This window comes from Protopterus annectens, chromosome 5.part1 (assembly GCF_019279795.1).
Source record: "Protopterus annectens isolate FY-2018-M chromosome 5.part1, PAN1.0, whole genome shotgun sequence".
Lineage (NCBI taxonomy): Eukaryota > Metazoa > Chordata > Ceratodontiformes > Protopteridae > Protopterus > Protopterus annectens.
In genome coordinates this window covers 582,699,406-582,843,584 of record NC_056736.1, presented here as the reverse complement: position 1 = coordinate 582,843,584, position 144,179 = coordinate 582,699,406, and positions in this window count along the sequence as shown.

The window sequence follows — 144,179 nt, the reverse complement described above, 5'->3', positions numbered from 1 at the left end:
TGAATCCCGACCTTGGTACAGGACATGTCTCAGTCTGCCCTTACAAACTCATACAGCCAATAGATCAGCAGAAAGTGAAGCAGCATGCACAGTCAGATAAAGAAGGAGCCATAAAACTTACATCCACCCCTCTCCATACACAGCCCAAATAACATGTACACATGACATGTGTACACAATCATGACAGTCTGTTAATGGCCAGACATACACAGGCCTCTCACATGTACAGTTCACCTCAGAATGTACAGGCTCAGGACTCATATCTATGGCCTCTTCCCTGACATGTCTCTACTACATCAGTGGGATGGTAGCAGGAATGAAGTCAAGAAATAATGATAATAAATACATCTGCACCTCACTGACATCTGGACAAAGCCTGACATCATTTGGGGACAGAGGCACAAACACAAGGGTAGATTGGATATATTGCTGTCATACACTGAGACAGTTGCAGATGTTACTGGGTTTGTTGTAATATCCTTTATGAGGAATATGACATTGGTAATACCAACAGATGTGAGTATTTACTGACTGCATTCCCCAGAGTCCATGACTGATTTACCAAGGACACCAACTGTCTGGGGAACAGACAAAACATAACAGTCAAACATGTGGCCAGTCTGTGGACAGCATGCCAGTGGAGAGGTATGTCGGAGACATATCACTGTCACTCGTAAAGTCACTCGCTAAATGCATGTCTACACAAACCCTGTCAATCTATCAATCCACCATGTGTATAACAGCGTTGATGACATAGAATCTGTTCACAAATCTGGGGATATGTCCCCCATGTTGTTTGGCTGTCTCCACATGTCCTGTCCTGTAAATAGATACCCAACAGGTTATGCATTAGATGAATGTTTTTTAAAGATAGAAGTCTGAAACTGAAAGGTATAGTCTACAGTTAATATCAACATATCATATCAATATCCAATAGGAGATACATAAAACCATGCAGCTCAAACACCAAGAACAAGATAGTCAGTACTCAAAGTCCAAGCTTTGCATGCAGGGGTGTATGGTTCTAGTACTACAATCTGCAATCTACTTTTACTTGGAAAAACACTGCTAAAAGTACTAACATAATGATACAATATATGTTAAACTATTTTTGTCAACCAGTGCACTGTAGCTGGTGTAACATGCAAGTGTGACTGCACATAACCTGGGATACTACCCATGTATAAAACAAATGCAAATAAAAAAGATTGTGGTACTACCCATGTATACCCAGGTGTCCCATACAGTATAGTCACACCCCTTGATACTGTAATGACAGCACATGGAAGCATGTTATGTACAGGAAATTAAATACACTTATTAAAGATCTAATTACCCTGCTATTTTATCAGACTGGAATGTGATCACTGGTTACCAGTGCTGAGCAATGCTTAGCAGGTTTAAGCATTGCTTAAATGTAAATACTAAGCAGATTTGTGCACTGGTAAGCAAAGCCTACACGGTGTAAGCGTCTATTCGTTTAACCATACGTTAGCACCACTTACCAGTGTGTAAACCCATGCAAACATGCTTAAAGCTGCACAAAACTGCCATTATCGCTCTGTATCTAACAGTCCTTGTTCTCCCTAGCAACAAAATAAATAGCCCTTGAACTCAGGACCCTACACACCATAGTCACAGCAATTTACCAGTAAGCCACCTCAGATGTATGGTTTTACAATGTTTTCTCAAACATACCCTTCTTTACAGCCAATTTACAAAAGGGAATAGACACTGTGCAATTAGGAAGAATTGGTATCTACAAATATATACATTTTTATTTTATTTATTTATTTATTTTATTTATTTATTTATTGCAAATTTATTTTTAAGAAACATACATAGAGAGATAGAGAGAGAGAGACAGATATGTATGGAGATACATAGATGTGTATAACAATATATAGATATACTGGATTCCGCAGTGGTACATCGGTAGCGTTGTTACCTCACAGCAAGAGGTTCTCCCGTTCGATTCTTGGCTTGGCTTACGAGTGCCTCCCCGTGGTTAGGTAGCGTTCGAAAGACATGCATGCGTAAATGGGCATGCCTTCATTGAAGGTTGGGTGTCAAGCAGGCACCTCGCCGTTTCGTAAAAAAAACAAAATCTACTGCCAATCATTAGTGGACCGGAGTTCCGCTGTGGTGACCCCTTACCGGGAAAAAGCTAAAAGACAAACAACAACAACCAATAAATACTGAGGTGTATATATATATATATATATATATATATATATATATATATATATATATATGGGTCCCCTTCAGTAGAGCAAACCTTTAAAAGTTCGAACCTCATATGGCCGAGACCATATGATCGAACTTTTAAAAGTTCAAATGGACTGAATGGAGATCCGTGTAGAGTGTGGAACGGGAAGATTTCCCTTTTCCGCAAGGTAGTACGATCTCGGAGTTGGTATATTTAAGTAGCGGGGGATGGGGGTGCAAGGGGGCTTCCCCCCCTGCTATGCAGGTTTAGTTTTTTTTTTATTATTTTTTTTTTATTTCTGCTTTAGTTTTCAAACTTTTAAATGTTCGATGTTATGGTCTTGGCCATATCGTCTTCGAACATTTAGAAATTTGATCTACTGAAGTAGATCCATATTAGTATACAAATATTTATATATATATATATATATATATATATATATACACACACACACACTATATACACACACACACACACACACACACATATATATATATATATATATATATATATATATATATATATATATATACATACATGACGCAAAATGCCCATACAAACATATGCTACTGATAGACCACCCATAACTGGGGCAGCATGCACAATCAGATACAAAAGGACCCATGATACTCACATCTGCCCCCCCCCCCACTGTCCAAATAAATAAATGAACAGCACACTGCTACAAAATCATGATAGGCCATACACAATGGTCAAACATACAACAACCTCTTAGCAAAACAACTAAAATGACTGAACATAGCAAAGAGAAATACAACCAGCCAGTAATTCACACATGTTTATTATACTTTGATGTCTTGGCCAAAGCCTTCAATGAGTAAAACATTACAAGAAATGCTTGCCTTATCACAAGAAGCAATTAACACTTAATTACATAATTAAATACACAGCCTCCAATTACACTCCTCATTTAATCTCCTAAGGAATAAAGTATCACATTTAATATTAATACATCGAGTCTGTACATAACAATTGTCCTTTTATGAATGTTTCATCAAACTGAGGAACAGACTTTCCAAAACAGTACCTTGGAATCCACTACTGTGTCCATGGTGAGATTTATTCAAATGTATGGCTATAGAACTGTCATCTTTCTTATCAGTAATATCTCCCACATGTTCTAACAGCCTAGTTTTGAAACATGTGTTACTGTCCCCCACATAAAATTTGTAACAAGGGCATCTAAGAGCATTCTCTATACACCAACCTCTTGAATGTACAGACTTCAACATGTTTTCCAGTCTTTCCCTCAGCAGGAATTACAGCACTAAATAATGATAGACCAGTATACCTATCCACCTACTACTGTATGACATCTTTACAAAGCCTGACATAATTGATGGACAGAGGCCCAAATACATGGCCATATGTGAAATATTGCTGTTATACTCTGAGAAAGTTGCTGGTGTTACAGGATTTGTTGTAACATATCTTTTCTGAGGGATATAAAGCCAGAAAAACAAATGGATGTTAGCATTTACAGATTGCAATCACCAGAGTATGCTACTGATTTGCCAAGGACAACACCTGTCTAGGGAACAGACCAAACATAACAGGCTAACCTGTGGCCATTATGTGGATAGCCCTACAGTTGAGAGCTATGCAGAGGCACAACTTTGTCAGACTGAAACCCATGCAGAAGTAGCATGTGCAGACAAACCCTGTTAAACTAGCAGTATTCCAAACATACAACAGCAATACTCACATTCTGGCCCTAAGTCTTGAACCATTTAGTTGGCTTGTCTCCACAAGTCTTGTTGTAAGAGGTAGTAGCTCACACAACTCCAGGATGTCTTCCTCACAAATAAGGGAAAGGGCCAACTCCTACATGGAGTACTCATTTATAGGAGTGTGTTGCCCTGACATTGGCTATTGGAAGAACTACACAGCTGCTCTGCATGCAATTAGCAAGTGGGGAACCCCAATAGGTGCACAGGCCATCACCTGGTCATGAGCATCACCTACAAAAGCCCTGCTGCCACCTATTCAAACCAGCTCTATCCCTGTAGTGCACAGAGAGAGAGAGATAAATAAATGAAACATAAAGTGGAAAAGAGAAGAAAGAAAAAAGGTAAGTGGAACATGTAAGCAGGTAATTGAATGTAGTACTTGGTCTGTAATAATGGGAAATATGATTTGGAGGAATATATGTCCCAGCAAGACTTGCTGTGCTAATATCCTGCTAAACAGCTGCTTTGGCCATAGCATCTGGCCCTCTCTGCAGTGGGAGAGATCACAGCCATACCTCTCAATTGTACAGATCTTCACAGAATGTCCAGATTTTCCCATCATAGTTTTTTGTCTGTTCCTCCTGAAGTCTGTACATTTCTGGAAAATAGCTGAGGACTGAAGTAATCAAGTAATGACAAACACTTGAGTTTAAGACTTCACATCCTTAAGAATATTCATGGTAATGCAAACTGAATCATTCTACAAACTTCCTAAGTTTGTAAAGGGAATATTTAAAGTCTGTCCCTATTTACTGCCCATCATTTTAGGCTTTGTTCAGATGTGATGCTCTGAGAGGTTGTGAGGGGGGATCACAGCTCAGGAGCCTGACTCACCCTGGGAAAGGGCAGCTCATATATGACAACTGCAGGGGTGTCTGTCAAACAGTTGTGACTATGCCACTGCTAGGCCAGTTAATGGGATGTTTTCCATATCCATATGTTACCTGTGAATATGAGTATGATACATGTTTGTCTTGTAAAACTAAGAGACCTATATAGGGCATGTGCATAAAAAAGTACTGTTGCAGACATCTGTGTTGAACTGCATGTGATATATAGAATTAATAACATTCAACTGCACAGTGTTCTGCTGGACATTAAGCACATTTATGACTGATATCTGTAGTCACATACACATATACCTGTGTTAGGTCAGCCAAACCATTGGCAAGTCTGTGAGCAATGACAATGTAACATAATAGCCTACTTATGGCTGTTGGAAATCTTCCAGGTTATCACAGTGATGTCAAAGCCTACTGTGCAATCAACTTACTAATGCATGGTGCAGCTATATTAATACAGTATCAATAGTGATGTCCCTTTTGTCACCCATTTATGTGTGCCATTGTCCAGATGTACTGCTATAACAGGCTGAGAAGTATGATTGAGCAGTAAGACTGTAAATACAGTGTGCCATACTAACATAGAACAGAAATGTATACCAGGTATCCCCTAAGCACATGTATGTATGCGTATGTTCAGCTGGAAGGCACAAAACTAATCAGGTGTTTCAAGAAGTCAGGTACATAGGTTGTGCATGTTGCACATGTGTGTAATATCAGTGTCAGTGCATACAACAGACATAAGTGTACAGCTACTGGTTGTTGCATTGCCCTGACACTGATATGGGTACTAAAGTAGGCATGATTATCAGGTAGTAATCGGAGAAGTGTCCAACTGTGTTATGACCCTCTGTCCATGCCTACCACTACCAGCTATATCAACACCTATGTACAGTGGATATCACAAGTGTACACACCCCTGTTGGAATGCAAGGTTTGTGTGCTGTATGACAATGAGACCACAGAAAATAATTTCATAATGTTTCTCGTCTTGAATGTGACCCCTAACCTGTACAATTCCATTGAAGAACAATCAAAGGTGTTTCTAGGAAGGTGAGAAATTATTGCCAAGTGAAGATGTGCCATGATGATAGAGTCCAAACCAAGATGAAGGAATGTTGTAAACATCTCAAGAGGTGCATACACAACATATCAGTTTAAGGGTGTCCACACTCATTCAACTGCTTTATTGTACTGATTATTATTTCCATGTTTTCACAGACCAGATTGTTATGCTTTCAATTGAAATGTACAGGCTATAGGTTACATTAAAGGTGGGAATTATTTTGAAATCAGTTATTGTGATGTCTTGTTTCAATTGCACAAATACCAGGCATTGTAACATGGGGGTGTACCCTTTATATCCACTGTAGCTATATGGACTCAGCAGTACCTGACCTGTATAACCAGCCTCCACCAAGGTAGAGTAATCCCCTTTTGTGGACAGCAGCAATACACAAACCAGATAATAGATTGCTACATTGGCTGTACAGGGATACATAAGTGCAGGCAACAACTTAGAAGCAAGCACACCTCTATCTGAGCAAGCATGTAAGTTCACAGGTGACTTCCTGTACGGCTGACTATAACTACAAATCAGACATATCCACACCACCAAGGACAACTGCAACAGTGTCTCCACATATGTTGTCAGTCTCAGAGGAAACAACACAATTCACCCTGTACTGGGGGTAAAGAACACCTCATACACACATGCCATGGATATAGGCAACCTGCATCAGATAGGTTAGGTGGGAACATCGCCACCCTGTCCACTCCAGTTGTATAGAGGGATATGCACATCAACTACACTCCTCCCCTCAGTAATGGTGAGTATGTACATATTGCCTACTGATGGCAACAACAGCAAATCTCCATGGGGCATAATAACATCACTGTCTGCCTCCTACATTAACTCAGGCATGTGCTCACAGCTCCTTCACACACAACACTCAAACACAGACCTGTCACCATCCACATGGATGATGGCCACTGTCAACCCTCTGCACAGAAATGAATGGAGAATAGAGGATAATGCAATCAAGTATCCAACAGTGGGGGAATAAGATAGCTCAGGGCCAGGAGTATAATGCAAGCTGCTATAGCCATGATAGATTAGAGGGTTATGGTGTAGTTTGGATTATTTGCAAGTAATATCCACTGTTGATGTGCAATCTGACAACCGTATGAGGTCATGTGACCTTTTTCCTGTTTATGTCTTCCAAGTAACATGCAGAGGGCTCACTTACCAGCATTCTTAGTTGGGGAAACTGACATCATCACCCAATATGTGATCGAACATTATGCCTTGTTATTTGGATGGAGAGCAGAAGATGTGCGGGAGAGGACCCCCCCTTTGGAACAATCTGGTCCACAGGGTAAATGATGCCAGCCTGCACAGCAGAACATATGAGCAGGTGCAGCATCAGACCACCAACCTCATCCACCATTACCGTCAATGGGCTGCTGCTGTAGCGAGGGACTGGCTAGCCACAGGTGAGGGACCAGCCATCCAGCCCCCACTGGTACCCACCGAGGAGCTCCTCGCCAACCTTAGGGCACCCACCCAACACACAAGCCATGAAGCTGAGGAAAGCATTATGGAGGTGGGTTGCACACACACACACACACACACACACACACACACACACATACACACTGGACAAGGAGCATGCAGGTAAGGGCCCAGTGGGGATTAGTACACTAATGTATCACACATACATGCATCTGTATTATATCTACATCCATATGTCAGGTCTGATTGCAGTTGTGGATTGGGTTTTCTAATGCACAGAGGTGCACATCTATGGTGAGGACAGAACATTGTGTATTATTGGGGTTAGTACTGTAAATGTGCAGATATGCTGCATCTATCCTGTACCAAGACCACATGTGAGTCTACTGACAATAACTCCCCCTCACAACTACCTAGGACCATCTGGTCTGCATATAGGACAGCACCCTAAAGCCGGTGAGTATGACATTGTTCTTTTGTTGCCTGGCAATACCCCAGGCATGTGAAGAGCATGCAATTTACCATGCACACAACTATCAGTAATAGCTATATTGCTTTATGTAATAGCTATATTGTTTTATGTGCATGTTCACTTGTGGTGGGTTTAACTGCATTGCATCACAGTGGTCACCACTGAGGCCTATCTGACATGAAAGAAACATTCCTCTAGCATACCTCACAACTTGTCAGTGCCAAGACGTCTGGACAGAGGCCAGTAAAATGGGCTGAACAAACTGCTTAAGGTAGGGACATGTGTGACACATTAGTGGTATATAGTGGATATAAATTGTGTACACACCCCTGTTAAGATGCAATGTGTTCCTGTTGCATACATATTAGGACCACAGTATGTCAGTCCACACCTCTTCCAGTCTTTAGTGTGACCCATAACATGTACAGTTCACTTGTAAAACTAAACATCTGGACTCATGTATTGCACCTACAAGGCTGGCCACCTGTGATGGTGGCAGACATCATATCAGCATGATGTTTCAGTCATGTATGATACCTCATGTTGCCATATGTGTCAGTACACTTACTGTGGCCTATCTGGCCACAATATCACATACATGGGCATTGTTAAGGCACACAGACCACTTCCAACCATGTATAGGTTGCAAACATCTGGATATTCCAGACCCATCTGTACAGAGGACTGTACAATGGTTTAACTTGCTGCAGGTGAGGCAGATGCTGTTACCACACTATATAAAGTAATGGCAGCAGGAGGTGGTCACCAGCCATGTATGGTGCACACATCAAAATGGTATAAGCCACACAAGATATGATCCTCACACACACACACACACACACACACACACACACACACACACACACACACACACACACACACACATACTTGCCAGCATTGGGATTAGAACTCCTGCCTATTGAGGTATTTCTACTATAGTGCTATGCAGTTATCAGACATGCCACAAAACCTATAGGTTCATAGGTTCATAGGTAGGTGCTAGGCTATCAGCCCAAGGTCCTATGTAAGCCTAGCCAACAAGGTTCCCTGGCTTATGCTACCCAAGAAAGTTATTTTCCTGTGCCACTATCGAGCAGAGACACAGAAGTGATCCCCGGGGTGTATTTCCTATATTATATATTACCATCTAGTCCAAAGGTACCTCTAAGGTGGATGACATCAACAGGACCACTAAAGTGGAGTGAGGGGAAGTGTAAAGGGTAGTACACAGGTCAAAAATTGTGTAACACATACTACATGCTTCTCACACAAACACACACACACATCCAAACAGTTGCCAGTAGGGAGATTGGGACTCCTGCCTATCTAGTTATTGCCATTATAGTGCTATGCAGTTATCAGATGCACCAGAGCTTATACAATTTTCACCTAATCCAAAGGTACTTCTGAGGTGGATGACATCAACAGGACTCCTAGATTGGGGCGAGGGGAAATGTGAAGGGTAGTCCACAAGTCAAAAATGGCATAAGCCAGACAGTACATGATTCACACACACACACACACACACACACACACACACACACACACACACACACACACACACACACATACACACACACACAAACTTGCCAGTATTAGGATTAGAACTCTTGCCTGTCTAGTTATGTCTACTATAGTGTTATGCAGTTACCGCATGTGCTATAGAGCTTACTGAACTTTCATATGGCCAAAGCTGCTGATAACTGCACAGCTGAGGTACAGTATTACAGGTGGCAGAAAGTCTGCCTTCAGTTCCACCCTTACATCATGCTAGTTCTTTCTGTCTTGCACTTCAAATAGCATTATGGCTTGGCACTTCACCAGGTTATTATATCAAGAAGTGTGGCACACCTGGGAGCAGTCAGCAGTACTTGTTCATCACAGAAGTAGCCCCAGTACTTACTAGTTATGTCCACCCCTCCTGGCATGATTGAAGGGCAGTTTTCTGTGCTTTCACCTATTAACCTGGTGCACTTGTCCATTCTGAGGCACTGTTGCAACTGCCTCATGTACACAGACAACCCTCCCCTCTAAACTCCAAACAGTCAGACCTGTGAGAGTTACCCATATATCACCCAATGTGGACATATGCACTCTCCAGCAAAGACTTGACTAGCAGGTCAATGGGATAAGATCAACACCTGCACTACACCATGTGGAACATATAGCTCACCATGACACCCGCTTTGACAACCATGACATACAGTCAGAAGCCACACACCCAGCTTCACAGAGACACTCAATGGACATTTGCCCAAACAGCACAGACCAGCAAAACAGACACCCACTCAGACACAACTACATGGCACATGCCAAGGGGCACATATTTAACCTACACAGTGTGCCCCTCAACCTAGGCTCCTAAGGCTAACCACTTTGCACAATACAGTGATCATGGGTAACTCAGTACTGAGGCACACACATATCCCACTCACTAAGTTGAATATGGAGCAGGTAACAGCCAAATATCTATAACATGCCAGCAACCAACACATGACACAGAGAGTCATGACACTCCACAACAACTACGAGTATCACTCTGTATCCATGTGGGTGTGACTGACCTGGGACACACCTCCCTGTATCACTCTGTATCCAGGTGGGTGTGACTGACCTGGGACACACCTCCCTGGCCTACATGACAAGAGACATGGTTGAACTCTCTTATATGGTCCAGGCAGGTGTGACAGTAGCCCTGAGTAGTGTACTGCTGTCACCAAAAATTATGCTGCTGTACTATTAACAGATGATTGACTGCAACGTTGGCTTACATGTTTTGTGTCATTCTCAGGGGATCCAGTACCTCTCTGCTTTTGATGACATGACTGACAAACCCCAATGATTTGCCACAGGTGTCCTACATCTGTCAGCACTGGGTTTCCAGGTACTGGCTAAGTGTCTTGCCACCTCTATGATGCCTTATTAGGCAGTGTTCCTAATGTAATTACCACCATAACAGCTAGACATGTATGCAATCTGAGGGTCAAACATGGACGACACCACACCTCCACAGGTGGTGTTGTCACCATATTCATTATAGATAGGAACACCTCCAGAGTAGTATCCCAGCATAATGCATTGGAGCTACCTACAGTACAACTGCCTTGGGGTAATAGTGCAATCCAGACTATAGTCTGCTATGGGTCCACATCTATGTCCCTAGACTGTCAATGCACATTCCTCAACACCCTGTCATCTATGATGGTCTAACACAACACTGACATAGTATGATACTTCAACTACCTATCCATCACCTGGAGAAAGTAGCCAAGCAGCAGTACAGTAGCCCAACATTTCCTGGGATTCATCATTTCCAATGCCCTGGACAAGCTCATACTGACCCCCAGTAGAGAATGCAATAACCTTGACCTGTGCTGACCACTTAAATATGGGACTGTTGCTCATCGACAGTTGTCAATCCCTCCATGGTGAGATCCACACAGGCTGTAATCATCATGGAACTCAACATGTCAGCCACACCCCCCACAAAGGTAACCACCTTGCAAAACTTTTCCAAAGCTGACTTTGCAGCCATGAAAACAAGGGTGGATAACTTCACTGCACCCATGGCAATGGGAAATAGCTGCATGACTGTCAAATCATACTTGTATGCACTGTACAAACATGTACATGAATACATGGTACTGGCCAAAGCCAACAGAACCCAGACACTGTCCTCCAAATATTGGAATACAATGTGATGGTCCCCTGCCATTACTGAAGTGTGCAACAGAAGGAGGACACTGTTGGAGAGAAAAGTGGTGTCCCATGACTGTTGCACTCCCTTATTAGCCTTAAACACAACTTGGGATCCCTCATGGAATCCCCTACAGGCATCTATGAAGGCAGACATGCAGCAGACACTGACGACAATCACAACAGCCTTTGATAGTTACATCAACAACCTCCACAGCATTAAACACAAGTGCTGTGAGTTACTGCACAGTGCTAACACCTATCCTGATACAACAGATATTGGCCACAGTTTTGGCAACACATTTAGTGCCAACATTACCCCTCTCTCCCCCCACAAGTGAAGGGCTGATTGAATGCATTCTCACATGATGTATCCTGTTTTTGTTCTAGGCATCTGTGTGTCACCAGGATGTGGCCCTGCAGCAAGACCAAGGGGTATAGCACTGTGGTAACACATCCACCATGTCTTAGGCAGGGTAAAGATGTATATTCATGGATTTCCCAGATCTGTAACACAGTGATTGCATATGCCTCACAGATTATTGGGCTGAGGTTTGTACATAGGTATATGTTGATTTACAACATCTGTTGTAGAGTGGAGAATGGTACATGTTGTGGTTTGAACACACCTCCTATTGCTAATAACTGCAGCCACAGGAGATATTCATCAACCAAACACACTGAGATTACTATTCACACACACACACACACACACACACACACACACACACACACACACACACACACACACACACACACACACACACACACACACACACACATTTGCCAGTACTGTTATCTATAGGTTCATTGCTTCATAGGTGTGTAGTAGGTGAATAGGCCTGAAGGCTCTACAAGGCTAGCCCAAGGGAATACCCTGGCATCAGACCACATGACAATACTCCCCAGTGTTGTTCAGGAGTATAGTCACTGGAGTGGTCCACAAAGTTGGGTATTGTATTCCCCATCCACTTATCCAGATTTCTATTGTGGGTGGCCAGTGATGTGTACTGCTTCACATGTATGTGATTTATATTCCATAACATGGACAGTGTTTGGGTTGTGCACTTGTCCCACATGCATGTCCTTTGAAGTGCAGAAGTGTGCTTGAGGTCTCAGGGGCATGTTGTGTGGACAGATTGGTATCTTCAGATGTAGCATTCCTGACCTAGTTTGGTGAGACATGGCTGTGTAACTGAGGTAGTGATAGCACCTACATAGACAGTATGATATGGGGATTCATTGGAGTTATTGGGGTCTGTCCATACAGGGCATGTGTCTAAGGCATGGTATTCTCTTTGTGGGGTACATTTGCAGACTTTACAGTTGTTGCAGGTGTCCAGTGGGGAACAATGCAAAAGGGAAACTGTACACATTGATTGGGCTACTGAGGGGACGGTACAGGGTGACAATGTCCTTTTACTTGTTGAATAACACACAGTCAGGAGATGTAAGACATCAAAGTACTTTCTGATGTTAGTGGCACTGTTGTGGTCAAGAGGCAGCTGACTTTCAACCTGTGTTCCCCATTCTGTTATAACAAAGTCACTGTTCAGTGGACTACCACCAATGTTTTACTTCATGTGAGCCATGGTGTTCTCAAAGGTAATGGTGGCACATATCTTGACATTGAGGTAATATCCAGGGTTCTGACAACCGTCATAGGTGTCAAGTGGCCTTTGTGCATGATGTCAACATCACATGGATTGGGAATGCTACCACCCACCTTACTGTTGTATGCAAACATTTTCAGCCAGGGTGCCTTTGTGTTCTGTTGAACCTCAGAAGGGTAGATCCCAAACATGAGAGGACATGGGTCTGTACCCTGTGTGACACAGGTCATATCTGGTCATCAGTTTGACATGGAGTCCACTGCAATCACACTGTCGGTAATATCTGTAAGGCAGTTTGCAGGAGAACTATTGATATAGTGGTTGATGCCTAGCCAAGTATGTTTGTGTATGATTCCTAGGTGGAGATTGGACTCTGAGTATTAGAAGGGTTGCCTATATTGTTAAATATTCAATGCTGTCACATAGTAATTGCACATGGCTCTACACATTTAGGGCTGTGGATTGTCTACACCAACGTCTACTGTATTTGACAACTGTTGGCCTTGTAATGTGGACATTGGGACATATATTAGGTCATCAATATAATAACTTAGCAAAATCTGCCGCCAATGAATCCTGTTATTACACAATCACAGGATACTGATGACAGACAGAGACCCCCCACACACAAACACACACACACTTGTCAGTGCTGAGTTTTGAATCCCTACCTATCTATGTATTGCTACTATAGTGTTACACATTTATTGCACATGCCACAGAGCTTATAGGATGGATGTTGTCCTAAGGTACTTCTAAGGTGAGGAACATCACCAGCTCTTGTAAATACTGGCATTGGGCTATGTAGTGGGTGAGAGATTTCATAAAATACTTTACCCTACACACACATTTTCATTGCCAGGAGTGAGGTTTGAACTTCTAGCTAACTATGTTTTCAGATCGTTATGTTACGCATTTACTACACGCACCACTGACCTTACATGGCTTAGGGTTGCCAACAGTTACTTCTAAGATGAATGATATTTGCAGGACTACTAAAGTAGGGCACTGTGAAGTGTACTGGGTGTAAATGGGGCCAGAATCTTTAAAGTACAAACACACACACACACACACACACACACACACACACACACACACACACACACACATATATATATATATATATATATATATATATATATAGATAGATAGATAGATAGATATACAGACACACAAACACATACTTGCTAGGAATGAGATTCAAACCCCTACCTATGTAGTTATTGCTAATACACTGTTACACATTTATCACATGCGCCACAGAGCTTATAGGTAAAACAGTGTCCAAACATACCTCTAAGGTGAGTGACATCAGCAGCCATTGTAAAGTATTACACTTTGAAATGTACTGGCTATGCATGGGCACAAAATACTTCAATCTACAGATATACACACACACATGCACTTTTACAATTGTCAGTACTGAGATTAGGACTCCTACCTAAGTAGTGTTTTGCACTACAGTATCACACAGTTATCACAAGTGCCACAGAGTTTATATGTTGGAGAGCTGTCCACAGGTATCTTTGAAGGTGAGTGACATCAGCAGCAGTGCTAAAGGAGGGGTAAGAGAAGTGTAGTGAGTGTGAATGGCCTCAAAATCATGTCTCTGCAAAGAAACACACACTTTCTCATACAAACACACACATTTTTACAGTTGCCAGGACTGGGATTAGAACTCCTACCTAACTAGTTTATTACACTATAGTATTACACAGTTATCACAAGTGTCACAGAGCTTATAGTGCTGCAAGCTGCCCAAAGGGTTATTTCAGGGTGACTGACATCAGCAGGAGTGCTAAAGTAGGGCATTGGGAAGTGTAATGAGTGTGAATGGCCTCAAGCTCATCCATCTAGAAACACACACACACACACACACACACACACACACACACACACACACACACACACACACACACACACACTCACAGACAACTTTACATTTGACAGGACTGAGATTACAAATGCTACATGAATACTTATTTGTACTATAGTGTTACACAGTTATCACAAGCACCACTGACACTATAAGGCTGAGGGCTGACAAAAGAAATTTCTACAGTAAATGACATCAGCACATCACGTGATTTAGGCCAATGGGATGTGTACTGGGTGGGACAGGCCTCATAATGGTATTCTCTCTCTCTCTTCCCCACATCTCTGTGTGTGTATGTTTGACATATTATATTATGTTGACCTTAGATATGTGTGAGGATTCCTATCCAGTGTGTGTGTGTGTGTGTGTGTGTGTGTGTGTGTGTGTGTGTGTGTGTGTGTGTGTGTGTGTGTGAAGTATAACTGGTATACAATTTGGTGTGCGCAGACATCTGTGAATAACAGATATCTATAGTCCACTGTGTTGTCAGACATGGGCTTCATTTCTCTAAGTGTAGGAGAATGTCCAGTATGACCTTCTATATTGAGTGTGTGCATCCATTCCAGAGAGAGTTGGACTCCAGTTCAGGGTTTTGTGTGCTACAGCTACACCTAGCAACCTGTTTCTGAGGATATCTGTAGATAGGTTGTCAATATGTAGACACAATGGGTGTAACATACGGAGGATGCTGTAACTCTTGCTGTCTGTGCTGCTTGTGTAACATGGTTGGTCGTAGCATAGATTTTTTTGACATATGTACTGTTTTACACTGTGATGTATCATGTCATAGACTACTGACAGATATCATTCTTTGCTCATAGTTATTTACCAGGGAAATACAAGATGAATGAAGCTGAGACCAATATTCTGAGGCATAGACTACACATTATGGCACACTCCTCCCATTGTGGAGGGGTAGCTACAGACAATAGACTACTGGTTCTGTGTAAATGGTCCAGCACCTTAGTAGTATACTGGCTGGGGATCCCCTTCTTGTGCTTTTCTCAACTTAATGAAATGGCCATATCCTGCTGGGGTCATACCTCTCAGCTGTACAGATACAACCAGGTTATTCAGAGGCAGGACTCATATATCTGGTCAGTTTACCTTCACATTGTGGTTTACAAACAGCTTTGTGGCTATTCATTCATGGGTTTGCAGTCAGGGGGTAGTATGGGCAGACATTAGAGTTTCAGACTTCACTCACTCCATGACACCCATGCTTCTGCACCCCTCTGTTATTCTCTCCTCTTCCTAACATTATGAAAGCAATATCTCAGAGGTATCCCTATAGTTGGGCCTTTATCCCAGTAGTATTTATGGCCTGGTCCACAGTTCTTGCAGTAGGACATGGGGAGGCATGCTACTGGCATTAGTCAGCATGGCCTTGCATTTGTTTTCTATTTACTGTGTTAGTTTGTTAATTAGGACCCCCTGACATTCCGTACATTGGCACTATGGGTAAGGCATGGGCCTTTGCCAGAGAACTATAGGTCATTTGAGTGCTGCAGGCCATGTATAGCAGGCCAGTGCATTCTGTCACTCATACATTCCTAGGCTGCTAGCCAGTGGATTACCCTGAAGTGACAGTGGTAAGTGATTGAGGTGTTCCTGTCATTCCTTCCTGTTCATACTGATCCATGAGTCTGGATGTGAGCAGATTGTTGCTTACACCTAGGGACACACCTGCATGGGACACCTATTCAGCATGCAGCATCCTGTATGTATTCCCATACAGAGATGGCTTCATGCTGTACTCATTCCCTACAGCAAGGATATGACCTGTGATAAACCTGTGGCTGATGGTGGGGTGGGCTGGGTGCATGCATGATATGGAGGCTACTGCCACCTGACTCACAAATATACCTGGGACATTCCCCTTATGCTGCCTTGTTTGTGGACATGGGCAGCCTGTTATTACTTTATAACTGTGCCTTTTGTAGTCTGCCACTGACTGGCCAGACTACCAGTGTTCCATACTAGAAGGAAAACTAATGTGATGCTAACCTCTATGTATAATTCCAAAGTTGTGTGTAGTTGACAGTTATTTTATATGCACTCTGTGTAGAGTACTTCTACCTGTGTACTGTTTCTATGTATGGGCCCCCATTCATGGCGTGTCCAGCTTTCTGACAGCGACAGATATTAACATCTGGAAAGTGAGTATGTACAACTGATGACATGGGTGTAGCTGAGAAGCAGTGTGGTTGGCACTGCAGTTGTTGGAACATGGCTCTGTCGACCACAGTACTGTACCTAGGCCACTGAGACACAACATCCAGGCCAACATGCTGACCACAGTACTGTACCTAGGCCATGAGATACAACATCCAGGCCTACATTCTGACCATAGTACTGTACCTAGGCACTGAGGCACAGCCATCCAGGACTACATGCTGACCACAGTACTGTACCTAGGCCACTGAGACAACCATCCGGACCTACATGTTGACCACAGTACTGTACCTAGGCCACTGAGACACAACCATCCAGGCCTACATGCTGACCACAGTACTGTACCTAGGCCATGAGACACAACATCCAAGCCTACATGCTGACCAAAGTACTGTCCCTGACCACAGTACTGAACCTAGGCCACTGAGACACAACCATCCAGGCCTACATGCTGACCACAGTACTCTACCTAGGCCATGGAGACACAACCATCCAGGGGCACATGCTGACCACAGTACTGCACCTAGGCCACTGAGACGCAACCATCCTGGCCTACATGCTGACCACAGTACTGTACCTAGGCCACTGAGACACAGCCATCCAGGCCTACATGCTGACCACAGTACTGTACCTAGGCCACTGAGACACAACCACCCAGGCCTACATGCTGACCCTAGTACTGTACCTAGGCCACTGAGACACAACCATCCAGGCCTACATGCTGACCACAGTACTGTACCTAGGACTCTGAGACACAACCAACCAGGCCTACATGCTGACCATAGTACTGTACCTAGGCCACTGAGACACAACCATCCAGACCTACATGCTGACCACAGTACTGTACCTAGGGCACTGAGACACAACCATCCAGGCCTATATGCTGACCACAGTACTGTATCTAGACCATGAGACACAACCATCTAGGCCTACATGCTGACCACAGTACTGTACCTAGGCCACTGAGACACAACCATACAGGCCTACATGCAGACCACAGTACTGTACCTAGGCCACTGAGACACAACCATCCAGGCCTACATGCTGACCACAGTAGTGTACCTTGGCCACTGAGATACAACCATCCTGGCCTACATGCTGACCACAGTACTGTACCTAGGCCACTGAGACACAGCCATCCAGACTTACATGCTGACCACAGTACTGTACCTAGGCTACTGAGACACAACCACCCAGGCCTACATGCTGACCCTAGTACTGTACCTAGGCCACTGAGACACAACCATCCAGGCCTACATGCTGACCACAGTACTGTACCTAGGCCACTGAGACACAACCATCCAGGCCTACATGCTGACCATAGTACTGTACCTAGGCCACTGAGGCACAACCATCCAGACCTACATGCTGACCACAGTACTGTACCTAGGCCACTGAGACACAACCATCCAGGCCTACATGCCGACCACAGTACTGTACCTAGGCCACTGAGACACAACCATCCAGGCCTACATGCTGACCACGGTACTGTACCTAGGCCATGAGACACAACCATCCAGGCCTACATGCTGACCACTTCCAGGCAATATTAAACACACAACAAACTTATCACACTGACCCCTGCATATTGTACACATTCAACAATCTATCATGTAGATCGGGACAGCTCTGGCAATCTGTGCTCCAGTAATAATACTCCTCAAACTTACATGTTACTGCATCTCTACATGGGATTATGGGGGGGTGCACACCTGAAGATTTTAAACATTTCCAATGACTGTACTGGTATTTCATTTACTCTGTTGGCTTCCATTTCATATTGTATTGTGACCTATCATGCAGAAAAGAGGCATATCAGTAGGGTTCGCATTAGATTTTAATGGCATAAATTTCAGTTTCAGACTTCTTACCCTTCAGAACTAAAATGCAACTGCCAGACCTGTTGTAGTATGTCTGTGTAGGTCTGCCATCATTTGGGAGCCTTAACCCGGCCTTTCTTTATGGTCATCTACACCTGTCCTGCTGGGTGAGGCTGGTGGTGGATACGTGACCCTCATTGACATCCATGTGTGTGACCTATTGACATCCACAGTTATTTGGGCCATCACATGTACTGCGGTGGGAGTTGTCAACTTGCGTACGACTTCCTAGTATGTTGACACCAGTATTTGTTATGGATTTCCTGCTGTCCCATATAGCTGTCAGCTGTCTGCTGCTATCCCATTCAGCCACCCAATTCCCTTGAATGCTGGCATCTATACCATACATACAACTATCAGAACATACTACTCCATTCAGTAATTGATAGGAAGGGTGGCTTACCTTGTTGCTGGGCCAGTATTGAGGATGGTGCTGGAGGGCTGACTATGTCAGATGAATGTAGTACACTCTCTATACATGGTAAAGTACAGGTAGTGTCATGTCTGGTGTTCATTTTACTGTATGTGAGAGTCGGAGAGAGGTATCAGTCCATGGGTCACTACAGTGTCAGTGTGTGTGCTATGCATTGCCTCTTTGCCAAGGACAGGGCATACTAGGCATGTCTCCGTCTGCCTACAGGGGCAGCCTCAGGAAGTTCCTCCTCCGAGTCCCTCTGTGCCTGTGCTAGTCATGGCAATGGTGGGGGGCTGTGTGGCCCTGCCCTGTGCTGTTCCTGCTGCAGCTGTTTCTGCAGGATCATATTGTGTAGCATGGCCATACTATGACCATTTGTGTACATGTAGCTGGAGAGTACTGCAAGGCTCCATCAGATATGCCAAGGCAGCGGAACCATGACTTGAGCATCCCAAACACATTCTCTATAATGATCCTGGTTTGTGTGTGTACCTCATTATGATGTTCTTGTTCAGGTGTGTGTGCATTTCTGATGGGTGTCATCAGCCACAGCTCCAGTGCATAGCCAGCATCCTCCACTAGATGGCTATATGGGATGTCTCCCCGGCAAACCCCTGATGCAGCTGTGAAGAATGCCGGATGTGGAAGTCGTGATAGCTTCCAGGCTGCCAGCACACACATTCATGATAATGCCCTGGGCATCGCACATGACCTGGCAGTTGATGGAGGGGAAGCCCTTGCAGTTTATGTAGACCCTACCCTCCTCAGGTGGTGCTTTGATGCAGATGTGAATGCAGTCTATAGCACCAACTACCTCAGGGTATTCTGCTATATGGTGGAAGTGATGCATACTTCTGGTCAACTCCTCACAGGTGTTGGGAAAATATATGTGCTCATTGGCATGTGGTGTCATGGCATCCAGGAACTGGTGGTGTACCCTGGATGCTGATGCCTGTGAGACCCCCATAATACCCCCAGTTGGTCTTTGGAAGGTACCTGTGGCTAGTATTCTCAAGCGTACACATACCTTGGTATCCACTGGGATGGGTTCACATCTGTTGGTTCTGTGTGTAAGGTGGGGATGGCACATCTGGACAATTTGCTGTAGAATGTCCCTGTCCACCCTATAGTGCTCCACTATCTCCAGCTCATGTAGGCCCTGGTAGGTTACCCTGGGTCTGTACACTCTTCTCCTCCTCTTCACTGTGGGTTGGTTGTCAGCATTCTCCTCCTCACCACCCTCAGTCTCTAGCACATATTGATGGAGTAAAGCAGCAGCAGCCTCTAACATATTTAGTTAGTTTTGCCAGTTAAAAATCCCCCGTCTGTGTACACTGGTGGTGTAGAGTTTGTGGGAAAAAACAGTCTGAAAAGTGTTTACATAGTTTATAGTAGTGTGCTGGACTGCTGCATATGTAATTGGCTGATTCTGATGCATTCCACCCACCAGCTATGCTAGTTCTCCTTGATTGCCTTCCTACTGCTGTTTCCCCTTCCCACTTCCTCCCTATTTAAGCCCTAGGTGCACCGTGCATACCCAATGCTGAAATATAAACCATACCGCCATTTCCTTTTTTTTTTTTTTTCCTGTTTATGTTTAAAACCCAGTGCACAGCACGCACACCCATTTGGGCTATGTACACAGTGCTCAGGCACATCTGACACACCCCCTTCCTTAGCTGTACTTAGGTAAGGGCAAACATGGGCCACAGAGCTCCAATGAGCTTACAGCAAGCATGACACCCCCCTCCTTATGAAGTCATCCAGCTCTTAGACTTGCACTGTTGTATTGCTGCGCCTACAGTTAGGTACAAGCTGACACTTTGAAGAAATATGTGATTCAGTATAACTCCCCTCATTTGCATACCACAGTGTGTAGGTCATTAGTTACTCCACTAAAATGGACCCTTTCCCCTTGACAACCAGTGCTCCCTGGTATGGTTTACATTGTGCATGCCATAGACTATAATGGCAAAATGCAGATTTAACTTAAAACTGAGTTTTCCCTTTTTTTTTATTTTCGGCACAATCCTATTTGTGCACCACTGTCCTATGCTTAAATGGCCAAGAGCGGCCAAAAAAAAAAGTTTAATTTTCATAATAATTCATCAATTTTTAATGCCAATTGCCTTATATTTGGCCATTGGCATGTCTAATGTACATAATACATCCTTTTTCATGAGCTGTCATGCCTCCATTTTGTCAGTTGCAGAAATGTACTCAGTTATTTTCCGAATAAATTTCTGCACTGACACTGTTCTAGCACGGAGACCTGGCAGCTTGTTGAATCACAAAATCAAGTTATTTGCTTGGTTTTCACCAGCAAATGTGGTGATCTGCATGTTTGCTGGTTTTCTGTACTGGAACAGTGTAGGGCTGCTTGTGCACGTGGAAATGACACTATCCTGAATCGCTCAGTGGCCATTTTCCATGCAGGAGCTCCTACACTGTTCCTGCACGGAATTTTTGGCTTCCTGAATCCCAGGGAGAATTTAAAAATGTGTTGAAAATAGAAAACGTAGAAGCAGCTACAGATTTAGATGGATTTGAATATCTAATGTACAACATGCAAGAATGGCAAAATAATATTTTAGAGGTGTTGAATGAAAGGTTTGAAAAGGGGGTAAATGATGAAAAAAATATGTATTGATGCAATGAAGTTCATATGGAAAAGGGAGAAAGAACAGACATAAAAATGGAGACCACTAGTATTAAACAAAAGTTGATTATAAGTTTTGTATGAAAATAGTGGAAAAATGAATAGTAAGTAGGGCTAATAAGTTACCGACTGAAACAATATTTGGCATAAAAGAAAAAGGAAGTCAAGAACTTTTAATGTTAATGAGAGAATTGGTAGATGATGTAATAAACAGGGAAAAAGAAATAAAAATATTAGTAGGAGATGTGAGTACAGCATCTGACAAGACCCAGCATGAAGCATTTTGGGAAATCTTTAAAGAATATAAGTAATAAAATAATCAACGTTTTGAAATCTGTATATAGCAAAAATAATGTGAGACTAGTGGTTAATCATGGTTGTGTAAGTGAGACAATAGAAATAAATAGTGGTATTAAGCAAGGATATCCAGCGAGTAGTATTTTATTTGCATTAATTATGAATGCGGTAGTTACCAAGATAAATTTGGCATTAGAGGAAGCTAAATATTGTTCATCAGAAGGAATTCAGACTCCAATGATGTCCTCTTATGCGAACGATCTAGTATTAGTTGTTAAAATGAAAGAATAGATGAGTATAGCTATTAAGACATTTGACAAAGAACTAAAGGTGTTGGGTTTAAATACATTTGGCACAGAACTAAAGGTGTTGGGTTTAAATACATTTGGCACAGAACTAAAGGTGTTGGGTTTAAATACATTTGGCACAGAACTAAAGGTGTTGGGTTTAAATACATTTGGCACAGAACTAAAGGTGTTGGGTTTAAATACATTTGACAAAGAACTAAAGGTGTTGGGTTTAAATACATTTGGCAAAGAACTAAAGGTGTTGGGTTTAAATACATTTGGCAAAGAACTAAAGGTGTTGGGTTTAAATACATTTGGCACAGAACTAAAGGTGTTGGGTTTAAATACATTTGACACAGAACTAAAGGTGTTGGGTTTAAATACATTTGGCACAGAACTAAAGGTGTTGGGTTTAAATACATTTGACAAAGAACTAAAGGTGTTGGGTTTAAATGCATTTGGTACAGAACTAAAGGTGTTGGGTTTAAATATTAATGAGGAAAAAGAGCAAAGGACTGGAGTTCTCTAGAAAAATAAGAGGTATCTAGTTTAACAAAGAAGAAATAGAATTCTGGAAATACGGTTTGGTATTGAGCAACACAGAGTGGCACAATGGAAGGATATGATACTTAAAATAACGAGTACTTGTATATTCTCAAAAACATTTAAACTTACATTTCAGGAAAAAACATGTTTAATTAATTCCGTAATATTAGGCAAGATGGCACATCTAGCAAGTACATTTATGATACCACCAGAATGTGAAAAAGAACTATTGAATGTGTTATTTACATTTATATGGGGGTCTAGACTGAACCCTATTAAAACAGAAATTCTTTATATTACCAAAAAGGAAGGAGGTTGGTGTTTATTAAACCCAAATGTATATATATCCTCATTAAATTTATATAAAATATTGACAGGAATACAGGAAAAAGGAAAATTGTTAATACGGATTATAGGGGGGAAATATAAATCAATATGGGAGACCTTACATGTTTAAAAAGAAGTAAAGGAATCACTTGTATGGAAATTAAACTATACCAAACAAGCAGTCACAGCACGGAAGTAACCAAGGCTTTTTCTGTTAAAAGTACTAAACGTAAAACATTCAAGTTTATACATTCAAACGTTCAAAATACTGAAACATTCGATATCAGGATCTATTTGTTTATTAGTAAATAACAAACTATACCAAGAGAAAACATTACTATGGAAGATTGATTTAAGGAACATAGAAAAGAGCAGGAAAACGTTGTATGGAAATATAATGGAAAATTGTATTATATTTGTCCCTGGAAGAATTTAGGAGATAAAAAAGTGAATGCTGGAAAAGGAAGAAAGAAAACATGTGAAAAATATGTGCAATGTATAGATTTTTTGCAGAAGTTGTCTATAAACAGGCTTCCAATAAAGGCAAATATGCTATATAAAACAATAAAAGATAGAATCTGTATATATTTTAGGGAATTAGAGACCGCTGAATATGTTTTTCTGAAATATGAAGGAGCAAATCAATTATGGGAAGAAATATGCAACAAAGAATGCTTAAAAGGATTGAAAAATGTTAAATGTATAAATATGTACATGATAGAATATAGATAGTATGAAAATATGAAACAAACTTATATAGAAAGATTAGCTGAAAATGTGTTTTGTATAATGTGGAGTATCTGGAATGAAAGAGTAAATTAGATCAAATGTAATGGGAAATGGGTATTGTCAGAAATTTTGAAGAAAATAAGATTTTGCTTGTGGAAAAAAGAGTAGGGGGGAATTGAAAGTCTAAAAAAATTGAAAATATGTGTGTAACACTGCCAGCTCAGCTATCTGGAATTTTGTAAATAATTCTATGTCATTTGTGAATATTGATATGATTTATACAGAACTGTATGTTATGTACTGAGCTTCAAGAATGTAACCATAGCATACCCTACTGGAACATCAAAGATTAACTTGCAAAACTTCAAGAAAATAAGTTGAAATTAAATGCTTTACGATATGCTATAAAAGTTAGTTTCAATGCAGCAAGGAGACAGGATGTCTAGAGCTAAAAGTTTTTTATATTGTCTTGTACAGAAGTAGTTACTAGGTTTAAAATGTAAAAAGTGTTTTACTGCTTTATGACTTCCTAGCAGCTGCACATCTGAGAGCTATGTGTTTCTCACACAGAGATGTTAAAATTCTGTTAAGTTTCTGATTAGCCTGGAAACTGAAGTCAGGTGACAAAGAGTGATGTCACCCAAGCTAACCCAGCAGTAAAATGTGATATTAATTAAGAACTCTATCAGAGAGAAGCTGTGCATTTTGTATTTTGTCTTGAACCTGGCAAGAACATCCACTTATCATCACATTTGCACTTGCTTGTAAGTAAGATTCAGGGAATAGTATCTCTTTTAGATATAGATAGAAATATAGTAAAGATTAGTTTAGACATTTTCTGTATTTATTTGCGACTGTCCTGCAATGTTGTTTTAAAATATTTCCTGTGATTTTGAACTCTGAATTAACTGTGTTTTTTTATTAAGTATTGTTTTGTTCTTTTATTATTTATTATTAAATATATTTAAACCTATCTTTGTAGCTGATATTTGTGAGACATATTTAAGCTCTTAGAGTACTTGCATATGTATTTGGTGACACTGTACAGGCCACTCCTAAATAGCCTTACAAGTCTTAGTCAAAACTACCATTTGGATAATAATATCATTACACAGTAGGATTGGACATCCTTTGTAAGGGCCTTAGAGTAGCTGATAAAAAGTGGTTGGTGGCAGCGATAACTACCTTATATTCTGGGCAGAAGGGGGCATTGCTAGTAAACTTGTGCCAGACTTTCCCATGTGTGTGTGTGTTTGTATATAAATCAAATCTCAAAGTGTGTTTGTGTGTGTCAGCTACTTGGGCAGGGACACTAAGCACTGGTTGGACAGAGAGGATGCTGGAGGTCTTAGCTTGACCACTCGGCTGAGATCTCAACCTGTAGCTGTGCCAGTGGGGAGTCTTATTGGGGATCTGGAGAGAGAGGGAGAAACCAGCCCCAGACTGATTGTGATCTCTGTGTGCTCTTAAGGGAAATTGCACTTCACTGTATGTGTACTTGTCATCCTCCCAGTGTGTACATCCCCTAGCTGTTGCCAGTGGTGAGGATTTAGCCTCCTTGATTACTGAGCCAGTGCAAGGGCATCACATATTATTACTTGTAAATAATTGTAAATAACCTGTGAAATTTGTATATAGAATGTATATATTGTATTTTAATAAAGGACCCCTACTCTTTTCGATAGCGGCCAAGAGATTGTTTACATCCATCTGAGCTACCACCAACTCAAACAGATAAGATTTCAGTTTAACATCTCATCCAAAGGAAGGTACACCCAGGAGTGCAGCACCCCCTTATGCTGCACTGCAGTGTCAGCAGTTGCTTGACCTTGGGGGGGGGATCCACAGTTTTTTGCACCAAAGGTGTGTGTGTGCTATCTTTTGCACTACTGACACTGACACGAATCCTAAACATCCATGAGGCTCTTAAATAGATATTTTGATCATTGTATCTTTCAGATTATGGCAAAAAAGGGTTCTGTATGAACAAACCACTTACCAGATAATAATTCAAACAGCTTACAGATGTGACACTGCTTGCTGACCTACCCTTTAAGTATCACCTTCACTCCACCAGCTATTCTATTTTTAAAGATTATATTAAGCAAGATTTTTTTCAACATAATAAATAAGTAGGTAATGTGTTTTTCAATATTTCTTTACTGAGTTCTTCCTCACTAAAATCATTACAGTCTTATAAGTTAAGACACATACATCAGAAACACAGATGTACTCATTAGAAAGCATTTTTTATCTGAAAGAATGTGCACAGATGACAATATAATTCATTTAACAGCACATTTACTTTGAATCAAAGTGACATAGGTTATATTCCTGTGCTGACACTAGGTTGTATTATAAGTGCAAGTTCAAGAGTGTGGAGCTAAAAAGATATGTTAATAGTTTGTGCACTGCTTCAGACAGGTTGCTCCATTAAAAAATCATTCACCTCAAACTTGATTATTATTGGCAGGAATTAAGGATCCCACACTTTTTTACTCCAGCAGTAGATTCCTCCCATTGGCAATCCTTTATCTTCCCATAAAATAGAGTGCCATGTCTAGGTGTACCGTCTCCTTCCAATACAAATGGTTTATACTTCTGTATGGGTGTCTGTGCTGCAAAATCTGATTGTTAATGCCACTTAGCCACTGTCTGATGTAGCATGTATGAGAATTATAAAAACACCTACTTATTTTATTTGTGATACTTTTTTTCTCAGTACGTGGCCTCAATAATAATCTAATCCAAGAAACAAAATGCTGAATTTGTAGTATTAGATTCTTGTGTTGAGGCCATGTGTATTAAACTTTCTTCCAAAACCTATTACTTTACCAAACATGTTTTGCAATAATTTCTCCTTTCTATAAATATTTGTAGCAAAGTAATGCAAAACATTATATTAAAAATAAATGTATTGCTATAAGTGCAAGCTATACAAAAATATATTACATTTTCTCAGAAAAGTGTGTTTTTGCAAGTTTTTTACATGCCAATTTATATCCAAGGTTAAGAATTTAAATTATTGTTGAAACTAAATGACTGAAATATCTAAGGGTGATTCCAGCATTTTGCTGAATTATGGGAAGATTGCTGGAAACCTATTGTCCCTTGTTTATGTTGCTGTCAAACATCTCATTTTCCATTTGCAAATGAAATAATGTGATTTATAAAAGGGTTCCTTATTTTGTTATGCATAAAAAGTTTATCCCTTACATTGCTTGTCAGCCAAAACACTATTAGACAGGACGTCTCTCAATTTCACATGTTTAATTTGACTTTAAACTAAAATGAAAAAAAAATAGATGATCTCAAGAAGTGTAAAGAGCATGGCTGATCATTAGTGAAACATACAGCACAGCTATAAATGTACATAATAGACTGAATTATGCATTCACCTCAAAGTGCCTGTTATTTAGGCTTTTAAGCTATGCAAAACAGATGAGTACAACTCTATAATATGCTGTATGCCAGTTATCTGCAACCAGTGGAACTTTTTACAATCAAAAGAAGTGTGTATATAAGCTGTTTTCTAAAATTGTCTAGACACTTGCAGTCAGGTACCAGTATTCAGATATTATGTTTGTATTCATGTCATGTTTTTATGTAACCATTGTTGGCACCCTTTGACCACCATTTACATCCCCTGGTCAGAGTGTCTAGCTTACCTTTCCACATCTGTCCGAGGAACCTAGGAACAGAATTCCATATTTGAAATTGGACATGAAGGAAGGTAGATTGGACCCTGGTGCAGTGTTATCTAACAGACTTCATTGGCAATTATTCCTTTACATTCCTAACTTGTCGCTTTTGTGGCCTGGAATGTGTACTGCTGAAACATGGCATGTAAATCTGGCACAGTGGTACATGTATGTTTCCAATCATGTGTCAATCTTGGCTGCACTGCAACATTTGGCTTGATAGAGCCAAGCACAGGCCACAACATTTATGGAGTCCTTCATTACAACCTACATTACACCAGGCAACACCTGTCCTGTGCACTCTGCCACCTCCCTGTTCGTAGGATGAAAGAGCTGCTCACCCTGACCACCTCTCCCTACCCACTTCACTACTCTCGTTTCTAAACTGCAATTCACAGCAGGGTCATCAGACGGATACGCAGGGCTTTATCCCACAACTCCACACAGACATCCTAGTATATTCATGTAAATGCAGCAATTTATGTTTGCCAACAGATATCATTATTCTCTTATTACATATATTAACTCTCTTAGTACATATATTAACTCTCTTATTACATATATTAACATTTTAACAGTGGAAGAGAGTACAGGCAGGGTGGAGTGGGTGGAGAAGAGTGTCAGGAGTGATTTGTGACAGACTAGTACCAGTAAGAGTGAAAGGGAAGGTCTACAAGAGGGTAGTGAGACCAACTGTGTTATATGGGTTGGAGACAGTGGCATTGACAAAAAGGCAGGAGTTAGAGCTTGACATGGCAGAGTTGAAGATGTTAAGATTTGCACTGGTGTGATGAGGGTGGACAGGATTAGGAATAAGTATATTAGAGGGTCAGCCCAGTTTGGAAGGTTTGGAGACAAAGCCAGAGAGGCAAGATTACATTGGTTTGGACATGTGCTGTGGAGGGATGCTGAGTATATTGGGAAAAAGATGCTAAGGATGAAGCTGCCAGGTTACAGAAAAAGAGGGAGGCCTAAGTAAGGTTTATGGACATGGTGAGGGAGGACATGCAGATGGTTGGTGTGACAGAGCAAGATGCAGAGGACAGGAAGAAATGGAAATGGATGATCCACTTTGGCGACCCCTAACAGGAACAGCCGAAAGAAGATGATGAACATTTTATCAGTAGCACATCAGTAAAAATTAAAGCTACGAATGCAGTTTAGTTATCTGAAGTAGAATGAATAAACAAAGTCAAAAGAGATGACTGTAAGATTCTGATCCATAGCATGGGAGGGTTGAAGCTCTCACCACAACCCAGATAACCTGAGCTCGATTAGAGGCTTGGGTTCAGGAGGAGAGTAGGAAGGGGGGAAAAAGGGATTGCGGGGCTGACACCATCCCTTGAAGGATGGAGGACGTCTGCCCTGCTGCAATGCCAGCACTGACGGGAGAGAGAGAGTGAGAGAGAGAGGTGAACATCAAGCAGTATTAGGGGCTGTAAATACTCCTGGCTTTGCACACCTCCGCCTGCAATGCAGCCTTCATGGGTTGTAGACACGACCAGATATGCACAAAAGAGAAGATGCACCAAGCACTCATGACAGCTGCCAGGGAAGGGATTATGTCACAAAAACTGAAAAAAAGCTCTCATGTCTACCTGAATGCTAACCATGTTATGAATGCTGTTATCTCAGTGATGAGGAATGGAAGGGGTGAACTAGCTACACGAATGTTAGGCCCAAAGGTCATAAAAGTCAGATTTATTTTATTTTATTTTTATTTTATTTTACATTTGTTGACCGGGATATTCCGACTGGCTATATGTCCATTTTCAGCTGAGGCCCAGGGAGAAAAACTCCAGATAACACAGACAGAACATAACAGATATGAGTCAAACATATTTACAAAGCCCTGTAGTAGGTACTCACAATATACACAGTGTGTAATAGTATACAAAAACAACAGGTTGCAGAAAGCTATTATGAACAAGAGATGCCTACAATATTAATTTAAATAAGGCATTGAATAAGTAGTTGTTAATCAGGGTTAGTACAGGGACAAAGCCAGTGCTCTTTAAAATACTATAAGAGACCTTTTTTGAAGAGACTTAAAGAAGGTTCGAGGCTAAGTTTAGATGGAATTGAATTCCAAGTTTTACCAATGACTTTGGCAAACAGGGAGTCGCCAGTTGAGTTAATGGCTTTGTGGGTTTGGACCAACAGTTTATTGGATGATCGTAGTTGCCTTGAATTACTGTATGGCTTTATAATATTTTGACTGCCGGAGTATTTTCAGGGTGGTAAAGAATTGTGTGTGCTACTATAAGCTGATTGAACAGAAGTAGGCTAGGCAGTTCTAGCCACCTGAGAAGACTGAGGTTTTGACAGTGATGTGTCCTATATGTTGAGTGTATGGCAAATCTGGCAATATTGTTGTAACAGTGAGAGAGCTTACTAAGTTCAGTTTTGCTCAAATTGGAGAATATGGGGAGGCATATAGAAGGGTAGAGAATAGGTGTGAGTGGGCAATTGCAGTCCTACCTAATGGAGTTAGAAAAGGTTTGCTTTTATATAACGAGCCACGCTTCTTATTAATGGTTTTTATAGTTTTATTAATATTCAGATCAAATTTGAGATTATTGTCCACTATTACTCCTTAAAGTTTAGTATGGTCATCTGGAGGGAGAGGTACCGTTGTTGGATGTTATGGAGAAGGAAAATGGAGGGATCTACTGGTGGGGGTAAAGAGGAGCAGTTTAGTTTTGTTGGGATTTAACAACAGATGGTGATTAGAGAGCCAATTTTCAACTGTGTTAAATGTGTTTTGTGTTAAGGTTTGCAGGTCTAATGGGGAGGAGGCCATACAGATTAGGGTAGAATCGTCTTCATATTGAATGCAGGTTGCATTGGGGATGGCAGTATGAAGATTGTTGATGAACATAGAAAAGAGTAGAGGACCTAAAACAGAGCCCCAAGGGACACCAAGGGTGAGAGGTAGTAGGGTGGACAGTTTGCCCTGCCATAATACAGCCTGTTGTCTGCCATTCAGATAGGATAGGAACCACTGAATAGCATGGTTATCTAGGGAGATTGATTTTAGGGAATGGATGAGTAATCTGTGGTTGACCATATTAAAGGCCTTCAACAGGTCTAGAAATAGGGCTGATGATAGCCTGTTGTTGTTCCTATTTTGGACTATGGTATTTGTAAAAGAAAGGAGGTCGGAGGTGGTGCTGTGATGTGGTCTAAAGCCATGCTCAGAGTTGGCAAGCAGACCATTCTGAATGAGATAGTCCATAAGCTGCTTATGAATGCACTTCTCCATTAATTTGGCTAGTGGTGAGAGAATGGCAATGGGTCTGCAGTTGGACAGTTCTGTTGAACTTCCACCTTTGTGGAGTGGGATAACATGGGATATTTTCCAGACTGACAAGATAGTTCCATCAGTTAGTGTTCTATTGATTAGGATAGAGATGGGGAATGCTATGGCATCAGCGGCTTTTTCTAGGTACTCTGCAGGAAGGAGGTCAGCAGAAAGGGTGGTTGGTTTTAGTTTTTTGATAAGGGATTGGATAAAAGTGGTAGAGACAGGTTGGAAGTTAAAGGGGGGGATGAGACGTGGGTGTGTTAGTGGTAGAATTAGAGTGGGCGGGAGTAAGTTGCTTAGCTAAGTACTGAATAGTTTCAGTGAAAAAGTTATTAAAACCAGTGGCAAAAGTTTCTGGGGATTTATGGGTGTAGTTTGATGGGGTTGGGGTAGTAGATTGGCCTAGATGAAGAAGTCGGTTAATACCAGCCCCAAACTTTTGGGGATTGTTTTGGTGTTTAAATTGGAGGTTCTGGTAGTAGGTTTTTTTTTTTTGTCTAGGAAAATGGGGTTTTTTTTGTATCATTTCTAAGTTGACGATATCCCAATTGGTCGAGAGGGGCTTTAGTTGTTCGCCATTTGGTCCAGGCTATATTTCTAAGTTTGATTTTTATCTTAGTTTTCTTTGTGAGCAGTATTAGATTTAGTCTTTATAGTACGTGCAGGAGCATGGGAGTCAAGGATGCTCAGGAATTTATTGTTAAAGAAAGTTACGACTTCATCTAGTGGTAGATTTTTTAGGATTGACCAGTTGACCGATTTAAGTTCATTTAGGAGTTAGTAGGATTGAAGTTTTTAATATTTCTGATTTTGTACATAGTCTTGTGGTGGGTTTCTGCTTTATGCTTAATAATATAAGTTAGTGAATGATCACTTAGGTCATCGGGGAGAGTCCCAGCCGTATACAAGCTTGGGTGGCTATTGATAAGTACCCACTCTAAGATGCTTTCCCTGTTGATGGGTTTACTAATCCTGGTGGGAGATGTTATTATTTGTGTGAACCCAAACAGATTTATATGGGAGATAGGGGATTCAGCTGAGCAGGTGCACCAGTCAGTGTTAAGTCCCCAAGAACAATGGTTCCTCAGGGGTAGATAGTGGATAACCATTGAAGGATATCTTCCAGAGTGCTATTTGGTTGCCTGGGGGATTGTAGACACGGACAATATTTATATTTTTATTATTGTTAATTTGCAGTTTGGTAATGAGGATTTCTGCATTATTAAATGGGGGTGGTTGAACTAGATCTCTATTAATACTAACTACCCTGAGCAGCATCCTACCATCACCCAGAATGATACCACAGTACAAGCAGAAAATTATATATTTCAACAATTGGCTAAGTTTCTGGTATCATTCTAAGGGGATCCAGTATCTGTCTGCCTGGGATGACATGATTAACAGACCTCAATGCTTTGCCAGAGATGGCCTGCATCTGTCACGCCTTGGCTTCCAGATACTGGCCAAGGCTGTTGCCACCCTTATAGTGCCTTTTTAGGCAGTGTTCCAAAGACCAAATTGCCACTGTAACAGCTACAAATAAATGCAATCTGAGAGTCATACTGCTCAATGCTAGAAGTCTAAATCAGAAAATGCACTCGCTCAAAGCACTCCTTAAAATGGAGAACATCAACATTTGTGCTGTAACAGAGACCTAGCTCAAGGAAGCAGAAAGCACCCCTAAACTACCTGTCTATAACTTATATTCCACACCTTTTGGCCCCAGAACTTAGTCCGAAGCTCCAAAGGTGGTGGTGTTTTCATATTCATAAAGGATGCGCACACCTCCAGACTGGTAGACCAACATAATGCATCAGAGATACTTCAGGTGCAGCTAACATTGGGTAAGACAGAGATTCAGGTCATAGCCTGCTATAGGTCCCCAACAATGTCCCAAGGCTCACACTCCATGTTCCTAAGCATATTGGAGAATATTAGGGTCCAACCTAACACTCTTATACTGGACAACTTCAACTACCCCTCCATTAACTGGGAAAACTACTCATGTACCAATGCACTTGCCCAATGTTTCCTGAAATTCATTAATTCAAATGCCCTGGACCAACTTGTTCTTATCCCCACAAGAGGTAGCAAAATCCTTGACCTGGTCATTACTAACATGGGCGACCATTGCTCTACACCAATAGTTAACTTCTCCCTGGTTAGATCCGACCATAAACTAATCACCCTGGAAATTCACATCCCTCCCACCCCCACCCCACAAAAGTAACCACCATGAAAAACTTCTCCAAAGCTAACTTTGGGCTCCAAAAAATAGAGGTTGTTAACTTGTTGTGATTTTAAGTATTTTCTTCTGATTTTTTGTTAAGTTTTACTGCTTTGCCACCTACTTTTGGCATTTTCTGGCTTGCTAAAGTTTATATCTGTAACAGTAACAGTACTTGGAACACATCTAGAGCCTGTTTACTGCATTTCCTGTGTTGCACTTAATTTAAAATCGTTTTTGTCTCTAAAAACTGCATTTTATCTGATTTTGGCCTAGCACTCAAGTGTGGGGTCATTTATTGCACTGTTGTGATTATTTTGCTGCTTGTGTATCTCTGCTATCTTTAAACTTCAACAAAAAGAAGAAAAAAAAACAAAAAAAATCTTGCTTTTTTCCCACTTTCTGAAAGTTAAGAAAATTCAGTTACAGATTTGCTGTTCTGAACTGTTTGGAGGTTTCTAGAAGGCCAGTGCTTACTTGGGCTAAAGGGAAGTCTCAGAGTTCACCAGTGGGAGTGGTTAACACTGAACAGCCGGCCTGTCCCTGGAGGAGTGGTTACTACCTAGAAGCTGTAGTTTTATTGGCCATTTTGGGCCAATTCTAAACTCCTTGATCTGTCTCTCTTAAAACCCGGCTGCCTCATGGTTTTGGTGTCTTTTCAGGCTTGCTAGTTGTTGCTGAAGCACCTACCAAGGGGAGAAAACGCTGAGAGAAGAAAAGGAGCCACTTTTGTGATTTTAAGTATTTTCTTCTGATTTTTTGTTAAGTTTTTACTGCTTTGCTGCCTACTTTTTGGCATTTTACAGCTTGCTAAAATTTATATCTGTAACAGTAACAGTACTTGGAACACATCTAGAGCCTGTTTACTGCATTTCCTGTGTTGCACTTAATATAAAATCATTTTTTTCTCGAAAAACTGCATTTTACCTGATTTTGGCCTAGCACTCAAGTGTGGGGTCATTTATTGCACTGTTGTGATTATTTTTCTGCTTGTATATCTCTGCTACCTTTAAACTTCAACAAAAAGAAAAAAAAAAAATCTTGCTTTTTTCCCACTTTCTGAAAGTTAAGAAAGTTCAGTTACAGATTTGCTGTTCTGAACTGTTTGGAAGTTTCTAGAAGGCCAGTGCTTGCTTGGGCTAAAGGGAAGTCTCAGAGTTCACCAGTGGGAGTGGTTACCACTGAACAGCCGGCCTGTCCCTGGAGGAGTGGTTACTACCTAGAAGCTGTAGTTTTATTGGCCATTTTGGGCCAATTCTAAACTCCTTGATCTGTCTCTCTTAAAACCTGGCTGCCTCATGGTTTTGGCATCTTTTCAGGCTTGCTAGTTGTTGCTGAAGCACCTACCAAGGGGAGAAAACGCTGAGAGAAGAAAAGGAGCCACTTTTGTGATTTTAAGTATTTTCTTCTCATTTTTTGTTAAGTTTTACTGCTTTGCCGCCTACTTTTTGGCATTTTATGGCTTGCTAAAGTTTATATCTGTAACAGTAACAGTACTTGGAACACATCTAGAGCCTGTTTACTGCATTTCCTGTGTTTCACTTAATATAAAATCATTTTTTCCTCGAAAAACTGCATTTTACCTGATTTTGGCCTAGCACTCAAGTGTGGGGTCATTTATTGCATTGTTGTGATTATTTTGCTGCTTGTGTATCTCTGCTACCTTTAAACTACAACAAAAAGAAAAAAAAAATCTTGCTTTTTTCCCACTTTCTGAAAATTAAGAAAATTCAGTTACAGATTTGCTGTTCTGAACTGTTGGGAAGTTTCTAGAAGGCCAGTGCTTGCTTGGGCTGTGTTTACCAGTGGGAGTGGTTAACACTGAACAGCCTGCCTGTCCCTGGAGGACTGGTTACTACCTAGAAGCTGTAGTTTTATTGGCCATTTTGGGTCAATTCTAAACTCCTTGATCTCTCTCTCTTAAAACCCTACAACTCTCTTTTTGCGTGATTTTGCGCACTGAGCAGCATCGGGCAGCGCCGCCTAAACAGGTTTAAACTATTCCAGGCTCCACAAAGTCTGCTCTTCACTTTTTCCCTTAGAACTGTTCAAACTCTCAAAGTAATCACTCTATTCTCTTTCTAAAGCCCTGCACTTGCTCAGCTCTTATAAGGAAACACTAACTAACTAAAGCACTACACCCTCCTTGACTTCTCATAAGTATTAGGCTCCCAATTGGTCCTTCCTGATCAAGTGAAAAATCAGTTCCCTTCCCTAATCTGATCAAGTAAAAAAACAGTTCCCTATACTAATCTGGTATGTCCAAGGGTCAGTTTCAAGGTTACTCTCCAGTCCAGCTGGTGAATCTGGGAATTTTAAGGCAATGTTACAATTGCCTTATGTACCTGAACAACCCTCTCCTCCTTCCAACAAACTCTAATACATGTGAGAGATGCAGTTACACAGCCAAACTGGAGGCAGAGCTCTCTCAACCCAAGACTGGCACAGTCAGTCAGGAGGAAAAGGTAACCACCCACACCACAAATCCAGTCTCACACAGACCTATTTCATCTGCATACCCAACACATAAACACACAAAAACATACTCGGAGGCTCTAAATAAAAATCTGCCTAAACAGCAAAGACCTCCTAAGCAGATATTCAAGCAACAGCCACCCCTCAACAATACCCACGAATCACATATCACACAAAATCAGTGTGCCTCACAGTCACAGCCCTTAAGGCCAAACAACACACTAAATACACTTGTTATAGGGGACTCTATTGTCCGGCACACTGTCGTCCCGCTCACCAGACTGAACAAGGACAAGGTCACTGTAAGCTGCCTGTCGGGTGCCAGGATCCACCACATAATGCAAGCACTCAGGTCACTCCAAAGCAAGTACAAGTATGACTCCATCATTGTCCATGCTGGTGTGAATGACCTGAGACGTACCTCCCTGGACTACATGAAAAGAGACATAGAGGAGCTCTCTGACCATGTAGCCCAGGCTGGTATGACCCTGACCTTGAGTAGCATCTTGCCCTTACCAAGAATGGTGCCACAGTATAAAGACAAAATGATCAGTTTCAACAATTGGCTAAAGCATTGGTGTCATTCAAAGGGGATCCAGTGTATGTCAGCCTGGGATGACATGCTCGACAAGCGACGTTGCTTCGCTAGGGACGGCTTGAACCTGTCACCTTTAGGCTTTCGTATACTGGCCAAGGCTCTTGCCACCCCCATAGTGCCTTTTTTAGGCAAGGCTCAAAGGACAAACCCACCTCCATAGACAACCCAAGGATAAAAATCTAAAGGTAATGCTACTCAGTGCCAGAAGTCTAAACCTCAAGATGCACGCACTCGAAGCTCTCCTCAGTATGGAGAAAATCGATGTTTGTGCAGTAACAGAAACCTGGTTCAAGGCTCCTGAGAGCACCCCAGCACTACCAGGTTATAACTCATACCATGTGTTTCAGCCCCAAAACTCGGACCAAAGCACAAAAGGAGGGGGAGTATCTATATTCATCAAAGATACCTACACCTCCAGGTTAGTGGCACTGCATGAAGCATCGGAAACCATCCATGTGCAACTAACAGCGGGCAAAACTGCCTTTCAGTTTGTAGCCTGCTACAGAACACCCTCCCTATTACAGGAACCCCACTTGGCATTCCTGAGAACACTGGAGAATATGAAGGTCTCTCCAAACACTATGTTATTGGGTGACTTCAACTACCCAAACATTGACTGGGAAAACTACTCAAGCCCAAACACCCTCACCCAACAGTTCCTTGAATTTATAAACTCTAATGCAATGGAACAACTGGTCACCACTCCCACAAGAGGGAACAACATATTGGACCTGGTCATCACCAACATGGGGACTCTATGTTCCACACCAGAGGTAAACCCCTCATTGGTAGGATCAGACCATAAACAAATTTCCCTGCACATCCATATCCTGTCCCCACCCCCAGCCAAGGAAATCACTGTAAAAAATTTCTCAAAAGCCAACTTTGCACTTCTCAAGACTGAGGTGGAATCCTTCAAAGCCCCTGGGCCAGAGGATAATACAGCCCAATCTGCAGAATCCTTTACAAATGCATTCTATGAGCACCTGCAGGAATGCATGGATCATGCTATCACAAATAAAACCAAGACTCACTCCTCCAAAAACAGGATACCAGTCTGGTGGACCCCGGCCATAAATAAGCTATACAACAGAAGGAGGAAGCTACTACATGACAGAGCAAAATCCCAAAAAGGGAAGGCATCTCTGATCAGTATTAGCAAGAAACTTTGATCCCTCATAAAATCATCAAAGGCCAGTTTCGAAAGAAAAATTGTCCTAGACACTAAAGATAATCACAAGGCCTTCTTTAGTTATGTCAGGAACATGGGCGGAAACTCCCAGATATGCTCTGAATTGTTGCATAATGGTACAAAATATACCAAACCTACAGACATAGCCAACATCCTGGCAAACAGATTCAGCGCAAACTCCCCCCCCCAAAGGAGCAAATGCCTATCCCAACTGAATGTAACCTCCCTGACATCACAGATGCAGAGGTGAAAGCTGACCTCTCCAAAGCAAAAAACACAGCATCTATGGGACAGGACGGTGTCCCAGGCTGTGTCTTACACGAGCTCCAGGAAGAACTGAACCCTCACATTAAGTCACTGTTCAAACTTAGCCTTACTACAGGATATGTACCAAAAGAATGGTGTACAGCTACAGTGGTCCCACTACACAAAGGTGGTGCCACAACGAACCCCAGAAACTATTGCCCCATAAGCCTGACTAGTCTGGTCTGTAAAGCTATGGAGCGTATTATCATGGAACTCATAAACAAAGACATTGGGAGCCTCCAGACACTGGACCCTACCCAATTTGGCTTTGTTAAGGGCAGATCTTGCCACTTAAACCTAGTTGATTTCATTGAAACAGTTACCAAAGCCATAGATGAGGGCAAGGTAGTCCACACAGCCTACCTAGACCTCGCAAAAGCCTTCAACACAATACCCCACTTGGGCATCATAAATAAGCTTACCAGCTTAAATATCAACCCCTATATCAGAAGATGGGTTGCAAACTGGCTCAGAGATAGAACCCACATGGTCAGAATCACAGGTGCCATGTCCGAATCCAAACCAGTTACAAGTGGCATCCCACAGGGCTCAGCTCTGGGACCTCTCTTGTTCAGTATATACTTCTCTGTGGTTCAGGCTAACACGGGGGGATTATGGCTGACAAAGTTCGCAGATGACTGCAAACTGGGGGCCATAATCAAATCTCCAGCTGACACAAGCATCCTCCAAAAGGGTCTCACAGAGATGGATGCTTGGTGCCAGAGCCATGGCCTCAAGCTAAATGCTAAAAAGTGCATAGTCATCCCCTTTGGGAAAAACAAGGTGCCCACAGATTACCACATAGGTGGTAATCCATTAAATCTGGAAGAAGTAATTAGAGATTTGGGGACCAACATAGATAGTAATCTCTCCTTTGATAATCACGTTGCCAAAGTGGTTAGAAAGACCTTCTATATAGCCCACATTATCATGAAAGGGTTCACATCTAGATCAAGAGAGGTCATTGTGCCCCTCTACTCATCACTCATCAGGCTCATAATTGAATACAACGCCCCTTTTGGGATGTATCTTACCCGACACCTGCAGCAAATGGAGAGACCCCAAAAGTACCTCACCAAGAGGATCATGGGCTACAAACAGATGTCCTATGCAGCTCGACTAAAGAAACTCCAGCTCTACTCAGTTGCTTACCACCTACTCAGAGGTGATCTATGCCTGATGTACAAAGCCATGTCAAACCCAGAATTAATGGACATGCTCAACCTCAAAAAATCCAAGTCCCTTAGAGCTACACGTTCCAAGGACCTAAACCTCAGCACAAAAGTAAATAGGACATGCTGGAGGGACAGATTAATTTCCCAGAGGCTCCCCTCACTCTGGAATAGAATCCCAATTCATGTTAGACATAGCCCCTCGCTGACCCTCTTCAAGCAAAATCTGGACGCGTGGATGGGAAATCACAAATTCACCCCTGGGATCTCTTCTGTGTCCCTGCTAGACAGAGGCACAGTAAACTAATCTTAAAAGGGTACCTTCTGTGACCTACTTTACAGAGGCAGAGTAGGCTAATCTAATGGGGGGTGGAAGCCAAATACACTCTAGCTAGGCTTATAAATGCCCTAGGGCAGATAGCCTAGTATCTGCCTATGAATCTATGAACCATGCAAATGGAGAAAAGTTGCATGACTGCAGAATCATATGCCAATGCACTGTATAAACACGTACACAAATGCATGGATCTCGCCATACCCAATAGACCCAAGAAACTCTCCTCCAAAAAAGGAAGCCAATCTGGTGGTCCCCTGCCATAAACAAACTCTGAAACAGAAGGAGAAAACTGATATGGAAAAAGGTGAAGTGCCAAGACTGGAAAAACAAAAAGTTGAGATCCCTCATCAAATCCTCTAAAACTACCTATGAAAACAGAATTGCAGCAGATAGTAATGACAACCACAAAGCCTTCTATAGTTAATTAAAGAATCTCCATGGCAATACCCAGATTTGCTCTGAGCTACTGCACAATGGTACCTTCTATACTGAGCAAACAGATATTGCCAATATACTGGGCAACAGATTCAGTGCCAAGTTTACCCCTCTCTCACCCCCAAAGGACCAATCACAATACCAGTAGACTGCCAAGCACCCAGTATTACTGCTGCACAGGTTAAAACAGCACTGTCCAGGGCCAAGAATACAGCTTCCATGGGACCTGACAGTATCCCTGGCTGTGTTCTACATGAACTACAGAGTGAACTGGCACCTCACCTGTATGCCCTGTTCAATCACAGCCTCACCTCAGGCTTTGTCTCTACCGAATGGTGCACTGCTACAGTCATCCCACTCCACAAAGGTGGAGTGACTACAGACCCTGGGAACTATCACCCCATTCACCTGATGAGTGTGATATGCAAAGCAATGGAACGCATCATCATGGACCTAATAAACAAGGATATAGGGAATCTCCAAACTCTGAATCCCACACAGTTTGGATTTGTGAAGGGTAGATCATGCCAGCTCAACTTGGTCGACTTCTTTGAGTCAGTCACCAGAGCTGTGGATGAAGACAAGGTGGTTCATACAGCCTACCTTGATCTGGCCAAGGCATTTGATACCATTCCCCATTCAGGAATCATAGAAATACTCACTAAGCTAGGCATCAACCCCTATATCACTAGGTGGGTTGCAAACTGGCTCACAGATAGAACCCACAGTGCAAAAGTAGCGGACTCCAAGTCAGACTGTCGCCCAGTAACAAGTAGAGTCCCACAGGGTTTGGTCCTGGGTCCTCTCCTGTTTAGTATCTACTTCTCTGAAGTCCAGGCCAAAACAAAGGGTCTCTGGCTGACAAAGTCTGCAGATGATTGCAAGTTGGGAGCTATTATTAACTCAAGCAAGAAAAAAGAAACTCCTGCAAGTACGGCAAGTGCGCGGCCTCAAGCTAATCCACTTGTAGCAAAAAACAACAGGCCAGCACTCAGAGGAAAAGGTGTTGTGCAGCAAAAGCTGTTTTATTCAAGCATATACAGACTGGTTCTGGCCCAGTTATTAAGCCTTCATCAGTGTAAAATCCAAACAACAAATACATGCTTTAAATACTAGATAAATCATCACATGATGGATAGAAGGTTCATTTAATTGGTTGGCTAGAGATGTTCATTTAATCCTTGGGGGAATAAACCTCCCAGCTTAATTATCCATTTCTTTTCTTTTTTGTTTAATGTGTCATGCCAACTCATTTTGTTAGCCCGGTCCCCACATATCTTATCAATAACAGTAAACCGAAAGGATGCAGTAGAATGACTCAATGAGTGCTTATATAATGCATTGCTGGCTTTCTTGAATCTAACATCACTAAGGTGTTCAGATATCCTTAAACTAACCGAGTGTGATGTTTGTCCCACATAAAAAGCAGAGCACGTGCAGGCAGCTAAATAGATGACCCAGTCACTTCCACAAATAGCCAAGAACCTGATATCATAAACACATCCAGTGTTTTTGCTGATGAACTGTTTGGACCTAACCACCATAACACAATGTACATAATGTCCACATGGGAAACATCCCTGTAGCAAATCACCCGTAAGTATGGTTTGTCACGATTCTCCTGAGGTTGATGCATGTTTATCATGATTAAAATAAGAACTCAAGTTCTTACCCCTGCGGTACGAAATAAAGCATCTAGCCTTAAGGAATGTTGATAATTTGTCATCTGCTAGTAATATGTTCCAATGTTTGTTAACAATATCTAATAGAGCATGGGTATTATGTCCATAGGTGGTAACTAATTTAAGTTTGGATGATTCTATGGCATTTTTGTCCTTATATGTTAACAAATCATTTCTGTTCATGGAAGAGGCAAAATTACTAGCAGTGAGAATCTCACCAGACTTGTAGCCATGAGATTTAAATCTGTCAACAAGGTCCAGCTGGTAGTTGTGATATTTCTTTGAGTTGGAACAAATGCGTCTTATTTGTAAAAACTGCAATTTGGGAATGTTACGTGTAACATGTGGTGGGTGGAAGCTGGTAGCATGTAATAATGAATTATACTGAGGATACTTGCAGAAAACCTGGGTATCCAGGGTATGATCCAAATTCCGTATAAACAAAACATCAAGAAATGTAATCTGATGAATACCATAATTCACAGTAAACTGGATTCCCCACTTGTTGCCATTAATGCAACCGATAAATTCACACAAGTATGCCTCATCAGCTTTCCAAATCATCCAGCAATCATTGAGGGAGCGTCTCCACATATCAATTTCTCCAAGGTATAGGTTGTGTGATACATCATATATCAATTGCTCTTTTACATAGGCCATGAACAAGTCAGCATATATTGGGGCAAAGGATGCCCCCATTGCCCTCTCCTGAACCTGCTAAAAACATTTACCCTGATAATAGAAGGTATTCTTTGTGAGAACAAGTACAGCTAATCCAATAAGGAAGGTGTTAAACCCAGGAGGATAAAGCTCAGCTACCTGAAGCCAGTGTTCTAAGGCCATCAAGTCTGCCTAATGGGGAATATTGGTATATAGAGATGCCACATCCAGGGTACATAACAACCACCCTTATTCAAGTTGGATGTCCGATATCAATTTAAAAAATTCTGTTGTGTCCTGAATATATGCTCTAACATATTTAAGGAGGGACTGAAGTTGAATGGTTAGGAACTGGGATAGAGGTTCAGTGACAGATCCACACCCAGAAACTATAGGTCTACCCGGAGGATCCTGTAAGCTTTTATTTATTTTGGGAAGCAATTAAAGAATTTGATGCTTAGGATCTGAAACAGTTAGATGGTACATAGTAGATTGGGAAATGATCCCTTCATCCTTAGCTAACAAAAGATACCGATCAATTTCTGATTTAAATCTAGAGCCGGGATCCAATAGCATATACATATAATACCTCCCATTATTCAGTTACCTGTTCGCCTCAGCATCATATTTGCTCCAATCCATTACAACTATTGCACCCCTTTTGTCAGTGGGTATGATGACCAAATCACGATTATGTTGTAATTCATGAATGAGTTGTTCCATTTTGGTCATATTGTGAGGTTTATTGTTATATTCCTGTGAATGAAAGTGCAGATCGTTGAGAACTTTATTTTGAAATAGTTGAACAGAGACAAATTCAATAAGCGACAAAAATCTATAATATCTTGTGCTAAAGAATCTTCTGAGACATAAAAAGCAGGTCCAAAATTGAGACCTTTATTTAAAAGCTGTATTTCAGCTTGTGTCAATGTTTGTGAAGATATGTTTAGAACATTGTTACAATTATTCACCGGTTGCTCATTACTTTCAATAGGGTCTCTACATTTATGGTGCCCATGATGTTTCCTCCCTCCCCTCCTCCCCTACCTCTAAAGGGATATCTGAGTTCCAACTTTTGGGAGCCAGAGGTGCAATGGTATATGATGTTTCAAAATCCGTCATGGGGGATGATTCCTCAGCCGAAGTCCCTCTCATAGAACCAGGGGTTCTCTTCAGAATGGACTTAGGTCTTTTCCTCTTTTTGAATTGCCTGTCCATATTAACAAATTTAACACTTTTATTAGGACCAAAAGGTTTTCCCCGTTCATAGTCACCTTTATCCCGTTCAATTTTTTTCATCTTCCTATCCCTTAGTTGCTCTTCCAAGGTTAGCAACTGCTTGCTAAGAAAATTTAAACAGTTAGTGTAACCAAGTTTGTCCTTCAAATTGTCGGGTGTCCTCACATAAGGAGGTAACTTCAGTGATGTTAGTATCAATCAGTCTGTCATAATGAGCAACCAGGGCATCCACAAAGCCCATAGCTGCAGTTTGTTGCATTAGGGCCCACTGTTCTAATAATGCCTCATCTGGCTGAGAAGCATGGGGTTGTATTCAGGTTCTAAGGCCCCTGGGGGAAATACCCTTAAACTGATATGCTTTAAATAATCTGTGATGCCAGACATTAGTCCACAAATTTCTCATACTCTTGGTCAATTGTTCAAATAATTTTGAACACATATATTGTGGGTCAGATTTATCCCCATGTTGTTCTGATTATCACCAAGTCCAAGCCCAAAAATCCCCAGATCATTCCTATTGGAGGACAGCCCCTTCATCAAGGATGTCAAATCCATATCTACAATGTAAAATTTCCAATATGTCTGGAACAGATAATATCAGCTAACACAAACAAGTCAAACTAGTTTACCACAATGAAAAAATTCATCGGAGCAAACTCAATAGTAGGACAACTAAATGATAGCACCCAATGTGCATGAGGGCAGGCACATAATCCCAATTCCAAACAGGAAATATATTACTGATGCCTCATTTGGCTCACTGTAAACTAAATCCCAATATAACCAACACTATACATACCCAAACATCATGCAGCACATATAATAAGGGAGACAATAATAGCCAATGCGTGTATAATATCTAAGAAATATTGTATACACAAAAAATAATGATCGTAGTCATCAAAAATGTTTATTCAGTATGTCTGCTTAGGAATACCTACTCCAAAAAAAATGTTTTCTAATGTCATGAACCAAAGGTAATCCAATATAGCCCTGGCATAGAACATTAATCAATAATTAAATCCTTACGCATTACTATGTCACCCTAATATGTGCAGTATTCCATACGACCCCAAAGTTGCATACAAACAACAATAGAGGATTCAGCTAACATACAAGCCAAACATTCTAAAAAATAATATGGAAAAGAATGTACCATGCCCCAAACAACACAATTGCCAATACGTCCAAAACTGAAAAACTGTTAGTCAGAAAAAACCTGTTCCATGTCAGAAATGGAAAGTAAGATATATTGGTAAATAATCATCCCCCCAAGGTTCATATGTTATAACCTGGTGGATCTTAATTTAGACCCCAAAATCCAAACACCTGAAGGTAATCCCCTGTTAGCAAAATAGTACAATAAATTATTATAGAATGGGACATATGAAAAAAATCATGATTGAGCACATAAAAAAGGCGACCACGAATCATAATGGTTTGGTCATAAACCCTATCACCATTACTAGCCCAACCCCTGAAATATAATCAGACTGAGTATATTCCTGTCTAAGAATAAGTCATTATATCCAGGATTGTTGACTAAAATAACCTTTTTATGTTTTTTCAGCTTTAAATTCACTAGTAGAATTATTGTATGATTTGTTATAATGTTTTTTAACACATATTACTTTGTGTTTATGACTTTGTATATTTTAAGTTTTTTTTTTTTTTTTTTTTCCATTAAGTTCAATTTTTCCTGCATTTAATAATACATGTGTGTTTTAATAACATATTCAAACATACAGACATACATATTTGAATATTTTTACTTGTGGTTTATTAGTATGTATTTTTTAGTATTTAATAGTAGATAATTTTTAGGCTTTGTACCTTTAATTGTTAAGTGATTACTTTAGGTTAATTATCTTGTATTGAACAATTAAGCTTACTGTATAAAACCTGTATTCATGTCATTATACATTCATTCTGAGGAAGTTTGCATATTGTTGCAAACGAAAAGCGCTTCAAATTAAACGTATTTTGGATTATTTGTGGTTCACTCTTTTGCTGCTGCTGGTATATTTTATTTGAACACTTTGGTGTTTGGACAGCACGTTGGGCACTCAACAGTTTGGCTCATCTTTTGTATTTCTCAGCCAGATGAGGTATTATTAGAATAGTGGGCCCTAATCCAACAAACTGCAGCTATGGGCTTTGTGGATGCCCTGGTTGCTCATTATGACAGACTGATTGATACTAACATCACTGAAGTTACCTGCTTATTTGAGGACACCCGACAATTTGAAGGACAAACTTGTTACACTAACTGTTTAAATTTGCTTAGCAAGGAGTTGCTAACCTTGGAGGAGCAACTAAGGGATATAGGAAGATGAAAAAAATTGAACGGGATAAGGGTGACTATGAACAGGGAAAACGTTTTGGTCCTAATAAAAGTGTTAAATTTGTTAATATGGACAGGCAATTCAAAAAGAGGAAAAGACCTAAGTCCATTCTGAACAGAACCCCTGGTTCTATGAGAGGGACTTCGGCTGAGGAATCATCCTCCATGACGGATTCCGAAACATCATATACCATTGCACCTCCGGCTCCCAAACATAGGAACTCGATACCCCTTTAGGGGTAGGGGAGGAGGGGAGGGAGGAAACATCATGGGCACCATAAATGTAGAGACCCTATTGAAAGTAATGAGCAACAGGTGAATAATTGTAACAATGTTCTAAACATATCTTCACAAACATTGACACAAGCTGAAATACAGCTTTTAAATAAAGGTCTCAATTTTGTACCTGCTTTTTATGTCTCGGAAGATTCTTTAGCACAAGACATTATACATTTTTGTCGCTTATTGAATTTATGTCTCTATTTTGATGCTGCTACTAATACTGTTGATTTTGATGTTTTTAGATTTCGAAAGTCCACATTTATGCCACCCATGTATCAATCAGTTCAACTATTTCAAAATAAAGTTCTCAACGATCTGCACTTTCATTCACAGGAATATAACATTAAACCTCACAATATGACCAAAAGGAACATCTCATTCAGGAATTACAACATAATCGTGATTTGGTCATCATACCCGCTGACAAAGGGGGTGCAATAGTTGTAATGGATTGGAGCAAATATGATGCTGAGGTGAACAGGCAACTGAATAATGGGAGGTATTATATGTATATGCCATTGGATCCCGGCTCTAGATTTAAATCAGAAATTGATCGGTATCTTTTGTTAGCTAAGGATGAAGGGATCATTTCCCAATCTACTATGTACCATCTCACAGTTTCGGATCCTAAGCATCAAATTCTTTACTTGCTTCCCAAAATACATAAAAACTTACAGGATCCTCCGGGTAGACCTATAGTTTCTGGGTGTGGATCTGTCAGTGAACCTCTATCCCAGTTCCTAACCATTCAACTTTGGCCCCTCCTTAAATATGTTAGAGCACATATTCAGGACACAACAGAATTTTTGAAATTGATATCGGACATCAAACTTGAATAAGGGTGGTTGTTATGTACCCTGGATGTGGCATCTCTATATACCAATATTCCCCATTGGGCAGGCTTGATGGCCTTAGAACACTGGCTTCAGGTAGCCGAGCTTTATCCTCCTGGGTTTAACACCTTCCTTATTGGATTAGCTGAAATTGTTCTCACAAAGAATACCTTCTACTATCAGGGTAAATGTTTTTGGCAGGTTCAGGGGACAGCAATGGGGGAGTCCTTTGCCCCAATATATGCTGACTTGTTCATGGCCTATGTAGAAGAGCAATTGATATATGATGTATCACACAACTTATACCTTGGAGAAATTGATATGTGGAGACACTACCTTGATGATTGCTGGATGATTTGGAAAGCTGATGAGGCATACTTGTGTGAATTTATGGATTACATTAATGGCAACAAGTGGGGAATCCAGTTTACTGTGAATTGTGATATTCATCAGATTACATTTTTTGATGTTTTGATTATACAGAATTTGGATCATACCCTGGATACCCAGGTTTTCTGCAAGTATCCTCAGTATAATTCATTATTACATGCTAACAGCTTCCACCCACCACATGTTAGTAACATTCCCAAATCACAGCTTTTACGAATAAGACGCATTTGTTCCAACTCGGAGAAATATCACAACTACCGGCTGGATCTTGTTGACAGGTTTAAAGTCTGGTGCGATTCTCACTGCTAGTAATTTTGCCTCTTCCATGAACAGAAATGATTTGTTAACATATAAGCCAAAAATGCCATAGAATCATCTGAACTTAGTTTAGTTACCACCAATTGATGTAATACCCATGATCTATTAGATATTGTTAACAAGCATTGGAACATATTACTAGCAGATGACAAATTATCAACATTCCTCAAGGATAGATGCTTTATTTCGTACCGCAGGGGTAAGAACTTGGGTTCTTATTTTAATCATTATAAACATGCATCAGCCTCAGGAGAATCATCACAAACCATGCATACGGGTGATTTGCTACAGGGATGTTTCCCATGTGGACATTGTGTACATTGTGTTAGGGTGGTTAAGTCGAAACAGTTCACCAGCAACAACACTGGATATGTTTATGATATCAGGTTCTTGGCCAGTTGTGGAAGTGACTGGGTCATCTATTTAGCCACCTGCACATGTTCTGCTTTTTATGTGGGACAAACCACACCTGGTTAGGTTAAGGATATATGAACACCTTAGTGATGTTAGATTCAAGAAAGCCAGCAATGCATTATATAAGCACTCATTGAATCATTCTACTGCATCCTTTCGGTTTACTGTTATTGATAAGATATGTGGGAACCAGGCTAACAAAATGGGTTGGTATGACACATTAAACAAAAAAGAAAAGAAATGGATAATTAAGCTGTGAGGGTTATTCCCCCCAGGAATAAATGAACATCTCTAGCCAACCAATTAAATGAACCTTCTATCCATCATGTGATGATTATCTAGTATTTAAAGCATGTATTTGTTGTCTGGATTTTACACTGAGGAAGGCTTAATAACTGGGCCGAAACTGGTCTGTATATGCTTGAATAAAACAGCTTTTGCTGCACAACACCTTTTCCTCTGAGTGCTGGCCTGTTGTTTTTTGATACAAGCTATTATTAACTCCCCAAGTGATATTGACATCCTACAGAAAGGCCTCACTGAGACCAACGACTAGTGTCAGAACCATGGTTTTAAGCTTAATGCCAAAAAAATATGTCGTCATCCCTTTTGGGAAAAACCCGGTTCCCATGAATTACCATATTGTAGGCAGTTCATTGAACACAGAAGATGTTATAAGAGATCTGGGAACACAGGTTGATAGCAGCCTATCTTTTGACCACCACATTGCCACTGTGGTCAGAAAATCCTTCTATGTGGCACATCTCATTACTAAGGGTTTTGCGTCCAGGAAAAAAGATGTCATTGTCTCCCCTACTCTTCCCTTATTAGACCAATCATTGAGTATAATGCCCCATTTGGCATGTACCTCACTAGACACCTACAACAACTGGAGAGGCAACAAAAGTACCTCACAAAGAGGATCCTAGGCCTTAAACATTTGTCCTATATGGACAGACTCAAAAAACTCCAACTATTCTCTGTCTCATATCGCCTACTTAGAGGAGATCTCTTCTTGACATACAAAGCCATGTCTGATCCAGCTCTGTTACAAATGCTACATCTAAAGAAATCCCAATCCCTCTGTACCACATGCTCCAGTGACCTCAACCTCATTACCACAATCAGCAGAACGTGCTGGAGGGACAGGTTCATAACCCAGAGACTGCCCTTGCTATGGAATAGACTTCCCATACATGTCAAACAAAGCACCTCACTGGCCCTCTTCAAGAGAAAACTTGATGAGTGGATGGGAAATAGAAAATTCACCCCAGGGATTACTCCAGTGGCTCTACTCAACAGAGGCACTGGTAACTAAGGTCAGGTGGCATGATGTCAGGGTAATCCTATGGGCTAGGTTTGTAAAGGCTCCAGGGCTATTAGCCTAGTACACACTTATGAACCTATGAACCTATGTATTTTTGTAAAGAACTGCTATCCCACCTCCCTTCTCATTGGTTTGGTATGTTGTAGCCCAGGGATAATTCCTCATTATCGGAAGTAGTAGGTTTAAGCCAGGTTTCTGTAAGACACATTATGTCTGGGGAATGAACTGCTAAGAGGGCATGCAGGATGGGGATTTTATTATTTATACTTTGAATGTTCAAGTGAAATGTTAGGAGAGCATTTGCAGGACTGTTAAGGGGTAGTTTATTGATGGGGTGGTAGTGTAGGTGCTATTGTCAGCAGGTGGAGATGGTCCAGGGTTGGGATGGATGTCCCCATCTGTAACAAGGTTATATTGAAATCTGATTATGAGCTTTAGAAACCTATGAATAAGTCTTAGATAGTGCCTGTCCATTGGATTAGATTTTAAGGTTTTAATTGGGTGATAAGTTAAAGGGGATGAGGGTTTGGATGTGTGGGGAATAGTTAGGTGAGCTAACTTGTAAGAAAAGTCTGGGGTGGTACTTTGACATTTTGGGTAGTGGAATCCGTGGTGGTACTGGTTTTCATAGGTGGTGAGGAGATTAACGATGAGCATCAGGGGGAGCAGAGAAAATACTAGTGTTTTTGTTGATGCTATCATAGCAACGGGCCTGGCCATTATATGGCAGAGTTTTCAACCAGGATTTGGCAGGAAAGGAAGGAGAAAAGTTTGGTTGTAGAGACGGAGGGCCACTTGGTGATGTGTGAGATGCTAGTTGGGAGGAAGAAGCAGGGGGAGTGGCTAGGATAGTATAAATTTAATAGTACTGGAGGCAGGTGAAACAGACCACAAGATTTATACAACAATTAAGTAAAATGTAAGTTTATAATGAGAATGTAAGTTATTTGTCTTACTACATTTTAAAGATGGCTCCCAGAGGAGTGGGTATTGATATAGCCTCTTATGAGAATAGCTCGGGGGAAGGGGGGTAGCAATTATCAGTGTGAGATTGGGTGGTTAGAACTGGTTGCAGAGCAACCCCAGCAGGAGGAAGTCCAAAAAGAAAAGAAAAAAAAAACAATCAGGAGCCAGGAAATGCAAGTAAGATAATGCACTGTGTTAGAGTATTAGATTAAAAGAAATAAAAAAAAATAAAGTAACTGCAATGTATTTTTTGTTATCTAAACTCTCAAGATAAAAGTTCTATTTAGAAGCATTCTTCATGGATTACCACTGTGGTGGTTATACTAAGACGTTTACTTCAATTATTTCAGAGAATTAACAGAAGTAGTTGTACAAGATAATGGTGCCACAGTGGTGCAGCGGTTAGCATTGCCACCTCCCAGCAAGAGGTTCTCCGGTTCGATTCTTGGCTGGGGTGCCTTCTGTGCGGAGTCTGCATGTCCTCCCTGTGGTCGCATGGGTTTCCTCCGGGTGCTCTGGTTTCCTCCCACATCCCAAAGACATGCTGTAGGTGGATTGGACACTCTAAATTGGCCCTAGGTGTGAGTGTGTGCATTTGTCTGCCTTCTGTGGAAGGTTTGGTGCCGGGCTGGCAACTCGACACTGTAAAACTCCACTGCCAATCATGAGCAGACAGATGATCTGCTGTGGCGACCCCTAACCGGGAAAAGCTGAAAGAGGAAGAAGAAGAGAGAAGTAGTATAAGATAATGGTACAACAGCGAGCTCTCCGGCCTAACAGCACTTGGTTATCCAGTTTGGTTTCTGACTGAAGGCCTTCTCTATAGAGTCTGAGCTCTCTCCTTGTGTATCTCTGGGATTTTGTCTGACTTCCTGGGTTCTTTCCACATCCCAAAAACATTGAGTAAGTGTAGTAACAATGACCAAACTGCCATTAAGTGTGTGTGTGCGTGTGTGTGTGTGTGCTCTCTGAGTGTGAATGTGTCCAGCAACAGACTGCCCTCCCATTCAGAAATGCTTCTTCTTTTCATCTGTTGCTTCTTCTTGGTCAACACAGTCATATGTAAGATATGGTTGGATGGATAGCTGGATAGATTGATAATGGATGGATGAATTGCTGTAGTGATTGATGAATGGACAACTAGATGATTGGATGAGAGAACGGTGGGTGGGTGGGCGGATGGATGGATGGATGGATGTTTACCTTACAAACATAAGGAGCAGGGTTTGATTCTCACATGAGGTAATTGGCTAGGCTTAAAGTGTCTCAAAAGGGCAGTTAGCCTGATACTAATCTATAAACCTGTGGATGGATAAGCAATGAATGGGGAGAAGGGTGGATGATGGATATTAATTATCAAGCACAGAGAAGCTGTTTCTCAGGTTTTGTAAAGTGCACTTAAATCCTTACTCCCCAATGACATATGGATACCAGATACATTTTTACTCATCTAATTAGCATTAGCTTCATCTTAGAATTCTTAATCTTGCCACAGTTAGCAGTGGGTGCAATGAATAGGGCAGCATGAGAGATTTCTAACGTAAACAAGGTAAGAAGTTTAATGGATCTGCACTGAAATATTGCTTAACACTTTATCAGTACCCATCTGACCATCTCCATTATTCTGCCGTCATCTTACAGATAGAATACTAAATTAACACCAACAATCAAAATACAGATATATTTGTAGGGCAGATCTTTACAGCCCTGGCCCTGGCTACTTTGTTCACACACTCATCAGTGTTAAATATACAAGCATTGAAGTTACGCTAACTTAGAGTACCACCTTGCAAACTTAGTTTACAAACTGCAGTAATTTATTGTACATCATGGCAGTAATTCTAGTGGTCAGATAATGTGGATGGTCAATCAGTAGATGGTAAAGCAATTAGCATGGTTTCCTTATAGGTCATTGTAGACCAGTTGCTCAGATGGTAACTGCCAGATCATAAAAGGTTAAGACTGAAGGCTAAATTCTTATCACCTGTGGAATTGCTGCTTGTTCATAGGTTCATAGGTAGGTATTAGGCTATTAGCCCTAGGGCCTATATAAGCCTAGCCAAAAAGGTACCCTGGCTTTTGCCACCCAAGAAAATGATTTTCCTGTGCCCCTGTCGAGCAGAGCCACAGAAGTGATCCCTGGGGTGAATTTCCTATTTCCCATCCAATCATCAAGATTTTTCTTGAAGAGTGCTAATGAGGAGCTCTGTTTGACACAGATAGATAGTCTGTTCCAGAGTAAGGGAAGTCTCTGGGACAGGAATCTATCCCTCCAGCATGTTCTATTTATTGTGGTGACAAGGTTTAAGTCCCTAGAGCGTGTAGCTCAGAGAGATTGGGATTTCTTTAAGTGGAGCATGTCCAACAGCTCTGGGTTTGACATAGCTTTGTATGTTAGGTAGAGATCGCCTCTGAATAGGCGATATGCGACGGAGTAAAGCTGAAGTTTTTTGAGATGGTCTGCATAGGGCATCTGTTTAAGGCCAGTAATCCTCTTTGTGAAGTATTTCTGTGGCCTTTCCAGTTGTTGTAGATGTTTTGTGAGGTACATACCAAAAGGGGCATTGTACTCTATAATGGGTCTAATGAGTGATGAGTAGAGGGGGACAATGACCTATTTTTTTTTTGGATGAGAAACCTTTTGTGATGAGATGAGCCACATAGAAGGATTTCTTGATGACTGTGGCGATGTGATTATCAAAGGAGAGACTACTGTCCACATGTGCCCCAAGGTCTCTTATCACACTTTCAGTGTTAAGTAGACTACCACTTATATGGTAGTTCATGGGTACAGAGTTTTTACCAAAGGGGATGACAATACACTTTTTGGCATTGAGTTTCAAGCCATGGCTTTGACACCAGGCATCTGTCTCTGTGAGGCCCATTTGTAGTATGTCCACATCGTTAGGAGTTTCGATTATGCCTCCTAGTTTGCAGTCATCTGCAAACTTTGTTAGCCAAAGACCTTCTGTGTTAGCCTGTACTTCAGAGAAGTAGATACCAAATAGGAAAAGACCCAGGACTGAACCCTGTGGTACTCCACTTGTCACTGGTCTGAAGTTGGATTTGGAGTCTGTTACTTTCACAGTGTGAATTCTGTCCGTGAGCAAGTTGGCAACCCATCTTGTGACATGGGGATTTATACCTAGTTAGTGAGCTTATCTATAATTCCAGCGTGGGGGATAGTGTCAAAAGCCTTGGCGAGATCTAGATAAGCTGTGTGAACCACCTTACCCTCATCTATGGCTTTGGTGACTGCTTCAGAGAAGTCAATCAGGTTTAGGAGACATGATCTGCCTTTTACAAACCCGAACTGGGTAGGGTCCAGAGTTTGGAGATTACCAATGTCTTTGTTTATGAGTTCCATGATGATATTCCATGGCCTTGCAGACCAGGCTCGTCAGGCTAATGGGGTGGTAGTTCCCGGGGTCCGTCATGGCTCCCCCTTTGTGGAATGGGATAACTGTCATGGTGTGCCATTCAATGGGCACAAAGCCTGAGGTGAGGCTATGATTGAACATGGTACTTAGGTAGGGTGCCAGTTCATTCTGTAGTTCATGTAGAACGCAGCCTGGGATATTGTCAGGTCCCATGGATGCTCTGTTCTTGGCTTTGGAGAGTGTGTTTTTTACTTGTGCAGTCATGATTACAAGAATTTTGCATTCTCCCGGTATAGAGATGGGCCTTCTAGGGGGTGAGAGGGGGGTAAAGTTAGCACTGAACCTATCTGCCAGGATGTTGGCAATATCAGTTAGTTCTGTATATTTAGTGGCATTGTGCTGTAACTCAGAGCAGATCTGAGTGTTGCCATTGAGATTCTTGACATAGCTATAGAATGCTTTGTGTTTGTCTTTAGAGTCAGTGGTGATTTTGTTTTCGTAACTAGCTTTGGAGGATTTTTATGAGGGATCTCAGCTTCCTACTGAGGTTGACCAGGGAGTTCCTCCAGTCATGGGATTTTACTCTTTTTTGCAACAGTTTCTTTCTTCTGTTGTAGAGTTTGTTTATGGCAGAGGACCACCAAATTGGCTTCTTTTTTTGGAGGATAGCATCTTGGTTCTATTAGAGATAGCATGATCCATGCACTTGTGTAAGTGCTTATAAAGTGCATTTGTGTAGGATTCAGCAGTCGTACCTCTATTGTCCGTCTGCATGGGTGTCATGAAGTTTGCCACTTCTGTCTTAAGAAGTGTGAAGTTGGCTTTGGAGAAGTTTTTTATGGTGGTTTCCCTAATTGGGGGTGGGGGCGGGATGTGGATGTCTAGGGTGATTAGCTTCTGGTCGGATCTGACCAACGAGGAATTGACCTCCGGTCTGGAACACCGGTTGCCCATGTTGGTAATGATCAGGTCTAGGATATTGCTGCCCCTGGTGGGGGTGTGAATAAGTTGATCCAAGGCATTGGAATTTATGAATTCCAGAAAACATTGAGCAAAAGAGTTGATACATGAGTAGTTTTCCCAGTTAATGGTGGGGTAGTTGAAATCACCCATTATTAGGGTGTTGGGTTGTACCCTAATACTTTCCAGTGTATCAAGAAATGAGGAGTGGGAATCCTGGGGCATGGTGGGGGTCTGTAACAAGCTACAATTTGGATTGTGGTCTTGTCCAGAGTTAGTTGCACTTGGATAATCTCGGATGCATTATGCTGTGCAACTAGCCTGGAGGTGTGGATATCCTGAATGAATATGGACACGCCTCCACCTTTAGTGCTTCATTCCAGGTTAGGTGGCCGAAAGGTGTAGTATGAATTATAGCCTGGTAATGCAGGGGTGCTCTCTGGACCTTTGAACCAGGTCTCTGTCACTGCACAGATGTCATTGTTCTCCATTTTAAGGAGTGCCTCGAGTGAGTGCATTTTGAGGTTTAGACTTCTAGCATTGAGTAGCATTACCCTCAGATTTTGCTTGCTTGTACCTGTTACGATGGTGAATTTGTCATTTGAACCTTGCCTAAAAAAGGCAGTATAGGAGTGGCAAGAGCCTTAGCCAGTATCCGGAATCCCAAGGGCAACAGGTGCAGGCCATCTCTGGCAAAGCATCGTGGTCTGTCAATCATGTCGTCCCAGGCAGACAAATACTGGATCCCCTTAGAATGACACCAGAAGCTTAGCCAATTGTTGAAGTCAATCATTTTGTCCTTGTACTGTGGTATCATTCTGGGTGATGGCAGGATGCTACTCAGGGCTAGGGTCATATCTGCCTGGGCTACAAGATCAGAGAGCTCCTCCATGTCTCTTTTCATGTAGTCCAGGGAGGTACTTCTCAGGTCATTCACACCAACATGGACAATGACAGTGTCATATTTGTACTTGTTGTGGAGTGACCTGAGTGCGTGCATTATGTGGCAGATCCTGGCACCTGACAGGCAACTGACAGCAACTTTCTCCTTGTTTAGCCTGGTGAGTGGAACATCAGTGTGCCTGACTATAGAGTCACCTATGACTAGAGTGTTGGGTACGTTGCTATGCCTTATGGGCTGTGGTTGAGTGGCACACTGAGTTTGTGGGCTATGTGTCATTTAGGTTGTTTTAGGGGCTGGAGTTTGCTTGCGTTTCTGCTTTGGAGGTCCCTGATGCTTGGGCAGGTTTTTATTGAGAGCCTCCGTGAATGTAGGTGTGTGTTTTGTGTTTCTATGAGTGTGTTTTGGTAGTGTAGGTTTTGAGGGACTATGTGATGAGTGTGGTGTGGTACAAGTGTTTACCTTCTCCTCTTGACTGTCTAGTCCAGTCTTGGGTGAAGAGAGCTTTGCTTCCAGTTTGGCTATATAAGTGCATCTCTCACAGGTTGTATTGTTGGATGGTAGGAGGAGAGGGTTGTCTGTGTACGTGAGGCAATTGTTGCATTGCCCCAAGATGCCCAGATTCATCAGGTAGACAGGAGAAATCACCGGGAACTGACCCTTAGACATGCCTGGATAGGTGCTTATTTATTAAGTACTAAAAACTGCTTTCCTCTAGACAAGAGAGGAAAGTTGAGTGCTGTAGTAATTTGGAGCTTATTTAGTGCTTACAATGAGTTCTGAAAAAGTGCTGAGTTCAAAGAAACAGATTTGAGTGCTGAAACTAGAAAACTGGCTAGTTATAACAAACAAAACTAAGCTAGAAGGCTTCCTTCCAACACAGAAGGGCTTGGGGGCTCAGAAGCCTACAAACAGTCTAGACCACTTAACAGGAAAGGTAGGAAACAAGCTTAAATTTTTTTTTGTTCTCTTTCCCAGATGCTCTCTTTGTACACAGTAGGAGTGCCTGAAATCAGAATATGATCTCACTGCACTCAGTTGAGTGAGCAAATGAGATGGGCCCAGAAGGAGTATCCAAACACAAATTTACAAGAGGGGCGATCAGTTTCAAAGCCACCAAGATTAACACCAAAACAAAACCAGGGAGAGTAGGTAGGGAACTAACTGAAAAAACAGAGTAAAAACTTCCAGTTCAGTTAATATTCAGTGCAACACAAATAAATCAATTAAAATGCTGTATTATTTGATAAAAGTTCAGATAAAAGGTACTTAAATTCTCTTATACATCCAGTTGAATACATCTAGATCTTAGACTGCCAAAGCTCAGGTTTTAAGCATTAAATATTCCAAAATGTACCACTTAAATAGGCAGTAACAGAATATCAATGAATGAGACTATCCCCAACTGCAATTACTGTCTATGCAGGAATTCTAAAAGGCAATAAATTCTAGCAAACACTAACTGAAAAAACAGAGTCAAAACTTGCAGTTCAGTTAATATTCAATGCAACACAAATAAATCAATTAAAATGATGTATTATTTGATAAAAGTGCAGATAAAAGGTACTTAAATTTCTCTTATACATCCAGTTGAATACAACTAGATCTTAGCCGGCCAAAGCTCAGGTTTTAAGCCTGAGTGAGGAATTACTCAAGGAATTCCTTGTGAGGAATTACTGTTGACTTCTATGTGAAGTTTTTACTTTCCACACTGTTGTGCAGCCTTGGAGTTGGCATATATTAGTCTATAGCATGGAGGGTAGAAGGAACTTGCTCCTTGCAGAAATGCTTATTTAAATGTTTGTTGGTGGGTTTTAGGAGGTGTGTTCTCAATCTCTTTTGACGAAGCGGTATTTTTTTCAATTGACTATGCATTAATCATTCACTGGGGAAGCTAAGTGTCTTAGCTTTAAATACTAAAAAGGCATTAAGCTGTAGAAGCAAAGTGGAGTGGTGAATAGATATACGAATTTAAAAGAATAATGATGTGATATAAGCATTAAATATGTCAAAACTAATTGGTGGTAACAGACAGTTTCTATGCCACATTAAGCAGATTTAGTAATACTATCTTAGTAAATCAGATGTATTGATCTCCTCATTAGAAAAGAATATGTAACAATTCATACAGTAAAGAAACCAGGGTAGCATCAGTAACAGCATCACTAGAACACGAAGTCCCATGTTATGCACTGTATGTAAGTTTATAGCTGGCCCTGCATCAGTGCAATGTTATCAATTAGTGCGGCATGTCAGAGCAACTAATGAATCTGATTTTAAAACATTCCTTGAGCAAGAATTTGTCACAATTCAGAGAAACAGCAACATGTCTTCTGCCATCTTTGATCATTCTGACCACACACCTAGCATCTGCCCCCTCACCCATGCCACCATGCCTTCTTCCTGATGTATCTGCACTCCCATACATATGCCCTGTAAAGGCTACCATAAATAGCTTGCCAAGGTCAAGCACACCCCCATTCATGGCACTGCCACCATGTAACATGTCTCTGAAAGGTGGCAGTGATACAGCACATTGCATCACCTCACCCCCTGGATGGGTGAGCCATGATCATTTGCTCACTCAAATCCTCCCTTGTGGCTTTTCCAGTGCTTGGACTGCCTGAGTCATAATCCAGACTTTATCTCTTTATATCATATGGGTCATAGTCCGGGCTTTGCCCCGGATAAAATCTGGGAGACAGTCCAAGCTTTATCCCTATATACCATCTGGGTAATACTCCAGGCTTTATCCCTGTAATGCCACCTGGGTCATAGTTCAGGCTTTATCCCTGTCTTGGTTATCATCAACATCATCATCAGCCCCCTTTTTCCCATTTTTCTACATGGGGTCAGGGTATCGTGTTAACTGTTGCCAACTCTCTAGATTCAGCGCCACACTCCTGCCTTCAACACTCATCCCTTTCTGTCGCAGATCTTCTTTCACACAATCCATCCACCTCATTGCTGGATGTTCTTGCTTCCTCTTATCTTCTTCCTGTCTGTCCCAAATCTTCCTCACCAAATGGTCTTCTGCTTTTCAACATATGTGCCCAAACCACCGCAATCTGTTCCCTTTGATCTTTTCTGCAATTGGAGCTACTTTGGCTTCTGCTCTTATGTCCTCATTTTTCATCTGTCCCACAGTGTGCATCCTATCACCTTTCTCAGGCACTTCATTTCCATCACCTCTAGCTTCTTCAACTGTTCTGCCCAGGCTTCTGTGCTATACAGTAGTACTGGTCACACCACTGTCTTGTACACCTTACTTTTCAGCTTCTTTGGCATTCTGTCATAGACTACACCTGATACTCTACGCCAGTTGGCTGCAGCCCCTCTGATTCTAGCTTTGACCTCTTCATTCAGACTACCTTTCTCCTCAACTACTCCTTCCAGATACTTGAAGCTGTTTACCTGTTCCACTATCTTCTATTCTGTCTCTATTCTCAGCTTCTTCTGATTTCCCTAATTTGGTGCCATTACCACCATCTTCTCTGTGCTTAGTTTCATCCCATGTGCCTTCAGATTTGCATTCCATTCTCCTATCCTTTGTTGAAGTTCTGTCTCAGAGTCTGCCTTTACTGCCACATCATCTGCATACAGCAGCTTTGTTGAGCCGTCCCCTCCAACCTGTTTGCTAATGTAGTCCATCACCAGGATGAACAGCAGTGGGCTCAGAGCTGAACCCTGATCTTCACCCACACCCACTGGGAATGCCTCTGTGAGGCCGAACACTGTCTGTACTTGAGTCATTGGGTCCTTGTACATAGCCTGCACTAATTCTACCAATGTTTCTGGGACTTCAAACCACTGCAGTACTGCCCAAATCAGCTTTCTTAGGACCTTGTCATATGCTTTTTCCAAGTCTAGGAATGCCCAGTTGGACTCTCTCCTCATCTCTAACTTCTTCTCAAGTATCTGTCTCAATGCAAACATCAGGTCAATTGTGCTGCATCCTGATCCGAATCCAAACTGCTCATCTCCCATCTTATATTCTACTACTCTGCGTATCTGTTTATCAATCACCCTCTCCAGAACTTTCATGCAATGTGATCGGAGTTTGTTGCCTCTGTACTGCCCACAGTTGTGGATGTCCCCTTTGTTCTTCTACACTGGCATGAGTATGCTTATTCTCCAGTCATCTGGGATACGCCTTTCTCTCCACACTGCTATTAGTACCCTCAGGAGCCATTTCTCCCCTATCTCACCCAGCATCTTTATCATATCTGATGTGACTTCATCTGAGCCTGCTGCTTTCCCTGACTTCATCTTCCTTAGTGCTGTTCTTATTTCTTCTAGGGTGGGCTCCTCCTCTTCTCTCACTGTAGGCTGTTTCTGGGGCAGTACAGCTTCTGTGGGGTTTTCTTCATTCAAAAGCTGCTGGAAATACTCCCTCCATCTGCCTTTGATATCCTCTCGGCTGGTGAGCAGGTTGTTGCTGGCATCCCTTATAAAGGGTGTCTGACTATCTTTTTTATCTTTCTGCCTTTGTCTTGCAACCTGATATAGTTTCTCTGTGCCCCTTACTGAGTCACTTTCCAGAAGTTGGTACAGTGCCTCCAATGCCCTATTCTTTGTTATTGCAACTCCTTTCTTAGCTTCTTTGTTAGCCAACCAGTAGTCCTTCCTAGCCTGGTCAGTCTTTTCTGTCTCCCACTTCTTCCTGCACTCCTTTTTTCTTTTGATGACTTCCTGTGCTTCTGCATTCCACCACCAGCTTTCCTTATGAACTTTATTTCCATACCTGGCTCGGCCACATATCTTTTCTGTAGTCCTAACACATGCTGTTCTAAGGTGCTGCCATTCTTACTCAAGTCCACATATTTTCTCCTTTTCTTGGGGTGCTAGAGTCCTGAGTAATTACTTGAACTGTTGTACTTTCTCTCCATTCAACTTCCAGGTCTTCAGCCTGTCTCTGTTGACCTTAGAGCCTTCTCTGACCACTGCTTGCAGTTGATTGTAGCAACTAATGCTTTATGCTGTGGGTTGACTGTTTCACTGGGGATGACGTTGCAATCATGGATTCTGCCCCAGTGCCTTTTCCTTACTAGGAGGAAGTCTACATGAGTTGCATGTTGACTACTCTTGTATGTGATCTTGTGACTGTCTCTCTTTCTGAACCAAGTGTTGGCTACTATCAAGCCATTTGCCAGACAGAAGTCTAGAATGGCTTCTCCTTCTTTATTCCTGTTGCCCCACCCATGTGGATCAAGGCAGTCCTCATATCCTGTTCTGTCTGTCCAGATATGTGCATTCAAGTCACCCATTATCAACACCAGTTCATGTTGTCCTGCTTTATCTAGTAGGTCCTGCAACTGCTGTCTGAATGCAATCTTTTCCTCACTATCACAACCCTGCTGTGGGGCATAGGCTGAGATTATGAATACTGCCCTATCATTACACTAGAGTCTGACTACCGTGAGTCTGTCATTAATTCTGATAATATCCCTTCCTTCTGAAGCGTCTCTCTCACCACAATTCCTACACCATTTCTAGCCTGCCCTCCACCTGAGTAGTAGACTCTGGATCCCAAGCCAAGTGGCTTTGCTGTCTTGGTCATAGTCAGGGCTTTATTCCTGTACCTTCTGGTTCATAGTCCAGGCTTTGTCCTTGAAACACCATATGGATCATAGTCCAGGCTTTATCCCTATCTGGGTCATAGTCATGGCTTTATTCCTGTATACTTCCTGGATCATAGTCTTGGCTTTATCCCTGTATACCATATGGGTCATAGTTCAGGCTTTATTCTTGTATACCATCTGGGTCATAGTCCAGGCTTTATCCCTGTCTTAGTCATAGTCATGGCTTTATTCATGTATACCACCTGGGTCATAGTCCAGGCTTTGTTCCTGTAATACCATCTGGATCATAGTCCAGGCTTTATCCCTGTCTGGGTCATAGTCATGGCTTTATCCCTGTATACCTCCTGGGTCATAGTCCTGGCTTTATCCCTGTATACCATTTGTGTAATAGTCCAGGATTTATCCTTGTATATCATCTGGGTCATAGTCTTGGCTTTATCCCTGTACACCATTTTGGTCATAGTCCATGCTCTATCTCTGTATACCAATTGTGTCATAGTCCAGGCTTTATCCCTGCCTTGGTCATAGTCATTGCTTTATGCCTGTATATCATCTGGGTCATAGTCCATGCTTTATCTCTGTATACCAATCTGGGTCACAGTCCAGGCTTTGTCCCTGTAATACCATCTGGATCATAATCCAGGCTTTATCCCTATCTGGGTCATAGTCACGGCTTTATCCCTGTATATTTCCTGGGTCATAGTCTTGGCTTTATCCATGTATACCATATGGGTCATAGCCAAGGCTTTATTCTTGTATACCATCTGGGTGATAGTCCAGGCTTTATCCCTTTCTTGGTCATAGCCATGGCTTTATTCCTGTATACTGTCTGTGTCATAGTCCAGGCTTTATCCTTGTATACCATATGGGTCATAGTCCTGGCTTTATCCCTGTATACCATTTGGGTCATAGTCCATGCTTTATCTCTGTATACCATTTGGGTCATAGTCCATGCTTTATCCCTGTATACCATCTGGGTCATAGTCCATGCTTTATCTCTGTATACCAATCTGGGTCATAGTCCAGGCTTTATCCCTGTATACCATCTGGGTCATAGTCCAGGCTTTATCTCTGTATACCAATCTGGGTCATAGTCCAAGCTTTATCCTTGTATACCAGATGGATCATAGTCCAGGCTTTATCCCTGTATACCACGGAGTGATGAATGTGACATATAAATTGCTATTTTCACTATTATTTGTCTATGCATGCCACATGATTTACACAATGATTTGTTCAGTCTGCATTTCCAGAATTATACTAAACATCTTCTGCTCAACTTATGGCCTTTTGCCAAGGTCCATATCATATGAAAGGTACACAGACAATCCTGGCCTCCAGACTTGGTAACTGATTGGTTTATATTTTAAATATGACTGGAGAATTGTTCTGATGTTGTTACTTTCCCAGTCATGTTTGTCAGACATCACTTTGCAACATTTTCATTTTGATTTAGTTATTTCATTTCAGTGTTTTAGTTTTAGAGCTGTTTTTTTTTACCTTCTCATCTTCTCCTGTCATATGCTTATTCAAGACATAACAACAGATTCATTTTTTTCATCTGTACTTAGCAATTCTGGTGTCTTAGCCTGTCTAGTGGTATAAAGGGATAAAGCCCAACCTATAGCCAGGTAATCTGAACTCAAATTGTAGTTTGGGTGCTTGATGGCAAAGGCAGGGAAGATGGGCATGCCCATCCTAGGGGGGAGGAGTAGGCAGGGAAGATGGGCGTTCTCAGCCTAGGGGGGAGGAGTAGGCAGGGAAGATGGGTGTGCTCAGCCTAGGGGGGAGGAGTAGGCAGGGAAGATGGGCGTGCCCATCCTAGGGGGGAGGGATGTACATCTGGGGCACATGCATGCTGGCTGACTTCCCTGGCAGAGACTGGGGAAACTACCACACAGTATGTCCTGTGGAGGGAGCAGGGTAGTCAAACTGATGTCAGTGCATTGCAGAAGTGAAGGATGTCGCAACAGTGATACCCACTGCATGTCCCAGTCACAGGCTGGAATAGAGGCATGCACATTTAAGGGGGGAATAGAGGAAAAATGCAAAATGTCACACCACCTCTAATGCCTGCCAACATGATGGCCCCTCCTAGCTGAACCTCGACCTGGTGATGGAGAAACAAAAGGGTCAATTGATGGGGAGGGGATTGGTGATCTTCAAGCAGAGGGGCAAAAAGACAAAAAGAAAACGCTTTATTTTCCTTACGTCAGCACCCTAGCATTACAGGTAATGTGCACTTTACTCGTTTGGTTAGATTAATTGGTGCCGTTTTCTTGTTTCTTACACAATGAGCATTCTTAAAACATCCAAATGAAATGTGCAGTTTGCAGTGAAACCACACTGTTGCTATCATGCAATGCTATCAAAATATATTAGTAGCACGTAGCAGCTGCAAAATATCTTTAATATTTAGTTATGTAAGGATACTTTACATTATAACTGTGAACCCAAGGGATAGTTTATAATCTGGTCCTACCCATGATGGTTAACATATACACATCTGAAGCCACACAGTTACAAATTACAATACATATTATACAAACATAAATTTAGATTTGTCATGGTCTTTTTTCAGCTCTTGAATTTCAAGCAATTATATATTTAGAGAACAGAAAAGTTCACAGCTGTTTAGATATTGGAGGGGAGGGGGCTGGACTGGAAACCGTGCAGTAGTTATAAACAGCATGTGCTTAATCACAATTAGTTTTCTAATTGAAATTAATAAATTCTCCACTGTGCTGCTTCTTGTAATAATCCAACAGTGACAGCACCACAGATGTAAGGCCAAAATGTCTGTGGCAAAAGCATTGAAGAATGTTGCATCTCTATTTGTTATTCCTAGTTCTCTTTAAAAGGGTGCAATGTCCAACTTCACAAAAGGAAAGCTGTTACATTAATTTTTTTTATTACTTTTGTTGATAGATGTAGCCTTCATCTATCATTTGGTCTGTTTACTATTTTGCTGCAGACTTTTTTGTCTGGTTTTAAGCTTGGCTACTGATTTATGGTCTCTCAAGATCTCATGCTTAAATTTTATTTCTCTGCCTCTGAGAGCTGCTTCTTGCTCCAGGGAAAAGTGAAGTATGTGTCACCAGAGATTCTGTTAATCCTATTATTATTAATTTAATATCAAGTATACAGTGTGGCTTTCACTGATTCCCTTGTTCCTTTGGACACTTTCAAAAGGTCACATTTAAAAATGGCAAGCACTAAAGGGAAACAGATTTTGTCATTCTATAAGGAAGCATTCTAGCATCTAAGGTAATTACTGGTGTATTTTCTGACCACGGGAAGTGAAAGACTTTACGAGATGAATTTATAGCCATTAGTTTTAACTCAATGCATACCATGGAAGCAAAATTATATCAATGTAAATTGTTTAATGGAGGCCACCTGTATCCCCCTCCCCAAAAAAGTTCACTGTTTCAGAATAGGGCACTTTGCATTAGGAATAAAATGTAAAACTTTATAATAACCTCTGGGACTTTTTTATGCAAAAAAGTGCCACAGAAGCAACTGAATGGGTGACCATGCACTCACAGAATACAGACATGATACATGTGGAATACATACATGATACATGCGGTGTTACAGGCTTCTTTCAGCCTGTTAAAGTGAAAGACAGAAATTCCTCAAAAGCTATGATTGATCCATTCATACATATACAAGAGTTCAGAAAAAAACGATTTACATAACCAGAGAAGCAAGTTATAAGTGCAAAGTTATGGACTCTTTTTAAAGTGAACTTCCGTCTGCAAGCAATCCACCATGAAAGCAAATAAATATATGTAAAGATTTTGTGCACTAATGCCATCAATACAAAACTAGAGTTTAGAACAAATGGCTTTTCTGTCAGCCCTTATGTAGTATAATCATAAATGTAACATTTATTTAACAGATTTGTTCTGTCCTCAACATCCTTCTTTGTATCCTGCCACTGTAGTTCTCTCACTCTATTTCATGCCTTTACAGACTGGGTTCCATGGTATCATGCTCACCAGGAAGCAGGATGATACAATGTATCCATACCTCTCATGCCTTTACAGACTGGGTTCCATGGTGTCCTGCTCACCAGGAGGCAGAATGATACAGTGTATCCATAGCTCTCATGCCTTTACAGACTGGGTTCCATGGTATCATGCTCAACAGGAAGCAGGATGATACAGTGTATCCATACCTCTCATGCCTTTACAGACTGGGTTCCATGGTATCGTGCTCACCAGGAGGCAGAATGATACAGTGTATCCATAGCTCTCATGCTATTACAGACTGGGTTCCATGGTGTCCTGCTCACCAGGAGGCAGAATGATACAGTGTATCCATAGCTCTCATGCCATTAGAGACTGGGTTCCATGGTATCATGCTCACCAGGAAGCAGGATGATACAGTGTATCCATAGCTCTCATGCCTTTACAGACTGGATTCCATGGTGTCATGCTCACCAGGAAGCAGGATGATACAGTGTATACACAGCTTGTCCATGCATGAGTCTGAGACAAGCACATAAGTAACTTACCACGTGATCTTAGAACAGACAAAATATACACTTCTTAACTGCAAAAACAGGAGGAAAATAGGAAACAATTTTACTTGTCAAACTCAAATTAGTAAATACATTGTGAGAATAAAACTAATTATTTATTTACTTGTCATCTATTCATTAATTGGATAGGCCCATTGGACACAATTTTCCCTTTTCAAAGGTGACCTAGGAGCACTGTTTGATTAAGTAACTTGCTCAGAGTAACACAGCAGGCAAATAAAAGTGGCAGGAATCAAACCCTGTACCCAGGGTAGAGGAAGCAACTTACAGTTTTAGCCCTCTGCACTAAATGCCAGACAATAACTTGCTTACTTATTGCATTTGTTATCTGGAGTACAGCATTTTCAGACTCAGCTGGGTGGTCTGCCTGATTCAGTGACTTGGTCATTGTCACACAGTTAAGCATATGAAGGCTGAGGGAGGAATCAAAACCTGGACACAAGAAGGAGCTCAGTAACAGCTCATAGCCTTACTCTTCTGCTTAATGTATAAATGTTTCCTTGGCCAAAAGCAATAAACATTGGGCAATGTAAACTGTATGTATACACAGTCATAAGTAGGTACATACTGCTTCTCAAACAGGATGGGGGATGGCTCGTGTACCCTGTTATTTAAGAAGTAGCATGATAGGCCTAAGAAAAAGGACATAAGCGGTCTTTATCCCTGGAATCTGCTGTGATCATAGTATATACCAGTTTACGTAATAGGGGGAGTAGCTGAATGGAGCTCTCCCCCACCCCACCTTACCCCATACACGAATGAACTATCAGCTGTTAAATAAGTCATACTAACGGTCAAAGAACCACATCACAGATGTACAATAAGTCCACTCTTACAGTATCACAGGTGACAATAAAAGAACATAACCAGCTTCCTGAAAGAAAAAAAATTCAAAGGATGTTATTACTTTTATAAAACACAGACTACTATCAGTCTTCTGAGAGTTCTGTTTTTAGCTAAACTGATTAAAATACATTTATTCATTTGTTTAGCACATCATTAATATGCAAACATGTACAATTATACATGATTAGACAAAACAGGAAACCAATATGGACACCCAGACAGAAAGATTATAGCAGAAACAGTTAATGCTAATCTACAAGCATTCATTTGTCAGTGACAAATGCTTGCTTATTAAAGGATAGAGGTAAATAAGGGGCAAAGTAGGCATGAAAGTTTATCAGATGTGAATGGATATTATAATGTAAAATGTAGCAGAAAAGTAGAAACTTTAAAACAAGTAAAGTGTATTGAATGTTGTACCTATAATGACAACAGTGATGCCTGGTGCAGGAATTTGAAGTATACAGTATTGCTCAAGGTTTTAATAAAACAGTGCATGAGTCACAAAAAGAGTAACTTGGTTTTCTCTTATGGATTAAAAGTTTAGATTTATTGTCAGAAATGTAGGTGTTGTGGCAGAGCCTAGATAGTTAACTGGCAACAGCAACTTTTATGAGCTCCACAATATAGTACCAGAATTCAGGAAAAGAATAATTTTTATTTTTCAAAAGTAGTAAATTCTTATTAAGGAACCTCAATTCTATAAATACTAAATTTTACGCATTTTTATCGAAATTTTCCTGTCAAATAAACTGGAGATAACTTCTTCAATACAGAAATGAGCAACTCTAAGTCTTCACACTCTGAAACTTCACTGAAAAAGGAAATTCAACTGATGTCAGCCACACTACTTGAACTATCTGTCAAAATGGACAGATTTAAAGATAGCCTTGAAAATCTAAAAGTCAACTGTCAGAAACAGACTGATGTCCTTAATGAAATCTTGCAGCAGCAACAATCAAAAATATTGGATATGGAAACTTCTCTAAGTGACATAGATGAGAGACTTAAGAAAGATGAAACTCACTGTGAATCTCTTTTACAACAGAATACCTGGCTAATCAGTAAAATAGATGATTTAGAGAACAGAGAAAGGAGAAATAACATTAGAATATTTGGTCTTCCAGAAAAAACAGAAGGTGAGGACATTATTTTATTTCTTAACTCTTGGCTTCCAGACATATTAGACCTGAAGGAAGGTCTATCAAATGGTAAAGAAAGAGCACACAGAGCTACAGGGAAACCTATTCCTTCTTCTTCCAATATGCCTCCTAGATCTATTATTGTGAAATTGTTGTCTTATTTAGACAAAGACTTGTTCTCAAATCTGCCTGGAGAGGTCATCCATTGACATATAATAAGAGTCAAATTAGATTTGACAATGACTATTCTTCAAGAGTCTTGGAACTAAGGAAAAAAAACTGGCCTTTTGTGAGATTTTTGAAACAAAATAAAATAAAGACACCACTTGCTTTCCCTGCAAGAATCAGAATCCTTTATTCAAATGACATAAGAACATTCAACAATGTCGAAGAAGCTATAACTTTCATCAAAAACAACAACATAACTGCAGTTCCAGAAGACATGGATTGGTCATCTTCCACCACTTTAAAAAGAACCTCTGAGAAAAATAGCTGGACTGACATGAGAAAGAAGAAACTGAAATCTGATCCTAGAAACTCTGGAGTCACTACTTCTCTCAAAGCATCAACTAGGACTTGATTTCACTTCTAATCATTTAAAAAAGTATGTATTTTTACCTAACATACACCTATAAGAATGTTTTCTTACATTGTCTGATTGAACCTTACTAAGATTACATCTTATATTTCATGTTTAGACTTCTCTAATGGTCCTTAATATAGCTACTTACTAAAAACCCATATAATAATAATAGCTTGTTCAAGTGACGCCCTTGATTTTTGCTTCATTAGCAGCAATTAAACGTATGCTGTATGCATTTATACTTTATACAGTTTTTATTTTGAAATGTTTTTTGATTTTTAAATACATTTATTACAATATTTTATAATTTAGACTTTAGTTACTGCTCTACTCAATTTTAGCGTTCTAACATTCCAGTATGACTGTTTACTGTCACGCTTGTTTAAAATAGCCTCGAGCTAACAAATGTTGTCTCTCCTCCAAAATAGAATCTACATAATTAACATGGAAGCTCTCATCCTAAAATATAGGACTATGAAGAATTAAATGTTTTTACACGCAGTTATAGGTAGATTAAACTAAATTAACCTCACCTATTATCAAAATAACTCTTGTACTATCTATCCCACACATTTATACCGCATAAGTATATACAGCTTTATAGTTGTTACTGACGAGAGCTTCCATCTCACATTCTCTGACTTCACTTGTCTATTCCGATTGATTAAATAGTCTGATTAGTTGAGATATTTTTTCTTTCATATTATTTATTTACTAAATATTAATGTCTTCTATGGTTAGAAAATGTTTCAGTTTTTAGGAAGGTGCCTGTCTAGATCAGTTCATGTTATACATCAGTGAGTGTACTGTACGGATTTACACAGTCACTTTACTGTTGAGTTGTGCACTGTTTAGTTTAAGGATGTATGTTTGGCCAGGCTAGTTTGTAAACTTAGAGATACAATAATGAAGGTTCTGTATATTTGCTGATGAGGATAGACTCTATGTTGTGTGATGCATGTTTTTACAGTTATTTCTGTCAACTGCGTGAATGATGCTGTGGGGAGGGCTGAAGCTCCATGAAGACTGACGGTGAACAGTGCCCGTTATGAGATTTGACAGGTTAGTTTACTGCGTTGTTGTGTTTTGTGATTGCCTGGGATGGTGAAATATGTGAACAGGTTTGTTCTTTGTTGGACCATGGGAGAACTCTCAATGTAGTTGTGGATCTGTTGTTACGTGGTCTATTACATTGTTGACACTTATTTTGGGTGCTTTTCCATTGCCGGGCAACGGATCCAATACACTAGTGAGTGCTTGTGGTGATCGCATGGTGGTTGCATGGGGCGGTTGTTTTGAGGGGGAGAGACATTGGCATGCTGCAGAGTTTGTCTGGTTTCTGTGGGAATGTGGATGGTTGAGGAGCATGCAGCAAGAGTAAGTTAGTAAATTACCCCTTTTATTCATTTTTTGAGAACAATAGTCAGGGAGGATGTCTGATTCGGGGTCTGTGTCCCTCCGTTTTGTTTAGATTGCCTAGATCTCCTGTGGTGGTGGGATGGCAGATATACATTATGTGTTGTGTATTGGCTTGCTATGAGTGAATGCGGATGTGTGTGGTGCTTACAGGTAGGCTGTTAGTGGTTCTTGGGGTACTCAATCCTAGAGCTACTTCCGTTTAAACAGCCAATGTCCCTTGTCTTGGAGATGGAAGCTTTAGAGCTAGAAATCTGCTCAAATTGGTGTACATGAGTGCAAAAAATAGGGTAGCTGGTCGCTGTTCTGGTGTCTTATTACTTTATAGCTGTGCAGTTCAACTCTTGTGTGGATGTCCATTCGAAATAGTTGAGCTGCTCCTATCTATACCTCTCAACTAACACAGATTTTGTTTTGGATTTTAGTTGAGCCTCTTAACTTGTCATGATAGTAGTGGCTTAAGATGAATGTCATTCTATATTTGAAAGCTATAAACTGGTATCATTCAGAACATATATGTTAACTCAGTCCCTCATTCTGTCAGGTTAATAGATGAAGTGTCTCCGATTATTTTTAAATTTTCACTCATTTTTTTTTTGCTATGTTTAAAGCTGCTAATTCCTACTAAGTTATTGTAATGCTGCTAGTTTCTAGCACCTTACATGCAGCTATTTTCACAACAGATTTTTGTTCTCAATTTACATCAGTTATGCACCTCAGCAACGTCTCTATATATAGATTTTGTGTCATCAGTTTAGGTTCTCTATAGCCAGTACTATTTGCCTAATTTGTAAGCAAGTGAGGCTGGTGAGTCTTTGATATTGGCTGATGTTTTATCCAGTATCTTAATGTAGTAGAAAAGAAGTGTGTGTGGTATTCACATCGCCAGTAGCATTTAGTGTAGGAAGTGATGGGAGTTAGTCTAAATTAACTATAGCAGATGATTAATGGGTAAATTAGTATTTTACTTTTTATTTATTTAAAACTTTAGACAATATTAAATGCATAGTAGGCAGAAATGAACTTGCAAGTATTGATTCTTAGTTTTAATCTGCAAACATATAATATAAGCTATCTGTTTAGTTAAATTTCTGATCCAGATTTCTCTATGGGTTGTATTTAGCAAACTTGAAATGTGTTTTAAGAATATTTACCTTTTAGATGACAATAAATAATAAAGATATGCATAACAACTCAGTAGAAATATGAAACCCTAGAGAATATAAATTGCCATAATTCTGGAATAAGATGCTTATACTTTCAATTATAAATAATACTTCATATCTTTTTCAATTTGGGTAAATTCATAACACTAATATTGACTACATGTATTCAATAACTGAAGGCATTTTTTTGTGTATAGTACAATGGAACTAATACAGAATTTTGATTTGGGTTTGACTATGCTGTTAATCACTACCCAAAAAGAATGTAAGTAATATTATTCATAACTTAGTGAAATAGTACATTACTAACTTTATTATCCTTCTATTAATGAATATTGATATTGAGAAAATCTGTGACTGCTGATTTATAATAGTTCTTCAATTGTCCTATTGATAGTTAAAAATGAAACTCTTTACGCAGTGGAAATAATGATGCTTTACATCTAGTGTACTTTATTCTACTATGCTTATCCACTAAGCAATTTTATAATCTAAACGTGCCAGAAATGAAATTGGATAAATATTTGTATTTTAGTAAATGTGATGCTTCTATATCTGGCATGCTTCATTGAGTCTACTACGTGTAATTTTATTATTTGCTATATTATTTAAATATTAAAAGTTTACAAGTTTAATTCCCACAATATGTTCAAAACTATAGTCTTTTTATAGTATAGTGGACTCAAAAGACAGAAGGGATTTTCTTAGTCATCGTTAGATACTTAATTTTAACTCTAGTAAATGAACTTACTTATACTAACTTTGTTAATGGCTGGTATATTCTTTAATTTGAAATAGTTAAGGCATTGACAAAATAGATAATATTGAAAAGTTATGTATTTATGTTTATTTATGCATCTATTTATTTATTACTAAACTATGACTATTTTATTTGGTTACAGTATTTATCATTAAATAGGTTTCATCAATCATTATACCTAGACTTTCTTTCTACTTTGAATATTTTATAACTTAGCATTAATGTTTTTATTACATGAAATCTTCCTCTGTTCTATACACTTACAATTACTTAAAATTGTATTTGCTCCCATTAACAATTGTTTTGAATACGCTGCTTCTATTACATCAGTTTCACATATATTTCCTTTATGTATTACAAATTTCATCTATTCATTCAATTCTAACAACAAAAGGGGATATATAAATTAATTTTAGATCTCCTATTGACTCATGCTGGAGCTCAGACATGTTATTGTCATTAATCACTTTTTGTTTGTCATGAAAGTTAATCTGTTTGAACTTATATGTTCACTCAGATTAGAAGTGCATGTCACTTCATGTTGGTTAAAGTTTTCAATAAACTCTTTATTAATATGGTTACTCTTACTTATTTTTTATTCAGTATTCAAATCTTTATTTTATTGGCCTATCTCTAATAAAACTTTATACAATTTGTTAAGGAGAGCTAAACTAACTATTTCACACATTTTTTTTCTAGACAAAGTTATACTCTTTATTATCCAGTCAATACCAAACATGAAAACTTCAATTAACTCACAAGAAAGTCATACTTGATGGATTTAACCTTACTAGCCTTAAATGTTAATGGATTAAACAATCCGAGGAAAAGATCCAATTTCCTTAGATACTTGAAACTAAATAAAATTCAGGTTGCATTTATTTAAGAATCCCATCTAAAATCAGATGATAACTTTAATTGGAATCCATTGGAATATATAAATCTATCTTGCTCATCATACAAGAAAAAAACAAGAGAAGTTTTAATACTTTGGAGGAAAAACGTTATCATTCCCCAAATTATTTATAAGTATGAAGACAAAGAAGGTCTTATTTCAATTGTAATAATAAGATTTAATAATAGAATATGGACACTTGTTAACACCTATTGGTTTCCTCATATAGGGATAGGAACTGTTAGGAAACATTTATAACTAATTAACAAAGTGTATAAGGGTATTTTGATTCTAGGGGGAGACTTCAACTGCACTTTAGACATTTCTGAAACCTTGAATAAAAAGCACTTCCATCTTACTTCTCTAGGAAAAGCTCTAAGAAATTGGTGTGAGAACCTAAATCTAATTGACACCTATAGTTATAAAGACCCTAACTCACTATCCTTTTCTCAAAGTGATTATAGATTTGGCACCCAAACCAGAATTGATAAACTTTATGTATCTCAAGATTTAATTATGAAAATAATTAACTTTTCTATAATCCCTTGCCCCTTTTCGTATCATAATTCACTTGTTTTAAAACTTGAAATTGATTTTAAAAGGTTGGTCTTCACAACAAGGATACCAGCATACATCACCAAACTAGCAAAATTCAAGCCATGGTTAGATCACGAAATTCAAAACTTTCTTGACATTAACCAATCAAATGATATCTGTTTGACAATTCTCTGGGATACACTAAAAGCTTACTTATTTGGTAAAATTATAGCTTGGTTTAAAAATAAGACTAAAGAATGGGAATCAGAACTTCATAATATTCAAAATAAGCTTATAATCATCAGTAAAGAATTCACAACATCCAAAAACAAAAAAGAAAACAATTACAGACTTAAATAACAAATACTATGAAATATTAACTCATAAAACAAATTTGGCATTAGGAAAACTAAAAATCAACTCACACTCAATGTCACCCAAACATCGGCATAATCTTTCAATGAGAGTTAAAAGACAAGCCTCAGATAACAACATTACAAAAATCATTCATAAAGGTAGAAATAATAAAATGGTATCAGACATTAGTGATATTCTTGAAGCCTTTAAATATCATTACTCTGACCACCAACTCAATAATTCAGCAAATTTTCAAAATATAGATGTAGATAAAAGTTTACTTAAAATAAATAAAATTCCAGATAAACTAAAATCTGAGATCTTAAAACAAATTTCTCTTAAAGAAGTAGTTGATAAAATTAAAGCAAAAATAATAAAGTCCCTGGGATAGATGGAATTATAATGGAACTATATAAGTTATTCCCTCCCTCAGCCATCTCAATTTTCCTTAAAGCCTTAAATGTAATTCAAATCGATAATTTAATTCCTCCCTCTTGGAAATATTCCCTAATCACTCCTATATTAAAAGAAAATAAAGATCCAAGACAATGTAGTTCCTATAGACCAATTTCCTTGCTAAATAATGACTACAAGATGTTTTTATCCGTTCTTGTAAATAGAATTAAAAAATCCTTAACACATATTATAAATTCTGATCAGTCTGGTTTTATTTACAATAGGCACACTTACAATAATTTAAGAACACTGTCCCTTATCGACATTTTAAATAGGGACATTCGAGAAGCTCTTCTAATAGCCCTCGATATTGAAAAAGCTTTTGATACGCTGAAATGGGATTATCTCTTCAAAGCTTTAGAAATCTTTGATTTTTCCATCTCATTTCATTACTTTGATAAAAAATCTATATAAAAATAATCTTGTGTATGTAAAACTAGGCCCTTTTACTTTAGAACCCCTTAAAATACTCAAAGGTACAAAGCAAGGCTGTCCTTTGTTGCCCATTTTATTCGCTCTTGCAATAGAATTATTTGCTATTACATTACGCCAAAACACAAAAATTAAAGGTATAGACATTTATGATCAATTTAATTCCAAAATCAAGCTCTTTGCAGACGATATACTTTTAACTCTGAGTGTCTCACAATAATCTCTTAAAGAATTAGATCTTCAGACTAAAAGGTTCACTGTTAGCTCAGGTTTACATATAAGTGAATCTAAATCTAATTATATACATTTAAATTAAAAAAATATATTTCATAACTCCAGTCCATTTAATAGGAAAACAGGTCTCTTCTATAAATTACCTAGGAATTATTATTGATGACAATATTACTAACACTATATCTACAAACTATAAAAAAACCTTACCATAAAACTACTCACTGACAAATGGAATAAATTATTCCTAAAGTTTGAGGATAGACTTCAATTAATAAAGATGGTATTATTACTAAAAATAAACTATATAGCTCAAGCCATTCCAATGCTACCTAATAAAAAATGATTACAAGACATAAATAATTTTTTTTTTAATTTTCTCTGGTTCCCTAAATGAAACAGGATAGCCTATGCTCATCATATTAGACCCTGGGAATTGGGAGGAATTAATTTTCCAGACTTAGAGACATATATTAAGGCTTCTATATTTAAAATAGTTTTCAACTGGATAGACCCAAAAATTTAATCAGCTTGGAAATCCCTTCATATTTCTATTTTTATAAATGCAAATAAACTCACAAAAAATACTCTTTCAAATGATCAAATAAATATATATTGGAAAATGTTCTGTCTTAATTTACAATTTAACATTTCAAAACCCACCAACTCAGTCTTTATAAACTACATCTACAACTCATTTAGATCTTTCATAAACTCAAACTTAGACATTAAATTATGGTGGGAACTCTTAATTCCTTTCAAAATAACTAAAAACTTTCCCAACAAATTACATGAAAACATTATAAATAATTGGGAACTAAAATATTTTTCTTGTTGGCAAGATTGTATTAGGAACTCATCAGTCTTAAACATACAACAAATAATAAACACCTTTGATATTCCAAATTCAGATGATTGGCTTATACTTCAAAGCATTTTATTTCATGCTCAAGAGTTATACAGAATAATCAATAATTCCTCCTTTAGTTCTGAACCAAAATTAATTTCCATTATCCAAGAAATGGTTTATAATAATCATAATTGGTCTAATTTAACCTCATTGCTCTATAAAAACTTAATAATTTACAAAGTTAATCCAAAACAAAACCTCTGGAACTTTATTACTAAAGGTCATCAGATAAACCTCTCCTCTGAAAACAAAATTAATTTATTGTATTCTATTAAATTAACTTCCAATCTACAAGCTTGGAAGATTTTTTTCATGAAAATTCTTACACAGGGCATTTTACACACCAATAGGATAGCTAAAATGGACTCTTCTAAACAATTGTTTTGTTAGAGATGTTCTCAGAATTGTAATGCTGATTGGATTCATATATTTTTTGAGTGTATCAAAATTAAAAAATTCTGGGAGTAGATTGGAAATTTCCTTCAAGCTATTTTTTTCAGATTCCTTCATACTAACTAAATCCATTATTTTTCTGAATGTAACTGAAACAAATGTTATGAGCAAAAAGAATTTGTATCTACAACAACAACAACATTGACTATACTAGCAATTGCTAGAAAATGTATTGCAAGAAAATGGAAAACTTCATCTGAACCCATCTTTCAAGAATTTATGACTCTACTAGAAGAAACAATACATATGGAAACAAAGGTAAAAGAAGCAAGAATCCTCCCTAATAAATGGATCAACAATCCTTGGAAGAAAGTTTTTTCTCTCATTGAGACTTTAAAGATCTCCACATCTTCTTAGTACTTGGAGAAATTACACTAATTTTTTGTTATGTGTAACTATCTCTCTCTAACTCTACGTTATTCTCATTTTTTTCATATAGGCCATATGTACATATTGTATATAGTTTGTCTTTGTTTCATTTGTATTTTAGTAGAAATTATGTTTTGTCTTTTGAAAATCAATAAAATATTTGGAAAGAAAATGTAGGTGTTATAATTACATAAGCAGAGCAAAAGCAAATAAAAATGTCATATATTTTTGCTGCACTGGTGTAGAGATTGCAGTCTTCAGTATGACTCAAGTGACCAGGGTTTTAAGTACTGGACGTAGCATATGCAGCTGTCTTACCTTGGATAGGACTGGCTGCATGGGGTTTTGGCCAAAGAAGTGCACTCTGCTGAAGATATGAAGGTCTCCTTTTGATGCACAAGAATCTATTGAGCCTGTATAGACAGTATGTTGAAAGTCAGCCCTTGTATCACACAGTAACTAAGACGTATATACATGTAGTGAAGATGAATGGCTCAAAAGAAACCATCACAGAACTGAACAGGTGAAGGAGTCACATGGAACACAGACTGCATACTGGTAGCTTCCCTTAAAGATATGGGGCAGAGTTCATAAAGGTTACCTTGAGGTGTACACCTCATGTACACCTTGTAGTAGACATTTTGGAATTCAGAGATAGCCCTAACATGGTGCTCTTGTATTAAGATGTGCAGGACCACATCAGGCTGTCTCTGAAGCCATGATAGTTGCAGATGAGGAAATCCAGGAGAGAGGCATATGCTAATTAGCCATGTGCTGTCTCCCTTGGAACCAAAGGCATCTATGCACCAAGTAATCCACAGACTCATTTGTCAGTGTAGATTATCACTGCCACCCCTACCACATCACATTAGTGGATACAGCCCTATAAACATGGACAAAAGGCTGTGTCCAGCCAACAGGAAAGAGGTAAGCAGTGGGGATTTTAGTAGTACGATAAGATTGAGAGATGCGTGAGTGAGTATATGAGAGGAGCTGCATGTGTGAGTGTGTGTGCTAGGCATGTGTATGTATGTGTGTCTCCCTGCCTAGGATATAGTGAAAGGATTGTAGTGAGGGGATGAGACAAGTGTGTGTGTGTGTGTGTGTGTGTGTGTGTGTGTGTGTGTGTGTGTGTGTGTGTGTGTGTGTGTGTATGTGTGTGTGCGTGTGTGTGTGTGTGTGTGTGTGTGTGTGTGTGTGTGTGTGTGTGTGTGTGTGTGTGTGTGTGTGTGTGTGTGTGTGTGTGTGTGTGTGTGTGTATGTGTGTGTGTGTGTGTGTGTGTGTGTGTGTGTGTGTGTGTGTGTGTGTGTGTGTGTGTGTGTGTGTGTGTGTGTGTGTGTGTGTGTGTGTGTGTCTTCCTTTACAGAGCAGGTATGTGTCGTGTTCTTAAGTTTCTATTTGTTCTAAGAATATGAAATTAAATTACTTTGTAGTGTGTTGTATTTGTATTAATTTTATTGCAGTTTGATATGTATACATTGAGCTGTGCCCTTTCACAAGTACAATATTCATGTTTGTGATATCACTGCTGATGTATTGGTATATACAGCATTCCTTGAACATACTGATTAATGTGATGTATGCTTACTAAGCTATATTTCTATAATTTGCTGAGCAGCATATTGCTACATTCTGTTACTTTCCTCTGTACAGCTCTATGCAATGTATCATGGTGGTTCTCTGTCACCACACCTCCTGCTAAACCTATTTTGACATTGCATTCATAAATTGTGCTTCCTTCTCTCTACACTTAGAACAGCCCATCTTCTCTTGCTTAGACTCGCCATTTTACTTCCTATATCTTTAGGAATAATATTGCCTCCATATAATACTTCAGTGTAGTGGTGTTTTTTTTCTTTTTCTTTCCTTTCAGAGCCCATGGACATTACATCAATCTCTGTCCCTTAAATAGCAATAATGTTTTCACTGAGATTGTCTGTCATTGTGTAGTATAGCCAGGTTTGATGGTCCCCACTAGGCTATAACATTATCAAATTAGACATAGCCAATAAAAAGCTGATGATGTCACTATTTTCTAGAAAAACACAGTACACAAAAAACACAACTCTTTTTCACCATACCCTGCCAGCTTTTATAACTCATAAATTATATTAACCATGTTTAGCTATCACTGTATTTCACAATAGACTGTAGTTTTTTATTACACCACAAGGTGGGGCTCTTTTCAGGAATATAAAAGACAATTTCAAAAGTGAAAGAGGAGACAGAAACACTAGCTGAAGGATGGAAGACTGAAACAGGAAGCTTAAGGGAAAAAGGGCCTTTGCAGCATGATTGGACTTTCTTTCTAGTGCTTTGGGGACAGGGAAGTGAAGTGGCAGATTATGTCTGTCTTTTGCTGAAATCTTGGATGATGGCATTTTGTGGAATCAGGAGAGAAGTCTGAAACCAGTAGTTCCTCGCATGCATATGATTCAGCAAGAAAGGAGTTTGTTTGGGCCTAGTACAGAGAAGCCATAGATGATTACCATAGTTCTGGCAGGTGATTTTTTTCTACTTTTCTCATCAGAGGAACCACGGTGCCTGGTCAGTAGGATATTCTGAACAGAGTGGTTTGAGGCTTTGTCAGTCATTTTATATTTTTATAAGATTGTGAATCCCCCCCCCCAAATGCTTTGTGGATTACAAATAAGTGGGATCCATATGAGCTACAACTTGGGCCCCATCATGCCGGCAGCAAGACTGTAAGTACTCACTGGCCAGTGAACAGGGTAGAATAGAGTGTTTCATAGTTGGTCTTTTTAGAATTGATCAAGAGGGTTGAGGGTATTAGTACTGCTCAATGACATTGCATTTTCTTATATTTGTATTGTATTATAAATCTTCATTGTTCAATGACATTGCATTTTCTCATATTTGTATTGTATTATAAATCTTCATTGTTCAATGACATTGCATTTTGCTTGTGTTAGTACTGTTGCCCTCAAGAATTTTGCTGCTCAATGACATTGCATTTTCTCATATCTGTATTGCTGTATTATAACTCCGTTATTGCCTAATGACATTGCATTTTCTCATATCTGTATTGCTGTATCATAACTGTTATTGCCTATTGACATTGCATTTTTCTACCGTGTTTTTATTGCTGCATTATAAAGCTTTACTGTTCAGTGATATTGCCTTCTTTGTGCATGTTTGAATGTCAAGACCTTTTCTCTTGAGTTCTGGGGAAGGGGGGATGTATGGTTTCATTACATGCATATCTCACCTTGCCTTATTGCTAACTGGTGCACTGTTGAAATAATTTGTTTGTGGATGTGCTATTGCCTTTTAAACTAGATGTGTCACCTAGGAAAAAAATCTGTCATTTTTGCCACCTTGGTGTGTTGGGCCTAATAGGGGTGTCACCAGAGTCAGGTAGGAAGGAACCCATATCTCTTCAGCTACACCTGCAGGTGCACTGCACATGCTAAAACTAAACACTCACAAGGCAGTCACAATCATGGGTATATACATACCCCCAGATAACAATGCTAAAACACTAGAATAAATTGTCTACTGAGCCTTCTCAAAAATTCCTTATGGAACCATAATACTGAGTGATATTAATATAGTTTAGCAAACCATACTGTCTGAAAATCTAACCAACAATATGCATCTGTACAAGTTCATCCAACTTATAACCACACAAGCTAGATATGACAAATCCACAGCCAAACAATTAATCAACAATTAGATCCAAACATTCTCTCCAAATACAATATCATCCCCTGGAACTCTGTCAGATAACCTAAGTGATCACTTACTAATCTACACCTTAAGGTACCAAACCAACAGTAAGAAAACTTACTACTTTTCATCAAGACACTTTTATTAATACACTATAGCTCATTACTAAGGACTTTCCCCATAAATGATGCTACAAAAAATGTTCAACAAAATCTTCCTAGGTGTTTAAAACACACACGCTCCCTCAGAATAAAAAGAATCATGACCAGCTTTGCCCCATGGCTATCCTTAGCAACTAAACAACTCATGAAACAAAGAGGCAAAGCGTGGAAGTTGTGGCCAAAAGGTAAAGCAGCTCCTACTTTATTAGCATATAAACAACTAAGAAACATAACAAAAAATGTATCACCAAAGATAATAAAACGTACTGCTCAACCAATCAAAACATATACACTAGTAATCCAACACTGTTCTGGGCATCATTCAATAAACTGTTACATGGAAGACATACATAGCCAACACCAAACAAAATGATACCACAGCCAACCAATCAAATAGCCACTTTATACAGACAGTGCAGTCATTAACCAATCAGATGACTTATCAAGCTCTTGAGCTCCCTACTCAGTCGTATAACTTCCTTAAACATTTCTCCTTGCAACCAGTTCCCAAAGATATCTTCACAAAGTACCACAAAAAATTAAAGCCTACTACAACTGCCCATGACAATCTATCTGGTGAATATCTTAAACTGGCAGCTGAGGTTATTACATATCCAGTTTCAATTGTGATAAACCGATCAATATCTGAAAATAAAGTCACTCTCACTGTGGAAAACAATCATTCATTATTCCACTGTGTAAGCATAGACTCACTACAGATCTTTAGAACTACAGGCTAATTGCCATTTTATCTACCCTATCAAAAATATTAAAAAAATGTATTCATATGCAACTTATCATCTATCTAATAGATTACTAGCTTTGTTCTTCAACTCAACACAGCTTCCACCCTCATCACAGCACAACTACTGCTTTGCTGAAATTTGTTTATGCTGTCAATGCCCACAGACATGCTGGAATACTAGATTCCACTATATTTCTATACTTATCAAAATCTTTTGATAGTCTCCCACCAGAAACTTACTTGTAAACTCTTCATCCTTAGGGCACACCAACTCTTCACTGCAGTGGTTCCATAGCTGCCTCTCAAATAGAGCACAGAGAAATAGAAAAAATGATTTCTCCATCTTCTTGTCAGTAACTGTTGGTGTTCCACAAGGATCTATACTAGACATATAATTTGCAATATATTCATCAATGATCTTTACACTGCTACAAAAAATGCTACCATAGTTCGGGTCTATATTAGAACTCGAACATTCAAAATGTCGAGTGTTCTAATATCGAACCCTACCAATCAAAAATACCAAACATCGAACGTTCAGAACAGCAAATTTTTTCCTAGGTAAAAAATTTGCTGTTCCAAAACACATACGCACAACACAAGCACACCAAACAAACAGCACTCCACACATATACACCTAAAATCTTACACCTAACCCTACACTAAACTATACACACACCACAAACTATCCACTTACCTTAACCCAAACCCTAACCCTAAGGTCCATCACTATCACACACTCACCTCACCTGTGCCCTAACCCTAACTCACCTAACCCGCCTAACCCGCCCTAACCCTCATTTCCACACAATCGCACACATGCCTAACCCACACCCTAACCCTAACTCACCTAACCTGCCCTAACCCTCATGTCCACACAATCGCACACATACCTAACCCGCACTCAATCGCACACTTACCTGAACCTGACCCGTAACTTTTATGGGTTGGGAAGGTGGCCTAATGGTTAAGGTGTTTGCCTTACAAACACAAGGTTCAAGGTTTGAGTCTCACAAGGGATAATTGCCTAGGTTTAAAATGGCTCGCAAGGGCAGTTAGCTTAGTACTAATCTATGAACCTATGAACCAACAGAGCGCTGAAAATACCGAAGCAACAGAAACAGACAACCAAATTATTTCCCTAGGAAAGAATTTGGTTTTCTGCTTCTTCGATATTTTCAGCTGAAAATGGGTCGATATTTTAAATGTTTGGTGTTCTAATATAGACCCCATAGTCCAATATGCTGATGACTCGACCCTAATCTGTTCTGCCAAATCTCTGTCTAAACTCCAGGAGCTTATGCAACAATCCTTCTTATCACTGGAAATAGGGCTAAACAATTCACAGCTACTTTTAAGCCCTAAATAGACTAAATTACACAATATATCTCTATTCACTATTGTGTTTGCCATCAGCACCAGTAAACCACACAAAATTACTAGATGTCATCATAGATGACCAGTTGGAATGCAGTTACCATGTATCACATGTGGTTAAAAAAATCATCAAAAACTAAGTACATTATTCAGTATAAAAAACAACCTCCCTGACACAGCCAGAAGATGTATAGCCTCTACTTTATTACTGCCATCCCTCCTGTATGCTGCCCTGATTTTCACTAAACTTCAAGTTTCACAGCTGTCCAAACTTGAGCAATGTTATAATAAAATAGCCAACTTTTCAGTACACTATAACAATAGAACACACCAGGGCCTGGCCCTCAGAGAATTAAACTGGTTAGAACTGCCACATCATCTAGAACTTTCTCAGCTAACTACAAAACATGGACTTTTCTATAAGCCAGGCAACTGCCCAGCCTTTAATAGCACAACACTACTCCCCAACAGAAATTGACATTCCAGAGAAAACTCACTAATCACTATAACTAAATCATCTAACACTGCAGGTGGCACCCTATATTTAAATAGTGCAGCTAAACTATGGAACCACATTCATTCACAACGCAAACTTATTTTAAACACAACTAAAATTCCACCTATCAAATCAATGCATCTGTTCCTGTATATATCCAGGATAAATATCACTGCTATCTCTGCTTGCCATATCATCAAACCATTTCTCTTCATGCAGAATCCTATGCCCTACAACCTGTTTTCACAAATACCTGAATAGTTTTGTTAGCATCTCCCAGCCATATACATAGTTTTGCGACACTACTCACCTCCATACTTTTAATATAAACCTTATTATAGCCATATATATAATTGTCTCAGCTTTACATCCCAGCTCTTACCTGCAATATTAAGATTTTCTGCCCTATCCAAATTGTAACCTCGCTTCCAGTTCTTTGAATTCGAAGCACTAATCACATGATTTACTATTTGTCTGACAACCCAACTAGTACACCTCTTCAAATGTTCAGTGTTCAACATCTACTAATGCATAAGCATCTTTTTATGCTGTAATAGTTGCTTCTACTTTCATATGAATGTAATGCAATTAGCAAATGTATGTATAATTGTTAATGTGTACTTATTAATGGCTGTTCATGTATATTATTGAATGTTTGTTTAAAATGCTTCTAAATCCCACAGACACAGCCACACTCAGTGCAGCTCCAAATAGCAAGTCCATAAGGATGCAAACACACTTCTCAAACTCTACTCATAGGGGACGCCATCGTAAGACAGACTGTTGTCCTTCTAATCAGGCTGAACGAGGAGAAGAGAATAGTTAGTTGCCTGTTTGAAGCCAGGATCTGCCAAATTATGCCAACTCAAGTCACTACATGACAGGTACTAGTGAGGTTCCATCGAAGTCCGTGCAAGTGTAAATAATCTGATATGTACCTCCCTAGACTATATGAATAGGCATTATAGATCTCTCTAACTGCATGTCTCAGGCTGGGATGAGCCTAGCATGCAGAAGCATGTTACCTACACCAAGGATTATGCCACAATATGAACAAAAGATGACTGATTTTAACAATTGACTGAGTTTCTGGTGTCATTCTAAGGGGATCCAGTATTTATCAGCATAAGAAGACATGGTTAACAGACCACTTGCTTTGCCAAGGATGGTCTGCACCTGTAACCTTTAGGTTTTTGACTACTGACTATAACTTTGTCATGCTCAATAGAGCCTTATTAGGCAAGGCCAAATTGGCAAACCTACCAACATACCAAAATCAACTCAACTGAACCTCAAGGTACTATTCAATGCCAGGAGCCTAACAAAAAACTACACTCACTCCAAGCGCTCTTCACCGTGGAGAATATAGACATCTGTGCAATTACCAAGACATGTCTTAAAGATGCAGACAGTACCCCAGCACTGCAATATTTCAGTGCCTTCCGCACTTTTAGACCAGCAGCTGCACAGACAGGACCTAAAGGTGGAGGTGTCCCAATGTGCATCAATAACAAGCATACCTCTAGGGCGGTCAAACAGGATAACATGCTAGAGTTTCTCCATGTGCAGGTCACCATAGATAAAATCCCGTCCTATATCCTAGCAAGCTATAAGTCACCCTCTATGTCCCACTAAACTTATAGTGCATACTTAGACCTACTGGAGACACTCACTATTCAACGGTTCTATATTAGAACATCGAAGTTTCAGGTCTTCGAATGTTCTAATATCGACACCTAGTAACCGAAAACTGGTAAGACCGAAAATTTAGAACATCGAATTTTTTCCTAGGGAAAATATTTGCTGTTCCAAAACACATACACACAACACAAACACACAGCAATCCACACACATACACCTAAAATCTTACATCTAAACCTACACTAAACTGTACATACACCACTATCTACCCACTTACCTTAACCAAAACCCTAAGGTCCGTCACTCTCGCACACACACCTCACCCACGCCCTAACCCTAACTCACCTATCCCATCCTAACCCTCACGTCCAAACATTCGCACACTTATCTGACCCGAGCCCTAACCCTAATTCACCTATCCCACCCTAACCCTCACATCCACACAATCGTATACTTACCTGAACCCGACTGTAACTTTCCACCGCAGAGCTGAAAATAGCGAAACGACAATAACGGACAACCAAATTCTTTCCATAGGAAAGAATTTGGTTATCTAAAGATTCGCTATTTTCAACTTTCAGTTACTAGGTGTTGATATTAGAACATTCGAAGACCTGACACTTCGATGTTCTAATATAGACCCCTATCCAACCTAACACCTTACTCATAGGAGACTTTAATTACCCCTCTATAGACTGGGAATCTTACATCGCCTCAAATCTGCAGGCACAGACATTCCTGGACTTTGTAAATACAAATACCCTTGACTAGTTAGTACATATGCCCACTAGATGGTCCAACATACTGGACCTTGTACTCACAAATATGGGAGAACACTGCCCCCCTCCATGACAGGTCCTCATTGTTAAGATCTGACCATAAAGCTGTCTCCTTCGAAATCAAAAACAACTCAGTATCCCCAGTAAACCCAGTAACAGTTATGAACTATTCCAAGGCAAACTACTTTTTCATTACGTGATAGCTTATAAAAATTCAATGCCCCTGCAAACCCAAAGAACACAGAAATGCTGCATAACCATGTCAATGACTGCATAGAGGCTGTTGTACCTACCAGAAGTAAGCCCAAAAATAACTGCAAAATCAAACCAGTGCCTGGAGGCACCCAAATTAATCAGGTTATACAATAAAAAGAAAAAAAATCATGTCTAAAATCAGAATGTGTAACTTCTATAAAGATAAGAACTCTCTCATCAAATTAAACAGGCAACTAAGAGGGATAATGAAGTCTAATAAAGCCAGTTTTGAGATGAAGATAGCCTCCCAGGCAAAGACAACCAAAAGGCATCCTTCAACTGTATCAGAAACCTCAAAGGCATCACACAGCAGGGTACTGAACTGGTGGTTAATGGTGCCATATTCAGTAAGCCAGGCAATGTAGCCAATCTGCTGGTTGAAAAATTCAATTCCAACTTTACCCCACACACCCATCAAAAAATACCTTTGAACATAACCCCTCTAACTATAATAGAGAGCATGTCCTGGCTGCATTGTCTAAGGCCAGGAACGCAGTGTCAGTGGGCCCCAATAATATCCCTAGATGCCTCCTGAATAGTCTAAAATATGACTTATCCAGGTTACTAGCACCAGTATTTAACTATAGTCTCAAAACACTTTGTGCCACGAGAATGGAGAGCTGCAACAGTCATCCTCCCTCATAAAGGAGGGCCATCAACAAATCTCATAAACTACAGACCCTTTAGACTGACTAGTCTTATAGGCAAAGCCATGGAAACTATTATCACACAGGAGACATTCAGACACTGGACCCAACTCAGTTTGGTTTTGTCAAGGGCAGGTTATGCCTACTGAATCTGATGGATTTGTTTGAGATGGTCAGCAAGGTAATGGCTGGGGGTAACAAGGTAACAATAGGTACACTACCTGCCTTGACCTAGCTTTGATACAATACTCCTCTCAGGCATTGTTAATAAACTTTTGGAATGAGGCATAAACCCCTGTATTATGCATTGAATAGCTAGCTGGCTCAATAGATTGGATCCAGGAAGTTAGTATTGGTGAGACCACTTCCACATAGAGGTCAGTCACCAGTGGAGTCCATTAGGGCTCCATGCTGGGCCTGCTCCTCTTTGGCATCAAGTTCTCAGAAGTCAAGGTCAATGCCAAAAGCCTCTGGCTGTCCAAGTTCGCAGATGACAGCAAACTGGGAGCAGTCATAGAATCCTCCCAAGATGCAAACATCTTACAAGAGGGCCTAACATAGACAAATGACTGGTGCCAAAGTCACAGCGTTAATTCAATGCCAATAAATGCATTATAGTGCTTTTTGGGAAATCAGCCACCTCGGGAAACCACATAATTGATAAAACACCCCTAAGAATTGACTTTTCTTCTATTTTATTCTTAACTTTTCAAATCATGTCTACCCAAGCTTTTCCACACAATATACCCACATATTACAATGCATACACCAGAAATGCAATCAGTTCTTTTAGAGCTTTTCATCTGTTAAGACTTGGAGAGCAGCCCCCTTCACTACTTACGGTAATTGCTAATCTGTTTGCAAATGTTTGGTTTCTCTAGCTAACCACTCAACAGTCTCATAAGACAGTCAGGGATCTAGGAAGACATATAAATGGAAAGCAAACATTGTGATGTGATACATGAAGCAAGAAGGGAGTCCCAGAGCAAAAGGTTGTATATGTAGTAGGAATTATCAAAATATATTCAGGTAAGCTAGGTCACCGTGGATTACAGAATGCAAGAGTAGGCGGAAGATTTGCAATGCTTTTTTTCTTGTTTTTTTTTTTTTTTTTTTTGCATAGAACCCCACTGATTTCTAGTCATAAATTGCACATAAGGAAGATGAAGAATTAGAGAGAGAAAAAATGGACAGATAGGTGAAAAGGTGGCTACATAACAGGATTTAGAAGGCAGCAGTAAAGAGGTCACTCAATGCAATTCAAAGATATTTAAGCAATAGACAGCTGGTCTGTCTGGAGATGTGTGCCCTTTAATGAGCCTAAAGCTATCACACAAAACATAGAACATGGGACAAAAGTCATTGCAAGTTACTAGAATATAAGAGGAATCAGTGGTTGATGCGAGAACTGGCTTAAAAGACAAACTCAATGCAACAAATGACAGCCAGTGTTCAGTGATGAGACATGCACAGTTCTAAAGCTGGGAGGTAAGAATCCTCGCACCATATATATGCTAAGGGGATATAATTTAACATGAAAGAGCAGAGAAAACGACTTAGATGAAGTTGTAACTGCAGCAAAGTGTCACCAGGAATAGAGTAACGGCAGAAGCAGCCAGGTTCAATAACAGGTCAGACTACCTCGTTAAGGGCCTACACTCCAGGGACATGAAGGTAACAAGTCTCCTTCTCTGTAGGTCACTGGGGAACCCTCATCTGGAATGCACATAATAAAAAGGACACAATGATCTAGACAAGGTACAGAGGAATAGCCCTAAGATGGTAAAAGGAGTGGAGGGTAATTCACAAACGGAGAGGTTACAGAGGCAAAGGCTGTTCTCACCAAATTAGACAAAGAAAAGTAGAATATGATACAGTTCCATAAAATCATTAATCTGAATTTATAAGGAACTAAAATAAAAAGGAAGGGATGGTAGCAGATATCTTGAGTTCTAAAGTGAAAGGTCAAACTTAAGCTTGAACACAAGAAAATAATACTAAGAGGGTTAGGGGCAAACAGAATGGGTTTCGACATAGTCTAGTACTGAACAAAATAACTAAATGATTTACAACATTATGGGATAACTTGAAAGGTGGGCAGGAATGGAGGGGTAGCTGCAAAATGCTCACTTAAAACACTCAGATTGACTAGATAGACCTCACTGGAACACTCAGATTGACTAGACAGACCTCACTGGAACACTCAGATTGACTAGACAGACCTCACTGAAACATTCAGAATGACTAGATAGACCTCACTGGAACACTCAGATTGACTAGACAGACCTCACTGAAACATTCAGATTGACTAGACAGACCTCACTGAAACATTCAGAATGACTAGACAGACCTTACTGGAACACTCAGATTGACTAGACAGACCTCACTGGAACACTCAGATTGACTAGACAGACCTCACTGGAACATTCAGATTGACTAGACAGACCTCACTGGAACACTCAGATTGACTAGACAGACCTCACTGAAACATTCAGATTGACTAGACAGACCTCACTGGAACACTCAGATTGACTAGACAGACCTCACTGGAACACTCAGATTGACTAGACAGACCTCACTGGAACATTCAGATTGACTAGACAGGCCTCACTGGAACACTCAGATTGACTAGATAGACCTCACTGAAACATTCAGATTGACTAGACAGACCTCACTGAAACATTCAGATTGACTAGATAGACCTCACTGAAACATTCAGATTGACTACATAGACCTCACTGAAACATTCAGATTGACTAGACAGAACTCACTGAAACATTCAGATTGACTAGACAGACCTCACTGGAACACTCAGATTGACTAGACAGACCTCACTGGAACATTCAGATTGACTAGACAGACCTCACTGGAACATTCAGATTGACTAGACAGACCTCACTGGAACACTCAGATTGACTAGACAGACCTCACTGAAACATTCAGATTGACTAGACAGACCTCACTGAAACACTCAGATTGACTAGACAGACCTCACTGAAACATTCAGATTGACTAGACAGACCTCACTGGAACACTCAGATTGACAAGACAGACCTCACTGAAACAGTCAGATTGACTAGACAGACCTCACTGGAACACTCAGATTGACTAGACAGACCTCACTGGAACATTCAGATTGACTAGACAGACCTCACTGAAACACTCAGATTGACTAGACAGACCTCACTGAAACATTCAGATTGACTACATAGAACTCACTGAAACATTCAGATTGACTAGACAGACCTCACTGGAACACTCAGATTGACAAGACAGACCTCACTGAAACATTCAGATTGACTAGACAGACCTCACTGGAACACTCAGATTGACAAGACAGACCTCACTGAAACATTCAGATTGACTAGACAGACCTCACTGAAATACTCAGATTGACTAGACAGACCTCACTGGAACATTCAGATTGACTAGACAGACCTCACTGGAACACTCCGATTGACTAGACAGACCTCACTGGAACACTCAGATTGACTAGACAGACCTCACTTAAAACACTCAGATTGACTAGACAGACCTCACTGAAACATTCAGATTGACTAGACAGACCGCCACTTTTCTGTCTGCTTAAACATGCATGCAATAACTCCACACAGCCACAATCTGTATAAATCCTCCTTCTCACTACATACTCAGCTCAAACAGACATACTGCACATAGCAGTTCTTCCCCTGATTACATGCCTGTCCCAAACACAGAACATGCATTGCAAGAATCTCAGCCATTATGACTACATCTTATCCAAAAAGCTCGGCTAAATGTAAGTCCATTTTTTTCTTCCATGTTTTGACATTGTAAACTGCTGCTTAAACTGTTGTAACATATTTTTGCATATGTAAATATGTATGTGCTTTTTAGCATATCCTTGTAGCTGTGAATATGTTTTGTTCATTTCTTATGTGATCCTATTCACCTGGGCTGCACCTGCAAATGGTCCATTGACATCAGTGCACTACCCAATAAAAAATATCAATAAATAAAAATAAATATATAAGAATGCCGCTACTGGACATCTCTCCCAGTGCCATTTAGATACAATACTGAGAGCCCCTTACCATACCAGTTCCAAATCCAATATAAACTTGACAGACGTGGCACCCCTATAGCAGTTTCACGCATAGATACACATTATAATTTTAATTTCTCACTCCCTAATTGCAGTCCCATCGGTAGCATTTTTTTTTTTATTTGAGTGAACATGGCAGCAGTCAGCACTAACCTGAATCTCTCATCTGAGTGAAGCACATGGCTGCACAAATGAGTGATTCATAAAATAAGCAGCTTAGGCAATGCATAATATTATCAGACCAGGATAGACTAACGGCACCATGCAGTACGGATACAGTGTATGCCTGTGCTACACAGTCTGTACTGTGAAAATGCCTTGGGGGATAGGGTGTGGTGTAATATAACAGTCCCAGCTACCATAACTCTCTACCCTTTCTTGGCCATATGGAATCTGCGATTGGAAAGTTACACATTTGCTGGAGACTGGAGACAGCTGCATTGCCCATACACCTTCTTCCTGAAGTATCTGAAGCCTCAGAAGAAAGAAGATCTGTGTAGGCCCTCTGCTGACAAGTTCTGGAATTGCAGATGCAGAAGGAACAATTATGATCGATGCTCTCCATAAATATATCTCCAAATCTCATTAAGGCATTTTCCCTTTAAACTCTGCTTTATAACTCTCCTCCACTACCACACACACACACACACACACACACACACACACACACACACACACACATGCACTCTGTTGTTTTTCTCTGGCTCTATTGCTTGGTTTCTGCCTGTTCTATGCATTCAGACTGTGTCTGTTTGATTTAAGCTTATTACTAATAAACATTTCTCTCCATTCCTTCTGTCTTTTCTGCTTTTATATTCTTAACTTTTCAAAGCATGTCTACTCTAGCTTTTCCACACAATGTACCACATTTTACAATTCATACACCAGAAATGCAATCACTTATTTTAGATCTTTTCATCTGTTACCTGTAAAGAGAGCACCCCCTTCACTACTTACAGTAATTTCCAATTAGTTTGCAAAGTTTGATTTCCTAGCTAGCCACTCAGCAATCCCATAAAACTATCAGTCTCTTTTGTCCATTCGATCAAAAACTTAGCCCATGTCCTTTGAGAAGCTGTTGCAGTTTATGATCTGTAAATTTCCACCTGGCATTTGATAGGCACCAAATAACTGTAGAAGTAAGTAGCTTTCTGTGCCCTATCTGTAGCCAATAAAAAATGTTTAATCATGGCCGTCTGGTACCTTGGTTAGCCAGAAAAGATTTTTACTTACTTTTTAGTCTCTCAAATGTTCCTTTAGAGAAATGGATGGTTTACCTATGGGTCTGACCCAAAGTGGTTAGGTCTTTAAATTCCCACCACCCATGCCTAGTATCCTAGTTATCAGTACTGATGCGTATTTTATACCACTGCAAAATACATAGGCAAGTAACACTGTACAAATCAAATATACCCACCACCCATGCCTAGTATCCTAGGTATCAGTATTGATGCGGATTTTATACCACTGCAAAATACATAGGCAAGTAACACTGTACAAATCAAATATACCTACCACCCATGCCTAGTATCTTAGGTATCAGTATTGATGCGTATTTTATACCACTGCAAAATACATAGGCAAGTAACACTGTACAAATCAAATTTACTGCAAGGTGACCCTGCTACATCTAAACATACGATCTTCGCTGTACCCACCGATGTCAAAGGAACTCAGAGTAAGCAGCATCAAGGTATTTCATCTTTCCACAATTTGGGCACTGTTAAAAGTAATATATGCAGAGGTCAAGGAATGCAGAATGACCTAGCACCCTGCTAAAATGCATTCAAATAGTTATAGTCAGCTGGGGCAAAAGGACAGTGAGGTCTGAATACTGGGCTACAGCAAAATCATCTGCATCAAAGAAAACTACATACAAGTGGTGTGCCCACTTTTCAAGTTATATAAACGATTCCGCAGAGTCTTAACTAAATTCATTTTTCTATTGTGCCATTATTTCAACAGCATTAACACTGACTTCTAATTCAATCATTTATAAATTTATGATCCTGAATTTACTAAAACAGTAGCATCTTTCATTTCAGATGGAAATCACATTTCAAGACCAAATTAATAATGTTTTACTCATTAACAAGTGTACTAGATGACTTTGGTAAACAAATTCTTTATGCATGCTATATAACAAAAATAAAAGGTAATGATTTCCAAGATTTTCTGGTACCATTAAAAGCAGCTTGTGCCACAGATGCCATTGACTGTTTATAAAAGAATAATTTAATTTATTGACTGCAGAATTGCTTCACTTGTATGGTTTACTTACAATCACCTCAGCTGAACTGGTAACCTAAATAGGAGAAATATGTGAACAAAAATGCTATTGTGAAAGCTTAATCCACTGTGAAAACATTTTTTATTTCCTTAATGCTATCAAGTAAACAGATCTTTGCAGACTTTTTTCACTGGAAGTTGATAACTTGTTTGTAGAGGGGATAATATCAGTTGTTCTTCGTGGGAGGGAATAACATCAGTTCTCCATGACAGGGGATAACATCAGTTGTCTGCGGGATGCCTTGCATTACTAATAAATGCTGAACTGCTGCACTGACTAGATGTCATGGTTTCTATCAAATGTCTGCTGTCTGGTCTTTCTTTCATTTTCTGATTGTGTCAGAGTAACTAATAACATAATACCAATCTTCTCAAACTTTCAGTGTTGAAATGTGAAATAACAACACTCACTAGAAACTGCCCAGCCATCTGGGGACAGAATGATTTTAAATAAGGTACACTGAAAGGAAAAACATGAATGCACAAAAGACCTGTTTTGTAAGCCTTTAATAAGTTTGTGTTGAACAGTGAGGAAATTGCCCCAAAAGATTAAAAACCTAACAATTCACTTAATTTTAACATTTAAAAAGAATTACAAAAATCCATTTGCTGATAGTTTATCTGCTGCAGTTTTCATTTCTTATTTGGTCCATAAACTATTCTTCATCACAGCAATGTGTACAAATACCTCCTACAGTGGAAATGGCAGGGCCTCCTCCCAGTTTCACCACCAGTCAGCACCTAGCTTGCCAAGACATAGTCTAGATAGCAGGACACACTGCATGCCAGAGGTACTGCCTTTCTGTCAGACATAGTTTATTTATAGAATGACACAGCTATGTAGCTCTACTGGAACACACAGTGTATGCTCCTATATAGCATGACCTGGCATCTGTGCACCTGTACAGCTGTATGTTGTAAAGTCTGACTTTTAAATCATACATATGGCTTTTGATTTATGTTAGTTTTGATTAGATTTGAGTGGTGCAAAAACAAATATGCCTTTTTAGTTACTAATGCCTACCTAGGGAGTTATGGATCAGCAAGCTCATTCCTTCATCTTTCTAATGTTAATGATTTCTCTGGTCTGTAATTACCCAGCTTTGTACCACACACCGCAGTCTCTACTTCTTATACACATTAATTTATCATTCACTGATTTTGTCTTTTTCATTAACTATAATATTTGACATCAAACTTGGTACACTGACAAGACTACAGTTTCTTTTCACCCACATTATTTTCCAGCTAGCCTTCTCTTTTCTGGTCTTCTCTTTTTCTCTCCGTCTCTCTCTGCCTTCAGTCTCAGTGACTTATTCCTTCCCTGCAGTTTTGCTTCACACATTGGACTTAACTTTCCATTCTAACTCATTAATTTAGAAATTATAGGTGCTATGATTTCTGGCCTTTCTACAAAGTCATCTACAGCATAAATCAGTAGAGTCCTTCCCATCCATTCTAGCATTGCTTTGTTTATTACCTGCATGCATTGAGGCAGGTCGGTCAGACTTGCACAGCTCAGCCATATTGTCACTGTTCATTGGAAGCAATTTACATGAAATAAATTGGAACTATCAGATAAATTTTGTTGTACTTCATAAGTTTGCTCCTTCTGTTTATGGGAAACATCTGAGCACTCTCTCTTTACATGCTGTTACATGCTGGCTGGTTTTAATTCTGTTTCATTCTGTTTTTTACTGAATTTCCATTCTGTTTCTAAATTCTCCTCTTTGTACACTCAGTGTATATGTTCTCTAAATGTCATTACATTGCCAAATCTATACCATATTCTTCTGCACTCCTGTCTGCCCCTCTCTATTCATCCCTCACAACCTGCACCTGAAAAGACCTCTTCTAAGTGCCCTGGAACATATACCCCTACCCTAGGCATACTGTTTAGAAAATGCTATCAAATTTCATAGATAATTTTGGAGGAAATTATTATATTGCCAGCCTGCCAGATCAGTGATGCAGAGGGATAAAGACCTGATTGTACCTCAAAATGACTTAATTAGTGAGCCCAGGAACTGTCAGGTATACAATGGGTGTGACTAACTGATGTCGGCTCATCCATCATTCTTGGGGGAGATGACAGCCTTGGGCTGCTGTGTTGCCTGAACTAGAAAGCAGACAAGACTAGGACATGGGCGTCACCTACCATGCTGCTTTATTAGCCTTCACTGGCATGTGGTAGGGAATATGCATACACAGGGGAAGGTACTATAAGCCTGCACTGTGATGCAATTGGTCATGTCAGCCATGTAGGGGGCGTGTCTTAGGTTACAGGAATGCCCCTTAGCTATGCATCAAGAATAATACAGCTGAAGGTTAGGCGGGGCTGTCAGGTAGTTTTCTAATCTTTGGCTAGTTAGGCTTCATCCTTAAATGGCGGTGGCACCAATCCAGGGGGGGTGGGGCATTTTGAAGCCTGAGCCATAGACCACTCGGATGAAGACATGCCTTGTTGAATAGAAGGATTCAGAATGGGGGAAAAACAACTTCATGCCTGTCCAAATGAGAGTTTCTTCTATTGAGCACTTCCCCTTTAATACAGATGATGGGTTTAACAGTTGGAGGGGTGATAGCTAGCAATCTTTGAAGCAAAAAGAATCTAGAAAAAAAATCATTCTGTCTGCTTAGCTTTTTATACTCAGTATCCTTCCACATATGTCCAGTCAATAGCTACTGCTCAGAGTTCTTACCATTGCCTAAGAAACTTGCTCAGTCTGCAAAGTTATGCTGTCTCATACTGCAGGCCATAAACTCTGCTATAGGACTCAATTCACCTGCTACCTAACAAGTAAACTAGGAGGTAAACCTCATGAACTGTATTATTTATAGGTGAGGCACTCCTGTTTTTTTTCTCACCTACCTACCTACCCCACAAGTGCAGGGCTAAAAGATGCCACACCTTTAATATCTGTCTCTCTTTCTCCTTCCCTCGCTCTGTCAAGCATTCAGAGTCTGAATGTAACTGTATTACATTGTATTTAATAATACTACACCTCTTTCTCAAATCTCTGCTAACTGGACATCACTTTTACCTGTAATAGAGCTTCTAATAAGCCCATAAGTTCAGCGTCATCCCTCTCAAGACATTACTGCTAGATTCCAGAAATTCACTATCTTTAACTCTCAGTTCCACTGCACATCCTTTTCACAGCTCCTCTTCATATCCTGTCATCAAGTCGATTACATAATTTATGAGCGCTGCTAAAAACTTCTTTCACTGCCATGTTTGATCTGCTCCCAAACCCATATGCACAGCATTTTCCCAATGTATTACTTTCCTCTTCCATGCTATAGGCATTCATCTGGATACTGGTATCGACTTTGAAACCTCTCTCAAAGCATCCCTCGTGACAGCACCTGCCATATATCTGAACAGCTGAAGTGTACATGTAAATATTCGAAGTATAAGAAATTTGATGACACCCCACTAGCAGTGTCCTGAACTCTATAAACAGCACATAGTGTCACTTTGTGTTTGCTTAACCAATATCTCTGACTTTGTCTCCATTTTGAGGCTCGGTAAGACACCTTTGCTGCCAATGAAATGTCATTCAATGGTTATGTTACTTATGAATGTGACAAGATAAAAAAAGAAGTCTGAAATTTTGTAATATTATTTACATGCCTAAATTATCCTTTCACTTAGCCCACTTTCCCAAGTTTAATGTCAGGGAAGTCACTGCCATTTCACAATGGCTGACAGCAAGGACAAGTCCACTCATCAAACAAATCTCTACTCCCCAAGGGCATGCTACCTCCTTAGCAGCAAAGACTCCATGGTGGATGAGTGACAACATTAGCACTGAAACCGTTCTCTGTGACTGGATCAAAATTCACCCACAACATAGTTTCTGGCTTCCATCGTATTAGCTTGTGTGGCTATACATGCCTAATTAATATGACTACTAAAATTGGCAAGGCCACAGCTAAAGTCAGCATCCCTGGCACCATATGTTGCAACATCGTAGAAAATATACTTGCCTATGGCACTGCAGTTGATTCCATGAGTGATCACATACCAGCCATTCTCAAATGTTAATTCCAATGATCTTGGAAGGGAGGGTTGGTATAATAGTTAAGGTGTTTACCTCACAGACCCAAGGTACAACGTTTGACTCTCAAATTTCAGAGAATTTGGCCAGGCTTAAAAATAGCCCAAAAGGGTAGCTAGCCTAGACTTATTAGGGTTGGGGGTTGACATAACTGTTAAGGTGTTTACCTTATGGACACAAGGTGCTGGGTTTGATTTTCAAATGGGATAATTGGCTGGCTTAAATGGCCCAAAAAGGGCAGTTAGCATAGTAGTACGCTATGAACTGTGAACTTTTGTGGATAAATGTACCAAATTGCAGTGCTCCAAAAAGGATTTAATATTTCCATTGTTCAATAGCTAAACTATTAGCAGACTGCAATTCCCTGTAACTTCTGTTACATGCTGTGACATTCTCAACTGGTTTAAATCCACACTTCTCTATTTGTATTCCTTTCTCCCCATAAATGGAATAAACCTTGAAGCAATTTCCATGAAGCAATCCCAAGCTCTCACCTTCATCTCCTGATTTCCTAACATACTGAAAGACTGGGGAACAAATGAGCCAGTAGTGGTTTTGGACACAATGGTACTGTGGATAGATCTAAATGATGGTACCATGGATGACAGGGGCCAAAAATATTTCAGAAACATGATTCAGAAAATTAATGCAGTATAATAATTGTGTGCTATCTGCTCTGTTTTCATCCACCCCACCTTCTATCTACGTCTCTCATAACTGCCTTTTAGCACTCATTTTATTTATATCTCAAAACTAAATCAACCTTTTGTTATCCGTCCTTTGTAAATGACTCTGTTCTCTGTATTGTGACATCTATCCTGCTGTCTAGATATTTATCTAACTCTATCTGTATAGAGGATTATTAGTAGAGATGCTACATATTAGAAGTTGGTGTGCTCTTCCAAAAATTCTGGCAATGCCACTGGTAATACTTTGGTAAATAGTAGGCTTGTTCTAAAGCTTCACAGCACTGAAGAGATATGAAATCTCACCAATATGGGTTTTTTTTCACATGTCCAGCAATGCTGCATCATACAATCTGAGATTCCAAGGGTGCTGATACCATGAGGGAGTGGCAGGGAGTCAGTGAGTATTTCATACAGCAAACTGCCTTACAGGTGAAGGTGGCACTAAGCCTTTGCAAAGTGGTTTGGAAGGTTCTATTTGCCAAGAGACTGGAAATTTGACCAGTGATGAGTTCATTGTAACAAATTACAACTGAATGTGTTCTATTATGCATAAATTCCATTTATAACAATAGCTATATTTATTTTATTTATTTAATTATTTATTTATTGACATTTGATTAATAGGGAAGTCCGACTGGGTTGCTGCCCATTTTCAGCATAGGTCCAGGGAGAAAAGCTTCAAGGTATTACAAAAACATTTCAAGAAAAATAATTTTACAGTCTTCAAAAAATACAAAAACATCTATAGCTTAAATGATTATACCAAATTAGACATAATGTTCCAACATTGGCTAAAAATAGATACAACTTATATGACAATGATTTAATATTTAGAGAAATTGTATCCAGTTCAGAGAAATTAAAGTTAAGTTAATATGATACAAATAGGAATTGCAATATGAAGTGAGACAATAAACAGGGTTACGGTATATTTAGATAGACAGTCAGGGGAGAGAAATAGATTGAAGTTAGGAAGTAGATGCCAAACAAGAGCAGGCCCAGCAAGGAGCCCTGGTGTACTCCACTGGTGAATGGTCTCTTTGTGGAGGTGGTCTCACCAATCCTGAGTTCTTCAGTCCTGTCTGTGAGCCAGTCAGCAATCCAGAAAGTTATGTAGGGATTTATGCCTAGCTCAGAGAGCTTGTCAACAATGCCTGAGTTGGGTATTGAATCAAATGCCTTTGTCGGGTCAAGATATGCAGTATGCACTGCAACCGGGGATGTTGTCAGGACCCACAGAGGTGATGTTCTTGTTTTTAGAGAGTGCTTCCAGCACCTGGTCCCTGCTGATAGCTGGGGGCAGTATGTTTGAGAGAACTTCACCTGGTGGAGCTGGGGGAAGTGGAGGTTTAAGTTTGAGATTAATTTATCAGTCAGTTGATTTGCTATGTCACCCTCAAGGTGGTACTGTTCACCACCAGTTCAGCACACTGCTGTGTGTTACCTCATGAAGGTAGTACTGTTCAGGACCAGTTCAGTACACTGCTGTGTGTTACCTCATGCAGGTGGTACTGTTCATGACCAGTGCAGCACACTGCTGTTTGTTATCTCATGTAGGTGGCACTGATCATGACCAGGTCAGCACACTGCTGTGTGTTACCTCATGTAGGTGGTACTGTTTATGACCAGTGCAACACACTGCTGCGTGTTACCTCATGTAGGTGGTACTGTTCATGACCAGTTCAGCACACTGCTGTGTGTTACCTCATGATGGTGGTACTGTTCATGACCAGTTCAGCACACTGCTGTGTGTTACCTCATGTAGGTGGCACTGTTCATCACCAGTTCAGCACACTGCTATGTGTTATCTCATGATGGTGGTACTGTTCAGGACTAGTTAAGCACACTGCTGAGTGTTACCTCATGTAGGTGGTACTGTTCAGGACCAGTTCAGCACACTGGTGTGTCTTACCTCATGTAGGTGGTACTGTTCTGGACCAGTTCAGCACACTGCTGTGTCTTACCTCATGTAGGTGGTACTGTTCATGACCAGTTCAGCACACTGCTGTGTCTTACCTCATGTAGGTGGTACTGTTCATGATCAGTGCAGCACACTGCTGTGTGTTACCTCATGTAGGTGGTACTGTTAATGACCAGTTCAGCACACTACTGTGTGTTACCTCATGTAGGTGGTACTGTTCATGACCAGTTCAGCACACTGCTGTGTGTTACCTCATGTAGGTGATACTGTTCATGACCAGTGCAGCACACTGCTGTGTGTTACCTCATGTAGGTGGTACTGTTCAGGACCGGTTCAGCACACTGCTGTGTCTTACCTCATATAGGTGGTACTGTTCATGACCAGTTCAGCACACTGCTGTGTCTAACCTCATGTAGGTGGTACTATTCATGATAAGTTCAGCACACTGCTGTGTGTTACTTCATGTAGGTAGTACTGTTCATGACCAGTGCAGCACACTGCTGTGTGTTACCTCATGTAGGTGGCACTGTTCATGACCAGTTCAGCACACTGCTGTGTGTTACCTCATGTAGGTGGTACTGTTCATGATCAGTGCAGCACACTGCTGTGTGTTACCTCATGAAGGTAGTACTGTTCATGACAAGTTCAGCACACTACTGTGTGTTACCTCATGTAGGTGGCACTGATCATGACCAGTTCAGCACACTGCTGTGTGTTACCTCATGTAGGTGGTACTGTTCATGACCAGTGCAGCACACTGCTGTGTGTTACCTCATGAAGGTGGTACTGTTCATGACCAGTTCAGCACACTGCTGTGTGTTACATCATGTAGGTGGTACTGTTCATGACCAGTTCAGCACACTGCTGTGTGTTACCTCATGTAGGTGGTACTGTTCATGAGCAGTGCAGCACACTGCTGTGTGTTCCCTCTAACGTTCTAGACATAGCTGAAGAAGGCCTTCTGATAGTTCTTAGCCTATGATGCTATTCTGACCGCATACTTGGCCTTGCTAGACTTAATTAGACCTCTTAGTTTTTTGTTTAGTTGTATAAGAGTGCACTTGTCTTTAAGGGAGTTGCTTTTCCTGATTTTTGGCCATGAGTTTTCTTCTTTTATTATATACCCTGTTTAGGTGAGGATTCCACAAGTGGTTTGTGTTTAGTGTATGTTTTGAGTTTATTTCTAGTAGATATGGCAGCATTTATGCAGCCACTCACATGTTTGTATACTGACTCTGTCAATAATTCCACACAGATAGCTATTGTCTCAGGTTTGGGGGGAGCCTTGAACTTTGAAAGCTGTCACTTAACAGGATATAGTTTGCCTTTGAATAGTTCCAGTTTAGCTGGATTTTCTGAGTTGTTTTTTATTTGAAATGAGACAGCTTTGTGATCTGATCTCACTAGTAAGGATGTGAAATATAGGGGGGGTGCAATGCTCTCCCATGTTGGTGAGTACCAGATCCAGTATGTTTAATAACAGAGTTCAGGAAGCATTATGCCTGTGAATTTGAGGCATCATATATTGCCCAGTCTATACAGGGTTAGTTAAAGTCACCCATGAATAGGGTGTTTGGTTGGATGGTGGGCAACTCTTGTAGGTTTACAAAAGAGTTGTGAGACTCTAGGGGCATAAATGGTGACCTGTAGCTAGCCATGATATGGTGAGGGACCTTACCTATGGTGATATCAACCTGCTTAACCAATCTGGAGATATGTTTCTTGCTAACATGGATCTAAATACCTCCACCTTTGTCCCCAGTCTGTGCTCTTGTTGGTCTAAATGTGCAGAAGACACTGTAGCCTTGCACTTAAAGAGTGGTTTCTGTGGCTTTAACCCAAGTCTTGTCACTGCACAGCATACCTATCAACTGTACAGATTTTCGCAGGATATCCAGATTTTTGCCTCAAATTTTCGGTCTGTTTTTCATAAAATTCTGGTTTTCTAGCAAATTATTGGCATGTCATTAAAGACTGAAAATAGAAAATAATGGTAGACATTTAAGTTTCAGACTTTCATACCCTTCGGAAAAGTCATGCTAATGCAAAACCTGTTATTCTATCAACTTTCTAAGTTTGTAAGAACAATATTTAAAAGCTGTCCCCATTTTTGGGCCTTTGTCCACCATTATTTATGGTTTTGCCCAGATTATTTGATCTAAGAGATTGAGAGGTATGCTGCACAGATATCTACATACTCCAGTGTGAGGCAGACAGGGTTGTAGAAGTTTTGTTTAGGCTCTGAGCTTTGAGCAGTAACACCTTAAGGTTAATTGTAGACTTTTATTATGTTGGTAGTTTTGTCCTTTTGACATGGCCTAAAAAAGGCTCTAAGGGGGTGGATAAAGTTTTAGCCAATATCCAAAAGCCTTGGAGGACAGGTACAATCCATCTTAGGTAAAGGAATGTGTTCTCCCATGCTGACAGATATTGGATCCCACTGGAGTAACACCAGAAACTAAGCCAATTATTGAAATCAGTCGGTTTATGGTCACTTTGTGGCATAATCCCTTGTCATATAGTCCAGTGACTATATGTCAGGTCATTTACACCAACATGGACTATGACAGAATCATATTGGTACCTGGGGTGCAGTAACTTGAGTGCGTGTGTAATATGAGTGCTGTGAGGGAAAGGTTGGTTTGCTTTTTATTTGTTGTATTTTGTATTAGTTTGTTGCCTTTTTATATTTTGAGTGCTGTGATTTGTTTTCTTTACCTTGTGTTTTGCTTGTGTTCTGCTTTTAACCGCGTATTAAAACTTCAAAAGACACCACAGCTTTGTCTCTTGTGAGTCAGGCAGAAATTTTTCCCCACCCTATTACCCTGCCACTGTTGTGTTCTTAAATACCACTGTCTTTCTAGTTGTCTGCCTCTTATGTTAATTTGATCATATATCTCATTTTCTCTCTGCATTACTGGCTTACGTGAGTAAGCACAAAATTATCATTTTGTGAAATCACTCCCCTTCAACTATTTAAATTTATTGGCCATTCTACTGTATTCCATAGTACTGGAATACAAAAGTGATCACCCCCTTTCAATCTATCTTGCTGTTTTAAAAATAGTGACTCTCCACTAAAACTTAACTTTTTAGACAGGTAAAACTTAAGTTACCTACTTTCACATCTAACTTCTCTAGTGCACACTGCAGTGTTTAGGATAAACCATTTTTTTAATCTTACCTTTAAGCATCCCTGTGACTAGCACTTACTCTAATACCTGCTGGAAAGCACCAGGAAGCCTTAAACTGATACAAACACTCAAATCTCCTTATTAATAAGGAGAAATTAATAATAGGCACTAAACAGCCTATAATTGCAAAGTACCTTGCTGAGGTAAGGGAAAACAGCTCCTGTATTTTTCAAAAAAAGCACCAAACCAGGCATGTCCAAGGGTCAGCTTCTGTTGATTTCTCCTGTCCACCTGCTGAATCTGGGTATACTGGGGTAATGCAGCAATTGCCTCATGTACACAGACAACCCTCTCCTCCTACCACCCAACACTACAACCTGTGAGAGATGCACTTACATAGCCAAACTGGAAGCAAAGCTCTCTCCACCCAAGATTATGCTAGACAGTCAAGAGGAGAAGGTTAACACCCGCACTACACATCAAGCAACACATAGCCCTTCTAAACTCACACCACCAACACCCACACATAGCAACACTAAATCCACATATGCAGAGGCCCTTAACTGTAACCTGCCCAAGCAACAAGGACCTCCAAAGCTGAAATGCAAACAAACATCAATCACAACCAAAGTGTCACATAACTCACAACACCAGTGTACCACCCAGCAACAGCCCCTAAGGCAAGACAACGTACCTAACACTTTAGTCATAGGTGACTCTATAGTCAAGCACACTGATGTCCCACTCACCAGGCTGAACAATGAGAAAATTACAGTGAGCTGCCTGTCAGGTGCCAGGATCCGCCACATACCTCATGCACTCAAGTCACTCCACAACAAGTACAAATATGACTCTCATTGTCCATGTTGGAGTGAATGACTTGAGACGTACCTCCCTGGACTACATGAAAAGAGACATGAAAGAGCTCTCGGATCATATGGCCCAGGCAGGTATGACCCTAACCCTGAGTAGCATCCTGCCTTCGCTCAGAATGATACCACAATGTAAAGACAAAATGATTGACTTCAACAATTGGCTAAGCTTCTGGTGTCATTCAAAGGGGCTCCAGTATCTGTCTGCCTGGGATGACATGATCGACAGACCACGATGCTTTGCCAGAGATGGTCTGCACCTGTCGCCCCTGGGATTCAGGTTACTGGCTAAGGCTCTTGCCACCCATATAGTGCCTTTTTTAGGCAAAGTTCAAAGGACAAAACCACCATTGTAACAGGTACAAGCATGCAAAATCTGAAGGTAATGCTACTCAATGCTAGAAGTCTAAACCTCAAAATGCACTCTCTCGAGGCACTCCTAAAAATGGAGAACATCGATATCTGTGCAGTAACTGAGACCTGGTTCAAGGCTCCAGAGAGCACCCCTGCAATACCAGGCTACAACTCCTACCACACCTTTCGGCCACCAAACCAGGATCGAAACACTAAAGGTGGAGGAGTGTCCATATTCACCAAGGATATTCACACCACCAGGTTAGTTGTTAATGTCTGTTATGTACTTCACAGATAAAGATTCTAGTTGTCTACTGATGTACTATGTTCTTCATCTGTAAATATGTTGTATAATTTGTATGTTATTGCTGTTAATCATTTGTAAATCCAATGTAAACTACTGTCTGTTATTTTTACTGTGTTAGCTTTTCTCCCCCAGGCCTCCACTGAAAATGGACCTCGCCCAGCAGACACTCCCTCAACAAAAAATGTAAAAATAAAATAAAAATCCAACACAATGCGTCTGAAATTCTCCAGGTGCAATTAACACTAGGTAAGACTGCAATCCAAATTGTAGCTTGCTACAGATCCCCCACCATGCCCCAAGATTCTCACTACACCTTTCTAAACATACTGGAAAATAGTAATATACAACCAAACACCCTAATACTGGGTGATTTCAACTACCCTGGCATTAACTGGGAAAACTACTCATGTACCAACACCTTTGCCCAACAGTTCTTGGAATTCATAAATTCCAATGCCCTGGATCAACTAATCCATAGTCCCACCAGGGGCTCCAATATCCTAGACCTGGTCATTACCAACATGGGAAATCAATGCTCCACACCTATGGTCACCCCCTCATTGGTCAGGTCAGACCATAAGCTAATCACCCTTAACATCCACATCCCACCTTCATCCCCCAGTAAGGAAACCTTCATAAAAAACTTATCCAAAGCCAACTTCATGCTACTCAAGTAAGAAGTTACAAACTTCATGACACCCATGCAGACGGGAACTGAAAGTTTGATTGCTGAGTTCTACACTAAGGCACTTTAAGAGAACATCCACTCATGCATGAATTGGGCCATCCCATATAGAACCAAGATGCTCTCCTTCAAAAAAGGAAGCCAATCTGGTGATACCCTGCCATAAACAAACTTTACAACAAAAGGAAGAAATTGTTGCAGAAAAGAGGAAAATCCCAGGATGCAAAAAACTCCCTTACCAGCCTCAGTAAGAAGCTGGGATCCCTTATAAAATCTTCCAAAGCTAGTTACGAAAATAAAATTGCCAAAGATTCCAAAGAAAACCACAAGGCATTCTATAACTATGTCAAGAATCTAAATGGCAATGCTCAGATCTGCTCTGAGCTACAACAGAATGGCATTAAATTTACTGATCACAAGGATATTGCCAATATCCTGGCAGATCGATTCGGTGCCAACTTCACCCCCCCCCTCACCCCGTAAATGGCCCATCTCAATACTGGAAGACTGCCAAATTCTGGAAATAACGGCCACACAAGTAAAAAACACCCTCTCCAAAGCTAAGAATACAGCATCCATGGGACCAGATGACATCCCGGGCTGTGCACTACATGAACTACAAAATGAACTGGCACCTCACCTAAGTGTCAGGTTTAATCATACCCTCACCTTAGGCTTCATGCCCACTGAGTGGCGCACAGCTACAGTTATCCCACTCCACAAGGGGGGATCCAACTTGGATCCCGGGAACTACCACCCCATCAGTCTGACAAGCCTGATCTGCAAGGCCATGGAACGTATTATCATGGAACTTATAAACAAAGACATTGGCAACTTTCAAACACTGGATCCCACCCAGTTTGGGTTCTTGAAGGGCCAATCTTGTCTCCTGAACCTGAGTGACTTCTTCGAATCAGTCTCCAGAGCCATGGACAAGGGTAAGGCAGTCCATGCAGCCTATCTGGACCTCGCCAAGGCATTTGACACCATCCCCCACTCTGGAATCATAGATAAACTTACTATGCTGGGCATTAATCCCTACATCACTCAATGGGTTGCCAACTGGCTTACTGACAGAACCCACACTGTAAAAGTAGCTGACTCCAAATCCAGCTCCAGACAAGTGACAAGTGGAGTACCTCAGGGTTCAGTCCTGGGACCTCTCTTGTTTGGCATCTACTTTTCTGAAGTACAGGCCAACACTAAGGGACTCTGGCTAACAAAGTTTACAGATGACTGCAAACTGGGAGCCATTACTGAATCCCCAAATGATGTGGATACTCTACAAAAGGGCCTTACAGAAACAGATGCTTGGTGCCAGAGCCATGGGCTCAAGCTCAATGCCAAGAAATGTATAGTTATCCCCTTTGGGAAAAGACATGTACCCATGAATTACCACATAGGTGGCAGTACACTAAACACCGAACGTGTGATAAGGGACTTAGGGACACAGGTGGACAGTGGTCTCACTTTCAATAACCACATCACCACAACAGTCAGGAAATCCTTCTATGTGGCACACCTCATCACTAAGGGCTTTTCATCCAGAAAAAAGGAGGTCATTGTCCCACTGTACTCATCACTCATTAGACCCATTATAGAATACAATGCCCCATTAGGTATGTACCTCTCAAGACATCTGCAACAACTGGAAAGGCTGCAGAAATACCTCACTAAAAGAATCACAGGCCTAAAGCAGATGCCCTATGCTGACCGCCTTCAAAAATCTCCAGATACACTCTGTCGCATATCGTCTACTCCGAGGCGATCTCTGCTTAATATACAAGGCCATGTCAAACCCAGAGCTGTTGGACATGCTAACATGCTACACTTAAAGAAATCCCAATCCCTCAGAGCCAAATGCTCCAGGGATCTAAACCTTGTCATCACAATAAACACAACATGCTGGAGGGATAGGTTCCTGACCCAGAGACTCCCCAGACTCTGGAATAGACTGCCCATAAATGTCAAGCAGAGCACCTCTTTGGCCCTCTTCAAAAGGAACCTTGATGATTGGATGGGAGAAAGGAAATTCACCCCGGGGATCACGTCAATCGCCCTGCTAGACAGGGGTCCAGGGAAGTAAATAGTGTGGGACAAAATAGCCATGGAATTGTTATGGCTAGGCTTATATACGTCCTAGGGCCGATAGCCTAGTACCAACCTATGAACCTATATGGCAGATCCTGGCTCCAGATGGGCAATGAAGCATTGTGTAGTGTGGGTATTCCTGACATTCTTGTGTGAATATGAGATTTTTACATCCAAGGAAGTTATAAATGTTACATCTCTTGCATACTGTGTTATTGTCTTTAATGATTTACTGTTTGTCTGAGAATATGAGACAGTTGTTACTCTGTCTTAGGATGCCCAAATCTACCAAGCTATAGAGACATTTGGACATTGCATATCCATGTTGTCTGGTCCTGTAATAGTGTTGGCTGCTTAGAATTAAGACTGGATTTTAACAGGGCACTCCTAGGGTAGTTTCTGGGGTTAAGGGCAGGGTGTTATATAATGTTAAGGATATGGTAGTGCTGTTCAATGCACAAGCTAGCTGCTCTAAGACTATTTCTGCACACTGCCACACTGTTTAACAGATTTTGGAGCTAATCCTGACAATATAGATACATTTTACCATCTAGGCATTTGCAGCAATACAGGGCACTGCAAACCACCTCTGCCCGGTGGGCAGCTCTGCTCAGAGAACAAAGCTTGAAAACTGACTCATGTTCCCCCTAGCAAATTAACAACCACAGTCTGAGCTCTCTGGTGTGCTTTCCAACTCAAAGAGACCAGGTAAACACCTTCTGCCAGAAGATGTCGGATCCTTAAATTTCTTAATGAAAAAGCACAGAGAAAACTCTCAAGTGGAGATTAAATAACATACAACTACATCCCTGGCTAATGTATCCTTCTGCAAAGAGATTTGGAGACACGCAGATTAGAAAAGCCAACAAACAGTGAAATTACTATCTCTGTTACAAAATTTAAAAAATGCTTTAAAATGCTCAAAAACAGTAGTGATCACCATATAAAGCAAGTACAAGCCCAGTTAATCAAGAAAATATTCTTATCTTAGCTTGGATGGTTCTGGATGCAGTTGAAACACTGGAAATGTTTTGCAGAGTTCTCTTTAAGTGAACAAAGAGCCTTGCAACTTGCCTGATTTATAGTACAGAAAAAAGCTTATAAACTTACTCTTGTGCCCTCTAGCCAGGAAACAACCACACTTTGAGCTTCTTCCAGTGTTTCTCAACTTGGAGAGGCCAGGTAAAAAAACCTTCTGCCTGGAGATGTCTGACCCTGGAATCTGTACAGCAAAAGCAGCTGTCTTGTGCAGATTAAACAACAAACTATGCAAACAACCAAGTCCCTGGCTAATTCCCCCTTCTGCAATGAAATCTGGAGGCACACAGACTGGAAAAGCCAAGAAACAGAGAAATGATGATTTTTGCCACAAAATAAAATAAATCCATGGCAGCCCTACTCCGCTGGTGCTGCAATTCAGGTAGTGGCTCAGACACGTGTAAGAGTTGGCTTGGGGGGATGGGAGTGGCCAGCTGTTGTCGACTTAACCATCATGTAGGGGAGGGAAGTGGTTTTGACTCACCCCAAGGGTGATTCCTAGGGAGAGCACTTGGTGTTACCATCACTGGGACTCCTGTTGTTTGCCTTCAGAACTGACGAAACTTAAGAGGTGAATATTTGCATCCATGTTGAGAACACATAATAGAGGATTATGATCAGAGACACAGTCATAATTCATTATACTGTATGGAATTTTACCTGCTCCAAGTACTAGCAGTTTCAGAAAAAAACAACAAGTGGGAGCACAAAATGTTTTACTGGCTTTCAAAGGCAATAAAATATTTTACCACTGTCAAACAGGCAGCAGGCAGAAATGAAGTGTCCCTCCGTGGAACTAATGATTTTAAAAGCTGCAGAACATTTAATTCTGCCACACTTTCTATTTATAAGTGTGGCAGAATGAAATTCAAGCAGCTTTTAAAAGCTGTTTTAGCTTCTGCTGCAGATGTTTGCCAGTTGGCATTCACCACTGTCTGCTCCTTGTGCAAGATCAGATCTTAACAGCACTTAAGTGCCCTTATAAAACTTTGTTAAGTATCCTTAAGTGCTCTTAAGATTGAGTTTCAGACTAGAGAAGTCCTTAACAACTATGTTTTTCCTGATTACAGGGCATAATCATGGTGCTCTATGCACTACAAAGATGGTCAAAATTGATAATGTACTCTGGTGTATAACATGTCAATGTAAAAAGAAATGGAAGTAAAAAGGGGGGAGCAGGATGCAGTCCAATGTCCAGGCATTTGAAAGACTAAAAAGCATCTATTTGTTGGAGGGTAGGCTTTGAATGCGCCAAGAGAACAACACATTCATCAGGTACTTCATGCACCAAACACTGCGATTTTAGTTTTACAGGGGTTTATGAATTGGAGTGTAGCCAAGAAGAAGTTGCAACAAGGTTCCACGGGCTGCACTTTTGCACTGGTGTTAAGAGAGTTTGACCAGTGCCATATCATCAGTGCCTATAACAGTATTTACTTCGAGGAATTGAAATGTGTGGGAGCTGATGAAGCAGAAGGCAGAAGTTAGCAAAGATGGAATACTTGCGTGCACAAACTGACAATATGATAGGGTGCTGTTAACTCTTTTCCAAACTTTTATAAATAGAAGCAAGGACAGTTACCATCCAAAGGACTCCACTTCGCAAGCAAAAAGAAAGTGTTCAGAAAAATCAAAAGGAATCCACCACGAAGATGAAAACGTCTTTTATTCAACAAACAGGAACAAGCGCTTTCACATACGACCAAGTATGCTTCCTCAGGTTATACTATAGTCTACAAGTAGCAGGTTTTTATATACAAATTCAACTAATCAATCATTCAATAAATCATTTAAATCTCCTAATTAAGTAGTTAAAGAAATACTGCTAGTATTGTCTTGCAGTTCCATTTGCTTACATTTAGTATTTGTTGTATTTTCCATTAACATTATAGTAGTCTCATAATCAAGTAAATAATTATATGCTTCGTATATACATATATGTGTCACATATATCATACTTAATTATTGACTATAAAATTCTACGGAATTAAAATATAAGCAAAACAAAAAGATTTTTAAAAAAGAATATATCATTTCATTATGTAGTCAAAAGCATGATTTCATGCTTTTTATAAATATACATTAGTTTAACAAGTGAAAGCATATATAATCAATTCAATATAAATACATTAAGCTTCTATATTATATAAAATTTCTAAAAACAAAATATGTTAAAACTAACTAATTCAATCTGACAGTACTATTCTAGTATATATAGAAATTACTTAACATATATTATTATTTCATATAATAAAAACACTAAATAGTAGATGTATCCATATACACTAAATTTCATATAATAAATTCTTCTATATATAATAATGTAATATTTCATCTAACAACCTATAAATAACCATCTATCTTATACAACTAAATATTTTATATTCCTTATAAAACAGTTCACTGAATATAAGTAATATTGATATCAGAATAATACTAAAATTGATGTTAAAATAATACTAAAATATCAAAGATATTAAATATCCAATAGCTGAACAATCATTTCAAGCAGAAAAAAACATCATATGTCTTAGTCATAATATCTACATAATTCAATAGATTAGCTTATTACCAGAAATATTTTATCTACGTGCTGCCAGAATTGGTTTAATACTAATAGTACTATTCAAGCCTGGTGGTATATGTGCTTTAAGGTTAAAGATCCAATCAAGTTCTACCCTTTCAAGTAAATTCATGTTATCACCACCTTTCTTTAATGATTTAACTATTTGTATAACTCTAAATTGAAAGGAATGATCATGAAATATATTAATATGTTTGGCTAGAGCATTTGTAAGGTTCTCCTTTCTAATATCATAAAGATGGTTATACATGCGGTCTTTGAGTCTTCTAGTAGTAAGACCAACATAGTATCCTTCACATTTAGTGCATGTAGCCAGATATATTAAATTAGTAGTATAGTATTACAAGGTTCCACGGGCTGCACTTTTGCACTGGTGTTAAGAGAGTTTGACCAGTGCCATATCATCAGTGCCTATAACAGTATTTACTTCGAGGAATTGAAATGTGTGGGAGCTGATGAAGCAGAAGGCAGAAGTTAGCAAAGATGGAATACTTGCGTGCACAAACTGACAATATGATAGGGTGCTGTTAACTCTTTTCCAAACTTGATAGGCATAAAGGACACTGTTGAACCTTCAGATAGTATTATTTTGTATGCCAGGTTCCTTAGTTTATTAATAAGAAATGGATAATAAGACATGGATAATAAACATAACCAAAAATCTTAGTAAGTTTAAAGACACTACTGAGCTCAGAGTTGATTAAATAAATTAAGAAAATAAATGAAATGTTGAAGGAGTATATTGATTCAAATAGCAAAATTCTGGAAAAATGCTTGAAGCTTTGAACAGCTATTCAGACAAACTGATACAACTGCCAAAATCAGAGGTTGAAATGAAAAAAAGGCTGGCTGAGTATAAGACTGTTCAAGAAGAACTGTTTCAAAAATGGTAGTTAGAGGACAGAGCACACAGAGAAAGCCTGAGATTTTCTACTTTGCCATAGAAACTATAAGGAACAGACTGTATTAATTTTATGAAAGCACAATTAAGTAACTGGAAGGATATTCCACAGCAGGATTTGTTAATTGAAAGGGCACATTGTGTGTATACTCCAAACCTGGCTATGACAAAGCAGCCAAGATGTGAATTAGTAAAGATGCAATCCTACCAGCAGAAAGAGTTGATCCTGACAAAACTTTGGCAGAAGGGTAAAATATTAAAAACTGGAGAGAGTAGAGTGTTGGTGGAAAATGATTATTCACTGTACACCAGACAGAAGAGAAGCAGTTTCACCCCAGCAATCAAGGAATACCAAGAAGCAGGTATGAGATTCAAGCTGCTGTATCCAGTTGTCTTCAGAATATTTTTTTCCTGAAGGATCAAAGTAATTTTTGATGCAGAACAGGCTAAGGAGGGACTACAAAAGCTTGTCCAACAATAGGTGAGCCTTCAGACAGAAGGGGACTCTGCCTCTCATTCTTCTGATAGTAAGGCTCATAGAGTCTTTGCCAGTGAAATCTTCTCCAATGTTACAAAAAAAAAATGCTTGAAAGACAGAAGAAAGCACAGGAGTTGACTAGAAGAATTGGGAGTACCTTGGACTTAAACCGGAGTCTGTAGTTGGGAGACAGAGATGAAAAGAAGAAGACCAGCAACATTGAAACTAATGAATAAATGTGACACTATAAAACATCTATCACATTTGTGAAATATGGCTTTTTAGAAGAAAAAGTGGCTGAGAAAGACTGGATTTTTGTTGACTTTGTTAAACTAGTTGGGGGACTGACAGGCATATGCCCCACGTTATGTCATTTATGTTTGGAAGCACACTGAAAGAAAATGAAAAGCATGAGAAAGAGAAAAGAAAGTTACTGCAAGTAAAACAATTTTTGTACTTAACAGTATTTGTGTAAAACATTTTATATTAATTATCGTTGATATAGTAAAATATTTTTAGTGACTGTTGTATCTGATAAATATACTAAAGTAAACAGGTGCTTTTTTTCATCTCTCTCTCTCTCTCTCTGTCTCTCTCTTAGTTTTAGTAAACATAGCCATTACAATATAAAAAGGAACAAAGGCTGGGCAGAAGCATATTTAAGTCAATATGTTGTAATATTGGTCTATTTTGGTGGGGGGGTGGGGTTTAAAAATGCACTGATTCTAAAATATGTAGAACTGAAATGTTTTCTTTTACTTTTGCATACATAAATGTCTAGATTAATACCCTTGGTTTAATCTAATGATTTTTTTTTGTGAATGCAGGTGGGTTTTAAAAATGAGAGCCCACACGGTAATAGTTTTCTTCAAGCAAATAAATGTTCAGTGCCAGTTGAGAAATCTGGAGCTGATGGCAGCTCTACATTTTAATCTTCTGTTTTTTATGGAAAGAAGCTGACTGAAGATGAAGGCAAAAATAGACGTTTACTAAGATAAAAGTAAAATTAAAGGGTACAAGGGCAAACAGTTCAATAAAAAATAAAGTTTGATTTTTTTGGGAACTGAATAAGAGACTACAGCTTTTCTGGTAAGTAAATAATGTAATGCATTTGTTAGAACAGTGTACAATTTAATTGTATTTAAAGATAGTTTTGAAGATAATCAGTGCACCTTTTCTTAATGTTAAAAAGTTAATGTTTTCTGAAAACATACAGGCTGCTTTTGGAGAATGACGAAAAGGCAAGAATAGACAGCAATTAATGCAAGTAGGAGTGCAGACTGTAACACGTGCAGAAAGGGATGACGATTCAAGAAATAAGAAGAGCGTGGAATTTTGGAAGCAGATCCTTAAGAATCCTTAAGAAGAATAACAACAGCCATGCAGAGTATTATATTTATAAAGTAGTAGAAAGTATTCTAATAACTAAGTTAATACAAGAATGGCAACAGGAGATTCTGCCAATAGGGATGACTGCAATTACGGGTACACAGAACAGGCAAGAGGGGGCTAGAATTTATTGGAGAAAACTGGCAAAGGAACCAAGATATTGGGAGCAAATACTGAGAGAGAAAAAAAGGTTACATAGTCAGAATAAGCCAAGAATACATTTGGACAGCAGGCCACAGACTTCCTTCTCTATCAGGGATTGATATCAGAGTATAGGCAGAGGAAAGGGATAGGGGAATCCTAACTGGAAGACCTGATCCTGGAGAGTTTTTAGTTGAATCTAGAACAGAAGCTGCTGTTAAAAAAATGATAATTTGTACAGAATATAAAATATTGCAAAATAACTACAGGAATCAATCAGAAGAGAGTAGAAAATCTTTGGAAGAGAGAATGGATAAGGAATTGACACAGAAACAATGAGAGGACATATGCATGTCTCCCAAATATGCAACAAAGTCTAGACAATTTAGGATTTTTGCTTGGAAGTGTTTGCATAGGTATTTTATACCCCACGCAGAGTCCAAAGAATTTTTCCTCAGGCAAATACCAAATGTTGGAAGTGTGATGGGAAGAAAGAGGTAACTGAGAACACGTGTTCTGGGACTGTAATAAGTTGGCAGACTTTAGAAATTTCCTACAGAGTACTCTGTCAAAAATACAGGGTAAGCAAATGGGTGTAACTTTGGAAATAATTTGTTGAGCTGGAATACAGGAATTGAATTATCTACACATAGTAAGGTCTTGTTAATTTTAATTTTGGTGGCTGGAAAACAGCAATTACTAGAAAATGGAAATCGAAGTTGAAATCAACTGTATTTGAAGTAGTGAATATTGTAACAGAAATAAAAGAACTGGAAGTGGGATCATTAGAAAAGATATGGAGCAAACTACATAGAAAAAATGGAAATTGTAGAAACAATATAAGCAGAATGTTTTGGAAGAGGAGTGAGGTTTAAGAGAAGGCGGGAATTGAACAATTAATGTAATATGGGATTGATAATAGCTGTATAAAAATATACATGATATATCATCATTCTCTTTCGGCTTTTCCCGTTAGGGGTCGCCACAGCGGATCATCTCTTTCCATTTCTTCCTATCCTCTGCATCTTGCTCTGTCACACCAACCGCCTGCATGTCCTCTCTCACCACATCCATAAACCTTATCTTAGGCCTTCCTCTATTCCTCTTACCTGGCAGCTCCATCCTTAGCATCTTTTTCCCAATATACCCATCATCCCTCCTCAGCACATGTCCAAACCAACGCAATCTCTTCTCTCTTGCTTTGTCTACAAACTGTCCAACATGAGCTGACCCTCTAATATACCGATTCTTAATCCTATCCATCCTAGTCACACCGATTGCAAATCTTAACATCTTTAACTCTGCCACATCCAGCTCTGACTCCTGCCTTTTTGTCAATGCCACTGTCTCCAACCCATATAACATAGCTGGTCTCACTACACTCTTGTAGACCTTCCCTTTCACTCTTACTGATACCCGTCTGTCACAAATCACTCCTGACACTCTTCTCCACCCATTCCACCCTGCCTGTACTCTCTTCTTCACCTGTCTTCCACATTCACCATTACTCTGAACTGTTGATTCCAAGTACTTAAACTCGTCCACCTTTACCAACTCTACTCCCTGCATCCTCACCATTCCTCTATCCTCCCTCTCATTTACTCACATATATTCTGTCTTAGCCCTGCTGACCCTCATTCCTCTGCTCTCTAGAGCATATCTCCACCTCTCCAGAGACTCCTCAACCTGATTCCTACTCTCACTACAGATCACAATGTCATCTGCAAACATTATAGTCCACGGGGCCTCCTGTCTGATCTCATCTGTCAACCTGTCCATCACCACTGCAAATAAGAAAGAACTCAGAGCTGATCCTTGATGTAATCCCACCTCCACCTTAAACGGATCTGTCACTCCCACTGCAGTCCTCACCACTGTCACACTATCCTCGTACATATCCTGTACCACTCTTACGTACTTCTCTGCCACTCCCGACTTCCTCATACAATACCACAACTCTTCTCTAGGCACCCTGTCATATGCTTTCTCCAAGTCTACAAAGACACAATGCAACTCCTTCTGACCTTCTCTGTATTTCTCCATCAACACTCCCAGAGCAAACATCGCATCTGTAGTGCTCTTTCCTGGCATGAAACCATATTGCTGATCGCTAATCATCACCTCCCTTCTTAACCTTGCTTCCACTACTCTTTCCCTTAACTTCAAGCTGTGACTGATCAGTTTTATCCCTCTGTAGTTACTACAGCTCTGCACATCACCCTTATTCTTAAAGATAGGTACCAAAACACTTTTCTCCACTCCTCAGGCATCCTCTGACTTTCCAAAATGTCATTAAACAATCTGGTTAGAAATTCCACTGCCATTTCTCCTAAGCACCTCCATGCTTCCATTGGTATGTCATCTGGGCCAACAGCCTTTCCATTCTTCATCCTCTTCATAGCTGCCCTTACTTCCTCCTTGCTAATCTGTTTCACTTCCTGATTCACTATCCCCACATCATCCAACCTTCCCTCTCTCTCATTCTCTTCATTCATCAGCCTCTCAAAATACTCTTTCCATCTACTCAACACACTCTCCTCTCTTGTGAGTACCTTTCCCTCACTATCCTTTATCACCCTTACATGCTGCACATCTTTCCCAGCTCTGTCCCTCTGTCTAGCTAATCGGTACAGGTCTTTTTCTCCCTCTTTAGTGTCCAATCTCTCGTACAATTCTCCATATGCCCTATCCTTAGCTTTCGCCACCTCTCTCTTTGCCATGCGCCTCATCCCCTTATACTCATGTCTACTTTCTTCATCTCTTTGACAATCCCACTTCTTCTTCGCCAGCCTCTTCCTCTGTATACTCTCCTGTACTTCCTCATTCCACCACCAGGTCTCCTTGTCCTCCTTCCTCTGTCCAGATGTCACACCAAGCACCTTTCTAGCAGTCACCCTTACTAGTTCTGCTGTAGTTACCCAGCTATTCGGTAACTCTCCACTGCCTCCCAGTGCCTGTCTTAACTCTTCTCTAAACTCCACTTCACAATCACCCTTTTTTAACTTCCACCATTTAATCCTTGGCACAGCTTTCACACTCCTCCTCCTCTTCTTGATCACCAACGTCATTCTACATACCACCATTTTATGCTGCTTAACTACACTTTCCCCTGCCACCACTTTACAGTCTCCAATCTCCTTCAGACTGGCCCTCCTACATAGGATATAATCCACCTGTGTACATCTTCCTCCACTCTTGTACATCACCCTATGCTCCACCCTCTTCTTAAAATACGTATTCACCACAGCCATGTCCATCCTTTTCGCAAAATCCACAATCATCTGACCTTCTGCATTCCTCCCCTTAACACCATTCCTACCCATCACTTCCTCATCCCCTCTGTTCACTTCACCAACATGCCCATTAAAGTCCGCTCCAATCACTAGTCTCTCACCCTTGGGTACACTCACCACAACTTCATCCAACTCACTCCAAAATTTCTCTCTCTTCCATCGCACACCCAACTTGTGGAGCATATGCACTAACAACATTCATCATTACACCATCAATTTCGAGCTTCATAAACATCACTCAGTCAGACACTCTCTTCACGTCTAAAACACTCTTGGCATATTGTTCCTTTAGTATAACCCCTACCCCATTTCTCCTGCCATCCACACCATGATAGAACAATTTGAACCCGTTTCCTAAACACCTGGCCTTACTTCCCTTCCATCTGGTCTCTTGCACACACAATATATCAACCTTCCTTCTCTCCATCATATCAGCTAGCTCTCTTCCTATACCAGTCATACTGCCAACATTCAAAGTTCCTACCCTCACTGCTACACTCCTAACCTTCCTCCTATCTTCCTGCCTTCGGGCATGCCTTCGCCCTCCTCTTCTCCTTCGGCCAACAGTAGCCCAATTTCCGCCAGCACCCTGTTGGCTAACAGTACTGGTGGTGGTCATTGTTAACCCGGGCCTCGACCGATCCGGTATGCAATTATGAAAAGTTCTCCGCATCAGTAATTTTTGGCAGAAGTTTTACGCCGGATGCCCTTCCTGACGCAACCCTCCCCATTTATCCGGGCTTCGGACCGGCACAAAGAAATGCACTGGCTTGTGCATCCCCAGTGGCTGTGTTAAAAATATATACATGATATATAATGTTTGTTAACTGTGAACATGTTAACATTGTTTGTCTTCTTTTATATAAATTATGTCTGCCTGTGTCTTAAGTGATAATTCAGTAAAATTGTTAAAAAAAACATTATGCTCAGAATCCAAGACAAAATACCAAACATATCCTGCTTGGACCCTGACTCTTTAAAATGAAATATATCAAATTAGAAAGTCATAAAACAAAACAAAAAGTATAGCAAGGTGCCTGTCATAGTTTGCGGTTTTGCTGTAAACAGTGAAAACATCTGTAGTCAAAGTATGATTAGAAAATGGAATTTCGAGAAGGTGGTTTTATGTGGGTTTTGTTTGGGTAAGCTGAATGACAGATGTCTTATCAATGCTAGAGCCCAACAAGTAATGGTGTGGTATTTCACTCAGTTTGAAAATATTGCAGGAGAATGTTTATAGGTTCCTGTAGTAATGTTTTAGTGCATGAGAACTGATGCTGGAGCCCAACAGGTATTGGTGTGGTATTTCACTGAATTTGAAAATATAGCAGGAGAATGTTTATAGGTTCCTGTAGTAACATTTTAGTGCACGAGAACTGACTGAGCTGCAGATATTCTGCCTTTGCTTCTGGCTTTACAGGAAAAAAATACGTTTATGTGACCTCAAAGTTGGTATTTGGACAGAAGAGGTGTGTTTGACTTGTATCTCCACAAAATAATAATTCTTTCGAAGTACATATGACATTTTTAATTTCACACTATGGGAATGTGATTATGCATAGGATTACATCTTTTCAAGGCAATTAATCACATGTACAAGTGAATTATAGACAGGTTACTAGATAAGAAAACAAGGAAGCAGAACTTTAAACATATGTTTTTGGCACTGAAAGACTGAGAAAAATTTCCTCCCCTGAGTCACAAGAGGCACCAAAATGTGCCACAAGTATAGTCATGCTGGAAAATGACCATGGTGAATCAAATGAGAAAGCTCACCAATGATCTGGTTTATCAACCTCACATCCAGAGGCCTGGTGTACACCAACAGTGAGTCACAAGTCGAACAGAGGCAGATGATATGACGGGAGCATCAAGGTGGAATTTCATATACTGTAGAGTAAAAGTGATGGCTGTAAGTTATAAAATGAAGATACAGATTCTCTCCCAGTTTAATTTCTCCAACCCCCAGATTCAGCAAGCCCTGCCTTAGCTCCAGCAGGCAATATGTCTGCCAAGCCATCCAGGAATAAGCTGCAGGGATGTGCATGTGCGCTCCTGTACTAGTCCTGCACGGACTCAGCTCCTGTATGCAAATTACCCCATTTGCAGGTGAAATCCATGCCAATGAGGTGAATTTGCAATCCAGGAAGCTGTCAGTCGGCTGTGCAGGACTAGTGTAATCTGCAGAAATATACTCGGTTAGTAACGGAGTACATTTCTGCAAACTACAAAATGGAGCCATGACAGCTCCAAATAAAGGGTGTACATTATGTTGAAAGCATGCCAATGGCCAAATATATGGCCATTGGCATGGAAAACAGTTGCAAAAAAATATTTATAAATAACTTTTTATATTTTTTTAGCCGATTTCGGCTCTTTAAGCATAGGGCAGCAGCGCACAAACAGGATCAGGCGAAAAATAACAAAAAACCTAAAATAAGCATTCTAAACAAAATCACTATTTTGCCATTGTACTCAAGGGCAGGCAGAAGATAACATGGCCAGTGAATAGTGGTTGCTAAGGGGGGGAAGGCTCAGTGTGGGACCTGTAACTATGCATCACCAGGCAATCCTATGCAAATGAGGGGAATTATACTGAATCCCAGATTTCCCCTCAATGCTAGTCAGCACCCAACAGTGTAAGAGCAGGAATAGCTTGGTGCAAGCCTAGGAGTTAGCTGACATCTGAGGGGTGTGTGTCAGGCATATTGTAAGTGGACTGGAGCCCTGTGGCTTGGGTTTGTCCTTAGCTTAGCAGAGCTAATCAAGCGTGTGTGTCTGAGGCTGCCTAGCACTCTACATTACCTAAGCAGGTGTGCGCGCCGCACACCGGGTTTTAAAGGGAAAAAAAGTAAACCAGGAAATAGCAGCTCTGTGCACATTTGAGCACTGTGTTTGTGCAGCACACCCCTGGGCTTAAACAGGAAGGCAATGGAAAGGGAAAACAACAGTAGGAAGGTAATCAGGGAGAACTAGCATAACTGGCAGGTGAAATGTATCAGAATCAGGCAATTACACAGGCAGCAGACCAGCCCAGCCCTTGTCTACTGTATGTGCTTGAAGTCCGAGAATATTGAATATGATATTCTTGACATGAGTACACTGAAAGCGCAAAACATTGAAAATGTAAACGGAAATCTCCATAGGTGGAGATTTCCATTTACTTCAATGTAGTGCAATCTCGGAGTTGGTATATTTAAGTAACGTGGGGTGTGGGAGATGCAGCCCCCCATGTGGAGGGTGCAGGGGGGCTTGCCTCTTGCCTACACTAGTTTAAATTCTTTTTTTTTGTGTGTTTTTTTTTTTTTTGGACTTCAGTTGTTTACTAGTTCAATGCATATGGTTCGATCCATATGCATTCGAGCTATTAACTTTTGAGGTCCTAAAGTAGACCCGCCCAGCCCAGAACACCACCATAAACTATGCAAACACCTTTCCCCTCTGGTTTTTCCCACATACTCTACACCACTGGTGTATACAAGCAGAGAAATGTTAACAAACAAAAACAACAAAATGATAGGGGCTGCAGTAGCTATCATACATCAACATGGGAAGAGGCTGAGGGTGGTGAGGATGAGAATGCTGTCGACCAACACACAGTGAGGAGATGAAGAAGAGGGTACAAACCCAGGGTAACCTACCAGAGGCTACATGAGCTGGGGATAGTGGAGCACTATAGGGTGGACAGGGACCTCCTACAGCAAACTGTTAAGTTGTGCCGCCAACACCTGACACACAGAACTAATAGAGGGGAACCCATCCCAGTGGATACCAAGGTATGTGCAGGCCTAAGAATACTACCCACAGGTACCTTCCAAAGACCAACTGGGGATATCATGGGGATCTCACAGGCATCAGCATCCAGGGTACTCCACCAGTTCCTGGATGCCATGTCAGCACATGCTGGTAAGCACGTATACTTCCCCAACACCCGTGAGGCATTGGCCAGCTATATGCTTCTCTTCCACCAAATAACAGAATACCCTGAGGTAGTGGGTGCTACAGACTGCACACACATATGCATCAAAGCACCACCCGCTGACTGGGGTATGGTCTACATCAAGCGCAAGGGCTTCCCCTCCATCAACTGCCAGGTCGTGTGTGATGTCCAGGGCAAAATAATGAATGTGTGTGCTGGCTACCCTAAAAACTATCATGATTCCCACATCTGGCATCTGACGCAGCTGTACCAGAGATTTGCCAGTGGGGGTATCCCTCACGGTCACCTAGTGGGGGATGCTGGTTATGCACTGGAGCTGTGGCTGATGACACCCATCAGAAATGCACACACATCCATTTAGTGAAAAAAAGAAATGCACACACATCCAAACAAGAACTCATAATGAGGCACATGCACAGACCAGAATTATAATAGAGCATGTGTTTGGGATGCTCAAGTCATGGTTCCAGTGCCTGGACACATCTGGTGGAGCCTTGCAGTACTCCCCAGCTACATGTACTCAAATTGTCATCATATATGCCATGCTATACAATATGATCCTGTGGAAACAGCTACAGCAGGAACAGCACAGGGCAGGGCCACACAGCCCCCCACCATTGCCAAGGCCTGCACAGGCACAGAGTGACTCAGAGGAGGAACAACCTGAGCCTGCCCCAGTAGGTAGAAGGAAGTGTGCCCAGTATGCCCTGGCCTTGGCAAAGAGGCAATGCATAGCACATACACTGACACAGGAAGGATCCAGGGAATGACACCTCTCTCTGACTCGCACATGCACTAAAACAGATGCCAACCATGACACTACCTGTATACCATGTATAGGGAGTGTACTATGTGCATCCGACATAGGCAGCTCTCCAGCACCATCCGCAGTACTGGCATGGCACACCCACAAGGTAAGTCACTCTTCTTACCAATTGCTGAATGGAGTAGTATGTGTTGTTACTTGTATCTATGGTATGGATGTGAGCATGTAAGGAAATTGTGTGGCTAAATGGTATGCCAGCAGATAGTACACACCTATAGTGGCAGCATGTGATCTGTAACCAATACTGGTGTTACCATAGTAGCCAGTACTACACATGGTGACAAAACCCACTGCAGGAAATGTGCTGGGCCACATGTGTGTCCATATGACACATACTTGCCAGTCAGGAAGGTTCACATACCCAACAACAGTCTCAGCCAGCAGGACAGGTGTAGACAAACCCAAACAGAGCTTGTGGTATGGCCTCTGAATGATGCCTATGGGTAACCCCCCCCCCCGAGGCCTACACAGACAGACTACATCAGGTCAGGCAGTGGGATGTTAGTTCTGAAGGGTAAGAAGTCAGAAACTGATATGTAGGTCAATCAAACCTAAGACCGGTAGTACACTGATATACCTCTAGTCAGCATGATAGGTTAGAATACAGAATGAAATGGAGTACCTGACATACCAGTACAGTCATAGCAAACGTGTTCAAGCGTCAGGTGTGCCCCCCCAATCCTATGTAAAAATGTAGTAACAGTCAGGTGTGCCCCCCCACAATCCTATGTAGAAATGTAGAAACAGTCAGGTGCGCCCCCCCATCCTATGTGGAAATGTAGTAACAGTCTGAAGTGCCCCCCAATCTGATATAGACACATTGTAGCAGTCAGGTGTGCCCCCCCCAATCCTATGTAGAAATGTAGTAACAGGCAGGTGTGCACCCCCTCCAATCCAATGTAGACATCTAGTAACATGTATGTGTAGGTATAATACCAGTGGAGCACAGATGACCTGAGGTGGCCAAGGTAGCAGGATAGAGTGTAGCATTTGTACAATATGCAGGTTTGCGTGTGTTAGGTTGTTGTGTGTTTCATATTGTGTGAGAGTGGTCAGTATGTATGCATTTTGAGGTTTGACCTGGTGGCCATTATCCACTACTGCCAATGACAGGGCCAAGTCCTCACAACTGCAGTGCCAAAGACAATGCTCCCCAGTATAACACATGCTAGCAGTAAGCCATTGTAAATATATGGCGGTAATATGTGTCACCATCTGAAAGATGGACATGCCATGACTGTTGGGCTAGATATACAAGCAGTACACAGGGGAAAAGTACCCCAGACATACAGTGTATAATGTGTAACCATGAAATGGACACACCCTTGGAATTGTACATACAGCTATGCATCACATTAATTGGCCTTGTAGTAGGGAATACCGATGTCATCTGGACGAACACTTGCAGATTACAAAGGTGATAGGACTGATGTAGTGGGAAATGGCTGATGTCCCTGCACAAGCCAGCATAACTGGAATGCCCCATGCATATCTGTGAGTCAGATGCAAGCAGTGTCCATAGCACACATGCACCCAGCTCACCCAAACACCACCCACAGGTACCTCTCTGGTCGTGTCCCTGCTGTTGGGAATGAGTACAATATGACCCCCACCTGTGTATGACAATAGCAAAAGAATGCAGGATGCAGTGCAGGTGTCACATGCAGGTGTGTCCCTAGCTGTAAGCAGCACCATGCCAGCATCCACACCGCCTGATCAATACTGATAGACATTATTGGCATGAACACCTAGCACACCTACCCTGTCACCCCAGGGGAATATACTGTATGGCAGTCTGGGACTGTAGGAGTGACAGAATGCAACAGCCTGCTACAGCTGGCCTGCATCACCACCAAATGGCCTACAGGCCTTTGCCAAAGGCCTGCATCTCACCCGTACTGCCAATGTATGTTATGTCATGGACACCCAAATAACAATATAACATACTCCACATAAGCCATATGCCAGGCCATGTGGACAGACCACAGTAACATGTCCACCATGTCCCACTGCATGAACTGTGGACCAACACCAAAACACAGCAATGTAGAGGTGATAACTATAGGGAAAGTATCAGAGAATGTATGCATAATGTATGGAAGACGATAGAATAATAGAGGGGGGGTGGGAGCATGGGCAGCATGGAATGTGCAAAGTCAGAAACATAGCTATGTGCACACACTATCCCTGGCTGCAAACACAAAAATGGGTGGCTACAAACCTGCCTGTTCAACACAATAGGGGTAATGTCCTGACTTATGTCCCCTGCCTCTGGGTAACCTGTGTGACTCTGTACAGCTGTGAGGTATTGCCACAGCAAGATAAGGACATACTGTCACATCGATGGATGTACAGGTATGGGATCCTCTTTCATCACTGTACCAAGGTGCTGAACTGGATACACTGACCCAGCAGCAAGTGTCTGCAGCTCTCCCTCTAGAATGGCATAACTTTCCATGAATATGTAGGTGTTTGACCACAATACTGGACACAGCTGCATTCACCCTGTGTTCCCCAGGACATCGCTGCAAGCAAAAATGTCTACCTGACAGTACTTGAGGACATAAAACATCACAGTGTATAACAGTACACGTCTGAATATCTCTGCTAACACCAGTACCATGTAGCAGAAGCAGCACAGACACAATCACCTACAGTACCCACTATCCCTTGCACAATTTGACCCCATATTGCCAACTAATCTACAGATATCCTGCAGAAACAGTTTGCTTGCTGTAGGTGTAGAACACAAAGGTCTGCACTGGAGTACAATCTACCTGGAATGGATCCACACATTCAATATAGAAGGACATACTGGGCATGCTCACACACTTAGAGAAATTAAGGCAACGTCAGATAACAACATACTGAAAGATCATACTAGGCATGCTCATACACTTAAACAAATGAAGCCCATGTCTGCCAACAATAGTGGACCATACACATCTGACAGTTGCAAATGTTAGTGCATACACTCCTCAGTATGCTTTGCACACACATTGGATAGGAATACACACATATATTCAAGAACAACACACTATAATATCCAAAATGTAAACATACATAGATGTGTGGAAGACAGTGACAAAGAACCTTCCATCATGAGGCCTGTCCCACCTGGCACACAGCCAAATGGCTAAAAACACACGATGTGTAAATGTCACTCACTGTAGAAATTAGCCACTGGTATCCCTCAGCATTAAAGACTCTCATAGGTTCATAGGTTCATAGGTTCATACTAGGCTATCTGCCCAAGGGCATTTATAAGCCTAGCCCATAGTTATGTGGCTTTCGCCACCCCTTTAGTTTGAATAAAAACTATGCCTATCATTTTGCTGTGCCTCTGTCAAGCAGTGACGCTGAAGTAATCCCTGGGGTATATCTGCAATCTCCCATCCATTGGTCAAGATTCCTCTTGAACAAGACCAGAGAGGTGCTCTGCCTCACATGTACCGGGATTTTGTTCCACAGCATAGGGAGTCTCTGGGTGATGAATCTGTCCCTCCAGCACGTTCTATTTATAACCGTGTCAAGGTTTAAGTCTCCCGCCCTTGTGGTTCTGAGGGATCTAGATTTTTGAGGTGAAGCATATTCATCAAATCTGGGTTTGACATGGCCTTATATGTCAGGCACAGGTCACCTCTGAGCAAGCGGTATGAGACTGAATAGAGCTGGAGTTCTTTCAGTCGGGCAGCATAAGACATATTTTGAGACCCTTTATCCTTTTGGTGAGGAACTTTTGGGGCCTTTCAAGCTGCAGCAGGTGTCTGGTCAGATACATTCGAACGGGCATTGTACTCAATCATAGGTCTAATAAGTGATGAGTACAGGGGACGATGACCTCCCTTGATCTAGATGTGAATCCCTTCATGATCAGGTGGGTGATATAGAAGGTTTTCCTAACTACTTTAGCAACATGAGTGTCAAACGAAGGCTACTGTCAACCTGGGTCCCCAGATCTCTGATGACTTTTTCTGTGCTCAGTGGATTGCCACCTATATGGTAGCTAGGGGTAGCCTTGTTTTTCCCAAAGGGTATGACTATGCATTTTTGGCGTTTAACTTCAGGCCATGGCTCTGGCACCAGTTATCCATTTCTGTGAGGCCCTTCTGGAGGATATCTGTGTCAGATGTGTTTTCACTATGGCCCAGTTTGCAGTCATCTGCAAACTTTGTCAGCCATAACCCTCCTGTGTTTGCTTGTACTTCAGAAAAGTAGATGCCGAACAAGAGTGGACCCAGGACTGAGCCCTGTGGGACACCACTTGTGACAGGCTTTGAGTCTGACATGGCTCCAGCAACTCTGACCCTGTGGGTTCTGTCACTTAGCCAGTTTGCAACCCATCTTGTGATGTATGGGTTTACATTCAAGCTGATGAGTTTTTCTGTGGTGCTAGTGCTAGCTGTGCAACATGACTGTACAAGGTAGTAGTCATCTAGCAGTTATATACATTTACCTGCAGAATATAAACCTGCGTGTGCCTGAGTGTGGTGGTTTTACCTCTAGATGAATGGGTTATGGCCCACACACACTGCCCTCCCCATATCACTACTATGGCAAGCCTGCTGAAGTCATTCACTTTGAAATACACCTTTGGGAAAGGAGTAGCCCAGTAATCTTTGTGGCGCATCTTATAACTGTGTAATGCTGTAGTGTGATAAACTAGTTAGGTAGGAGTTCTAATCCCAGACATGGCAACTGTGTGTGTGTCTCTGTGTAGGGAGCAATGCTTTATAGGCTAGTCACACTCACCACAATTCAAATGCCCTAATTTGGCAAGCCTGCTGATGTCATTCACTTTGAAATACACCTTTGGGAAAGAAGCAGCCCAGTAATCCCTGTGGTGCATCCTAGAACTGCGTAATGCTGCAGTGTGATTAGTTAGGTAGGAGTTTGAATCCCAGACATGGCAACCATGTGTGTGTGTCTCTGTCTGTGTAGGAAGCAATGCTTTTTAGGCTAGTCACACTCACGTCAATTCAAATGCCCTACTATGGCAAGCCTGCTGATGTCATCCACTTTGAAATACACCTTTGGGAAAAGCATAGCCCAGTAATTTCTGTGGCGCATCCTATAACTGCATAATGCTGTAGTGTGATAAACTAGTTAGGTAGGAGTTCTATTCCCAGACATGACAACTGTGTGCATGTTTGTGTGTCTCTGTGTAGTGAGCAATGCTTTTTAGGCTAGTCACACTCACTACAATTCAAATGCCCTACTTTGGCAAGCCTGCTGATGTCATTCACTTTGAAATACACCTTTGGGAAAAGAATAGCCCAATAATCTCTGTGGTGCATCCTATAACTGCATAATACTGTAGTCTGATAAACTAGTTAGATAGGAGTTCTAATCTTTGACATGGCATCTGGGTTTGTGTGTCTCTGTCTGTGTAAGAAGCTATGCTTTTTAGGCTGGCCACACTCACTACAATGCAAATGCCCTACTTTGGCAAGCCTGCTGATGGCATTCACTTTGAAATACACCTTTGGGAAAAGAATAGGCCAGTAATCTCTGTGGCATGTCCTATAACTGCGTAATACTGTAGTGTGATAAACTATTTAGGTAGAAGTTCTAATTTCAGACATGGCAACTGTGCATTTGTGTGTGTGTCTCTGTCTGTGTAGGGAGCCATGCTTTTTAGGCTAGTCACACTCACTACAATTCAAATGCCCTACTTTGGCAAGTCTGATGATGTCATTCACTTTGAAATACACTTTTGGGGAAGGAGTTGACTGTTAATCTCCATGGTGCATCCTATAACAGCGTAATACTATAGTGTGATACAGTAGTTAGGTAGGGGTTCTATCCCAGACATGTAAAGTGTGGATGTTTGTTTGTCTGTGTAGGATACAATGCTTTTGTGGCCATTCACAGTCACTACAGCCTCCATTGCCCTACTTTGACAAGCCTGCTGATGTGATAGCAATGCATAGTCAGTTAGGTGTTTAAAACCCTGTACTGGTAGGTCTGTGGCACAAACATGCTTAGGTTTTACTCTCCCACCCCTTCCCTGACTTACTTTGTCTCTAACTGTCTCTCTCACTCCCTGTCTGGTGGATGTGGAGAAGTACACCTGCTTTGCTTAGGCAGCAGCTTGTGTTTTGTAAGTGATGCTCATGATCAGCTGATGGCCTCTGCATGAATTGCAGTCCTCCTCTAGATGATTGCATGTGGAACAGCTGTGGTAACATTCCCATAGTCAATTGTATGGAAACACACTCCAACATCTAGGAACATCATGTTGGTGTTGGACCTTTTCATTCACTGTGAGCAGGACCTAGATCTGGTGTTTGCAAATCAGCATCACAGATGGTTTTGGGATTTATCTCTAACAACATACACTGTAAAAACAGGCCAACAGACAGGAGGGGGATGTGCCAGACATGACTACAGAATGTAAGTGTTGCTATTCTGCATTTGGAGTAATGTAGGTTTAACAGGGTGTGTGTGGATATGGCTGGGCTACATGTTTTAATACCTGTCATGACAGTGCTATGTTTTTGATGAAACTTCCATCTGTAGCAATCTCAGAGTTGATATATTTAAGTAGCGTGGGGTGTGGGAGATGCACATATACATTTGGACAACTCCCCAACATGTAAGCTATATGGAGCATGCAATAAGTGCATAGACATGTGATAGCAATGCATAGTCAGTTAGGTGTTTAAAACCCTGTACTGGTAGGTGTGTGGCACAAACATGCTTAGGTTTTACTCTCCCACCCCTTCCCTGACTTACTTTGTCTCTAACTGTCTGTCTCACTCCCTCTCTGGTGGATGTGGAGAAGTACACCTGCTTTGCTTAGGCAGCAGCTTGTGTTTTGTAAGTGATGCTCATGATCAGCTGATGGCCTCTGCATGAATTGCAGTCCTCCTCTAGATGATTGCATGTGGAACAGCTGTGGTAACATTCCCATAGTCAATTGCATGGAAACACACTCCAACATCTAGGAACATCATGTTGGTGTTGGACCTTTTCATTTACTGTGAGCAGGACCTAGATCAGGTGTTTGGCAAACAGCATCACAGATGGTTTGGGGATTTATCTCTAACAACATACACTGTAAAAACAGGCCAACAGACAGGAGGGGGATGTGCCAGACATGACTACAGAATGTAAGTGTTGCTATTCTGCATTTGGAGTAATGTAGGTTGAACAGGGTGTGTGTGGATATGACTGGGATACATGTTTTAATACCTGTCATGACAGTGCTATGTTTTTGATGAAACACCCATCTGTAGAGTCATCTGCAGACTGGGCAGTGTGTGAAGCCTTTTGTTTCTTGTGTTACTCACAGAACCCCTATCTGAAAACTGCAGAAGCATAGTGTGAGGATTGTAGTCAGTACATGGTGACAGCCATGAGAGTTACTGACTTCATATCCCTCATAGGACATATGTCACAACAAACTCTGGTATGACAGTAAATGTATGAGGTTATCACAGCAACATGCCAATATTGGGCCAGTGTCCATAGCTCTAGCCACAAGTCTGTCAACATTTGTACATATGTCATGCAGTAAAAGGTGTATATGTTCTGCACACCATTATTTATTGACATCATACCTGATAAGAAGCCAGTCAGATTTCAGACTGCTAGATGTGTTATGTATAGTAGGGGTTGTTTCTGAGGACATAACTTGGGCATTCTGCGGTTGTGTGTATAGTACTGGGGCCTGTGTACTTAGAGTGATTGTCGACAGTATGTGTATTGCGCATACATACCTTGAGCTGTGCACAGACTGTGGTAAATGCCATTGTTCTTGGTCCTGTTCTATCTGATGTTACATGCTGCTCCAGTGTAGGGTACCCTATTGGCTCACATGTCTGTAGGGCCAGACATACACATGTCCCATACCACAGACAGCCATCAGGCCATACTGTGACATGACCCAGTGCATGTAGGGTTAGTTTGTGTGGCACATATGAGGATGGTGTTTATCAGACAGTCCATATAGTGTCATAGTAAGCTTGTGTACCATATGTGGCTGTGGCTGTGTTTACATTGGTTGTGGGTATGCACTTTCTCACAGGTGTCTGTTACTCTGTGCTGTGACATGTATGTAGAGCCCACTATAATTGCAGGTAAATGTGTATTCTCCCAAACAAAATGTAGTCCAGTGTTGTGGCAGTCTGCCTGTAGTTTGCACAGTGCTTTGTGACATGCCTAGCAGCCTAGTGTAATTACCCACTGTGCTGTTATGTCCAGTTATTTGACATACTGCTGCCAGGCCACCATAACTGTTGTGTATTTCTGACAAAGCAGTGGGATTCTGTACAGATGTATGTCACTAACTACTATGTAGTATGTGGCCATGTGACCTCTGCACCACCAGGTATTGTGTGTCAGGACAGTCTGGTATGTGTGAATGCATAAACTGTGTGGGCATATGTAGTCCAGTATTTACATGATATACCCATGTACATGGCTATTAACATCCACATTGGGAGGCTTGGTCCACATGTCCCGCATGAAGGGGATATGTGCACACCTCTGGATTGATCACAGAGTGCCAGACTGTCCACATATATTGGTCATATCTCTGGCTGATTACTGTGCTAGCAGTGGTACTGTATCATGATGTCCTTAGGATGTCTGTCAGTAGCCAATGGCGCACATGTCAAAAGCAGATGTGACCTTCCACACACATGTCTGTTAAGACAACCCCTATTACAGTAGCAACAGTTTACATATATACCTGCAATGCATACATTGCATCCCCTTGCACTAAGAGGTTGGGACTATTGGTGCTGAGGTAGGACTCTACTCCATGTTCTGGACATATTGTAAACATATATTATATATATTTATCCATATATCTATACAGATATATGCACATATACATATCTACATATATATATGGATATAGATATGTATATATATATATATATATATATATATATATATATATATATATATATATATATATATACATATAAACACAAATATATACATATACACAGCAATATATGTCTACACATATACAGATATAGAGACATATGCACATATAGTTATGGATATCTACATACATATTGACATAAATAGGTAGATCTGAATAGATATGCATGCACATATAGTTATAGATATCTACATATATATCAACATAAATAGGTATATCTGTAAACATAGGATGTGTATATATATATATATATATATATATATATATATATATATATATATATATATATGTATATACAAAGAGATCTACAAATGGCCATATATGTGATGCAGTAGACAGACATATGTATACATGTAGACATATATCAACATATGTATATGTATATATCCCTATCCCTGTCATGTGTAAACATCACGGTTGTGTATACCTTCCCAGATGTCTCACCGCATGTATCTGATATGTGTACATTATGAAATAACAACATATGTAATGCAACAGTAATATCAATAAGAACTACTACACAATTGCAGAAATCAAAGCAATTGTTCAATACTAATCAATATGTGTAGTGACAGATGTACTGGAAAAACAACAACTGTCTTCACAGTGGTCATGACATAGTGGTTAACTGCTGTGACTATAGTGTACAGGGTTCTGGGTTCAAATCCTGCAAGGGCTGTTTATTTTGTTGCTGAGCAGAACAAGGGCCATTGGATACAGAGCGATTAAGGCACTTTTAAGCAGTTGTAAGTGGGTTTGCATGGGTTTGCGTGGAGGTAAGCACTGCTAACTTTCAGTTATAGTTTCTTACAATCAATTAGCTTCTAAATTGCTTAACCTGTGTAGACATTGCTTACCCCTGTGCAAACGAGCTTAAACTCACTTACTACTGCTTAAGTATGCTTACGCCTGCTTACTACTGCTTAACAGTGCTTATACTTGCATACTAGTGCTTACTCCCGCATACCACTGCACTCATTTAGACAGTAATGTCTAATAGTTCTTGGGAAGGTGGTGGATTTGGAAACTGCATGAAGTTATCATTCATTACACATTTACCTTCCATTTATATCCCTGATTCCTGTGTGCATATACTGTATGGGGCACTTGTGATTATCTGTGGACTTTGCAACATTATGACAATGACACCTCACAGCTGCATTTAATACAGTACTCCAGTTCACAAATATATGTTATAAATATATAAATGTTATAAATATTATGTTATCATAGGTTATGCAACAAAATAAATTGATCATACAGTGATTTGACATAGAAAATGGATTGCACTGGAGTGGGACTCGAACTGGGAATGACTGCATGTAAGGTAAATGCACTGCCCACTACACTATTGCTGTACTGCTTCATTTGCATATATCTTGCTTTTCATCCTCTTGTGTTATTTAAGCTGCATTAACCGTAGCTAAGCAATGGGCAAACCAGCGCATATACGGTTAAATGTAATTTGTGCCATAAAAAAATATTGTTTATATTTTATGTTTAACTATTGCTCTTGTAAATGTGGAGGGATGTTGCTGGGGGTATGAGAACACCTATGAGCTGTCTCACTCATTCTTACTCATACTCTGCTGTTCTTCATTGCAGGGGCGTGTATATTCTGAGAGCTCTGCTCTCAGACACTTCCCCTGCACGCATACATGCTCCGTGTAAGTTTAGGAGCTCAGGCAGCGCGCCTTCATTAATATGCATGGCGCGCTGCTGTCCTGCTCTTAAATGGCCACTTCTGTGCAGGACTAAGCTAGTCCTGCATGGAAGGATAGTGAATCCGGGGGCAAGTCTTTTGGGTTTCTAATATCATGATGGCAATGGACCCCATTCCTAAGTCAAAGGATGAATAAAATTCATGAAAATAGTATTGTTTCAATCTTTGATGTTAGCCAGAAGTACTCTTTGCACCACATGCAATGTGCTCAGAATAGCTGACTCCTGCAATTCATATAGAGTTATAGGCTTGTAACATATCTTAATAAGACTGTAAATTCTTTTTTATAAGACCAGTTGTTGCTATTGCTATTGGAATTGTGTGGGTATCATTTTTCCACATTGTGTTCATTTCTGCCTGCAAATCCTGGTATTTTATAACTTTGTGTCTCTCTGTACATAAGACACTGTAATCACTGGGTCTAGCAATTTCAATGATTGATGCTACTTTTGTCTTCTTTTCAAGAACTGCTATATCAGGTTTTCTCGCATCTATTTTTTGAACTGTTGTTAATGGGTGATCCCATGTGATATAAACCTCATCGTTTTTATAATACTTTGTGGCTTATGTTTCCATTGGTTTTCAGCTACTTCAATATTATAATGTTTGCACAAGCCCCAGTGGAACGGGATTGCCACATTATTATGCCTTTCTGTATACAGTCCTTCTGCCATTAGTATATCACAACCAGCAACAAGATGTGTGACTGTTTCCAATTCTGTTTTACAAAACTTACATTTGTCTGTTTCTCCCACATGTTCAATGGACTTTGTAAACCAATGTGTATGTAACCCACTATCCTGAGCTACCGATATTAACCTTTTGTCTTTTGATTTAAATTCACCTCTCCTTAACCATTCCTGCATTAGATCCTGATTGACACAAGGTTGTTCCAGGAGTTTTCTGTACTCGTAACTATATTTATACATTTTCCACATTTCCTGCCTTCTCATCTGATTCTTCACCTTATATTCTTTCTTTAGTTTTTTGGCACATTCAGTTGTTGCCTGATTTTTATCTACTTTTGGTTTGATTTCCATTCACTTGACACCGATATCTTTCTGCTAAACTAAGCAGGGAAGTCATCTTAGACTTATTCTCCTCATGTTCTAAAACTTTCAGTATGTTTGGATCTTGTGAGGTCATCAGATATGTATGCAGTCATACAAGTGCAGATCTATACATGTTATCAATTTCCGCCCTCAGAATGGGGAATATATAGTCTTCGTATACACTGATTTTTATAAATCATTTAATACGCATGAAGCATTCTTCTTGTTTTCCTGTCCAGCTGACCTAATACATTTTGTGGTCTGTCAATCACCCCAAAACTGTAAGTTAGAACAGGCACAACAAATTAGTTTATAGCTTGGAATTTGTTTCTAGATGTCAGGGCTATTTTCACTATTAATTTTAGTCTTCTGAAATATTCCTTACTATTTGTTTCATGTTTTACTGTTGATCATTCATCAGTTCCCAAATATTTAAGCACTCCCTCCTGCTCAAGTTCTTTTATATCACAACTGAAACTAACAAAATATTAAAACAAACTTCAGAAAACAAAAAAAAGATGATGATAGTTCCAACAAACACAATTTATTGTTAGCGCTTTTGGCTACTACACTCAGTAAACTTCTTCAGACATCTACCATTAATTCACACAAGTTTAAATACATATGTACCCATGACATCACTTCCTGACATTTCCTCAAGCTGCATTCCACATAAAATTCACTTGTCAATGCAAATGTTTTAAATACATTTAAAATATGAGATAAAAATTTAGTGTTCAGTGTAAATTTAAAAATATACATACAGTCACACACAAAACATTTATTATCTGTCTAGTGATTTTAACTTACATACACATTTCAGGGAATTGTATTCAGTTAGACACAGGGAAGCTTGGGCATTCAGTCTAAGTTGCCACAATAATTCTCTCTCCTCTAACCTTAATGGCCAAGCCCCCCCCCCCGACATCTTGTTGTACTTGATCAATTACTATATACCAGAATATTTGATCAGGATACTCCATAACATGTCTAGTCAGGGCATTAGTATGATTGGCTTTAGATATGCTATGATCAGGGTACTCCATAACATGTCCAGCCAGGGCATTAGTATGATTGGCTTTAGATATACTATGATCAGGGTACTCCATAACATGTCTAGCCAGGGCATTAGTATGATTGGCTTTAGATATACTATGATCGGGGTACTCCATAACATGTCTAGCCAAACACTACTAAAAACTCCTGATGTCCACCATGGCAGTAGATCGATCTGAGGAAGGCTTATTTGCCGAAAGTGCTTATCGGAAGACTGAGGACTGCTTATTTTATGTTATATTCTTTTTATTAAAGTTTTGATTTTACTATTAAGTTTTACTGCCGTGGTGGACATTAGGAGTTTTTAGTAGTGTTTGCCTTTTCTCTTCCTCATTGGTGTCCTTCACAGTGTAAGAAATTTTTTACCTATTAACATGAAAAGCCAGGGCATTATTATGATTGGCTTTAGATATACTGTGATCAGGGTACTCCATAACATGTTTAGCCAGGGCATTAGTATGATTGGCTTTAGATACATTATGATGATTATACCTTACCCTACAATCTCTAAATTGGCTAGAACTCCCTAACCACCTAGACTATCTCCAACTAACCACCGCTCACAAACTAATATTCTACCCAGATTCATGCCCAGCCTTAACAAACATCCTTCCACCATACACCCCAAACAGATCTCTGAGATCTAAACACCAAAACCTAATCTCCATCCACAAACCCAAACGTCCCGCCGGCCAGCTTCTACTCTCCTTCTCTCTAGGTAAAAAATGGAACTCCCTCCCTCCTTCACTTAGGACTATACCCAACTCTGAATCCTTCAAGACCCAACTTTTCTTATACCTGTCATCCAAATGGAAATGTTCCTGCTTTCACCTGATATAAATTCTAGGGATCTCTCTCCACTTAGCTCTCCATACTCCTGCTCCTCTCTACCCTCAAGCTTAACCAGACTCAGCTGACATTCACTTGACTCCAAGTATGTAAATATTGTAAATGTCTGTATTGCCACAAAAAAAATCTGAATTTTAAACTGTCTTATTATGCACATTTTATGTATTTGTATTTTCTGACTGTATGAATTTTACTCCTGTATTTTACCTTTAACATTATGTAACCTTTATTTCATTGTATTGCTTATGGAGCTTTTCTCCCCGGGCCTCCACTGAAAATGGGCACTTCTTGGCCCAGTGGACTTCCCCGGTAATCAAACTGAAAATAAATAAAATAAATAAATGATCAGGGTACTCCATAACATGTCTAGCCAGGGCATTAGTATGACTGGCTTTAGATATACTGTACTGGTGTTCATAAATACGTTGTTTTACACACTGTTCTATTTTTCCTATATATAAACTCGGGCATACTTGGCATTGAGCCAAATACACCACACCTTTTGTTTCACATGTATATTTCCCACTGATGTTAAAAATCTTGCCACCTATTTTAAATTTTGTTGTAACTTCTATATAGTTACAATAGTGGCAGTGCCTACATTTTTTCATACCCCTATTTGGTATGTAAGATTTTCTTCTGGACTCTAGTAAATTTTTCAAATTCAAGCCCCATTTGAAAATAATTCTAGATGTATTGCCCAGTTTCTGATTAATTCCAATATCTTCATTTATTAAAGCCCAATTTTAGTCAAAATACTCCTAAGTGTCCTGGCATCATTCGAAAATGGGGTAATGATGCTCAAATTATAGCCAGTATTGGACATAGTATGTCCTATAGTGACATCCAGTGCTGACACACCTAATATTTGATGTCTAACATTTACAGTGCCCTGGTTTAGTATTGCCACAAAATGCCCTGCTTCCCTTTTTCTGGTGACTTCCTTAATAACATCATCCACCAATGTTGTTGGATATGCCCTCTTAATAAACATCTGTTTTAAAATTTCACATTCTTGCTAATAATCTTCCTCCAAAGTCACCATTCTAGCAGCTCTAACTATTTGCCCCTTTATCACACACCTTTTCTGATGGTTGGGGTGAGAACCGCTATAATGTAGGAAGCTGTTTGAATATGTCGGCTTTCTATAGATGTTAGCAATATATCTGCCATTGACGTTGTCCTTGGCTAGTCTCACATCAAGATAGGGGATGGAGAACATATTAAATGAGGATGTAAATTGCAAAGAGTTTGTTAATGTAGTATATTCTTTGACAAATTCATCTGCTACCCTCTCGTCACCTTTAATGATGACAAAACTGTCTTCCATGTATTATGTGCACCAATGGACCTTTTCTTTAAACATGTGGTTTGGAAAAAGTAATTCATGCTCCGAATAAGCCATGACACAATTGGCAAAGCTGCCTCCACATGGTGAGCCCATTGCGACACCAGTTTTTTGGAGGTAGAACTGGTTGTCGAACGAAATAAAGTTGTTGGAAAGAATGATTTCCAACAAGCATTCGATGAAATCAATTTCCTCAGAATCTACCCATTTCTTAAATAAAAATTCCCTAGTCCAAGAGATACCCAATTCCTGGGGTGTGACTGTATAAAGATCACAAATGTCAGTAGTAAGAAAATTATAGGTTTCAACAAACATTAAATTATTAATAGCTTCCAAAATGTTCCATGAATCGAAACATGTTTGCGATTCCCCATTCAGATATTTCTTAAGTTTGGAGTCTAAAAGCTTAGCACATGCATAGGCCAATGACCCCCTCCCATCCACAATGGGTCAGAGGGGTGGATTACTTAGATCTTTATGTATCTTTGGTGCTCCAGACATAACCAGATACCTAGGTGCTGTCACATTTAAATAATTAGATGTGCCAATATCAATAGTAGCTTCCATAAATAACTAATTGATTGTTGTTTTAACTCTCTGGTAAGCTATATTTACTTCATTCTTACATGCACCAGTATAAGCTTCGGTTTCCAGTATGTTTTTTACATTGTTCTTATTATCATCTCCATCCATAAAAATCACCCCCCTTATCTCTTTTCATTACGCTTATGCCCTGTAATTTCAAAAGTTCTAAAGCTTCTCTGTCACTATCCATGAAATTTGATCTAGTCAGGGGATGCATAGGCTTATTTAAAGCTGCCCTGATATCCATCTCACATATTTTTCAAAAAGGCTTAGGGTAGTTTGTAATGGTGGATTAAAAATACTGCTCACTCTAAAGTCTTGTTCAGTATAACCATTGTTGCCCAACAGAACAGTCAAATTTAACTTAGGCAAAAAATTTGCAAGTCCAATAAAGTCCTAGGCAGATCCGCCCATACAGTGGGTACAAAAAATAGTCATTTTGCTAAGATATCAATCAAATCACTTGGGACATCAAAAGAAGAATAGCTGTAAATCTTAAAATCCCTAGTAGAATTCATCAAAGTCGTAGGTGCTGTTTTCTCTGGGAGTTCGTTCCTTCCATCATTATGTTGCATATCTACAACTAACACCATCTCCGATTCTGTTTCCTCTGCCATTGCCTGGTTGTAGTGCCTCCTTCATGTTGCACTTGTCCATTTATCCTGCTCCTCTGAAAACCCTGGTCACCTGGTTGGTTGACATTCTGCTGCTGGCCTCTAAGATGGTCACTACATCTCACAGGTGCTCGTGTCCACCCTGAACTTGTGTCTCTTCATTCTCCTCATTTATAGCCATCCCAGAGTTCGATCTATCATGTTGGTCATCCAAATGCATATTTTTCACTGTTATATCCATTCTGGGGTTCTGGGGGGTATATAGGCCTTCCCATTATCATAGTCACATTGGTCTCTTAATAATTTTTTCATTTTAACTTCCCTTAATTTCACCAAAGTACTGTCAATGCTGGCAAAAATATGTGAAAATTCATACTTGTACTAAGGAAAATTTTCACTTGTTTTGATGTCATTTTTCTAATGTTGTTAAATCATTTCTCAGCACAACAATCTGTCCCTCATACTGTTTGATGAGCAACTCAAGAAACTCACAGCCCTGTGTGTCAAATAGCTGCAATAATTCCAGATGGAAAGGTGAATTCCTCACTAAGCCTGTAGAAAATTTCCATTGCCTAAAGCCTTTTGGTATATGCCTTCTTTGAGTACATTCCTTGAAGTATGCAATTTCAAGCTGCAGTTTCCTAAGTTTAAAAAAACTAAGGGCACATTCTTTCTCTTCCGTTTCCTGCAGACATTCTGCAGAAAGTATAAAATCACAGCAGACTTGACCACACCACAAAACCCCTCCAAACAAGGTTCATTTTATTAAGTAAACTAATATAAACCAAATGAATAAAAACATAAAATGTAAGTACTTTCATCTCACTGTTTGAAACTTCATCTGGAGTAGTTTTGCAGTGTGGTCAAGTCCGCTGTGCTTTTTCAATAGTTTGGTATTCTGCAGAAAGTTCCAGAACAACTTTGTGTGCTATATTCTCTTCAGCTTCATCCTGTGTCCTCCGTTATTCTTCCAAATAGGAACTCACTGGCCTATCATTCCACAACTTTGACTGCGTCAGAGTTGCTACAGCTTCCTGTTCCTTCCCTTGCTGTGCAACTCCAACTGAACTTTTGTTCTGGTTTCCTACTGAAGGCTCCAAAGTTTCTTCATATGGCAACTGATCAGATGCTTCCCACTCCACTGGTTTCTCCTTTATTTGGGGACTCGTTGTTTTATCATGCTGTGATGTTATCAGTTAGCTTTTCTACACTAAATGCTTCTCTTCTCAGGTAATCCATAACTTTGGTTTCTATTTCTTTAACTTCTCTGTTACTAATCCTCTTTTCTACTTCCCCCTTTGTTTTCTTATTTTTTTTGTATTGTAAAATGTTCCAAATCTGGATGCCTTTGCCTGTATTTCTCTTCGAATATCTTTGGTGCTGCTTTTTTGTATTGATTAGTTTTGTTTTTCCTTTGCATAAATATTGGACCATATTAAATCCCTTTTTCTTTCTCATGTCCATATTTCTTCTTCAGATGTCTTCCACTCCTCCTGTTTCTCCTTACTTGAAGGTCTCATTATTCCATCATAGGCTCATAGGTTCATAGGTAGGTACTAGGCTATCAGCTCTGGGGCCTATACAAGCCCAGCCAACAAGGTACCCTGGCTTTTGCCACCCAAGAAAATTATTTTCCTGTGCCACTGCCAAGCAGAGCCACAGAGGTGATCCCCAGGGTGAATTTCCTATTTCCCATCCAATCATCAAGATTTTTCTTGAAGAGTGCTAATGAGGAGCTTTGTTTGATATAGATAGGTAGTTTATTCCAGAGTATGGGAAGTCTCTGGGACAGGAATCTATCCCTCCGGCATGTTCTGTTTATTGTGGTGACAAGGTTTAGGTCCCTAGAGTGTGTACCTCGGAGGGATTAGAATTTCTTTAAGTGGAGCATGTCCAACAGCTCTGGGTTTGACATAGCTTTGTATGTTAGGCAGAGATCACCTCTGAGTAGGCGATATGCAACGGAGTAAAGCTGGAGTTTTTTGAGATGGTCAGCGTAGGCCATCTGTTTGAGGCCAGTAATCCTCTTTGTGAGGTATTTCTGCAGCCTTTCCAGTTGTTGGAGATGTCTTGTGAGGTACATACCAAAAGGGGCATTGTACTCTATAATGGGTCTAATGAGTGATGAGTAGAGGGGAACAATGACCTTTTTTCTGGATGAGAAACCTTTTGTGATGAGGTGTGCCACGTAGAAGGATTTCCTGACTACTGTGGCGATGTGATTATCAAAGGAGAGACTACTGTCCACCTGTGTCCCAAGGTCTCTTATCACACTTTCGGTGTTAAGTATACTACCGCCTATGTTGTAGTTCATGGGTACATAGTTTTTACCAAAGGGGATGACAATGTACTCTTTGGCATTGAGCTTGAGGCCATGGCTTTGACACCAGGCATCTGTCTCAGTGAGGCCCTTTTGTAGGATGTCCACATCATTAGGAGTTTCGATTATGGCTCCTAGTTTGCAGTCATCTGCAAACTTCATTAGCCAAAGACCTTCTGTTTTAGCCTGTACTTCAGAGAAGTAGATACCAAACAGGAGAGGACCCAGGACTGAACCCTGTGGTACATGCTGTGACATAATCTGTGTTAGACTTTCTATACTAAATCCTTCACTTTGCAGGTATTCCATAACTTCAGCTTCTATTTTTTAACTTCTACTTTACCAATCTTCCATTCTACATTCCCCTTTGTGATCTTATCTTTTTTATATTGTGAAATTTCCTACATCTGGTTGCCTTTGCCTGTATTTGTCTTCAAATATCTTCGGAGTTTTTTTTTTGTATTGATTAATTTGGCTTTCTCCCTTGCATAAATATTGCACCACATCAGATATTTCTTTCTTTCACATGTCCATGGTTTTTTTTTTATAACTTTCAAAAATCTCTAGAGTTTGCTCTTTATATTTTTGTACTTCCTCAGTCACTTCTTTTTCCAAACAGCCCAAGGTTTTTTGGTCTATATAATGCTTTTCATTGATCTGTTGTATTAATGAACACAAATTTGCATTTGAAGCTTTTGACAGTTTTTCTTGTGCAAGTATTTTTCTTTCCTGTAATTTCTTGCTTAATCTTTTTGTACATCTTGTGTCTGGAAATTCTGGGCTTCTTGCATAATAGTAACAATACATAATTTCTTTGTTATCCTCAGTAGTCCACTTTAGCATCCTTATGGCTCTTTCTGGCCTGTCAGTTTTTGTTTTTTGTGGACTGCTACTTCCTTCTACAGCAGGGGGGCATCCTCCCCCTGAGCGTGGCCTAACCCCACTGTAGTAATGTTTCTGTTTTTTGAGGATTCATTTTTTTTTCATTTTTCCCAGTCCTAGCACCAGTGTGCCTGCCAAGATTGGGTACTTTTTTTTATCCTAGGACTTGTGTACCCAGCCGTCTTTTTTATTTTCTTAACCTACTTCTTTTCATGATATACGCTGTATAAAAATAGAATCTATACATCAGTGTCTTCTTGGTGAGATTTTGTAAAAACAGGGTCCACCTTGTGAAGGTACTCGATAGACTTGAGGATGAATTCGGTTCCAGCAATACTACTCTCCTTTGCTTGCTGATTTTATCATCTCTCCATTTGGACCCCATGTAGTTTCTACACAAAACAGGGTATGTAATGGGGGTAAAGTGAAAAAGACATTTTAAATCACAGCTTGACAATTTTTTTCATAAACAAGTTTTATTTCAGTAACTGAAATGAAGGCTATATTATCATTCCTTGTAGATAACTGGTAAGATCTCATCTATAGCATTGTGCCCATTCTAGACATACAACATGGGCAAATAAAAACACTTCTAAGAAAAGTAAAACTACTGGTAACTGTCTGCTTCAGACACCATAGCAACAGAAACTAAAAGTGTTTATAAAGTGTTAAAGAATGGGGAAAATAAGGGACAAAACTGGCATTTTTAAATATCACTCGGAATCCATGCATTTCGTGTGGGCATTCTGTTTCAAAAGACATGTATTAAAGCAAGAAGACACAACTGAAGGATAATTCACTGTGATAATGGGATGCCTTCTGCAAGTGTTAAAATAAGTGCACAAACCAATGGCTGTGGCTGAAAACTCTTTCTGTTGGCCTAATCATAAGTATGACAACTCAATGCACATGCACATACCTTCTTCATGTACAGTCTACTCAAGTTCCAAGGCATTATAGACAACCCCCAAAGGCTAGTAAGATGTGATAAGTCTACTGGTGATTGCACAGATCATCATTCTTTGAAAGAGGGGTTATATTCTCTGGCATTACAAACTGTGCGTTGCATCAGAAATTATCAGCATGCATATTTCTTTTATGCACATATATCATTTGACTTTAGCATGCATGAGCATTTGAAAGATATATATGGCACTTTCGATTAGTTCCAATATATGTTGCAAGATATTTGCTATAGAAAATAACTTCTGAAAGCATTAGAACTGAAGTTTTGCTGATTTATGCTAATATAAGAAATACTCAAGCATTAATAACTACTTTTATCTCTGAAGTCTCTAATACCAAGTTTTCAAAAGACAGCAGTTTGGCTCCTTATCTGCAGCTGGAATGGTCACAGATCTTGCTATCTGACAGTGTATTCTCATGCCCACTCAAAATAGTTCAGACTGGCTGAGAACCTTAAAAAAGGAAATTGATTAGATTGTAAACCTTAGAGTTTAGCCTTTCTAAAAGTCTGTCATATATGACATGTTTCTGTCCAGTGATATATGCCCAGTTGGGGTAATTATTGGAGAACTTTCTTTGGAGACATAACTACTTGTCTGAACATGGCACCCGTTACTCCTTAATGTAGCTCTAATCTCTGGAACAAATATGGCCTAAATTCAGTAGAGTCACTCACTGTCATGCCTGTGCTACGGTGTGCCATAACAGAAAGGTTCGTTTGTTTTTTCTTTCTTGGATTTTGTATTGCTTCATTGCCTTCTTCTATTTTGAATATTGTAATTTATTTTCTTCACACTATGTTTTACTTGCATTCTGCTTTTTACTGCATATTTAAACTAGAAATAACTATTGTGAAACTATTGTGACTAAGCACAAAACTATATTTTGTCAAATCACTCCCCTTCAGCTTTTTCAGTTTATTGGCCATCCCAATGTACTTCATGCAGCCAGAACACAAAATGCCTACCCCCTTCCAATCTAGTGTGCTCTTTTAAAATTAGTGGCTCTCCACTTAGATTGCTAAACTTTGGTTAACCCCCTCTTTCATATCCAACTGCTTACTGAACACTGCAACTCTTAGGATATTAAACCATTTTTCCATCCTACCTTTACAATCTGCATCATCTACTCCAAGACCACCAATTATTGCAGAGCCCACATTGTGCCTCTCAGTAGTCATCTTGGGATTAGTGCTTCTGTTTTCTCCTGGTGAGGGAAGGAGCAAAGGGACATTAATTCCTGGAAATTGTTTATCACCAGAAAGCCTAATAACTGCTCCATAGATACCAGCTTGGAATTTATGCTTATATTTTGCGCCTGGTGAGAGAAGGAGCAAAGTACATTGACTCCTGAATGTTTCTGGTTGGACAGTAAGTGTCTGTGTTCGACCGTCCTGATTGTTCTGGTTGCTATTCAAGATATATATCAAGAAAAGGCTACAACAGGCCTACAGACTTTTGCATCATCTGGGATAAGACCAAAGAGCCTATGGCCTGCTTCTCATCGTGATTGGTGCTACTGTTTTCTTTTGCTGAGAGAAAAAGCAAATGACCAATGTATCCTAGCAGCATGAAGCTGTGGTCAGACCAGCACTAGTAGTAGCCAGGCAGTAGCCATTCAGATGAATGTCCTCTTTTCATCATTCTTGTCAAGCTAAATCTTTTTTTTTAGTAAGTGCTGGTGATTTGCTGTTGTCTAACCTAACCTCAGAATATTTCCCTAAATACTTGATCCATAAATCAACAGGGTCTACTTATTAGGTTTCCCCCAAGTGTTTGGCAGTGCCCTGTATAGACAGAGACACCTTGAGTTCTTGAGTTGAAATTTTTTCTGTAAAAGCATCCTTGAAATTTTGCCAATACCTAGTTGCACACAGGGCAACTAGTTTGCAGTGACAAGCACTGCCCCCAGAGTTGCAAATCATATAATCCTGACATCACTTTATATTCTTCCTCTAACAGTCTAATCAATAAAAAAGGGCCTGTTGCCATGGATATGAACTTTCCTACTATCTTTGTTACCAGCTTGGTAGATATGGGCATCTTGAGACAATGTAGAAGCATTGCAAATTCCCAAGATGGCTGTTAACGTGATGTGATTTCTGTCCATTTCTCTGAATATAGTGAAGAAATTCAATGAAGAGCGGGTAGCCAGCAGGAGGAACTATGACTCTCTTAAGTTAGCCAAGTGCCTCATCGTCTAATTAGTGAAACCACAGCCAAGAGAACAGGCTTGGAAATTGCCTCATGTTTACTGACAACCAGTTCATTTTCAAACAAGTTGATACAGTATGTGAAAGCTGTATTTATACAATGACACTGGAAGCAAAGCTCTCACATAAAAGCACTCCTAATGTCAGTCCAGTTGTCAGTAGTACACACACTGCACCCATCACACACAGTTCAAAGTAGGCACATACACCTATATATGCAGAGGCACTTAAATGTAAGCTTCCTAAACCCCAAAGAACTCCTAGATGAAGTGCACATGACAAATACCTCAGGCAGGAATATGTGTCTCAGGCTGGTATTTACCTAACATTAAGCAGCATTTTACCTTCTCCAAGGATGATGCCACAATATGAATATAAGATT